Source organism: Harpia harpyja, chromosome 15 (assembly GCF_026419915.1).
Source record: "Harpia harpyja isolate bHarHar1 chromosome 15, bHarHar1 primary haplotype, whole genome shotgun sequence".
Taxonomy (NCBI): Eukaryota; Metazoa; Chordata; class Aves; order Accipitriformes; family Accipitridae; genus Harpia; species Harpia harpyja.
In genome coordinates, this window is record NC_068954.1 from 4,977,173 (window position 1) to 5,121,351 (window position 144,179).

Below are 144,179 nucleotides of genomic sequence, written 5' to 3' on the forward strand. Positions count from 1 at the left end.
GGTACTGGGGATTATTCAAGACATTTGACTAGTTCCATCATAGGGACACCAGATGTTATTTATGAGGTCTCGTATAAATGTGGGCCATACCATGCAGGTGGGGAGGGAAAAGGGGAAAAAAAAGCAAAAGGAAGAAAGAAAAGAAAGGAGTTCACCCCAAAGGGTTGAAAGACAAAAATGATGTTTATGACTACATAAATCAAGGTGAAGTTTTATAATGGAAACTAGAACTACCTAGAGTTTAAAAAAGAGAATGGGGCAAGGCAGGAGAGAAGGTCCCCGCTGGTCATGACTGGGAAAGCAGATTATAACATCAGACCGGTGGGGAGGGGAAGTTTTGATGAGCTAGGTTACTGCTGCTATTCATTTATTTTTAACCTTAGCTGGGGGAGAAGCTAGAAGAGAAGACAGACCAGGAGACAGAAAGAAGGAAAGAAGGAAAGAAAGAAAGAAGGAGAAAGAAAAAATCTGATCTTGGCTTGTGGAAGACCTTTGGGAAAATGCAGTAAAGCAGAGGAAAGCAGCAGGAATATTTCTTCTTTCCTGACATTACGTTTCCAGACCTGCCACCCCAAGCACCGCTGGCTGCAAGCCGGGGGGGGGGAGCGGGAGGAGAACCCGGCCCCGGGGGAGGCAGGGCACACCGGCAACCTCCCGGAGCAGCCGACTGTACTTTATTATAAATATATACATGTATGTGCTTCGAATTTGCAACCTCGACACTGTCGCCGGGAGCTTGGGAAACGCGGGGTGAGCCCTTCTTCGTCTCGTCGGGTCCCATTTTAAAGGGAGCCCGGGGTTTCCACAAGCGGGTGCTTCTGCTGAGTTATAAAAGAGCTTTCCCTGGTACTTTTTTTTTTTTTTAAAATCCCCTTTTTACATAACTGTTGCACAGTTCTTGGACACCAGAGAAACTTCCTGATCCCCCCCCTCGTCCCCCAAACAACCCTCCCAGACTCCACTGGGAACTGCGAGAGCTGTTTTGAAAGGTTTCATGCAAAACATATGCTCTACTAAAAATAATATCATCGGTGCGATTAAAACAAAAGAAAACAAACCAAACTAAAAAAGCACGGCATGCAGCCTAGCTTTTGGAAATCGGGGCTAGTGTCGCTGGTCTTCCCAGCACTCCCTGCCCGCGGGCATCCTTCAGCTGGGTCCATGGGGCTGGGGAGGGAGCGTTTGGGGGGTCCCCGCCCCTCAAAGTCCCGATAAAAAGAAGGGGGGGGGGGATTCCCTTTTCTCTTTTGCTTGCAGCTCCGTTCCCCCCTCCCACCCCCGTTTTCCCCCTGCTTGGACCCCGGGCGCTGCTGCTGCCGTCCCCGTCCCCCCCCCCACCCACCCACCCACCCGCTCTCTCCACCCCGGGCCCCCCAAACTTGCTCCGGGCGTTTTTGCCATCACACCACGGAGAGAAAGTAGGTCACGGCTGAGTCCAAGCCTGACTGAAGCCGAGGTAGCCGAGCCTCGAACGTTTCCCCATAAAACAGACTTTGGGGTCGTCGTTTGCAATGTTTTTGTTGTTGTTGTTGTTTGGTTTTTTTATTATTGTTATTATTATGATGATGATGATTTATTTTGGACACCTTGGACGATCAGCTGAGTCGGGTCCTGTAGTCCAAGCTGGAAGGAGAGGGAGAAGGGAGGTAGTTTGGGAGATGGAGGTGGGGATGGATTTCTTTTTTGCTATTCCCCCACCTCCCTCCGAGAGAAATATTAAGTTGCAAAAACCGATCCACCGCCTGCTACGGCTCCGTCTGCCCTCTTAAACTACCACTCTCTTTAAAAAACAACAGATAAAACCCAACCCAGACAAGTCTTCAGAGAGGGTATTTAACTAAAATAGTTCACCGCAGCAAAAGCGATGCTTTAAACCGGTTTTCACCCTCAGGCTTCCCTGTTTGAGCACACGTGTGTGTTTGTTTTCAGGGTGACTGTGCGGAGGGTTACACTGACAGTCCTTTTCAGCCTCTGATTTACAGGAAAAAAAAAAAAAAAAAGATGCTTTCTATAATAACACTGAAAAAATAAAAAAAATCCTGAGGCCCTAATCTGCCCCCCCTCTTCCTTCACCCAACCACAGGGTAAACCCCGAGTCACTCCGGAGTGGCTCCGGGTTAGCCCTGGGGATCCGGATCTCCCCTCGGCTCTTCTTCAGGAATATCGATTACAAACCTAAATAAAGCCGATTCGGGAACGGAGGGGTGGAAGGGGTGGGGATGGAGGGGAGACGGAGGAAGAAGTTGTTTTAGTTTGAATATTTCCTTTTGCTAATTACTGGCGCTGCAACTGTAGACCTAAAGGTAGAAAATAATCCCGCATTGTGAATACGAACAGCACTCCCGATCTGTATATATCTATCTATATATATATATACACACACTCACATCCACGTATACATAAGTGAAACGTACAGAAAACAGTAACATAGCAGTGGAGAAAAAAAAAACGTTTCCTAATATTGAAGGCTTACATAACATTTTCTTTTAATGGCTAATACTTTGAAAAGAAAAAGAATATTTACTCCTAATTCATCTGGTAAAAGCAAAATGAAACGAAAGCTCACGTTAACATGACATGAGGTTTATTATAGGTCTGCTTAGAATGAAGAGGTAAGAGTGGTAAAAATATGGACACTTTTGAGTCAGACAGAAATAAAATACCAACATTTCTGAGAAGCAATATTTATTGTCTTTTTTTTTTTTTTTAATGTAGAGACATGTCCTGAATTTCCCCAAAGCCTAGATTGGGAAAATAAAGACTTCTTGGCGTTATAAGTAAATCCGTCTGCAGAATCGAAGCAGCACCAACATTCAAAAAAACTGAAGAGGAAAATACAACAAAACACAACAATCTCTTTTTTTTTTATTCTTATTCTTATTATTTATGTAAATCAGGTCATCACTGGACAAGAAACCAATTTCTACCCATTACCATAACAGCTTGTCTATAAAGAACAGAAAAGATTCAGATAGGATACTATCTAGTCAAGCGGGATTTTTTTTTGTTGGTTTTGTTTTTTTCTTTTTTGTTTGTTTTTTTTTTTTACTTTTTGTTTTTAAATTCCCCCACCCGTTCACAGAGGTATAGATTCACAGATAAATAACCCAAAAACTACTTGCTCGCCATATTTACACATTCCCGTTAAATTAAGCATAAATAAATATATACAAACTCAATACTGAATGCCTCTCCGCATTTCTTCTCAGGAAGAGTCGATAAACTGATATTTCTCACTGCATGGTCAGATTTTTCAAGAAGAGGAGGTGAAAGGGATAGTTTGGGGCATAAAAGGAGAATTGGGTTTTTTCTTTCATCTTTCCAGTTTCTCATTCGGTTTTTCAGAGCTTTACATTTGTTTGGGTTTTTTTTTTTTCCTTTATTTCTCGCTGGCACACAATGTTTCGTCTCTCTCGAAATGTTCAGGCGTTTGCCAGTGTGTTTGGGGATATTTTCTTTTACTTTTTCCCTTTGTATAAGAAAATATACTATTTGTAAAAAGCCTACGGTCTCTCTCACACAGGGAAGCCGGAGGGGAGGGGGAGTTTGGCCGGATCGATCTGGCAATGCTTACGGCAGCTGAAACGAGCACCAAATTCTCCGAGAAACGTATTAAAACAGAGCCGAACAGGTCTGCGTGATAAACCAGTCAGAAAGAGATGAGCACGGGAAGGGAATAAGCCCTTTGGGCACAGCTAAAGGTCTTAAAACCATCCTCCCCCCCTCCCTCCCAGCCCCAAATGCAAATTTGGGGATTTGGAGGGAGGTTGGTCTGGGATGCAAAGGGACTTGAAACAGCTTCTCACAGAGAATTTCTATTAGGTGGGACAAGACACGACCCGATTTTAAAGAAATCACCGGGTTGTAAAAGGATTCCCATAAAATTGGCTTCTTGTTTCCTTCACACCTTGTGTGAATAACAACCAGGGGAAAAAAAAAAAGTCAAGGAGCATACAAAAACAAAGATCTTTCCAACGGAAAATAGAGAATTGTTATTTAAAAAAAAAAAAAAAGCGAGACTAAGAATGAAATAAAATTTACAGCAACCCACCTGTTTGCTTTCAAAACAAACTTTTCACGGTCTCTCCTCAAACTTTTCCCTTGAGTTAAAAAGCAAAGCTGCCGTGTTAATCCTCCTGTTTATTGATTTATGATCCCGAGGAAACCAAATCTTTTAATAACTCAATTATCAGATAAACGTCTGAGGTGCCCCGCCAACACAAGTAGTCAGGCTGGGAAAGTGCAGGGGAGCAGGACAGTGCCTTCGGGCGGGAGGCTGAGTTTAGTTTTTGGGGAACCTCAGTCCTCAGCGCTGATAGGAGCCACTGAGCAACGGGTATTTCCCTCTGGGACCAGCACTAGGCTAGGGAGAAGAACAGAGATGGGTATACTGCTATGCTGTGTTTTCTCCCTGTTTGCACTTAAATCGGAAACCTTGTGGATTTTGTCTCCGTACTTTGAGGAGCAAATGGGGGGCATCCCACTGACATCAATGGAAATTTTACTTTTGGCTTTATTTCGCCTGAGCGAAGCACAGCCTGGCATTCGCAGCCCGTCTCTTCCAGGTAGAAGGCACGAGAGGCAGTTCCAAAGTTGCCAGGGGTCAACTGAATCTCTTCCCTCAACCTTCTCAAGGTTTAGGTGCTGGTCCAGGTGACCAAACCTGTGCCTAGGGGAGCTTTCAGCAGCAGCAGCAGCAGGATCAGGCCCTCACACATGCGTGAGTATGTGCACGTGTGTGTACAGGTCTGTCCCCAAGAAGTTGCAAGTGGCTCCCTCTCCTCATTAACCTACAGTGGTGGTGGGATACTGTCTTCTGCAATTAAAAGGAGCATCCCCAACATCCCCCCAAAGACGAGGAAGGACCATCCCCAACAGCCCCCCAAAGCCTTCAGCTGGAAGCTCCGGGCTGGCAGGGAGCAGGTCCCCACGTCCCTGCGTGTGCAGCTGGGGAGGTGAAAGACTGAGAGCTAACTTGGGGTGTCCCCCCACCCAGGAGCCCCACTGGGCTGGGTGACACTGGAGGGCTGGGCCCACGGGCTCCTCACAAAGGCTTTTTGCAGAGGGCAGGCAAAGCAACGTTCAACACTTTGTGCTCTGCTTCAATAAACAGAATATTCTCGTCAGGCAGAGAAGGGAGATGGGCTTTCAGGCGGTGCCATTCATTCCTCCCCAGATACACACACGCGTACCCCTTCCCTTTCCCGTGCATCACTGCTGGGGCATGCCCTGCACTGGAGCTTGGATTGTCCTTCCTCGGGGGCCTGCTGAAATTAGGGGGTGGTTGGCAAGGGATGGGCTTTGGAGGACCAGGGGCTGCCTGGGGGGCTGCTTTTCAATCTGGCGGTCCCCAACCTACCGGTGGGGGATCCGTGAGATCTACATCACCCAGGGATCCACGCCTCCTCTGGTGACATCCGCAGGGGCGTGCCAATTACCAAACCCACTGCCAGGGTCGAAGACTACCTCCAACTCCTCCCACGAAGAAGGCTGTCTGCCTCAGTTTCCCCCTTTTCTCACATGAGATTCCCCACAGCGCTCTGCCCCACAAGAACCAAAGGTAGGTGAATGAGGAGCAGCTCCAGAGGGGTCAGTGCTCCTCGGGGCTGCATGATTCCTGGGTTTCTATTGCCACATACGTCCAACTCACGGGTAGGGAACAAAAGCCAAGACCTTCACTTGCTGCACAAAGATTTGAAAAGCAGAGCAGGCCCTCAGCTGTAGCCGTTTCTCAGATAGCTAAGGACACTAAGGGTGACAATCAAGAGGCTCATTTGCTTTTTTTTGTTTTAAGAAAATGTTGTTGGGGGATGTTGAGAGTATTGCTGAATTCTTTCTCCCCCACCATCCAACTTTGCAAAGTATCTAGAAACTAAAACAAGGCTAAGGCTTCTCTTTTGTTTCTCTCTCTCTCCCTTGTTTTGAGTTCAGGTGTGCCTGCTTGGGTTGGTGGGATTGAGTCCTGCAGCTTTAACAGGGATCCTGGGGGGAGGCCTGACCCCACTGGAGTTTTGCCAGCGACTCCAGGAGATTTACCCACACCCAGTAACTGTTCTGACATAAGCAAAAAGATGTGTTAGTGCACGAACCCTACCCCACTGAGAAACACATGCAATTACCCAATACGGCAGAATCCAAACAGAAATTCATATCCTTACACTTCAGCATTATTTTTACCACAGAAGACAAAGAAATGTATGTTAAAAAAAAAAAAAAAAAGGAAAAAAACCAGACTCGCCCTCCACCCCCCCCAAATCATATGCATAAGACATCCTGTCACACACCAAAACCACCGAGAAAAACATTGGAGTTGAGAAGTTTTTTCCCCCTACCACACTGACTTGTTCTAAAGCAAGAGTCACAAGACATTTTTTTAAAAGCTTTCTAAGTGAAACAGATTTCCTTAGACTGAGCTCAAAGATCAGGATATTCCCTGGCAAGCCCTCCCCACTCCCATCACGAGGAGCCAGCTCACATGGCAACCCTTTCCTCCCTGGGTACAAAACCCTAGTGCCAAGCAAGTGCGGTAACATTCAACACAGCTCTTATTTTCTTTGCAATATTACACCTCGATTTCAACTTATATTTTTTATCTTGTTCAAATTATTCCCTTTGAGCTTCTTTAAAGAAGTGCACCTACAGAATTCGGAAACAACTGGCTTTGATTTGAAAAAGCAAAAAAAAAAAAAAGAAAAGTATCAGAATATCAGAATTGTGGATTTTTTTTCTCTGTACCTGATATATTGTGTAGGGATCTCTAGTCCTCTTTGAAGAAGCTCATAAGCCAAGCGGGCAAAGCTTTAGGAAACAGAAGAAAATAAAATAGTGCATACTCCTGAGAAAGAATTACATACTCATATCACTCATTTTTTTGTTGTTGTTAACAGTTCTTTAAAAATGGGGGAAGGTATCTCTCACACACACTACTCAAGGAAATTAAGGACTGAAACATTGGCATAGTTAGGAATATAAAACTCCCTAGAGAAAAAGAGGAGATCTCAGAAAATTAAGAAATCAGCTGACATTTTACCAGACCTTACTTTCAAATTTTGCAACCCATTATAGACAAGGCATTTTACCATCAAAGGCAAGTACTAAATTACAAAGGTATGTTTGCATGCATGAATATGTGTGGCTATACACACATATTTTATATATATATATATGGATATATCCATATATATATATACAAACATACATAGGATACACACGCACCCCTATCAGGTTATGTGTGTGCATACGCATATGCACACACATAGGCACACATGCGCCATACACACCTGTAAACGCTGGTAATCTAAACAGAGAGTCTGTCTAGACCAGGAAAAACAAAAAAAAAGTTCTTACAAAACAGAGTTAGCTAATTCGACTGAGCTACGACGACTCGAAACTTCCCATCTCATGGCATCTAATGTTAAGACGCTGCCATGAACGCAGCTCGAACTGGCTGGTGTTGGTGACTTTGTGAGAGGTCTGCGCGCTCGCCTCCCCTCCTTTCCTAGTCTAGACAGAACCAGGGTGGTGAGGTGAGATGAGATGGGAAGAGTTGGGGGGAATGAAGTGATGGGGCTGCTCAGAAAGGAACGCTCTGGAAGATCGTTTGAGCTAGGGTGGAGACAGGACATCGTTAAAAAAAAAAAAAAAAGAAAAGAAAAAGAATAAACCAAAAATAATAGCAAGACAGACCGTGCAGCTCAAGAAATCAAAGCACTGACACCAAAAATGTTTCTCCGATTTCTTCCAATAAGTTATTCATTTCTTTCTTTTATTATTATTATTAATTATTATTATATTCCCCTCCCCCCCAAATCATTATTTAAAAAATGTGAAAGAACAGAAGTGGGAAAAAAATCCTGGTGGTTGTCTTCACATGTTCCTGGCAAGAGACTCTGAACCACTGGTCTTGCGCCATTGTGCTCCTCTGATCTTAAATTATTGTCTTTCTTTTATTATTATTATTATTTTATTATTATTATTTTGTCCTACCTAATAGAATTCTTCCAAAGCCCAATCCAATATTTTTAAAGCTAAAATTAAGACGGTTTTGTTTTAAAAGATTATCTCTCTCTTTTCTCCTTTTATTTATTTAACTTTTTTCTTTTCCTTCCTTCCTTTCTTTTTATTTTTTTTTTCCTCTCTCTCTCTCTCATTTTCTGTGTTTCTCTTCCTTGTCTCCAGTTTTACTACCTGGTCCTTCGCCAGATGTGTGCCTGTTAGCAGTGTTGTTGTTCAAGAACATCTTGTCCATGCCTTTGAGAGCTTCAGTCAGGTAGTTTTGAAGGGCCGTGAGGGCAGCGCAGATAGCGGGGGCCCCAAAGCCGTGAGTGATGAGGCTGAAGTGAGTCAAGCAGCTCTGAATGCCCGGTTCCAAAATAGGGGTGGGCCGGCTGTTTCCAATGGGTGTCCTGTCCTGGGCCAAGAGATCTGTAAATTCTTTACAAAGTTGCCTGCACGGAAGAGAGAAAGGCAAAGAGAGGGAGAGAGAGAGAGAGAAAAGCAGTGGTTAGCCTCATCGCACACTTCTCCGAGACAACCAAGGTTGAAGGAAGGGGCAGGTTCAGGCCAAAGGTGATCCCAGGCCCCAGGACGGGACATTTTTGCCACCTTCCTTTCCCCCAGCAGTGCTTGGGGACCGGCCACGGCGAGCCGGCAGCTCCCTGCTCAGGATGATGTTCTTCAGGAGAGACGTTTTTGCAGTTGCGGGATAACACCAGATCTGGAGATAGAAATCTCTCCTGCAGCCACAAGGATGTTTCTGGGGAGGGTTAGATCGGATATTAGGAAAAATTTCTTCACTGAAAGGGTTGTCAAGCATTCGAACAGGCTGCCCAGGGAAGTGGTGGAGTCACCATCCCTGGGGGTATTTAAAAGACATGTAGATGGTGCTCAGGGCCATGGTTTAGTGGTGGACTTGGCAGTGTTAGGTTTACAATTGGACTCAATGATCTTTGTCCTGGTTTCAGCTGGGATAGAGTTAACTGTCTTCCTAGTAGCTGGTACAGTGCTGTGTTTTGAGTTCAGTATGCGAAGAATGTTGAAAGGTCTTTTCCAACCTAAATGATTCTATGATTCTGAAGCCCTGTGAAAACCCAACCCTGCTTGGTGGCTCTAGAAATAACCCGGCTGAAACGGAGATGTGCCATGGCTTTGTCAACCACCCATCTTCCCGGAGGCCTGACCTTGGCTCAAAGCAGCTCTCACCAGTGCTGTTCCTGGGGGAAAGCACAACCACGCACTGATTGCTACTGGTGGAACAGGGACGTGGTACAGGGAAGGGCCAGAATGGAGCCTCCTCTGAGACTGCTCAGGTTGGGCCACCTTGTCGAGAAAGATCAGGACTTTTGAACTCCATGCAGGTTTCTTCATCGCATGAGGAGCAAAGTGAACACTTCCTACTTTATTTTGGGGGGTGGCACCCCGATTAACACATCAGAGTTGACATCTGGCTCTTGTTTGTTTGCTCGCACCTTTGAAAAATCAGATTTGATTTTTCTAAGGAATTCCCCCATGCACACTTTTTTTTGCATTGCTCTGGTCCAAAAGGCCTTCAAGTCAACAGGTGCCCAGGCAATGTAGAAACCCTGGGGGTTGGTGGAGTTCCCAAAGGAATAATTTCTTTGAGACAGATGCCTACCCAGGGACTGGAGAAAAAAAGGCCAGAATTAAAAAAAAAAAAAAAAGAAAGAAAAAGAAAAAAATTTTAAAAGAAAGAAAAAAGAAATCCTTAAAAAAGGCATTCAGCTCTCATCCTCTGAAATTCCCGGTGGGTTAAAGGTTTCAGAGGGTGGGGAAAGATAAAGGTCTACTTCTATGTGTATTATCTATTAAGAAAGTGCAAGAGAGGAAACTTTGAATTTAGAGAACAAACAGTAATGAGTCCAACATTTTACATCTTCAAAGAGCAAAGCAGGGTCTGCGAGCAATTAAAGTTCTGGGACATTAATATCTTCTGACCCTGCGGAAAAGGGCAATCAAATTCCAATCACGTCTAAAAAACATCTGGACAAATTTGAGCAAATGATTTTTCAACCCTCCATATATTTCTTTAAATTACACTGTCATCGGAGGCAAGCCACATCCCAGAGCATGAAATAAATGAGAGCTGTTTGGGCTGGTAATTTTTTTTCTTTTTCTTTCTTTTTTTTCTTTTTTTCTTTTCCTTTTTTTGCCGGATAGATGGAGACGTGTGGAGACACACAGCACCCACAGCCGAGGACCCGAGCAACCTATGAAGCACCCAGTTAGTAGCCTGGGAGGCACAGCCAAGTGTAAATCATCACATACAGCACATCCACCGAGAAAGTCCCAAGGGCGAGAGATGGGCTGGGGGTACCAAACCGAGGAGCATTAGCAGTACATAGTGGTGGGGTTTTTTTCTTTTTTCTTTCTTTTTTTTTTATTAAACATTATGGAAAAGACATTGCAATTTGGTAGCAGACAAACGTGTGTGTGAGCAGCAGGAGGGACAGACAGACATGCTGTTGAAGCAAAACACGGATTTTTGGTCCCCTTTTCATAAAGATTTTTTAACTTGGGGGGGGCTTGGAGACGATGTACAGTAGCTAGGGGACAGTCGCCTACATCCTCTATAGGGACAGCGGGTGTTGGCAGAAACCCCCCCTGCAGAGGGACGCAGAAGCTATAGGGTCTGCCTTGCCCATAGGGCGACTCAAGCATCCTTCCTCCCCGCGGGACCGCTAGAATTTGGGGTCTGGCAACTCTGTCTGCTTTCAAAAGGAGCTCAGAGGAAGGGTTTCAGGAGGGGGAGGATAGAAGGGAGGCTGGGGGGGGGGGGGGGTGTCAACTTCGCACTCACTTTGTAGCAAGCAGCATGTTTTTCCTGGAGTGGAGGTCGCTGGGGTCCGTGTGCTGTCTGTTCAGGTACTCAGAAACAGCTTTGGCTGGGAACTCCGTTTCGCAGATGTACCCAAAATCCCGAGCTAAATGAACGGCCTCACCTGGAGGGGATGAGAGGGGACATTAACACCTCCGGGTACCGCCGGCCCCGGGCTGGCTCCCACCTCCCGAGGCTGCTGCCCACCGCTCCCTCTGCGAGAGACCAGCTCTTTCGGGCCGGGTTTAGAAACCTCATAACATCCCTTGTACCTTAGGGACAGGCTCCAGGTATATGGTTTCCCTCCACAAGCCTTGTTTTGGGGGGCAGAAGTAAGTTGATGGGACCGATTTTTCAGTTGATGAGATTTGTCTTTGCTACAATGCGCTTGTGATGGTACCTACCCCTGCAGATGGTTGTGCAGAGCTGTGGGAAAAGCACGCACACATATACATACATACACACATGCGTACACACACACACATATACGTTTTCAAATTAACTGGGCCAGAAAAAAAGCGAGGGGAAACTAGTTCAATCCCGTAAGACAAAAGGACCCAAACTTCTCTTTAAGAGCAGAGAAACCATTCCTGTTTCAATACACCAGATCCTTGTCCAAAATTTTACAGATGTGGACATAGTCTTAATATTAATGTCAATTCTTTGTGGGACATCATATACGCGCTTGTTTATACACACACATAGAGCACTTGCATCACGATCACAATTATTGCCACATCTGTAAAATGATGGAGATAACTGCATTTCATCCGATGGAAATTATTAATCCGCACTCTTAACTGACCATCATGCAACAGGAACTCCTCTCCGCCAGGTGGAAAGGTAGCAACCAATGGTAACCTTTTCTGTGAAAAATAATAATTATTCTAACTCTAATTGTCACTTTTCCTGCCTGTCTGGTTTCAGGTTTCTTGCCTCCAGAGGTTCGTGTCATCCAACTCCTACTGATGTACTTCATGCCACAAGAAGAAGACAGTAGCTGCAGAAAGGAGGAAAAGAGGAGGGGGGAAAAAACCCTCAGACTCTAGGGGGATTCTACCAGATTATAGCTCAGCCCCTATAGAATAAAGCATTAAACCCTTTAAAGCACCGCCTGAGGGACCAAGGGGAAGATTTCCAACACGCAGAACAGATATGTCTAATAACTCCAGGACCACATTATTTTTAACGATCAGGAGTTGCTTTCCAACGTCATCTTCTGCTTTCCAAGGCTTCTCGCTAATCACCAAACCGCTTAATGAAAGCGAGGGCACCCGGAGGAGCCTGGGGGGGGGGGGGGTGCCCCCCCCCTCCACCGTCACCCTGCGCCGGGCAGGGTCCCCCCCGGGCACGGCTCGGGTAATCCTGGCCGGAACGTTTCTGCTGGTGGCAGAAAAGAAGATGTATCTCCAGCAGGTAGAGCTTCTTCCTAAAAGGAAGGAGCTCTCTCAAGGTAAACTGTTGATTTGTAAGGAAATCAGGGGAGAGGAGGGGAACGTTCACCTTACTACACACTTGACACAGATTTTAGCATCGCTATGCAACCGCACTGGCTTTTGAACCTCAAGCCAGCTTCGGGGAAGGGCTGATTTTGCTGGGAGTGGGGTACACTGATTTTCACCCACGCAGCGGGGGTGAAGCTGCACTAACCCCTCTGTTAAACGGCAGTTGTCACCCCCCCAAATGCTTCACGTCTCCTATAGCGTGACCCTATATCCGTAACCTACGCGGAGCCTTGCGCACCGGGCATAACCTGTATGTGGGTACCAGGAGGAGCTCCTTTCTTTCTATCAGCCCCCATCTTTTTGCGAGCCTGCCTTCAGCTCTGCATGCAGTAAGGTCTTATCGCTCACATAACTCAATCAAAAGAGTTGAAAAGTTAATATCTAGCACAAATGTTTATGCACGCTTATATGCAGAAGAGATAAGTGGATTATTTATACGCCTCTCGGTGTGTATGTGTAAGGCAGATACATATAATTCATAATTGCATCCATACTATTCCGGTTATGTTTTTTGGAGAAGGTCCAACTTCTCTTAGCATAAACATGCACATATCCTAAACATATTAGTAGCTCTAAATTTTACTTTTCAATACAGTAACGATAAATCAAAGAAACACACCGAACACCAAAATGACATTAGTTGACTTGAAATGAGGTAAAACTTCAGTCTGCCCTTCCCTCTCTCCTTCCTCAGGAATAGCTTGTGTCTTTGTTTAGTTCTAGCCACCTTAAGGTAAACGGCGCTCTGTGACTCTTCAATTGCTCTGTTTTCTTAAAAAAAAAAAAAATCTGTATTATTTTTCCTCGTTGAGCGTCCTGTAGTGGCCATAAACAAGCTCGGGAGGAGCAAATTAGCTAAAGAATGGAGGAGACGTTGAGTCGGAGAGCACAGGCTGGAAATTAATAGCAGTGAGGAATGGGATTGCCCTGCAGAATCACACACACGTGTACACACATGTACACACATGTACACACACACACACACAACCTCATTCTTGCCACCAAGAGGAATCACTGACCCTCCAGCCAGCAACTTCATTTTTGGGGATGGGATCCTTAACCGTGCCGCTGTTCATGCTAACCCGCCCTGAATTTCACCTCTGCAAGGTTTTCCCACCTGATCCCGAAAGATGGTGGGGGTTTGGGGGTTTTTTTGGTTCGTAAAATGTCAGACAGGAGTTCAGAGCAGGCAGGGGTGTGAAGGGAGCTGCGACCCTCGGCTTACCTTCCACCAGGGAGGTGAGTAAAGTGACATTTGCGGCCTTACGCCTGCCGGCTGGTAAATTCAAACCGATTTTTTCTAGCCTTTCTCGCAAAGATCTCCCCCCGTTTTTCGATTTGGCTCTAGAATTGCAAAGAAATTAACATCGTGATTAACCCCGCAGTGTTCCTGGAAGAAATGTTTAGTCTGTGCAGTCAGTAGGAGCCTGGGAGGGTTTTCACTCGACGTTAAGGACTTCGGGTGTGTTGGTTTCTGCTTGGGTTTGCTGAGGTTTGCTTAATTTCTCCCAGGGGTAGGAGTGGGGATGAACCCACTTTTCTCCCCATTTTATCCGGGGAAATCAAATAATGCCAGACAGCAATAATTAATGGACAGGGTTCTGATCCAGAGAGCAAATGGGTTCCTACTCTATGACACTAACTCCTATTAGGATGGAGTGAGGAGATGGGCAGAAAGGTAGTGGAGGAGAATTAAATCCTCGGTTATTCCAGGAAAGAGCCAGAATGGGAAGAAGAAGGGGGGGGGGGAGGTGTGAAATCTGAAAGGCTCGAAGGGAGAATGTGTGTGCCTGTGGATAAATAGAAAAGGAGGAAAATATTTATTAAATCGTTTCGTGCGTGTGAGTGTGTTCTTGGGCGGGAAGGCGATGCTGAGAGGAAGAGCTCACCTGAAGGCAGGGTGCGTTATACAGAGGGAACCCATTGCCTGAAGGAAGATTTGAATATCTGTCGGAGGTTACTGATAAGGACAATAAAAGGATGATGGAGCTATAGGTGGGAAATACAGAGCTATTGTTCGGACGCCTATACATATGTAAAGCCCCAGGGATGAAATCTTGCCACCTGCGTAATCAGGGAGAGTTTTGGCACCTAAGATCAGAGTCTATCCCGAATCTCTCTCTTCGTTCTTACTTAAAATTTGTTTAAGAATTAGCAGTCACGCTTAGTGAAAGGAAACCAGAAACGACAGACAAGCCAGACTGGCTTCCCACTATTTTATATCAAAGTAAATAGGGCTAGATGGCAGAATTGCAAGAGAGCAGCTTTCTGTATTTCATCTGCTCTGAACCAAAAGCTTGTCTAAAATTTAGATTCAAGATAGGAACTGAAGTCAGCAGCAGCCAATGGTTACGGCTTGGGCCACCTCCAGAAATCCACTGAAGTTCCGTAATGATGTTTCTTTACCTTGATAATTATATTTTCTACAGTGCATCTCTTGGATGTTCTCCCTGCTCCATTTGTAGCTGTACGGAGTGAGCAGGCAGGTTAGCATCTGTAAGTAAAAATCTCTGCTGCTCTCACTGGCAAGGATCACAGCTAAACATTGATTACAGACATTCACGTGGAACAGCATCTATTTTAGGAGACCTTAATTCTCACGTGTATATTTGGGTGACTGACTGCATGTAGCAGGACTTTCCCCCTCCTCTCCAGACACGGAGCTGGAGCCCCTGACGTCATCACAGAATTTTTTTTTGCAGGGAAAAAAAAAACAACAAAAAACCAACAACCAAACAACAGAGCAAACAATTTCAAAAAAACTTAGAGTCAGTGTCGCCCAATTGCTGCTATGGATGTTGGCAAGATATTTCCTCCTCTAAGATTAGCAACTTTTAAACGTGATCTGAAATTTTTTCAGGGCCAAATTAATTGCATTTGTTTCTGTCTCGAAGTTGTGCTTTATTTTCCAGTCCGACGTATACCTCACGTGTAGAAAATGAAGCCTTATCCCCTCTCAGCTCTCCATTGGCTTGAGTGAACTGGTACCTTATACCATGTCATGATTTCTTCCCTGTTCTGTCCAGAGATAGAGCCCTAGCTCACCTTTCTTACAGACAAGTCATACGGACAATTCACAGTCCTTCGGTCACTGTCAAGAAGATAAAGGCCTTTCTCCTGTTAGTCTTTCCAGCTGACGACCTCGGCGCTTAAATTCTTGTTGCTTGTACCTAAATGCACAATCTCCCACTTGACGTGATGGAGTGGCAACCAGGCCTCCAGGTTATCCCTCGCTCCTCCTTTTCCTCAGTACCAATAATGCCGGCTATTTTGAGGTCCTCAGCAAAATCCACCAGGACATTAGTGGGTGATTTGCACCAAAAGTTAAATGACAAAGGCCTCAAGACCAACTGTGAGTAATTCCTCTAGCAACCTTCTCTAGATGAAGCGCTAAGTTTCTGACTTTCAAAGCTATCTGTTGACGGCTTTTCTTTAGTCGGGTACTTACCTACCTTACAGGTTGCCTATTAATCCCCTGCCATTTCAACAATGTCTTGTGTGACACCATGTTAATTGCCTTATCGTTATCGCCATATAGAGGAAACCTCATGGATTTATCTAGGAAATCTCTAGAGATACATCAGGTCCTGAAATACATCAGGCTCATCCTGCAACACCTAACTGCAACATGCCCATCACGGCATTTTATTTCGTCCTTTTGCTTAGAGAGAAGCGTGAGGAGAAGGAGAAAAGCTAGAAAGTGTGTGCAGGTACAAGAGTGAAAAAACTTCTTGTCTCGGTTCCTTCATTTTCGGATGCTTTGATAGAAAATGTACAAGGCCAAATCTTTCCCTGGTCTCCACATGTTCACCTCAATGCCCGAATACAGCATATTTCCACCTTACCCTGAACGTTACACACACGTGCTACGTCAGTAAGATCAATGCGTATTTGCAATCATCTTTACCGTTGACCAAGTATTTCTGGTGCATGCATGGATGCCCACACATGGGCATGTTCGCACACTCGCCCCAGCCTCTTACCTTCTAAGTACTCCTCCTAGGAGGGATGCATTCAGACACTCTGGAGGAGAAAGGCGTCTCTGAACTTCTCCCACAGTTACTTTATACTTTGAAGTTGAACTAAGCAAAGACAAGCGGCCAGGTACAGAGCAAAACACCTCTCCGGTATTGACTGATATTCCACCCAGGAAGCCATCTTTATTCATCATCAAAGAAGTAACAGATTTTGGAGGAACCGGAACTGGAGAAAGAAAAGGGGAAGAGGGGAGAGAGAAACCATCATGCCACGAAGGAGTACAGGGTAACCACAGTCTCTCTGACATGCACAGAACAGCAAAATGAAAGGGAATTTGGAATCTCTGGCTACCTCCAGCAACCTAAAGGGTGCTGCTCCCCCAACCTCTAGGAAATTGCTCCATGAATGATGGATGGAGAGAAGGGTGGTGCAGTACAGCCTCTATGCAGGGTTTGATCATTGGGAAATAAAATACATATTGGCAAGCACCTGGCAACTTTCGGGTTTGAGCCTGTGTCTCACCCAGAGCCCCCCGATGCCTTTTGTACAACGGACAGCGCCTTTCTGGAGGGGAAAAAAAAAAGGAAAATTTACTTTTTTTGCTAATGTTTCCATTACTGCTAAGCTGAGCCAGGAATAAATTCACTACACGAAGAGAGTTGCTGTCTTAAATAAGTATCAAGGCTGGAGGATACAGCAACCAGAAGACAGCTCTGTTATTGCTTTTTGTTTTTATTAAGTCTGGTTTATGAAATAAAATGAGTCTTTTCCTTCAGAAAAATGAACACCAGGAGAAAAAAAAAAAAATCTGGTCTAACCATGGCATTCACCACCTTGGTCATATTGTGCTGTCCGTGAAGTAGTGGGAACTCTCCCACCCCTAAATAAAGCTGATCTCGTTACTGTAACACGTATTTAAAGGAAGTTATGGGGGGGGAAACCAAAACAGAACAATAAAGGGAAACTACACAAAATAAAAACATGTCATTCTGTCCACGATAAAAGGGAATATTTCTTTTCTCTGAGGAACTAGTGAGGTTATTTTGAGAGTAACCAAGGGGACTATAAGGCACAAATTCCTATAATAGCAACCAGACACACTCCGAAATAAACAAAAAAAATGGCTAAACTAAAAATGAGAGCAATTCCCCCGTGACATGAATTTTGTTTACAAATGAACTTAAATAGCTCCCTCATAATTGTAAGTGTTATGATTTACAGCAGGTGCTCTAATCAATCAACCAATCACTTTAATTTATAGGGAGCCTCGCTGCATTTTCCCAGTTGTTTCATTTCTGCAAGTAATTGATAACAAACCGTACTTAAGGTATGTTTTATGCAGGAGTTAATAAGAGCTGACAGCTGCTACTGCTGCTTCCTCTCGGAATCGCGGCAACACGCGTTTCCTTATAGAAAATATACTCCGAAATTGGGGGGGTTTGCTGGTGGTAGAGTCCTGGCAGTCCAGCGGGCATGTTTCAGAGGAGAATACTAATTGATTACACACCCTCGTCGAGCAGATACTACTTCACAGTCTCCCATTTCCACTCAATCAATTGCAAAACCAATTCGGCAAATAATAGGGTTCTATTATGCACATATGCCAGCTATTTAGGTAGTTATAATACATGTCAGTTAAGTCATAAAAACCCTGTTTATTTGCAACATATCTGGAGAATCAAACCATTAGGGTTGAGGGGATATTTAAGTCGTCTGGAGCTGCTAAACAATAAGATCGGGTATCCTAATATATTACCAAGTGCTAACTACTGGGCAATTGCCAATTTTATAACCTCAGTGTATGGAATAGACACAACCGTGTTTCACTGTTTTTATTACAGATCATTTCCTACTGCCAGACCAGACCCCCACAATAAAAGCTCTGTAACAGCTAAAAACCAAAAGGCATGTCGATTTTAGATATACGTATTGCTTCATATGCCTTGTATATAGTCTCCAGTATAAACAAATTATTTTGAGTGGCTTTACTTCAGGGAATCAGAAAGTGAAATGGATTCCTATTTCTCTATTATTTTTAGTTAGGCACTTTATGCAGCTCATAAAGGCGGTTTCAAATAGTTTGAGAACGGCACAGAAACAGTTATAAAAGAGTTAGAGGCCCGCTCCTGCTTTCGTTGCTATTAATAGGACCTTTTTTTGCCATTGATTCTATAGGAAAAGAATCATTTGGGGTATCAGAGGTAGTACTGGCAGGCAGAAAAAAATATATCTCTCTTCCCTCCCCCATTATGCAGAGATATATCACTTATTTCATGCACGATGTTCTGCAACGTCACTCGAAAGAAAGCATCAAGAAAAAGTTTAAAAAAAAAAAAAAGATATTAAAGCAGTGCCACCAGACAGATTTTCATGACTGGCATTTTTTCTTCGGACAAACACACGGGCTCAGTGGTTCGAGTACACCTTTACAGTGGCTATATTTAGTGACCAGTTTATCAGGTCACTGTCCAGTGAACTGAGAAATTAAACAAGAGGCAGCAATTCCACGAACATCTGATCTTAGTCCAAACTCACTAAAGAGAGAGGGACCCGTGCAATGCTTAAATGTACCTCACCACACTCGCTTTGGCCTTTTGGAGCACTCATTACATTAGTTAACCTTTGAAATATGGATTTTCACGTTCTCAGTATTTTTTTTTCCCTTGCAAATTGCTTTTGGGAAGCAGGCTGGCTCCCTTCCCTGTTATGCTGAGAGCTCCTCAGCTTTTCTTCCTACCACTGCCTCCCCGAAAATGACCGTATGAACATCCCCATCAGTTGGAGTCTAATAACTCTAAACCCATTTTAGAAGCTTACCAGGCGGTGTAAGCATATCTATTGCAATTTCATAGCTTCAGAGAGATGTATTCTATCTAGGCTCTATATCTTCTGTAAATTACCTAATGCTGCCTCAAAAAAGTGTTTGCCATGGAATGAATTATCTCTATCTATATCATATCTATATGTTTATCATGGCTATAGCTTTTCAGATATAGCCCAGACATTACCAGAGATAATATAACGTGTGGAGAGAGATACACGTCCGTGTGTGCAGCTGCATATGCCAAATCCCTGCGTGCGTGTAAACTGTAATGCAGAGTATATTTTTAGTCGATGTCAACTTTCCCAGTTGGTTAGGGATTGCCATAACTGCTGAAATAATGCAGAATAACACACACGTATATATGCAGCGTCCCCACCACTTCTGCTTTAACTTTATCCCATTTAGGTTTTGTTATCCCCAGCAGAAACTGTTCGATTTTCTTTCACTCCCAAACTGTATTTGCTGTGTGAATGTGAGCACTCACAAATACATAATTCCCCCTTCCAAAATCTCTGCCTTCTCTCTCTCTCTTTCTCTCTCCTTTCTCCGTTTCTTTCTTTCTTTCTCTCTTTCTTTCTCCTCCTGTGGTTCCTTCCAGCCTCTTTGTCATTTCTCCCCCTTCCATTTCTCTTCAGCTTATCAATAAACCGGGAGAGCAACAGTAGCCGCTTGATTTGTTAGTAATTATAAGCATACTGTTCCTGCAAACGGGATCTCTAGATGAGTGAGATCGCTTTAAAACGACAGCAGGAAATGGTGGGGAAATGGAGCATGGCGAAACTCAGCGTGAAGCTTTCAGTTCTTTACATGTTTACAATTTTCTGTGCATACATTAAGTCTTAGGGTTTTTTTGGTGGGGTTTTTTTGGTGGGGGGGTTGGTTTTTTGTGGTGGTGGTTCTCTGTTGGGTTGCTCTCCACAAACGCGTGAAAATGCGCAGAAATGCAGGCGTACAAGAGGAAATGGAAATAAAAGGGCATTTTAGCAACACTAAAAATAAAAAAAATAAATAGAATTATGTCCTGAAAATAGCTGAATAACAAGGCTCAAAGCTATGGATATCGTTGCAATAACCCTGGTGAATGATATGATAGTCGATCAGTCAATCAAACAATCAATCAGCAGAAATGTTTCTTATATTGCTTGCTAATAAACGTCATGGACAAACTTCTTACTAATCAGCTATCGAACTGCTTCCCAATCTTTTTTTTATCTGCCTACTGGGCCTGAAAAGAGTAAAAAGTTCTTTGTCCATTATAACAACAGGACTTTCTTGTAACTGGTGATTTGGTCCGACTTGGTAGCCAAACCTAGAAAGTCCGGGGGCAGCGTCTTACCCATGGCCAGTAAAAGACACGGTTCTTATTTTAATTTTAATGAACAAATACAGAAAGTGTGTATTCGTGTTCCCTTCCCTCCTGTCCCTCTCGTCTCCTCCTCTTCCCCCCTCCCCTCTCTCCTCCACCGCAGTCCCTTTCCCCTGAAAGCCGGGACTAAATTTCAAAGTGAAATTCATTCCCCCGAAATTGTTTTGCATTCAATTAAAGGGGAGCATAAGGTTCAATGGGTAATCCAGGAAAAAGCACGAAACTGAGTGGCAGCGAGGCAACATCTCCGATTCCCAGATCTAGCACCTGAAAAGCTGGGGCCAGAGTGGGTTTCAGTTAATCATTTATCCGGATACTTCTAGAAGAGGTGGGGAGGAATCTCATGCTGTATTATTAGGAGTTGAAAAAAATGTTAAGACACCTCCTTTCGTGTGCTCCTTTAAAATAGCGTGAACAATAGAGCGTGTTTGCAAGACGATTAATTAAGGTGTTAGGGTTAAACTGGCCTTTCGTGCTAAATCAGATGTGTGCAGACGATGGTCAGAAACAGCTGAAAGTAAATAAATACATCAGGATCATTTTAAGGTCACTGACCGTGCCCCAGAGTCACAAAAAATTAACTTGGGACTCGGGCCACGCAAGATTTTGCAGGAGGACAACTTCTTTCGCCATAGACGGTGCCAAGCAAATTTCAGATGAGCAGCTGACAAGGGGACTCGATCTTTTATTCCTGACACACGGAAAACCTTCCCTTCATTTCAGCAGAAATCGAGGGAAAGGCCTCAAAACGTGCAGCCGGTAAGCTCTCAAAGCCGAGTTAAATCTGGTATTAATGCTCTTGGTGATTATTATCATCTTGATGATTTATCTGGCTCCCTCCCACTGCCACCACCCAAATCTTAATGGAACTAGGAGTTAACGATGATTTTTTAATGTCTCGTTGGATTTTTAGACTGTTAATGTACCGCATCCTTCCCATTATTAGTTTATTGATTGTTCATTGACCATTCCCCTTCAAATCGTATTAACCACCCTCTGCCAGTTTAGATTAGGGGAGTTTAAAAAGCACCTTTCATTATTTCACCGCCACCACCACCACCACCACAGTAGAGTTCAGGCTTGGTAGCTTAATGCTCGCTCTAATGGGGCAGCTAAGAGACGAGGGGCCACGGTCCCTGCCTATTGCATTAATAGCTCAAAGGGGGCTAATACAGAAAATTAGCCTTAAACGAGCTCTGGAGATCTCCAAATGAAAGAGCCATTTATCACGCTGGCTACCTTCACTCCACTCGTTTGCTCTCTCTACTGGGAACAACTCATTTCCTCTTAACTAAATTACTTCAGAAATGTCAAGTAAGCTCAGATAGCAAACATAACAAGAGACTGTGTATATGTAATCTATTGCGCGGGATCGATACGCGAGATAAATCGATAGCCGTGTATGAATCCCTATATAATTTCCTTAATATTTTTGGCAATCCTTTTGCATAGACAGATAATTCCCTCTGCAGGCCTCAAAGACCACAAAGAAACAGACACTTACAGTCTGGATGATATAATGAAGTTTAGACTTCAAGTCCACAGCATGCTTTTCCCACTGTGATGTAATTAAAGCATTTTAGGCACTAAACTAGGCTTTGGTGAAGTAGACCCCCTCCAACCCTCGTCTAGCAAATATGTATCACGGGGAGTGCTCCACTGCACAAAAATCAGTCAATACCTATCTGTCTATCTATGCCATCCGCCTGCAATAATGACTTGCAGAGTTTAAATAACTTATTCTTACTTCAAAGTACATCCTCACAGCTACAAACTGCAGGGAACAAAGCGAAATTGATACTGAACCCTCTCTGTGTTGCTCCTTCTCTCGTCCTGATTAAATATTGTCTGCCACAAATGTGACCTACTATTTATTACCCATTTCTCTTCCTCCGCACCCAGGAAACTCGCTGCGCAAAAAGACACTGAGCTCACAATATTCCTTTATGCTGGAAAGTTTCTTAGAGCTCAGCATTACTTCCAAGGAAGAAAATACTGCTACATTGACTTTAAAACAGTTGCAGAAGAATCTCAGGATAGGGTTTAGTAACCTAATTTCCAAAGGGCATATGTATCCTGTTCATCATGGATAAACTGGGAATATCTCTTCCTATGGCTGCAAACAGGCACATGTAATCCCACCTATATGGACTGGGTCTCTATAGGCGGCAGCTGCTCGACCTGGGGCCGTTGCAGTGCCCGTGCACAAGAAGCACACCTAAATCTGTACCTAATACATATAACCATTAACATTCCCATTTTAGTGCTCTTCGCTATCTAACTGTAGCACCCAGCATGCACATTAAATATCTCTGCTGTCCTCGCCATCTGAAGGAGGGAGAGACACAGACAGAGGGAAAAAGGGAGTAAAAAAGAGTATTTTGGACTGGGTGACCAAGAAAAGAGTGTTCTGTGAAAAAAAAAAAAACCAGATTGCGAAAGCAAAAGGCGAGCACGGAGCAACGTTAGGAAGGAGTCTCTCAACCACAAATCAAGCACCAATTAATCAAATACACCCAAGAGGAAACATCGTGTATGAGGTGTCAAGTGGGGGTGGGGAGGGGAGGAGCGGGGAGGGAAAGTGAGAAAAAAAAAAGAGAAAAATACAACCAGAAGCCATCAGGTTACAGACCTAGAGCACAAAACCTGCTAAACATTCAAGCTGAACTAAACCAGGAGAAACAACTTTTTTGTTTTGGTTTGGTTTGGTTTTTTTTTTTTGTTTAAGGTAAGTAATTTTCTGTTTCTCAAAACTACCTTCGGTTTTTCAACCGGTGGTCATAAATGATGCTGCCAAATGGTCTTCAAGTTTTCATCTGTCCTCCCTCAAATAACTAGAGCTTGATCGTGTGTGTGTGTGAGAGACTGTACACGAGGATTTGAATTAAAAAACAATAAATACACGGAAGGACCTCATGCTGCCTTGAACACATTTTAAATAAACACTCTCCCTGTTAATTTGCTTTACATCCTAGAAGATCATCTCTATTAAAGTATTTGTGTGCATTTGACAAATAATAAGGTCCTGGAGATAAGTGCTGTTGATAGTAAGCATAAGGGACAACATTTCTAAGCCTCATCTCTGGTACTTAAAATTGAATCTAGAAATAGAAACTCCTTAGATAATTAAAGATAGCTTTTCCTACATTTGCAGTGTGTGATCTGTTTAATGTCTATCAGCATAACACAACACTAATCGCCAAGCATCTTCGAGTGACTGTCAGAGAAATGTAAAAAAATTAAGCAGCTGCAATACGCCCAAAATGAGTTATTGTAATTACATTTAATTAGTTTAATTAGTTAATTATTTTGCTTACAGCTGTACAAGAGACTGCAAACATTTGTTAATATCACATTCCCTTTAACAGTATGGGGTGATTCTGCAGTTACACTAAATCATGTGCGCATATGTAGAAAGATTTAAAAAATGGGGATGGGGAAGGGGGGATTCTTGGAGGAAGGGGGGAAAGAAGTCGGGGCTGCCTCTCCATAGGCATTTCTTTCTCTCCCCTTCACGTCTGATTCTCCTGAGAAATGCATTTAAGCCCCCAAAGGGAATCAACCCCCTTCCCCCATTAAAAGCCAAGGGGTCCCCATCGAGGACTATTGGGGGGGGGGGGGAGGAAGAGGAGGGGGCCCGTGGAAACTGCATTTGGGCATGGGGTGCTCCATGAGAGAGCATTTGTGTAATTAAACCCTTTGAAGGACGGGGGAGGAGGGATATCAACTTTTCCTTTCACATCTCTCTCCTTTTCCCTTCGCTCTATCTGCCGATCCAATCAACTATTCATCTTGCTGCCATGTATGCCTGCTTCCCGGATAAATTAATTGCCCCAAAGTAAAAATATATCATGAAGATATTGCTACACAGTAAAAGTTTGTCTAGCTTGTTGGAATAATCCATACCTTTTTTAATGACAGACTGGTCCAATAAGTTCATACCGCTGTTATTGGCATCTTCAACTGACTGTGGATATAAAAACATCACTATTCAAATTGACTGGATATTAAAGAATCGCGTACATAAATCATGTCATTCCAAACTGGAGTTTCTGTTATTTCCATTTATATTAATTCACTAGGGGAGGAGGGATTTTTTTTACTACTATTATTGTTATTATTATTCCCCCAAATCGACAAGGAAATGAAATTCTTACAAATTATATAGTCTTCTAATAAAAAAAGAGGTGTGAAGCATATGGGGTGCAATACTGGTTTTGTTATCTTATAAAACATAGATATCACATAGACTTCTTTGCATTCGATAAAGCTTTATATTTCTTCCTTTGAAAATCTGGCAATTTGGCAACATCTGCAAGATCTATGGCATGACATAAATGAACACGATTAAGGACAACTTAAATTCTCCCTCCCCTTTCCTCCCCCTCCCTCCTTTTTTTTTTTTTTTGGTTTGGTTTGGTTTTGTTTGTTTGTGTAACCCTGCTACATCTTAATAATTCAAGGGCCATTTACTTTTTATATATAATAGTTTACATTATGGACTTTTAATTAAAGCCTGAGCAATTCGGAGTGCAGCGCAACGCCCACATCGTATAGGGTACAAGCAGAAAGAGATTTACAGCTCCCGAGGTTGCTTCCATGTCCTGAATCAGTGGGGACGGGGAGGGGGGGAGCAGGAATATCCATGAAAAAGTCTCCCGATCTCATTTTCAAAGCCTTTTTTTTTTTTTTTGCCTTTTTTTTTTCTTTCTTTCTTTCCAGCCCGCTTAGGAGCACACCTGTTATTATGGCATTAACTTCTTGAGCAGGGAAGAGAACAAAGACGGGCACAGAGGACAGAATAAATGTTGGGTTTCATTTCTCAACACGAAAGTGGGATACACAAAAACAAACAAACAAACAAAAATTACCGCTGAGTCTGCGGTCGGCACAGCAAAATCGTCTCCCAAAGAGAAGAGGTGTCATAAGAGCAATTTATTGCAGGATTACGACAGGTTCCGTTTTAGGGTAAATTCTGGGTTTCAGAGAAAGGGAGGACCTGTGGGTTTCTTGGGTTTATTATTTTATTTTTCTCATTACTGTCTAGGGTTTGGGTTTTTTCCAGGTTATTGCATATTTGGGGAGTTGTCACATTTTTTCCCTGGTAAGGAAAACATCTTTACAGCAAAGCAATTATTTTCTTCCCTATTATTTTAACTTTATCTTTGCTACACCGAAAGGCTGAGCTCATCCGGATCCAGCCCTTATCTCCGGCTCTCTCTCTGCTCAGCAGAGACGTTCAAGATGGAATACGGTTTAGGAGAAAATTACATCTCCCAAAAATGTGACGGAACAATATTTTCTATGAGACCTTTCCTTTCATTTTCCCTGAATCCCGGCTCAAACGAGCACACACACACACACGGTGGGTTCCTTCTGTCGTGTGTTTGTGCATGGCTGTGTCTCTCTCTCGTAATCAATAGGCTACATACCTAAAGGGCACAAAATAAAATTACAAAGTCTTCCCTCCTTTCCCTGAGCAGCTCCCAAAGAGGGATGATGAGCAAATCCTGCAGCCTGCTGGAGTGCATCGTGGTGCTCCTCGATGGCACAGAATTGGAGGTAAATATGAAACGCCATCTTTCCTTTTCTTTTTTTTTTTTTTTTCCCCTCCTTATCTCACCTTATCTCTGGAGTCGATGGTTGTGCACACGCTTTATGTGTGTGCGTGCACTCCGCTCGCTCCATCAGCAACGTGGGTTAGTTGTTGTAGTTAATGAGAAGACTCCTGTCTGATTTTCTATCTAATTACGCCCTCCTGCTGGGTTTTTGTACAGGATATTCGCTCAGCATGCTGGCAGTTAATAGTCACAGAGAGGATCGTAAAGATTTAATTAGGACTGCATGCGGAAACGTGGAAAAACAACTCAGACTTTTAATTACTAGACTTCTTTAGTTAAAAGTGATACCAGGGGTTACTTTATAAGAGACTTGCGTGTTTTGGTGCAACTTAACTTTCCGTGTCTGTAGCTAGCACATAGGAGCGGGGCCGGCAGTGTGAGTGAGGAGGAGGAGGAGGAGGAGTGGAGGTGTGTGTGCAGGGAGGGGAAAGGTGATGAGTCTCCAAATATACTTAGAAAATCTGGAGAGGAAGATTCCCCTCCCTCCCCTCCTCCAATAATCTGATAGCAAGGAGCTTCCTTTATACCGTATATATACACCTTATTCGACAGCTAGGGCTATATCTGAGGAAAACCCCTGAAGACTGAGCTTTTTGTTTGCCTTTAAAGAACCTAGATTTCCCCCTGTTTATTTTCTTTATCCTATCTTTTCCTAGTAAACCCCTACTTTTGCCTAGCCGGGGGAAAAAAACAACCCAAACAACCAAACAACCCCCCCCCCCCCCAGAACAACTGGGGTGGCAATGGTGTTTTTCAGAATCCCTATTAAATGATCCAAATTTGTTTTCAATAAGTAGGTCTTGGCTTCTCTGTTCCCTGTCTGAGGGCTGTAAATCGCAGATTGAAAATTCCTCTTGAAAAGGGCAGCAATAGCAATACAATACGTCCTGTTTACAATAACAGAGCGCTATCGTGTTACAATCACTTAATTCTACCCCTGGACAATGGCTCACACATGGCCTAGATTTGGTGTTTATAAAATAACTACTGTTTCTTTCTGTCACGCACTCTCTCTCTCTGTCTCACTCTCCCTTGTCAGGCCAACCCATTCTCACAGCACGTATTTGATCAGATATGCATAAGATAAAGCAAAGAGACACATCTTTATCCAACTATGTACCTAGATATCAGTTCAACTTTTTGGACTACCAAAAAAGGAACAAAAAATAATATTTGGGATCCTTCCTGGTAAGTTTCTCTAGTGTTCGTGGATAATAAGTATATGTCGCCTAAGCAGAAATCCCTGTAGCTGGAAGGGATTCCTTGAATCTAGGATAAATCCATATTAAAAATCAGGGTGGGAAACTGCCCAACTTCATCTGTCACTAATGGGGGGACAAGAATAGAAAATGCTGAACGGTAGGAGCGAGTACTGGGCTGCTTTCCCTCCTGCCTGTGTTAACTTACAGTTGGACACTTCCTCCTTCACGTGTTTCTCCTTGGGATACCCTCCTCTCCCTCTTCCCCTCCTCCCCCAGCCTGAGACCAAACTTTTAGAAAGAAAAGGCCTCTTCCATTTCCCGCGACGTCAGCACCCCAAAACAAGAACCCCCGCCCTGCTGACCCACAGCCTCGTCTGCCCCGGCCCATCCCCATCCCATCCCCATCCCATCCCATCCCCACCGAATCGCATCCCGGCCCCAGCCCCAGCCCCGGCCCCGGCCCGCGGGTGGCGGCGGGACGTGCCGCTGCGCTCGGAGCCGTCGGTGGGACGCACTTTCCGGGAGTGCTGCGCTCTGCCCGCAGAAGGGCTGTTTTATTGGAAAACGGAGGGAGAGCTGCTTTATCTGAGCTGAGCAGGACTCTTCCTTCTTTCCTTTTCCCTCCTTCCTTCCTTCTTTCTTTATGTCTCCCCTTCTCCCTTTCTCCCTCTCCCCCTCTCTTTCTCTCTCCCCCTTTCTGCTCTCTCCCTTCTCCTGTCGCCTCCTTTCTCTCCGTTTTCTCCTTTTTCTTTCTCTTTCTTTTCACTCTTTTCTCCCCTTTATATTTTTCTTCTTTTCCTCTCTTTTTTAGCTCTTTCCCTTTCCTTCACCTCTCCTCTCTCTCTCTTTCTCACAAGAGCAAACAATTACCGGCTTTTCTTCGGGGAAAGTGTAAATATCAAAGCACAAACAGTACTTAACGTCTATCGGTCGTAGAGAGAAAGAAAGAGAGCGATCCCCTTTCTGCATTCACAGAGGTAAAACTCGCCTTGACCTGCAAGCCAGTTTGTCTGAGCCAGGAATGCGAGACGAGACCTGAGCATCGTGCCCGTGGGGGTCAGGGGCTGCCCCCAGGTCTCAAAAGCAGCTTGGAAACACGCAGAAATCAGCGACCCGACGGCCACTGAGCTCGGAGGCAGGAGCAAATCCAACCAGAAAAACCTTTCTATTTCTAAAGCAACTCGCCCCAGCAAAGCTCGCCGATTTTCCCGTGAAGCCCTAAAACAAGCCTCAAGCCAAGGCAATACGGCCCCCCCGCTTCTCCGCCGCTGATTCGTATAATGTTCAGCAGGATCCTTTTTCAGGGCTATTTTTTTTTTTTTCCCTTCCCAACCTCCTCTCTTCTCCTTTCTTTTCCCCTTTCTGTAACTTTGAAGTCCGTATTTCATCCAGTAGTCCAGATCTTTATTTATCCCAAGTCTAATTATATATACATATATATGATACATAGATTTGAGGGGGGGGGGGAGGAATGGAGGGGAACCCCCAAATCCCGACTAGTAAAGCCTGATGCAGGACCTGGCCCCGGGAAGCTCCAGCCCCCGGCTCGGGGGTCCCCACCGTTGGCCATCCCCTGCTTTAACAAGGTACAAACCACCCCAGCACCGAAGCTGTTAAGGGCCTTTCTGTTTTTAGAAAATAACACGTGATGATGAGTTTCGCGTGGGATGGGAGAAGGCTGGGAAACACTGTGCTTTGAGCCCGGTGAAACTCCTTTGTTACCCAAAAGAGGGAATAAAACTATTTAAAATCAGTGCTACCCTACCAATTATACTTAAAAAAAAAAGGGGGGGGGGGGCTGATCACCGGTTATTGCTTCTGGTTTGGGTTTTGTTTATATTTTCCCTCCCTCCCGGATGAAAAATGTAGTAATTTGACAGTTTCATCAAAATCCCTGAACTGCAGGAAATTGGTTTGGGGTGGGGGGAGGGGGGGAGCTGAGATTGCATGGGAAATAACTGGAATTCGAAAAGCCAGGCTTAAACTCTGCCAGCTTTTGAAACACGTGGAATATTTAGAGCAGTATGTCTGCCTTCCCCCTGCACTCTGCTGGCTTGCCATGTAGGGGAGGGTTTACAAAGCTGAGCCTGTGCGTGACAGCGATGAAATAACTTCTCTTTAAAAAAAAAAAAGAAAAGAAAAGAAAAGAAAAGGCGAGGGAGGGGGAGTATCACAACTTGAATCCCAGTGCGGAAAAAGGATGGTAAACCCCCCGAATATTGCTGAGGGATGGGGGGCTCCAACCTGGAAGGCAGCATCTGCATCGCCCAGGAGAAAGAAACGCGGTGCCTTACCTGGACCTCCTCCATCCCTGGGTGTCCGATGCCATGCAGAGAAAGGCTGTCCCCCATGCCGGAGTCAAGGCCATGGTGAGCTGAATGCAGGAGGACGTCTGGCCTCCTTACAGAGTGGTAGTCCCGCCTGGGGTCCAGTCCCGAGAGCTGGGGCAGGGCGGCCCGAGGCTGTGGCAGCAGTGACCCCGTTTCTGATCCCACCTCTTGCCTCTGCCTCTGTCCCCAGGGGTGCTGCTGGGGTTGATGCAAGGGGTTTAGGGAGTAGGGGTCATTGACATGGGAGTAAGGGTCCTGGCTTTGGTGGTAAGGAAGAGGCTGGTAGGGGGGTGGGAAATAAGGCGGCTGGAAATCCGAGGATGGGGTGTGAGAGAGCGGAGGAGCGCTGGAGTAGGGTCCCTGCGAGACGGATCCCAGCTGGGACAGCCTGGAACTGTGGCTGGGCACTCCATCATGCCGGTCCTACAAGCAGAATGAAATAAGAACAACAAAAAAAGAGGACCTTTTAAAAAAAAAAAAAAAGGAGCACAAACCCACCCCAAAATAAAATAAATTACAAATGTCAGCAGCTGTGAACTAGGGTTCGGATGTGCCCCCTTCCCCGCCACGGATTAGAAATGTTCCAGCGCTTTGCACCCAGATCCTGTCTATTCCCAGTAACTAGCAAGGAGGTGGAAGGGGGGAGTGTGAGGGAGAAATGCTAAATGTCAGAATTAAAAATGTAGGACTAGTGCTCCGTATGCGTGTGTGATCTGTGACTTCAGTCCAGTAATACGATTCCCCCTCCAGCAGCCCCCCAAATAAAACCAAAGGTAAAAAAAAAAAAGAAAATGCAAAAGTAAGAAGCCCCAAGCCACCCATCCTTCCGAACAACCCACCCCTTGTCCTGCCTAAAGTTTCCAAACATCTGTTTATACCCTCTGCTGAAGTCCTGAAACTCAAAATCACCAACCCATCTTCACCTGGAAAAGACCAAAAAGAAAGTTGCACTTCTCGGAGGACTCCGAGGTAAGAAGTTGTGCGAAAAAGGACTTGGAAAAAAAAAACAAAAACAAAATAAAAATCAAGGGGGCTCTTTGTATAAAGAAAGTCCACCCCTTTAAAAAGAAAAAAAAAATAATCAAATAAAGTAAAAATGAAACATCGGTACTGAACAAATCCAGTCGCTATGATTTCTGCAGCAACTTCCAGTGTCTTTTGTCTCCTTTTCCAGTGTTATATTCCGGAGAATGGGGTGGGGGTTAATTGTAATGAAAAGTCTTTGGGGTGTGTGGGGGGACGTGGGGGGGGGGGGAGTGTGTGGAGGCTTCAGAGAAAAGGTGGGAGAGGAGTTTTGTCCAACTCCATCGCGCTGAAGCTGCGAGGCTAAAAGTAAACAAGAAAAATATCTGTTCCACAAAGTGTAGCTCAAAACCCCACAAGCAATGGCACACATGGTTAAAAAAAAAAAAAAAAGGAAAAAAAGTTTTTTTTTCCCCTGCTCTCCCCCCAAACTCCCCTAGCTCAAATCGAGAACACACAATGCAAAAAGGGAGAAGCAGCTGCAAGCCTCCTCCAATTATTGTGCTAAATTACCAAGCCAAAGGCGTTTAAAAAGAGAGAGAGAGGGAGAGAGAGAGACAACAGATCGAGAGAGAGAGAGAGAACATGCAATTCTAGTACAACATGGATCCAAACTCACCATGGCGGAATAGGTGTGGACTAACATCTGGAAATAAAAAAAGTCTTGTAATAGCTAAAAATAAAATAATGGTGATAATACTAATAATTGGAGGGAAAAATATCAAGGAGATCTGCAAAGGGACGTGTTGGACACAGGAGAACAGCTTGAGATATTTCGAAGTCTATCCATCAAAAAAAAAAAAAAGAAAAGAAAAAAAAAAAAAGACCAATGCCCCCAAAACCGAGCCTGGAAACCTCTATCTACATATATGATTTACCCCTCCCTCTCTGTTGTTTTTTTTTTTTTCCCTTTTTTTTTTTTTTTCCTTTGAGCTCCCAAATACAATCCTCTTCAACCCAAGGCTAGGCTCAGACTGCTCCGCTACCCCTTCCTCCCTTTCCTTCTCTACACCGCCTCATAATAATTGATATTCATGACTATTAATATTACACGACTACTTTAAAGGGAGAATGCAGGACCAAATGGAGCGTGAAGCTGGCAGCCAGCTCGAGAGCTCCCCTACTATTGTAAATGACGTTCATTCAGTGGAGAATTACTAGATGTAATCAGACGAGGGGGGCTGGCAGAGGCAGAGTTTGGGGAGAGGGAGAGGGGGGAAAAAGTTTAGCAAGGAAGAGGCATAACTTCAATTAACTCGAGCGGAGGAAGATGAGGAAAGAAGACACTGCTGAGCTGGAGCAAGGAAGTGAGATGAAGCAGTGCTAGAGGCGAAGAAGAAGAAAAAACCATATTTCCTTTTTTTTTTTTTACATTTAATTATACATTCCTAATACGAGGAATTGATTGCCTTTGGTGCTTTTGTTCCTGCAGTTGTTTTGGTTTGTTTTTTTTTTAAACAAATAATGACGGAAAAGAGGCTTTTCTAATCCTTCCCTTTTTTTTTTTTTTAAGAAATGGAAGAAGAAATGTGCAGTCACTGTAATATATGTCTATTTACAGCGAAGATTAAGCCCTTCTGGTGCATGTTACAGATCGTATTTATTCGCAATAGCCGAATAAATACTTGAATCTGCGCTAAGCTGGGCTCCACTTTTTTTCTGAATCCTGCTCCTCCCGCCCGGTATGAAAAAAATAAATATATATGTACATATATCTCCCGATTTTCACCCAAATGTAAAATGTATGCAGTGAATTTTAAAGGATAGTAAATTCATAGTTTTGAGGCAAAGCCAGGGGCGATATAAAACCTTTTTGATGTTGCAGGAACCCGTTCAACTGGACTGTCTGCCATTTCTGTTAAAGTTCAACTTACGTTCCTTCCTAAATAGACTCACACTTCCCACAGCAGCCCCCCCCAGCACACACACGCACACACACACACACACTTTTGTTTTAGGAACAGATTCCGTTCAAGTGGCTGAGACGCCTCTACCATCGTGGTGTTAACTATACATCGGAAAGAAGAGAGAGAAACATTTTTTTTCGAGATAAATCTAGGGGGCTTCAGGTCTTAAAAAAAAAAAATCAACAACAATATTTTTTTTTCTTTTTTTTTTAAGGCTCCACGTTACAAAATGTCTTGGAGCGCACCCCCAAGCTAGGGTATACCCTGCCCGCAGCCAAATCCCACCCAACCGCTCTGCCAACTCTGCCTCTCTCCCACGGCAATCTAGAAACACGAGTGTCCGTAAAACGCAAATCCCCTTCAAAAGGAGGGTGGGAAAAAAACCCCCAAGAACCCAAACGCAAACCAAAAAAAACCCCAACCCAACCCCAAATCCCCGACATTCCCCGACCTCGCTGGCCAGGGAGGGGAGATGTTTTGTCGCCTGCTGCTGCGGGCACAGACAATGGCCGGGCTGTGCCTGGGGATGGCGAGGGAAAAGCAGCGAGGGCTCAGCGGGCTGGGGAGCGCCGGCGGGACGGACACACCGACGGACACACACACACACATACACACGCCGGGCTGTGCTCATTCTGCATATAGCTGGGGGTTGATAATTAGCCTGACGGCAGCTTTTGGGGAGCGCCGACTTTGCTCCCCCGCAACCGGCGGATCCCTTCCCCGCTTCCCTCCAGCCCGTCCTTTCCTCTCTGCCCTCCCCTTCTGCCTTTTTCTCCCCTTTTTTCCCGGGAGTTTTCTCGCTGTAAGTGCGAACGAGCTCCCGGAGGGGAGAGCTGGCACCGGCGCGGCCCCGACGGCGCTTCCCCGGGCTGCGCTCCCGGTCCCCGGCTCCGTCCCCGGCTCCGTCCCCGGCTCCGTCCCCGGCTCCTGCCCGCACCCGGTCCCTGCCCTTACCCAGCCGCCTCCCCACGGCTCAGCCCCCGCGCTGGGGCTGCAGAATTGCGCCCTTTTGAAAATTTCTCCTCGCCATGGCCGTGCAAATACCCCCCCCCCCCGCCCCGCTCCAAATTAAAAACTACAAATAAAAAAAAATAATTAAAATGAAAAGATAATCTTGCAAAACGCCTTTCCTTACGCATTTCTTTTTGGTTGTTTTTTTTTTTCCCCGTTTCGGAGCAAATCAAGCAGGCTGGTTAACTTACAAGAAATGCATATTCGCGGAGCCCGTTTGGGAAAGATCCGGCTCAGGAAATCGTGCAAAATTAAGAAAGGTTTCGCGGTGTTTACGCTGTGATTTTTTTTTTTTTTGTCTGTTTGTTTCTCCTTTCTTGATCTGCTTTTGGACCTCGAAAATAACGAGGAGGTCTGAATAAAGCACACAACTTTTCGTCTCCGCGGACTATGCGGAGCTGCCTTTGAATGTATCGGTTCGGGTGTGTGTACGCACATACGTGCAAGAATGTGTGTATGTGCCGCTTAATGAGTGCGAGTGTATGTATACATGCACATCTTACCTATTGGTATATAGAAATAAAAAGTCGTAAAAAACGTATCCGATTGTGAAAACAAGAAAAAGAAAAAAAAATCCAAATTCAGGTTGAGCTTAGCTTGGAATTGCAAAATAAAAAAAATAAAGGAAAGAAAGGAAAGAAATGTATCCAGTCCCTGAATACGACAATGTGTTTCTCTTCTATTTTCAGCTTTTTTTCTCTCGACATTTGTCCATATTTAATCGAATTATATTTAATTCGAGGTCTAAACAATCAAACTCTTGCCTTTAAGTTGCCTCATTCCAACCCCCAGATCATTTCTTTGATGTTTTAAATCGCATCAAACAGCTTTTCCATGAAAAAAAAAAAAAAGAAAAAGAAAAAAGTTAAGGACTTGGCATGCTGAATACAAATATGCAAATAAATAAGCATTTAAGCATTTACTCTTGGTTTCCCGTCTCTATACTTGTGTGTGTTGGTGTATGCGTCTCTATATCTGCCTATATGTAGATGTAGAGCTATGTATGTATTATAGAGTCATGCCTGTATCTATATACTAGATGTATATTTAAATATACATATACTCTCTTACTCATATGCATATTATATACTCACCTCATAGATATCTTCATACTTGACATTTTCAACCAGTTTCCAGAGCATGATGGCAGGCTGTTCTCTAGGAGGTGAGTGCATTCATGTGAAGAGCAGATGTCTGGATTCTCAGTACTTCTCTGTCTGTAATGATCCATCTATAATTGGAAATGGGGGACAGACACCAAATCCGACGTTCCTCTTCCATCGCAACTTATATCTGTTGTCTGAAACAATAGGCTGCAGAAGTCTACCTCAATCGGATAGTAAAAAACATTCTGTTACATAGTTACATATATCTACAGACATATATGTGACTATATATATACATATACACACATATATAGACTTAGACTTATATGCAGGCATATAAAGATATATACATATACGCAGTTACACATACACAGGCGTACATATACATGCACATATACACATATATATCTCCGAACACACAACTTTTTCCGTGTACAGACATATATAAATTGACGCATTTATATATGTAAATTATATATATTCTTGCATATGTAGGCACATGTATACTACACATTACATATGCATGTATACCTGATCAATTTATATAGGAGTGTATATAAATGCACATTTGTGTAGATATTTATACATCTACACATATATACGTGGATATACAGTGATCAAATATACATACTATATAGTGCGTATATCCGCTATTTTAGCAGATGGATAGATAGATGGATGGATAGATAGAGAGAGAGAGAGAGAGAATAGAGAAATTAATGAATATTTTTTCGATCCTATTTATATTAAAATAAAGAATAGGTTGCCTCTGCACGAGGCGATTCATCATTTACAACGAGATATTACGCTTTTCCCCGCATGCAATATGCTTTTATTTACATGTCCAGAAATTATCCTCTCATATGCAGTAAAAAACCAAACCAGCGTCTCATCAAGCACATTCAAGCAAATCTAAAAGGAGTAAATTTAGATCAGTGATTTTCATTTGAAAGCCTCACACTTCAGACTTGGACTGTATATTTTATAACTTGGAAACACTTTCTCTGAAAAAAAGAAAGAAAAGAAAAAGAAAGAGTTTAGCAAACCCTTCTCTGCACACATTTGAATAGCGATTAGCTACTTTCTGAAAACGATTAAAAACAGAGTTGCATTTGTGCTTTTCCCGGGTAGCCCTCGGTTTGGAAGGGGAGAGGAGGAGTTGGACCATTTTTAACCTTTATTTTTTTTTTTTTTTCCCCAGGCAAACCTTCCTTCGCATTGTCCGTTTTTTTTTTTTTTTTTTTTTTTTTTAACACGTTGTACCGCAAAGAGGCGACCTATTCTGCAGGCGAGCAGAGCCCATCTCTGCCTTTGAAAGGAAACAATTGAGCTTTGCAGTGGGCTGGTGCATCGGAGTTGGGGGGGGGGGAGGGAAGGGAAAAAAAAAGAGACACACAGAGGCAGAGAGACAGAGAGAAAGAAGGTGTTTCTAAATTCGAGATCCTGTCTCTGGAAACTTCAAGCTCTGTCTATAAGGTTCCTACAAATCTTTGTTATTCTGCATGGGATCCTATGGGAAAGTGCATAGTGCCTTTTGTACTTTCAAAGGTCTTACAGGTAAAGACGCTTTTATATATATATATGTATAATCTCGAAAACGAAGAGAACTTCATCAGGACACACTTCTGGTGGTGTTTGGTTGGCTGGTGGGAAGGGTGGGCTTTTATTTTTCTCTTTGCTTTGGCCTCAATTTAAAGCAGAAAGTATAAGTTCATCCCTTTTCCCCTCAGCCTCTCCCCCCTCCCCCCCCATTTCAAAGTGTACATCTTCTAAAAACTCAACCCTCAGAAGGCAAGAGGCAAATAACAGCCAGATATTATAAGAGGAGCTGGACAACGGTCTTGCTGGAAGTTGTTAAAGCAGTTTTTTATTTTTTTTCTCAGCATAGCCACCGCTGCACAGAGGAGGAGGAGAAAGCGGCACATCTTTGAGTGGGTTGGACAGACCACTTCAACCGAAGCAATAGTGTAAAAAATACTGAAAAAGGAGAAAGGATGTATGCTGTTTGCATGTGGATGTGCAGAGATACCCATGCAGCCACCCCACACACGCCCTCATGCATCTATAGATCTGAATGGCCCTCTTAGAAAAATACCAGGCTCATAAAGGGACAGTTTGCCATCACTTTTGTTAAAAGTCTTTGAGTCATGTCCTGGAAGGCTGGCACAGGGCAGAGTGAATGTCCTTCGTGACAGCTAATGCTTTACAATTTCGTGGCACCCTGAATTAAATATGGTCTACGTGCTGGGGGAAGGGAGAAAAAAAAAGAAGCTAAAATAGATCCGACGACCACTGGCTCCCTGCTAACAGAGTGGGAATTCTTATTTTCAAGTCCCACTATTATTACATTTCTCTTGCACTTGCAAAACATGACAAACGTGTCTCAAGCGATCACTTAGAAAATTAAATTGAACAAAGATACTTGCATTTTTTTTGTGCTTGTTTTGCACCCCCCACCCCCCCAGCTTCCTTAAGTCTAATTTGGCAGTTTTAAACAGGAAGGCTTGCACCGATTTATACCTGAAATGTGCAATAAACCCTGGGTCCAAAATGCGAGACACGTACTCAGAACTGACCATTATGAGCTATACTTTCAAACCTAAAAAAGAAAAAAAGGGGGGGGGGAGGAAATCCAGACGTTTTCCGGCAGTTTTGGGGCGTACTTTTACAATCTCTTCGAACGAAAGCCCCGGCTTTTTCAGCGGTGAGCTGAGCAGGGCCACTTACAGCCTCCCTCTGGCAGCTGCGATTGCAAAGGAGCGTTTTATACTTTTTTGGGGGTCCTTTTTATTTATTTTTTTTAAAGGCTACCTCTCCACGTAAGCCCGTTCCTGCCGCAGGACCCCCGCTCCCCCCCGCGGTAGCGAGGCCGGCCCCTGGCCCCGCGCCGGAGCGGCGTTGAGCGGAGCAGCGGCGCCCCCTACTGGGCGTTCGCTTCCCCCGACAGCTCCTCCCCAAAGCTGCTGCCTTCCCCCCCCCTTATACCCACAGCTGGGGGTTATAAACAGCCGAACATCGCCTCTGCTAGAAATACTGCTGATATCAGTGGGTCCTCCGTGAGGATAAAGCTGCAGGTTCTTCTTTACACCGTTTTTTCTTTTTTTTTTTTTTTTTCTGAGCAGACCGCTCAGCGTTTGAACCTCTACCTTATCATTAGAATAAATCCTTTCGCTCCTACTTTTAAACGCGGGGTGTAGGCTAGCTCAGATATCCAGCTCATCTCTACGAGATGGTTGGTAATAGCCCTGGGAGGGAGAGGACCTGCCACTTTGGTGAGAAGTCAGGAAAAAAAAAAAATCGATCTTAATTCAACAAGTTATGCTCCTCTCATTTCATAAGACATTTCCAGATTATTATTATTTTTTTTTCTTAACTTTGCCCACACATCGTCAAGACCCTGTTTCAGAAAGACCCCCTTCAAGCCTGCTCTGCCTTTTAAATCCAGCGTGGGTCTCTATAATAAAGTGTATACTCCTCTATATCCAACTCCCAGCAATTATTATTGTTGGCTGGAGTTTAAAATAAATCCATTTATCTCAGCGCCCTCTGCTGCTCGCTGCAGGCTCTCGGGTAAAGACAGGTTTCTGACACTTCTGACTAAAAATCCAGTTTTTTGGAAGTGTTTGGTGCCTTTTCTTGCCAACTAGCTCTTTTTGTTCCTGACACTTTTCTTCCATATGTTCTCACGTGTATTTCAGAATTCAGTATTTTTTATTAAAAAGTTTCTTTGCAGTTTAATTCACAGGGGGGGAAAAATCATATAACATTGCAGGTATCTCAAAACGTAGCTTAAAATCTACTGCCTGCTTATTCATGGATATACAAAAAGAACTGATTTCGTGTGCATTTTATACCTTTTCTATGTGAATAATACCAAGACTCATCTCTCAAAATAAATCCAACTTCCCATCTTGTTTGCAGGAAAATCTAGTTTGCCTATTACATCTACAGACATAACTAGCGTTTTTCATAGAATCATTGAATGGTTTGGGTTGGAAGGGACCTTTAAAGGTCATCTAGTCCAACCCCCCTGCAGTGAGCAGGGACATCTTCAACCAGATCAGGTTGCTCAGAGCCCCGTCCAACCTGGGGGACTGTCCAACGTTGGATGTTTTCAGGGATGGGGCATCTACCACCTCTCTGGGCGACCTGGGCTAGTGTTTCACCATCCTCATTGTGAAAAATTTCTTCCTTATATGTAGTCTGAATCTACTTTCTTTCAGTTTAAAACCATTACCCCTTGTCCTATTGCTACAGGCCCTACTAGAAAGTCTGTCCCCATCATTTTACATTTTCCCCAAACCACCAGTGCTCATTCTTTGTGGAGGGACATCACCAAACCCTCTTGTTGCTGCCTGCTCACTTAGATGCCAGGAACAGTTTATGGCAAGCCAGGAAAGCTCAACCACATATGCTGAGCCCCATGGACAGGCCCAAACAGTTTGCGACATTTAATAACTCTGTGGGGAAGAGACTGTGGGCTTTCCCATCAGTGGTGACCTCCTTGGGGACACCCTTTGCCACAGCCCCTTTCAGCCTGTTCCCAAAGCCAGGATCAGGGTGAAGGAGTCACCTCTGGGTGTCAGGACCCATCTCCCACTTCCCTGGGGTTGCCAACCTCCTTGTACCACTGCTTGCAGCCAGGGAGGACAAGGCAGAGACAGTAACTCAGGCTGAAATGACTTCCCTGAAAAGGGCTCCAAAACATCCTAATAACCATGTATAGGAGCAAGCAGGCTAGAATGGGCTGGTGTGACCATTTCAACCATCACTACTACCCACCTGTGAAAAGAAGGGACAGAAATATCTTTTTGAAGTCTAGTACAGTCTTCCCTGTGATTTTTGATCTTTTGTACAAGAGGAAGAGAGTCAAAAAGCTCTGCACCGGACAGACTTAGTAATGAACGATCAACCTAAGAGTCACAAAACAGAAATCCCACCAGCTGGCTTGTTGCCTCTGTCTTTCTCTCAGTTTTAAGAGAATGTTTATAATGATGTTTGACAAACTCACAGAATGCTTTGGACTCCTTTTTGCTAGTAAGACCGAAGTCCTGTTAGTAAATAGTTCATAGTATGTTTGAAGGCATTTAGTCAGTCTTCATGAGGGCATTTCTGCTGCCTTTGCTTTGGGGTTTTCTCTTTGTCTTTCCCCTCTGCATCTGGGTCTCTTGGGATAGTGAGGAATTGCATGGGATGAATGACAGCAAGGAGTTTAGGACAATCAGAGACAACCCTATGGAAATCCCAGTCCTTACCACAGGGACACACTGAAGATACCCTTGGTAAATATTTCCACCTGAGAGAGAGGACGTTGTGCTATTTATTTTTGGCAGCAACTGTAAAATCATCAAATGGCTTGAAAACTGCAGAGAGCAGGAAACTTAAAAGAAGAGAGTAGGTGGGTAGAGAAGAAATTTTAAAACAACATCTCAGCAATTTGGGGGTTTTTTTAGGATGAGAGTATTCTCAAATATGAAGAAGCAGATAGGTACAAATTAAACAGCATGACACAAAACATCAAAGTTTGTTTTAAGCTAGTAATAACAAATATCCACTCATAGCCAGTAAAGCCACACTGACACAGTCTGAAAGAGTCAGTCAAGTTGAGCAGAACTCTACTCTCTATTTGGAGAAACAATTACATTTTTTTATTTAATAGAATCATAGAATCATTTAGGTTGGAAAAGACCTTTAAGATCATCGAGTCCAACCATTAACCTAACACTGCCAAGTCCACCACTAAACCATGGCCCTAGGCACCACATCTACATGTCTTTTAAATATCTCCAGGGATGGTGACTCAACCACTTCCCTGGGCAGCCTGTTCTAATGCTTGACAACCCTTTCAGTGAAGAAATTTTTCCTAATATCCTAAACCTCCCCTGGCACAACTTGAGGCCGTTTCCTCTTGTCCTATCGCTTGCTACTTGGGAGAAGAGACTAACCCCCACCTCGCTACAACCTCCTTTCAGGTAGTTGTAGAGAGACATAAGGTCTCTTCTCAGCCTTCTTTTCTCGAGGCTAAACACCCCCAGTTCCCTCAGCCGCTCCTCATAAGACTTGTGCTCTAGACCCTTCACCAGCTTCGTTGTTCTTCTTTGGACATGCTCCAGCACCTCAATGTCTTTCTTGTAGTGAGGGACCCAAAACTGAACACACTGATTTATCTAATTGTGATAAAAAAATGAGCTGAGATGTCACTCATCTATCTGTGGTACTCACTTGGCCACCAGTCATTGATGGCAGGAATCCCAACTTAAGCAGCCCAGGATACACTTGGCTTTCTGGGCTGCAAGTGCACATTGCCAGCTCATGTCCAGTTTTTCCCAATCTAGTTCTCCCAGGCCAAGCCTCGCACAGCCCGTGGGCTCCGTGGGCTATTTGGAAAAGGGAACCCCTCCAAGCATTGCCTGTATTACTACACCGAGGAGAACTCTGGTACCCAAGTTTAATTAGGTACCTTACTCATGTCTCGGTGTTTTATCCCTCTGTACTACCTGTTTTTTTTCCACAAGAAACCTGGGTACATGATGTCAACAAGGACCTGGACCTTGGGGCAATGTGATGGGATGCCTCACCAAACACCTAGATGTAGCTTTGGCATCCCTTCTTCAGAACTCTTCTACATACTCCTAACCTTCTGGAGCAGGAATGACAATCAGATCTCCCAGAATGAAGAGTGTTTCAGGCCTTTTTTCTCATGCCACTACCTCTTAATCTTTATTTTGATCTGATATAAGTGCTCAACTTAAGACAGGGGTAGTGAACTTCAAATAAGTGTTTGGCTCCCTAAGGCAGAGAGCACAAAGCCTTGCTCATGTCTTACTGGCCCTTTGTATGAGCTTGGATTGCTCCATGTCGCTGGCTTGTGTCACCTTGTCTTAGGACCCAAAACTCCCTTTGCTCTTTGAACAGGGATCCTGAGTGCTAGCTTCATGGCTTTCCATGACTGACAGGAAAAGCAGGAGTTAGGTGATGCAACGTTAAACTGAAGGCTTTATACACGATCTACCACTGGATGATTTATCCTTTGTAACACAAAGGGGAGTCTGGGGAGTCCCAAGAGCTGCTGTCACAGCTGCAGGGTTATCCTTCCTCTCCACATCCACCTTTTGAAAGAGAATTAATCCTTTCTAAAACCTCTTCCTCCTAGAAGCCAAACAAAACACACAGAAAAGTTGCTAAACTTGTTTCCTTAAAAATTTTAAACTAAACATATAAGGATATCATCTTTTCAACTTCCTCATGTGGGATATTGACACATTTGGAACTGGTTCGTTCATCAGAATAAAGCATATACTTTTTATTTCCTAATTGTTCCCATTCCCAAACAAAAGCCCCTGTACTTAGAGTCACATAATCAAGGACAGGCAAACTGCAGCCATTAAAAGGAGGTCTCAGTTTTATCGAATGTTTAGTATGACAGAAAGTTAGGAGATTCTATTTTTATTTGTTTAATCTAATTCAGCTATGTTTATGTGGATACAAACTGTTTGTATGTGATTTGGCTGAAAAACAAGGCTTAAGTTATATTTATACAAGGAAATACACTTTTCACATTTTAAGACAGCCTGTAGAGCTAATTTTATCTATGCTCAAGGTACAACATTTAAATTTCATGGCAGGAGAGCGTTGATCAGTTTTAAGGAAAGAGAAGAAAAATTAAGACCTGGCCTGTTATCTGATTTGAGAGTATTTTATTTTTCTCCAGTATCATCCTCCCTCACTTTCTTTTTAATTCCTCCATTCTCTTAACTTGCTTTCTGGAAGGAGGCACTCAGATAATATGACCATCGGCAATGCTTTTGGGAGTTAAAAAAATTCTGGGTACATGAAAGGAGACATAGCAAAATCAGCAGACTGTATCTATAGGGGAAACGTATTTCAGGCTCCCAAAATTGCTCATAATACATCCAGAGTCACACCATTCCCTGGGTGCTCCCTTCAGTTTGCTCCTAAACTGCACTGTGGCCATCAGGGACCTTAGCCCAAGTAATAGTGGGGTCCTAAGTTAAAATACTCATTATCTGTCGTTTTAAGGGAGGTTAAGCCCCTTCTTCCCTTCCCTTCCCTTCCCTTCCCTTCCCTTCCCTTCCCTTCCCTTCCCTTCCCTTCCCTTCCCTTCCCTTCCCTTCCCTTCCCTTCCCTTCCCTTCCCTTCCCTTCCCTTCCCTTCCCTTCCCTTCCCTTCCCTTCCCTTCCCTTCCCTTCCCTTCCCTTCCCTTCCCTTCCCTTCCCTTCCCTTCCCTTCCCTTCCCTTCCCTTCCCTTCCCTTCCCTTCCCTTCCCTGCCCTTCCCTGCCCTTCCCTGCCCTTCCCTGCCCTTCCCTGCCCTTCCCTGCCCTTCCCTGCCCTTCCCTCTAGGTTAATAAATAAAACAGCAACAAGGAAGATTTCTGGATACTCAATTTTCCTTTTGCTCAACGATTCACAGGATCCTAGCATGGTTTTGGCCCATGTTAGCGATTTCAGGCAGCTCCCAAGCACAGTCTGGGAATCAGCAAAGACCAGACACTATTCCCAGGAGGCAGATTGGGTATGACTACCCTGGTTTAGAGACTGAGTTTAATAATATGGGTACAAGCTACTCTGTGCCAGTTAGACTCATGGCACATAGTTCAGATATAGTCTAAAAAATCAGGTACAAACTCATTGTTTGAATTAGGTTAACTGCATCCTCACTGCCTTCCATGCAATATTCATTCTAGTGATAGAATATGATTTTAATATTAATATTAATATAAACATGCAATTTAGGGCTGTAATCCTAAGGTAATTGTATATCATTGCTTTCATTATTATAAATGCACACGCACAATAAAAATCAATGTTTCCTGCCTAAAAGGCATAGGAATGAGCAAGTGTAAATGAATCATTTTAACAGCTCTGAAATTAAACATTTTGTTCTCCAGTATCAAAATGAGAATGCTGAAAATTCAAATTTTAACCTTTCTCCCACCCCCAGTTTTGAAATGAACATCTAATGATTTGATTTGGCTGCCAGAAGAGAACCCATGTTGCAAAAAACTTTCAAGCACCTGCAGTTTGATAATCACATTTGTTTATGGAGTTTCAGAATACCTTCCTAAAAATGTAATGGCAGTGCTCCTTAAAAAAAAGGCTCATAGTATTGCTACTCCATTTTGCCAACATTGGTCTTCATTACTGAAGTTCAACATGGTCATTTTTTTCTTCAACTAGATGATTAAATGTTTCAGCCCACTTTTATTTTGGGGATCTTAGACTGGGTTTTATCACATGTTGAAATCACAAGAGCGGTGTCACAGTTCCCTGAGTGACCAACCTTGTTTCAATCTTCTGCTTTTTTTTTGTTTTTTTAATCTCTGATAACTAGGATTATTTCTAAGTTTATGATGAATCTGTTAGACTTCAGTGAAAAGATAAAACAGAAATATCCTTCAAAATACATGGGATATAAAATAAGGGACCTTAATCAGTATCATGGAGAGGGGACTGGAATTCAGGAGAACGGTTCCCTCTCCCAGCTCTACTTGCATTGCTCCCGTGTGCATGACCTTGGTTCAGACCTGCTTTTTTACTGAAGCTCCATTCTGGCTTACCTTGTTCCCTTTTAATCATCCATCCTTATCACATAATTAATTAAAAGGAACTTGATCACATCCTAGAGGTGTGAACATCAGGAAGATGCTTGGCTGACAAAAAATAAAAGGGATCAATGTTGCAGCAGGAAGAACAGCATTCAGCAAAGTTCCTCGTTGTGTCAAATCTCCTTACGCCATGTAGGATCTCTTGTGCAAATGAAGGGTGATGCCTGTTTGGTCAGCTTCTCTTGTTCCCTAGGGGTTTCCATTTGTGTATCCTCTGAATATGGAATTAGTATAAAATAGAGCAGCCAATCTATCTTGTGTAAGTCATGAAAATAGCCACAGATAGACCAGGAAGGGGGGGGACGGTCACAGCTTCATAGAAACAAAAGCTGCAATTGCTCAGTTAATTTAACTCTTGCAGAACACGGGCCAGAAGATCTCCATGGATTAACTGTTGAATGAGCTGCATTGTATCTTGTAGAAGAATTAATAATAATACTGTCTTGGTTTTACTTTTTAAGGCCATGGCTGTAAAGTCTTTGCCTAACTTAATGAATTGTTCCTTTCTTAATCACTATCTCTGATAAAGATACAAATCTGTTTTCTTGAACTTGAATCTTAACAAGTAACATCTTCTGGTTGGGTGTATCATCTGTTAACTCTTTTCAGTTGTCTATATCACCTTGTTATTAAGATGAATTAATTAAGCTTGCTGTGTCTTTCATTATATGGTAGATTCTCTTATACTTCACAGAATCCCAGACTGGTTGAGGTGGGAAGGGATCTCTGGAAGTCATCTTGTCCATCCCCCCTGCTCAGGCAGGGCCACTGAGAGCCGGTTGCCCAGGACCATGTCCAGATGACTTCTGAATTATCTCCAGGGAGGGAGATTCCACAACATTCCTGGGCAACCTGTGCCAGTGCTCAGTCATCCTCACAGTAAAAAAGTGTTTCCTGATGTTCAGAGGGAACCTCTTGCATTTCAGTGTGTGCCCATGGCCTCTGGTCCTGGCACTGGGCACCGTCCTCTTTGCACCCTCCCGTCAGGTATTTATATACATTGATAAAATCCCTGCTGAGCCTTCTCTTCTCAAAGCTAAACTTTCACAACTCTCTCAGCCTTTCCCCATGAGAGATGCTCCAGACTCTTAATCACCTCAGTGGCCCTTCATTGGACTCTCCCCCAGTATGTCCATGTCCCTCTTGTACTGGGGAGCCCAGAACTGGACACAGTACTCCAGGTGCCGCCTCACCAGTGCTGAGTAGAGGGGAATGATCACCTCCCTCCTGCTTCCAACACTCCTAATGCAGCCCAGGATATCATTTTACCACTTTTATGGGAAGGGCACATCGTTGGCTCATGTTTAACTTGGTGTCCACCAGGACCCTAGGTCATTTTCTGCAAAGCTTCAGGCAATGCTTTGGCATGACATCAGTGATGCCACATCACTTTATTCAATTCACCAACAACTTTCTTGAAAGGGACATATCAGAAAGGAGCATAATATTCCACCTGCCATTGCTTCATGTCTATGACGGATGTAACATGACCTTTATGAATAAGTACATTATATCATTTTGTTTATTTAGATACAAGACACGCTTGCCTTTCTGTCCTCAAGTTCAAGCTCATACTTAGTGGATTGTTGCCTATGACCAGCAATTGCCTTTCAGAATCACTGCTTTCCAGAGCAGACTCCACTATCTCACAGGGAAAAGATATGTATTTTCTTCTTAGATACGCAAATTTCTCACTGGTGAGAATATAAATTAATGTCAGGGCAGGAACTGAAACCTGAAACTCTATTAGGAGTTTACACGCTTAGTCATGATTCTCTCTTCTTCATCTATTTTAGGTTCAAATAGATAGCTTTAGATCTATTTAATGCATTTAGTATTTTGCCTAATTGTTATAATTGTAATCAACATCCCCGTGGTTGCAAGTTAAATGTGCTCTAGAAGTCAATCAAATCTGTAATCTCATTAAAAGGAAGAAAAACAAGTTCATTTGACAGCATCTATTTTCTGTAAACCCATATCGATTAGTATTAATTATATTATCCTGCTTTAATTTTTTTATTAATTGAGTCCTCAGTCAGATAATTCATTAGTGGGAACAGAACTGGTGCCAGACTGTTAAGCATCTAATTATGTGGATTTTTCTGTTCATATTTTTAAAATTTTAGTAACAAATTAGATTCTATGCTTCACCAAGTTATAAAAAAAAATAAATATTTATTTTCCAGACAGCTGATCATTTCTTTGAAAACTCCTCAGATGTTTGTCATATTCTAAGATATTGAGCAACCACAGATGAAGTTACTCCTTTATTCTTACTCATAGTGCTTGTTATCTTCTTCTGAGGCATTAGTAATAGTTGCTGTGAGAGACAGGTTACTGAACCTGCTGGTCTGGTTTGATACTGGTCTTACACTGGATTGATACACACTAATATAATCTTCACGCAAGTACTCGTGTGTATAGAGCAAAATCTGGACACACTTTAAAATGAAAATCTCACCTAACAAATAGGACTTTTTTTTTCTTATTCTTCAGGTTTTGTGAACCTGGAAGTCAAATGAAAACAGTGGCTTTCAAATGGAGTATTGAAAACAAACAAGTGTTAGACAGTTGTAAGAAAAAAAAAATCACCTGAAAAAGACTGTGAAACATTTCCACTCCTTGTGCCACCTGTCCCCTCAATGGGTGCGAAATCAGAACAACTACTTATACTGATCTTACTCATTCTCTGCAGAGTAGAAATACAGAAAAAACCCCTCATGAAAACTCATGGATAACATACACATCTAAAATGTACAAGCAATACAAATTGAAATTTGTAGGTCAGTAAGTATATACAGACTCTTGTGAATCATGGTCTTCCTCCTAGAAGCAGGCGGAATGCTGCTCAACCATGTAGTGGACATGCAGTGTGGTTGTAGGACAGGTTTTTGGGGGGACAGGAGGTGTTTGGGAACAGTCATTTGGGTTTCAGGGGCTGAAGAGAATCCAGTTTTGTTATAGTTTTTGAGAATGGGAATTTTGGGGAGTTATGAAGGAATAGTAAAACACTAAACAGCTTGAGCACTGCCCTGCAATCTCTACCAATCTCCCATACTCTTAGAATGCTAGAACAGCTCCTGGCAAAGTTTTGGCTTGGACTAACTAGCAGTCTCCCAAGCAAGGGAGCACGTGTCAGAGACCTTTCCTATTGTGCAGTCTGGGTGCAACCACCTCTTTTGAAGGGAAAAAGTCACGCTGTATCACTCTGCCAACTTCACATTTGTGAGGAGTACAAGAAGAAATCCTATAGAATAAGGGGCAAAAATATTGCTAATAAACAGAACTGTCTGGAATTAATCCTGGTCCTGTTGAAGTCCGTGGGGATTTTGTTATTGACTCACATAAAGGCTGAATAGGGTCATTAGGATAGCCCCAAGGTACTGAGTACTGGAAGTCAAGGTTGTAGTGTGATATTGGAAAATAAAAGGAATTGTCTCTCTTTTGGGGTATTCTGTAACTAGGTGAAAGCAAGAAACTAGGAGGTTCCCTTTGAACTGGCATTTAAGGGAGATAAAAGAAAGCCCATTGTTCCCCATTGTAAATAATAAAAACACTTTATATAATAATCTTCAAATATTATTCAGTGAATCACACTTTTGTTTCTCATCCTAAGTATTATTAGAGTGCAACTAAAATTAGAAGAAATCTTTAGCATTTTGGAATACAAACACATTGGCTGTAGTCTTCCTGTTATTACTGTTATTACTGTTATTATTATTGTTGTTGTTATTGTTGTTATTATTTAGATTAGTTTGTTAAACAGATCATCTTGCCTGACAATCATCGTCATCACTTGAATAATATACCTGTTTACTTTGTCTATGAGTTGTGTCTACTCTTTTATCTAGATCTTGGGGTCATTCAGCAGCTACAGTAGATGCAGCCTTTCACATGAACACCTTAGAGCCTGAGTATGTCCACCCCATTGAGGTTTCCTCTAATCCTGGCAAGTATCCCTGAAATATGGGGCTGACAGAGATAATATAGGACCTACAGGAGAGCCACATCATAATTCTCTAACACTTTAATGTTATAAAATAAAAAAGATATGTGTAGGTTACTTCAAAAGCTAATGGGTCATTGGCTTCTTCTGGCTTTGGCTTCATATTTGTCCCTCTTACCATACGGTCTTGGTTGATAGTTGCAGTGGTAGATTTGTCTGATCTAAATTATGTGCAGATATTTTATGGAAAGTTTTTAATGATCTTCCTCAGGGCAGGCTGTCTTTGCTGCACTTTGCACAAAGTTTAAGATTATCTATGTGTCAGAAGTGACTGATAGGAACATTTTATGTAATGAAACATAATCAACTACTCTAAAGGAGCAGATAAGTGGCAAGAAGCTACTTATGAAAGCTGAGATCACAGACTTCTGAGAGGGGCTACCCAGAAGATACTAATAGCAGCTCAGATTGGATAGTCAAAATCCATCTCCTACTATCCTAATTGAATGAGTACCGAATAGAATGCAGCTAATTAATTGGCAAGCAATTAATAAGGAAATGTGCATAGACCTGCAAACATATGTACCAATAAATACAGACTGAAATATATTCACTGCCCCAAATACTGTTTTTCTTGCTTGAAATAGCTGAAAGAGCATCTAGATCATCTGGTCTTGCTGCCTGCGTGTCTTGCAGAAGATGCTGCATGACAGGGAACCCATCACTCCCTTGGTTATTTGGTGGAAATGCCTTTTCAGCAAGGGCTAGGGACAATTCCCTGTACAGTTTATAGCTAAAGTTTAATTGCACAGGTATGGCCAGACCATGACAGTTGGCCTCAGGACCAGAGATCAGTCCAAGCACTGTTGAGCAGCACTAATGAAAAAACCCCGACCAACCAACCAAACAAAAAAATCATTCAGAGCTTCATCCGTGATTACTTCGTTTCCCACTGGTGTAGTTTTGCTATGAGCTTGTTGGCTGTCACGAAGAATATTTTTCATGTGCAGATTCTTGCATGTGTTTATGCAACAACTGTTTTTGAGGTGATCTGATTCTTTTTTTCTCAAGACAACAACCTTGAATCTAGCTAAGCAGGTTAATAACAGTCAAGAATCTGGAGCAGAGTTCCAGCTGTAATACCAGCTGCGATACAGCTCCGGCTGTAATACCAGCTAATGAACTGCAATTGAAAACATTGTCCAGTCTGTTGGATGAATTGAACCTGTAAAACTGGAGGACAGGATTGACTACAGATAAGGTCACTACAACTCTTTCTTCAAGGGCACCAATTCAATTCTGAGCTGAACTAATGGTGAAAAGTTTCTCTCATTTAATTTTAACTGAAGGTGAGTTTAGTGTTTGGTGTTTTTTTTTTCTTTCTACTTAAAAGTTAGTTATTTAGTGAAGTTAGGTTTCCTCTGCATCAATGGAGATGCTCTAAACAACCAGTCTAAATAGATGCTTGGCTTTTATGTCTAAAACCAGGGACCCGTTCAAAGCTGTGGTTTCGTTTAAGGGCTCAGTGGAAGGCAGATTAAAGGGAGTTAAAAACTGATGCTGTGGTAACAATGAAAAGTAGGCAAAGGTCAGTCATATCTTGCTCTTCATTCTGTTCCAAAATGACAAGACTGGATCCACAGCACCTTCTTCTGCTACCGGCTCATTAGGAAGGCATGGAAGCTTTTTTGCTTACTCAGAACACTTGCTGCCACCACAAGCATTATATTCTTCTGATGCAGTTTTCAAAAGTGGTTTTGTCACACAGCATTTCTACTTTCAGTTTCAATTGACAGGAGTAAAGGGAGAGAAACTTCATCCTAGTCCCTTTCAATCTGAATCAAAATCATTATTTTGCTTTTTAAGCTGTTTCTCTGATACATCTTTCCCTAGTTTATTGTGCAACATTTTTTCTGGTGAATAAAGGGTTGTTTGTTTGTCTTTCATTCTTATTTTCATAACATAGGCAATTTTCAAGGGAAAGTTTTCCCACTTATTTCCCAGATCCAAGTTTGACAAATAAGGTGATAATATCTTGGCATACTTCCAGCAGTTTATTCACAGTGCATCCAATTCCACTAATATGCTCTCTACTGACCATTCCTAATTTTCTGTGTAGTTTTATTACTGGCTTCACAGTGTATATTAATTGGCAAAGGCTCAGTGCTTTGATAACTCCTTAATTTAGCTGGCCATAATGATGGCCCAGAGTGGTTCATTAATATTTGTGTTAAATGCATTAATTAACAAATAATAATAATAATAAAATATGTGAAAACTAGATAGCTGTAGGTGATAACAGTAATGGGACTCATCCTCTTGCCATTACATGTCCAGTCCCAAGGCTTTAGATGGAGAAGTTGAGTTTCATAGGGTGATGAAGCTCTTTGTGCATGTGCCACCAGTACATTGGCTTGTGTTGGCACAGGTACCAAGACGTAACTAAATGCAAGGCAGCTGCACTTTTCCCAGTTTCATGCATCTATGGACTAGAGTATCTAAGGATTCAGAGTGAGGCTGGAAAATGTGACACACGTCCTTTCTGCAAAAGTGCATACAGACTAGGCAGGTTACCTTATTTATTTCAAAAACTGTTAGGGCCTGTGTGTGGTCAAGTGAACTGAGCGCAAAGGGTTCACAGAATCACAGACCAGGTGAGGTTGGAAAGGGAGCCTCAAGATCATTTAGTCCACCTGCCCTACTCAAAGCACGTCATCTTTAGCACGTTGCTCAGGGCCGTGTCTTGTCAGCCTCTGAGTATCTTCAAGGATGGAGACTCCACAACCTCTCTGGGCAACCTCATCCAGAGTTCAAAGAAAATCACCGCAAAAAACTTTTTCTTATGTTTCAGTGGAGTTTCTTGTATTTCAATTTGTGCTCATCACCTCTTGTACTGATACTGAACACTACCTAGCAGAGTCTGGTTCTGTCTTGTTTACTCCCCCCCGTCAGGTATTTATATACATTGCTAAGATGGATCCACAGGGATCTGTGGGAAGCCTGTTCTCTTCTGGAGTGGCAGATGGACACCAAGCAGAATACTCCTGGGCTGCTGAGATGGCAGCAGATGCCTAGGTGTGGGCCACTGAATCGAAGGGGTACTACTGTGAGCGTAGACTGTATGTGTAGAGTGTACTGTACACGTATGCTTGCTGAAAGGTGATGCCCGGTACTATTTCAGGTTTCCTTGAGTATCCAAGATATACACAAAGGACTGACAGATATAGTGAAGCTGTGAAACCTTGATCCTTCTGGAGAAGCAGTGGGAAGCCAGGCAGGATAGACAGGGCTGTCTAAAATGTCACTTGATGCTTATATGTGGGTGATTGATTCATGCCTCCAGTATGTCTCTTGGTATGAAATGACAGTGAACTATATCTTGACTGCCTTTGTGTGGGTCTGCCTAGTACACTAGATCCCGAATGAGCAGAACTCTGTCCCATGCTGTGGTGTAAGCCAAGTAATCCTTTCTCCAAAAGCTTCACATTTTGAGTTGCTTCAGAAGCTGCATTTATATACCACTAATTCAAATATCTTTCCATTAAAATAACCAACATAAACTGTGCCCAGAGCATAATGCCCTTTCCATTAAGGCTTGGAGTTCCCATTCATTTCTTTTTCATGTCTTTTCTACAGGAAGGTGAACCTAAACAACACTTAAGAGGCTAGACATTTTGTTAGATTTTGCTTTTAGTGCCTACCTAGAAACTAAACTGGATTTTCCAGCAAAATATAAGTGAACACCCAGCCTCTCTAACATAAGTGGGAGTTCTCTTGTTGAACATGTGGACAAATATTACCATACATACTTCATTGGTTCTGCTAATTCTGGGGCTTCAGGACACTCAGCATTTTACAGATTTGGTCCTTTTTTGCCTGGTCACTTACTTTGAATGCAAATTTGCCCAAGCTCTTTATAGGCAGTTTGCATATAAAATCTGATAGAGATGGATATTTTTCCTATTACTTTTTCCTTTTCATCTTCTTGTATGTTGCAGTGTCTACAAATTAGAGGCTACTTGTGCACATTGACATGTATTTGGGCACTGCACTTCCGCAAATCTCAGTGGGTTTGTCTTCTTTCTATTTTAATGGAGTGAGTGGAAAATTTACACACCAAAGTGAAGAGAGATAGGAGAGGCAACCTCTCATGTGACTGTATTTAAAATACTGATGAATTTGTCACAGTTGTGTTTCCTCTGACTTTGGAGAAGAGCACATACAGAACTGATCAGAGGAATTCACTATATCACCTGGGAAATCATATTTCCCAGAAGATTAGAGGGGTAATATTAATTATTGAGAGTTCATTTGTTAGGGAACAGAGGTGGGGGTTGGATAAACCAAGTTTAAACATGAGGGAACTGCCTCCCAAACCATTTCCTTTTTCGCCTGGAATCCTTCTGAAGTTTCTGCCATTGCAGCTTTGCCCTTGGTGTGTCGTTGTCTAGAATTACTCATAAAGCCATTTCTGCAAGCACTGAAAAAACACAGAAAGAAGGGTTGTCATCAGGTTCCCAAACAGTTTTGAAACTGAGCATGTCTAGGAAATTGCTTTAAAAACCCACATATTTTTGGATTTTTTTTTTCAGTAAAACTTTTCAGATCCTTTTGTTTTGGAAAGTTTGGCTAAACATCTAAGCTAGAGTTTCTTCAAGTCATACCTGAAAGAGGATGCTATTTACATCTAAAGCCTTCTTTTTGACTCTTGTTGTTTCTGCCTGGGAAGAGTCAAACCTTGTGCCACAACACTGGGATCAAATTCCAGAGCGGGAGTGTTGGCAGTGAACCCACACCCTTGGCTGAAGTAGGAGTTGGCAATGAACTGCCATAAGCTTTCAGGGAGAAGATTAAAGAATTAATTTGAGACTGTGGAGATGTGGATTTGATTGCCAGTATTGTCACAGCCTTTCTATGCAATCATCATCAAGGCACTTCTGAGGGCATACATCTCAATGTAGTCTGGTCATCTAAATATTAAGTATCTGGGGTTAGCAAGTTTTCTAGGTTGTGTCCGTTGCCAATGGATAGGGACTAGGATTCCAACCACTTTTCTGCTGTGGTCAGCTGAGAGAAACTAACCTAATGTAAATCATCCCAACTTGTTTGGATTCCTGCTTTAGGACAGCATAAATTGCCTTGCATTATATCTTTCTCTTGATGCAACAAGCATTAAATCTGGTTAACAGATTCTAGATGAGTTAACTATTTAATATAGCTACAACTAGGTGGGATAAATCCCACCTTTAATCTCTGTATAAACTTATTTCCTTGCTGTAACATGGGAATAGCATTATTGTTGTTCCTCTGCTTTGTATGTCTTACCTATTGGATGGAAGTTCTAGGTCTTGTAATGTCATAGATCCGGTTCCTAGCCAGGTTTAACTGTCTTTATTTATCCAGAGATGGAAATTATTTTCAAGCACCAGACAAATCAGGGTTAAATCAACATAGATTTTATTGCCGTGAAATGTTTGATCAAATGTGGCCATTATCTTCATAGACTCATGTAAAACAGGTAGCTTGTATAGGAAATAGAAATATAAAAGATTATGTTTTTCACCACTGAATTATAAATTAAGTTAAATTAAGTGGAAGGAAAAAAACCCAAAACAAACTAAAACCCCAAACCAATAAGTAGGACATTGTTTGTTGGTGACCAAGTGCGCACTCACATTTAAATACAATCACAACAGCTGCTGTACAGAACAGAAGTAATTGTACAAAATAAAGAAAAGTAAAGAATAGCGATAAAAAAAGATCAGACCTCTCCAAATGACTTTCACCTGGCAAAGGAAAATTACTTTATCTTCCTCCCCCATTACCCACACAGCTGTAATTGAAGTCTTGTTGGACCTGTAATGAGGGCAGAGGCAGAGGATATTTGTATAAATACAGTTCCTGTATAATTATGTTTATGGATTCTTCCTTGTGTTGCAGGCTTGTGTCTTCTATTAATGCTGTTTTTTCTTGTCCTTAAAAGTAAAGAATTAGAGCAGCAGAACTATCCCTCCAAAGGATAAACGAAAGGCAAATGACCTTGGAATTCATCAGCAGCCCTTTTGGATACCTAAGACATCTCAGACCAAAACTGCTTGTTGGTATTAGGAAACAAACAAACAAACAAAAGCAGTTAGAGAAATTGGCTCTTAGGACAATAAAGCAGCCCTTCTTCAGCCTTGCTGGAAAATTGTGAGCCGCAGCTGTGCCACTGAGTCACGTTCAAAGGAAGAGATGAGCTGGGGGAATATTTACACAGAGGTCCAGGATTTGGAAGGACTATACATTGTGCCTGCTTCATAGCAGATTTTTTTGTTTTTAGGAAAAGTTAAAGAGAAGCTTCAAAGAGCAGATTCCTTGTTGATTTGGAGAGCTGAAGTCTTTTCCCAATGAATGTTGGAGTTTATCTTTAAAAAAGAAGTAAATTAAAGGTCCAAATTCACCCCTTGTGCCAGTTCTCCAAGGCAACAGAATGACACCTAGAAGGAGTTAGGGTTTAAGATGGCAGCATGAAGGACAAAATTCTTGACAGTCTTCAGTTGTAGGTGGCAGGGTCATCACTGCATGTCTGTGGTTCACTCCCCTTTACAGGCCATACAAATGCTGTTCCAGTTCTCATCATCTGCATAAAACTCTCCCTTTACTACACATCTCTGCCATGGACTGATACTAATGGAGGACTGTGTGAACAGAGATCCAAATCTTAGGGCAGAGGTTGGAGGAGAGAATGTCACTCCTAGCTCTGCCAGAGACTTACCTTCTAAGCTTAGTCAACACATGAGCTGTTTGTATCACAGCGAGTAACACCTTGCTCTAGAAAGAAAGGCATGTGGTTAGTCAGTGTGTTTACTTCATGAGTAATTTGCTAATAAATCCAAGAATCAACAGCTGGTCTTTGCGAATCAAATGTTTCAGGGCTTAGTATAAGAAGTAAGATCAGGGACTTAAAATGTTTTGAGATTGGTGGTGGGAAAGTTGTAATGCATACAAAGCTCAGCAATGGGCTGAAGTACAACAGGATCCAAATACTCAGACAGCACTTGAGCTGTGAATCTGTTTTCAGGGTTTCGAAAATCATAGTGATTCATTGCCCTGGCCATGGAAGTTTGGACAATTTTCTGTACTCCTTTGACATTTTTGACCTGAATGGAATAAACAATTCCATGATCTCTCAAAGGAAGAACTTTTTTTTCAGATCAGATTAATTTCAAAGTCAAAAAGGTACAAATATACTTGAATTTGCTACCAGTGAACACTCACTAACTTCGAACCATGCCCTTCCTTCCAGCTGATCTAATTCATGAATGTGTTTTGAGATGGCAACATTTCCATAGAGACAAGGGCTAAGAAAATAATAAAAAAAAGACATCATGGAAACATTGTGCAGGTACAAGTGGATGAGACCTTAGGCTGAGATTTTAACAGGAACATCAGTGAATTCATTGCTTAAAACCACACTGAAAGTTCCAATTTCAAAAACCAAAGGCATTTTGACACCAAACTCCTCTGATAGCTAGTTCAGCAGAAAAGGCAGTAATAATTATTTTTTTCTCTCAATAAAATTACTGAGTACAATGAAAAATAAAAACCAGAGAGCCTGTGAATATCAGCAAACTTGCAGCTACTTTTTAAAAAGAATTTTGCTTTTAAAATGTGCTAATATACTACAGGAAAACCCAGAAAGTTTGGGATGTAAATGCAGGTAGCCTCTTAATGGTAAGATTATATAGCAGTTTCATCAGGTTGAATTAGATCTGTATTGAACCTTACCAAAAATATGTAGTGGTTATTCAGTCAAAAGCTGGAAGTTCTGGGGCTTCAAGAGTGCTCAGGTTTATTAATATTAATAGCTCAAAGGTCAAAAATCAGGTCAAAAATAATTTGTTGCCTGCAGAGCAGAGGCTCGTGGTGATTATGTAACAACAAAAGATGCAAGTCTTTAAATAAATTATTGTTGGGACCTTGGACCATATCCTGAATAGGTAAATATTTCAAAAAATGCTGTATACATATTATTTCCAGTATCAAACATTTGAATTTGATTGTAATAAAATGCTGCTTTCTCAACAGTTTCACAGAAAAATCTACCCAGCCAGTCATTCCCCCTTCTACAGAAGGCTGATATTTCATTGAATAAAATTGAGAAGGATTTAAAAAACTTTTTTCTTCTCTTTTTTCCCTCCATCAAAACCTGATTTAAATTTATCCACATCTTGAAGGAGAGGACCACAATTAAATTGCTTTACAGTACCTTTTCATGTGGCAAATCTGCATGTCTGACATAGTCAAACTTTTGATTCCCCCCTCCCTCCCTCCTTTTATCTCCCTCAGTTTGGGCAATAGAAAAAGCAGAATGAGCTTCCTTTTCACTTTTAATCATAGTTACCTACTTTCACACTCAAGTATTTCATGTTCTAGAACAGTTCCACAATGTTTCTGTTGAAGACATCTCAGAGGATCATTCATTTGATTTTAACACTTCTCCAGAGGCGCTGGAGTGAAAAAGTCATTCAGTAAAGTTTAAGTTCTGTTAGGCACTTAGCTCATCTCAGTGTCTTAAGGAGGCGGAGTCCATGGAGATATACCTATTTCCCTCAATGCATAAAGGGTGCCTAAATAGCACTAAAGTAGGTATCTAAGTTATATACCTACTGTGAGCAAGGACAAATCTGGGCAAAATCATAGAAATTTTTTTTTCTTTTTTAGATTTCCTTATGCAAGGAAATAGGGACTCATTCCTGGCGTGTTTTCTCACCATGATGACAATGTCCTTACTGACCTCAAGAGGAAGAGCATCACACCATAAGAGCTCTATTTCCTTCCATACATTTAGAAGGCAAGGCTGATCTTGTTAATTCAGTTTGACTCCCTACATCATGGCTGTAAATGCCGTCAGATATTTGTCATTGTCCCTAGGTTTAGTCTAAAGCTGGTCATCCAAGATATAATGCGTGCTAACTAGCTCTAGAAAGCTATGATGTAGACACATGTGTATGAGCGCTTCTATTCTTGGCTTCCTTTACACCTAGTTGAGAAAAGTACACACTTTCAGGGCATGATTCATCATTACTTTGAGGTGAGATAAACTGCATACTACAAGTGCCTTTTCCTCTCCACTGATTATAGGGAGAGGAGGGTGATTAATCCAGTTGTAGCCATGTACAATGCAAAATGCCACTGTTACATTCCAACTATTATCTGTGGAGAATGACAGGCACTTCCAGATGATCCCTTCTACCTGTCCTAGGAACTTGGTGTGCAAGTCAAGTGGCCACCCATAGTTATCTAGTGCTGTCTTCTGGGATCCTCCAGCTCCTCCTCCAGGTGAGTCCAGTTCTCCTATAGGCTTCATGTCATATCTGTCAAAACTCTGTGGCTGTCTTAGATATCCTAAAACATCTCAAATGGCTCTAAACATTTACACATGGACAACTATATTATTTCCTACCATAGAAAGAGATTAATTGTCCCTTGGAAGAAAAAGTCTGGGTTTGATGATCTTAAAAGGAGCTTAGATGGCCAGCATAACCCCACCCTGTAATACCAATCCTTCCTAACTTTCTCAATAAAGTGATGTCAGAGAAACAAGAACAGGAATGGAATAAAAGTCTTGTTGAAGAAGAAGTTAGAATGTGGCTGGAAAAAATCTTTTGACTCAGAGAGGCCTGAGCTCAAACTATGCCTCCAATGTTTTCTGTGAGAGGATGTGTGGTAGGTGGTAAAGTAATATTTCAAAAGTACATTAGCAAGGTTATTACCACTTAGCTGTTGTGGACCAAGCCAATCTGTCTTACTTGTCAGTTTGGTTTTATTTTATTTTATTTTATTTTATTTTTGGTAACTGAGTGGATTCTGTTAGACCTCTGCACCTCAGCTGCATTGCTAAAGACAATAAAGCTGCAGAAACAAGCTGTTGAAGAAAAAAAAGCATCATAAAATCAAGGCAACACAAAAGGTGACTCCAATTGCCTGCACTGATCCTGTTGAACAGAGACCCAGGTATGGCAGACTGCAGTGTTGTGGGACCAGGGGCTGAGAAGGTAGAGGACAGAAGCCCATGCTGTCATTTAATCTGAAGTTCACAGAGGGATCAGGGCTCTTATTGAAACTATCAAGGTTTTTTTTCATTTTAGTCTGCCATGCTCTTTTCACAAGAGACACCACGGTTGCTGCTTGAATGGTCAGGACAGATTCCCAACAGGTTCTGGCCTCATTCCAGTGCAGCTTTATTATACATTCCCACATGGGGATGAGCAGCCCCCAAACACCAAACGGTTCATTTGTCCCACGACCCAAGAATTCCTCTTTTGCCAGGTTTCCATATTGTTTTCCCAATGGTGAGTAGATCAGGCATTTCCGATGGATCAGAGGAAGCCCTTCTTTCAATCTATCCAGCATGCAAGCAAAGTCAGGATGTGGGAACTGCGTGCCCCACAACCGATGCACTGGCCCTAACTCTGCTGCCGGAGAAGAAAGTGCTTCAAATTTCATGTGCCACCTCAGCCAAGTCCAGAAGTGCTTATAAAAAACAGTGTTAGTGTATCATTCAGAACAATCAAATACTACGTGCACGAAAAAGTAGTTTAGAGCAACATAAATTTTAAAAAAGTGACAATTTCATCACACAATTACTGTACACTGCTGTTCTTAGGGTTGAATACTTTCCTCTCTCGCTCTCTCTTTCTCTCTGTTTTAATCTTTCTCTTTTTTATTTTCTTTTTTGGATTTTTTTTCTTTTTTTTTCTTTTTTCCCCCTTTTTTTGGATTTGGTCCACTGGAGATAAATCGCCCTCAATGATATATATATTTAAAAAAAATATCAGCAGCAAGACTCTCTTGAAATAGATTCTGTTTGATGTAGCTAGTCTGTCTTTTCTGTTTTGCCCTCTTTCACAGCAGCCTCTGAAGTTTTCCGCAGGGGGGCTTTCTCCGAGTTGGCGTGTCCTTGGCCGGATTCCGCCGCTCCTCCGTTTTTGTGCGATGTGTGCTTTTCCAAGTAGTTCAGCATTTCACTGAGAACAGTTTGGAAAGTGCTTAGGGCAGCACATATTGCAGGAGTTCCAAAACCATGAGTGATCAAACTACAAATGGGAAGGAGACAGAAAAAGAAATACACACATGCACATAAATATAAATGCACTCACATACATAGAAGAGTTTACAGTACACTCATTTTGCTATGGTGAAATTCAAGATTTGCTCCCTAAACTATTTATTACCTATGGGAGAAACAGAAAAGAAAAGAGTAGAGCTGAAGAGCAGACTACAGACAGCTTCAAAGGTTGGGTTTGGTAGGAGTCTCCATTCTGAAACATCGTGGGACAGATCCTCGGCTGATGCAGATTGACACAGTGTTGTTGACTTCAGAGAGGCAAGAGAGGATCCGTGCCCTAGGCTCTCCAGCATCGCTGCTTTTCCAGTCCCAGAAGGTTTGGCTTGTCCCTTCCCAGGTAAATAAAACCAGTTCTGTGTGGTTTATTCACTCTTCTAGATCAGACTCTTGAACAAGACCTGGCTATTCTACGTGGATGTATGACCACATCCATACCAGGAAATCGAGCAATGCCAAGGGTGCAATCTCTGACCCTCCGCACAGTTGGCATGGTTTGGCCATATCCATGCTACTAAGCCCTCTGACCATCCAACGGGGTGGATGTTGGGAATATTCCCTGGTCAATGCTAATGCCCAAACAATGCCCTGGAAATGTTCACATAGGGCTAGTTCAGCCAGGCTAAATTCACAGATCATCCTAACCAATTAATAGTAAAAATAGTCAATTTTCAACAACGTTGCCCTGGTGGTGTTGAGTTTACTAGTATAGATTTACCCTGTTGCACTTTTCATCCAAATGAGCTGTTTTTTTCAAGATAACACTGAATTTTTCCTGTCGTTTTTCTGCACTGAAAAGTAGCTGAATTTCAGTGGTATTCCTCAACAGCTACTGAAATGATGCATTAATGCAGTTGCCAGGCAGAGCTACAGTGTGTTAATCTCATCTCAGTTTAGAGGAGCATTTCATATGTATCTACATATGCATCTACAGCCACTCGAGATGTTTTGGGCACCCAGCCTGGCTTCCACCTGCAGATCCAGAAGTGTTTAAACAATGAGAAAGGCTCCAAGATATCTCTTAGAGTGATCTTTCTGTCTGCTGGACATGGGAACCATGTTTGCTAGGAAAGACTGTATCCTAGGGAAGACACCAAACATATGGGAGTCCTAACCAAAACGAGAGCTCTGTTTGGAAATATCTCTCCATTTCAGATTGGGAGTGGCCCAGTCTTTTATAAAAGGTCTCCCAAAGGCTATTAACAAATAACTCGCTTTTAGAATGTTTATCCATCAGTCTCCAGGCACTTTTCAAAGCAGGAATTTATGTTTATCCCCAGTTAGTAATGAGAGGAAAATGGTAATTAAATATTTACAAGGACTATTTTGCAGACATCAATTAATAATACCACTAGACTCTTGGAGTTTGGACTCTTGAAGTTTGGACTTGTAGTAATATCTGGATCTTTTTAATTTAGCATTAAAAAGAGATAAACATACCTCACTTTAATTTTTTTTTTTTAGAAATGCCTGGCATACCAGGAAAATAAAAATAATAATCATCATCATCATCCTAAGTCATGTTTTTAATATTAGTAAAAACAAGATCAGCAGTAGCATATAAATAAGAGTATTTTTAGCCCTTTCAAGTCCTTTCAGGAGTCAGGTGATTTCAAGATTTTGTGTGCATTCTATCATCATTTCTAGTCTTCATAAGGCCAGAGAAATGAAAATGTGATGGAGCTTACAATAACAGAAAGCAAGAAAAAGGAAATTCAAATATATCATTACTAGTTATAGTATCTCATGATTTTACACTGCTTGTTTGATCTTCTGGGTCTTGATTTGGGAAACTGACTATACCAAGACATACTAAAAATATTTATGATCTTGCATGCAAAAGAAACCAGTTTATCTATTTTAAACATTGGCAATATCTGTAATCATTCATGTCAGGTAGATGCATATAGTAAGTTTAACAAAGGATTGAATAGAAAAAAAATGTTCCGGCCTGCTGTCCTTGAACCTTTTTACTCCTGAGCAAAAGGAATAGTACTGTGTTCATCTGATAGCTCAATAAACCCTGAAGAATAAAGTGGGAATACTACTGTGAAAACTTACAGAGATTGTCTCAGAAATGATCTGTAGGGCTAAGAGCAAGGATAGTAAACTTTAATGTTCTCAAATGTTGAACAAGACTGTAGAAAATACCAGAATGGGACAAAATCTGATATTAAGGGACATAAGCGTAGGTGTCAACTTGTAGATGGATACATCAACAGCGCCTAAACTCCACTACCATCAAAGGGTACTTAATGTAGTTTCCTACGTATAAGAGTCTACAGTGATTTGAGATGTCCTATGACATCTGAAACATCTGCACAGATTTGCTAGATATCACACAGGACTTAGGTCCACCTTGCTTCTAGGTGTTTTGACGCCAGGCACGTTACCCTTGTGTACCTCACATGGCACTAGATGCCAATGTTTAGGCAACTGAATTGAGCCCTGGGGCTTTATTCCATACAGAGAAGTCTGGAGAATGATTTAGCACATGAAATGGCCGTGTCTCCTTTATGGTGAGCTGTACCATTCTTCTGGCTACACTGAGGGCTCCATCAAGCTGAGTAAAAATGTGTGTTCTGTGCTATTTGAGATGCCCTATGGTAACAAGACATCTCTGTCAGGTGAACAGGTAATGCAGAGGGCTTACAGGAGAACAGTACCCTTTAAAGCAACAGTGGATGATGGCATACCTAATAGCATCTAAAAAGATGCTGCATCCTGCTGTTTACTCAACCATATCTTGTCCTAGATCTTCATTGACTACACAGGAAGCTTAGACGTCCAGCTAATATTGAAACACCTAGATATGGGTATTTTGTCCCGAGAAGAATCTTAAACTTCTGGTCTGAAAACTGGTGTTCATAGGAAAAGGATTTTGTGGGGTGAGTTAGGAGTCTATCTCCTTTACAGTTTAGCCTCTTATGTACCACTAATCATCAAATACAGTAGTTTTTTTCAAGATAGCATTGTATTTCTTGTAAAAAAGCCAACCCTTTTTTGGTGAAATAGCACTGCAGAGTTTCATGGCAACTCTACTTTCAGTTCCTGATGAATATATACTTCTCCACAGATGGGGATATGCAGAACCTATTAATTTTCCCATAAAGCTTATTAAGAGAAATCACTTTATGGAAAAATTCTGACCAGCCCTCCTTGCCATGCTCCTGCAAGGGTGTGTTTTTTGAGCCTCACTTTATGTAATGAGCATAAAAAGGCTGAGAGATATGATCATTCTACTTTATCTTACATTTTTATCAGTAATTCCCCTTGCTCTAATTTTGGTGGACTTTATTTCTCCGCAAGTTAAAGTCTTTGAAAAATCTAAGAAAGTTGGATAATTTCCTTTTGCTGATGAAAGCAAGTTTCAAGTTGGGGAGAAAATCTGATTTTACATTTAAATCAGACATGACAGACAGAAGATTAATGGCAAAGCATTCAAATGTGTTTCCTGAAAGTCAAATTTAGTTGCCTGATTTTTCAGGCTAACTGAGGTCCCACTGAAATTGGTTCATTTTTGGTATGCTCCACACCTATGAAACAAGTGGCTTTCATTATAATACTTTCATTTGGGTTTAAAAGCCTAAAATTAAACATTGTGGTTTCATAATGGAGTCTTCTGGGTATTCTCAGCTTTGTAGTGCATCTCATTGCAACTCCTACAAACTAACTTTATTGTTGTAAAAGACAAGGCTAAAGTTTCTGATTTTGGTACTGTGCATGGAGAGCTGCAGAAAGAAGGCAATGAATATCAGGCCAACATATTTTAAATCCTTATGCTTAAGGACATCCAGACCTGCCTGCAGTTCTGCCCAGCGCTATGATGCAATTATGTCTGCTCATGTTTTAATGATGGCCTTACTTAAAAGTGAAAAGATCCAAGTGTGCCTGAAGGCTTGGACTTTCGTTTGGCAACTACCTCAAGGACTCCTCCATACCCCAGGCTGGTGAAACTCCGACATGCAGAAAAAGAAACAGATTCCCTCTCGCTGGGGGGGAAGAGGCCATCTGCACTGAATGTTTACACCCTTGTTTAAAATAAATAAATACTTTAAAATAATAATGAAGAAGAAAAAGTAAGCTTGAACTTATTGGTCAGACTTTCTCAGAACTCTGAACATGAAAACCATTTCATGATTATGCAAATTTAACATCACACGGCAGACAACAAAGAATAAGATCTGATAAGACTTTTGATGGCTGTAAAGGAAATGGAAAAAGATTTTAATCTCTTCACTGGTACAAGTAACCTAAGTTAGAGGTACCTATATTGACTTTGAGGTACTTCTGTTGATTTCAAGGCCTGTCCTGTGAAATTTGCCTAGAGAATTAAGTTGTGATAATATTACTTCAGAAGGTCAGTAGTCCTAACTGTGACATAAGTTAGACTGATAGTCAAGGTAGGCATTGGAAGATGACCATATTACAGTGATAAGTAGTTTATAGGATCAGAGTGGCAAACAGCACATACAAAAGTTGCCTTGCAAACTAGGTCATCATGCTTGTTTTCTGTTCATAACTGAACAAGTGTATTAAGGACATGTTATCCTAAGCTGATGGACCTCCTTTTGCCATTAAGAAAGTAAAAAGAGAGTGCTAGAGCTGACGCCCTGTATTTCCAAAATATTCTATTTCAGCTCTGTATATTTTAGACATTGGGACTGATTTTCCACACTAGGAGAATTGCCCAGGGAACATATCTGAAACATCCAGGACTGTGCCTAGGGAGTGTTTCTAAGCTATAGACCAAAGATTAAGCCACGGCACTGTGGTGCACATGGTGCTCACAGGAGCCCCTGGGTGTTTGCCAAGAAATGTTTCCAACATAGCACATTACATCCTCCAACTAAAACACTGGATAATGCTGTGACTTGCTGGTTTTGAATGAGAAAAAGATGTAGAAGCTTCTGGCTAACTGTGGATGAAAAGTGGCCTCACCACCCATTACTACCTGCAGAGCCAAATACACCAGCGAGACCATGGATCCAAGATGACTGGATACTTTTGAAAAAGAGTGAGAATGGCCCTCATGCAGCCATCAGCTCCTTCAGTTTCTCCTTTCACTTAATTAATGGTTACATCTCTGCTCTGTGGGAAGGCAGATAAATGAATGAGATTCATCCAACTTGCTACCATGCATAGATTTTTTTCAGTGAGGCAGCTAATGTAGCTGAGAAGCCCCATTGCCCTTCTCAAATGGGAAAGACCAAGAAGTAAGCATTATAAACATGCTGATGACAAGGGAAAATGCAACTTTGTAACCTAGTAATTTGGAAATAAGGGGATGGCGTTCGTTTTTTAGGGAGACACGAGAGTGCCTTAAATGTTTTAAGAAATCTTAAGTGCTGGATTGAAAAACAAATCAAGCCCACCAAGCTTTTTTCCATCTTTGATGAATGCATATTTGCTTTTTCCTTGGTAATCATGGAACTTATTTGTTAATGAAGAGGATAAAGAAAAGAAAACAGATTCTCATCTGTTCTCTTGGCTCCATACATGGTGACTTTAAGGGAATATGGTATCATATCACTCGTGATAAAAATTATTGGCAACATTAGAAATTCACACCCTTCCAAAAGGGTTTTGGTCATCAGCAGAGCAGGAGAAGGTGATTGAACCCTTGCTATAGAAAGATCAAAGAGAGAATTCCTGGGAAAGGGTGTGAGGGAAAAATCCCAGAGGAAGGAACTCTAATACCTTTGGTAAATAAAGAGCCAAGGAAAAGAAAGGGAAAAAAAAAAGAAAAAAAGAAAGGAAAATTTGTTGATTCCTAGTACCTCAGCACTAGGAACCAGACCTGAATCTAAAGTCAGATTGAAAGAGATCATGGAAATGAGGGAACTCTAGAGGGCACTAGAGGTGTTTCACCACAAACTTCATTGCACGCCAGGCTCCTTCCAGTCCGTGCATCCAAACAGAAGGCTGCTGCTGCTAATCAAGATGACTGGAATTATGACAGCTGCTGCTCTACCTCCTGATAAGCAAAGAAGCATAAAAAAGAGAGAACACTATATAAGGGGGGTAAGCACATCTGTAAAAACAACCCACCAGTAAGGCTTTGGGCTCAGCTCTTTGTTACAATTTAAAAAACATGTTGAGCTTCAAAACCCATTTCATTGCTCCCTTTTACCCTTCAGAAAGAAGGATGTCACTTCCTTGCCGCTCCTAAAATCTGAGCCTCTGGTTTCTTGCCTGTCGCTTTTTGTGTCACCTTGTCAGTGTGATGCCAGGCACTTGCAGGAGGCTGACAGCTCCAGGCTCAGAGACTAACTAAACGACAAAACTCTTGTCTCAAACAGTTTCACAGGAAGGGTGTTTCATATCAGCTGGATGGCTAGGCAAAACACAGAATAATTTGTGAGGATGCTGATTGCTTTCATTATCTAGCTTTAGTATTCTGAGCCTATTATTTTTTGTCTCTTTTTATAAGGTTTCTGCACTGAAAGAAGTGTCACTTGCAAGAAAGTGGTTTTCCCTTTGCTGTTTTGCTGTCTTTATCTTTTATATATAAAATAGATGATCTGGATGTGATTTTGCATCTTGATGAAATGTAACCTTGAAGTTAAAGGATCAAATCCAACTTCTGTAATCGGTGGGTATTCGGCTTTCCCTATATGATGGGTGACATTAGTAGGATATCTGAACTTTCCAAACACTACAGATTCTTACAGATACAAGTGTCCCAAAAGGAGACTTAGAAGATATGTCTATACCCAATTTTACAAGTGGAGAAAGTGAGACTAAGAGGCTGACTAATGAGGTCAGGGAGTCTGTATGTGTAAGCCAGGAAACAGACACAGATCTCTTGAGTATAATCTCAGCAAGTCTTCTCTTTGTAAGTTTTTTGTGTCATGTTTTTTGGCTTCCCAGCACAGAAAGTGGGTAATTTTTTGTGGGTTTTCTGGTAACTAGTTTTCATGAGATTTTGGGGAGCTAAAAAAGACTTCTGCCAAAAATTAAAAAAAAAAAATCAAAGCTGTTCTGATGCAAGGGCAGGTTATAAAGGCAAAGACAAGAAGACACATGTCAGTGTGACTTTCAGGGTCCTGGCTGAATCTGTGGAAAGCTCAGATTTGACAGTGAAATGGAAGAGAGAAATAGATACATGCTCTCTCCACTGAACAGAAGAGAGGTAGGGTCTAAAATCAAGAAAAATACTAAGTTAGTGTTTTGGACATTTGGTCCAGTTGGAGGGATATCCTAAATTCTGATCCTTAGACTGAAGGCTGGTTTGATACTTCATCAACAGACTTCAGTGTGAAATGAATAAAGCAGGATCCTAGATCCAGAACTCTAGCTTTGGCTTAATGCAGAAGCCACTACATTAGATAACGATACTCATGAGCTCTCATTCTCAGTCCAGCCTTAAATTTTCCTCTGCAAAAAATCCCCTTCAAGAGGAGGGATGGAAAGTGAATGTGCAGGTTCACCCATGCCACCAGAGATGCCATGGGACATTTAGAATAGTTATAAGGTTGGTAGATGTGATGCAGGACTCACAAAAAACCCTTGAACTGAGGGAGTGGCAGCTGAATGTGACAGGTTGTCCTTTTACACCTAAAATCACCCTAGGTTCCTAGATTCACCAGACAGGTGAATCACCCTAAGGTTCTTAAACTAAGCTAGGGGATGCCTTTAGTCACCTATACCTGCATTCCTTCTCTGAAATGTGACAGAAACATTTCCCTTCTTCACAGCAGGGATCTATACAGCCGAAAATGTTTTGTTCATCTGGTCTGGTTCTCTGCTCTGGAAAGGATTGGATGCACTGAATGTCTAGGAAGGGCAAAAATACTAGAGAGATGAGTGATATGCAAATTAATTCCAACCATCTCCCATACTGACATGCTTCAGATCTACCTGCACATGATTAACAGGCAAAGGATGGGGCTCGATGATTGTGCTGGTTAACATTGTTCTAGATCCAGCAGAAGAACTTGTTGGCCTGCAATGTCACCATTCAGCTCTGCTGAGTTAGTGGCAGGATTATGGGTGTTGGGGGTTATCCAAGGCTTCACCATCTCCCATCACAACTACCTGCACCATATAGTCTCTGAGTGTGTGTCTCAGAGCTCTTGTGACTCCAGGCAGGCTTGTCTTCATCTGCTGTAGGTCAGGATTGCGCTGGTTCACCATTTTCAAGCTTTTCTAAAGTGAATTATTTTCAAAGCCTTATATATTTGTTTTGTTTACATCCATCTTTTTGCTTTCTCTAACTATTCCAACCCCCTTTTTTCTTCCCAACACCTTGGATAATTGAGAGCTGTCTCTCAGTTTCACTGAGCATGAAACTAGGCTCTTTTACCTGCTCTGAATTCCAAACTGACCAACTTACAATGCTAAAGGGAGATTTGTATAACCTTTCTGTCCTGAAAAAAATAAAGAAAGATGAAATCTCAGCTTCACTGACATCAGTGGGATTTGAAAATGGTTTAAGTTTCAGGAGAAATGAAAACCCCAGCTTTTCCCTCTTGCATACAGACACACATGCACATGTACACAAAAGTCTCGCATGATTCTGTAGGGTTTTTGGGAGAAGAACATCTGAATTATAAGTAATAGCATTTTAAAAGAAACTAAGGTTTATCTAAATATTTTTTTCCCCTTCCTTCCTTCTTTCCTTCCTTCCTTCCTCGCTCTCTCACTCTTCCTTTCCTGATGCTCACTCCATTTTGAGAGCAATGGGTGAGAGAAATAGGTTCCTCTCCTTAAAGCTATAGACACTTTTGGGTTCTTTTCTAGTACTGATGTGCTGACTTTGCTCTCTACTGTAGTAGACTCATAAATGCATTTACACAGATCAACCTTTAGAGGACAACAAAGAGACAGTCATGTATCTGGACAAAAAGTCTCATCACTTAGTAATGAAAATGGATTTTTCCAAGGTTTTCTTGTTTGCCCTGTAGCTTAATGCTGATTCTGTCTTCAGAAACTGGGGACAGAGTAGCTCAAGTGGTGGCTTTCAGGCCAGATACAACCTGCAGGATTATTCCACTTGGTCCTCTGCATTTATCATGACGGAATCAAAGAAGAGCTGAAAGACAGCTTGGGTAGCCCTACAACATACCATCTCCGCTTGAACCCATGCGCATGTATATGCTTAGAAATCTGAGCTGCTCTAACACTTCACCGATGAGATCAGTTGCTTGTGATCCAGCCTTGACAAGGTTGGACTTCTCTAAATCTCAGTACATTATTTATAGCACAGGTAAGGTACCTAACTGGGCTGTAATAAGGACTGGTTCTTCCCTGAATTCTCAAGCTACATAGATATTAGTGTATATATGCACCACTGTGCCCAGGAATAGTTTGGGACAGTGCTAGTTAGACCAGGCTAAAAAAACCCAGGAATTCTGCAAAAAAGCAGCACAGGCAGCCAACACATGCCTGTGCCCTGGTGCTACTTTTATTTACTAATATCAATATAACTTCTCTGCAGTAGGATACTCCAAAATGTATTGAAAAGGAAGAAACCTTGAATAAAGCATACATAATATTACCCTGGCTCAGGTAGTGCACAACAGTTGTTGCTATGAATGTGAGAGTCTACAGAATTGTTTCTTCATGGTCAAACAATACTGGGAAAACATTCTTCAGGCAGCATTGAGTTTTCTGTATTCAGGTCAGATGGCCATCTCAGGGAGCAGCTGCATAAACGTGATTGTACCAGAGGTGTAGAAGAGCCTCTGGTTTTTGCGTATCTGGTAAAGTTGTGCAAAACTCAGCAGTTTTCAGGCTCACTGCAGCTCCTTTGAAGATTTCCCGTTTTATGCTTTATATGAACTTTGAATTTGGAGTCTGAGTAAACCCAGCGATTCTGACCCCTTCATGAGGACTATCCTGTACTTTGGGTTGGACACATGTTTACAGATCTTGATGAATCGGGACTCAGTGGAAAAGCTTCAGAGAGAAATATGGGCTTGAAGATTTAAAACAGAGGAAATGGGAAACACTGCTTTGATGTGACCTGTGTCGGTCTGTGAACCCTGGTCTTAATTATTAACGTTGAGGAAGTAACATCATGAGCAAGTGGAGCACATAACTCTACGCTTACCAGCTGTAGGGTAACTTATTCCTAAAGAAAACTCCCTTTTACCCCAGGGTAGTAGAGGCTGGATTCTGCTGTAGGTATCAGATATTATAGCTCTTCAAAAAGTCTTTCATTATCTTAGAATTTATTCTAATAATAGACAACTGTGTGATTCCTCTGAATTTTTCTGGTCACAAAAAATCTCTTTGACTTTCTGACATCATATGGCATAAGCATATACATATATGTATAAAATACCAACTTTTCATCTTCTGGTTCCTTTGCTGCCTTGATTATGGTTTACAAGGCAGAATTTCTGAACCTCTTCTTGTTATATTAAATCTGCATGAAACTGTATGAAATTTCCCATGATCAAAAATCAGCTCATATTGGATAATGGTTGAAAAACATGCTATATTTATGCTAAAAACATTCACAAAACCTTGTCAGAGATTCCAGTGAAAGGCTATGGCTTGTCCTTGCCAAACATAATATTTTGGCTCCATCCCAATCTAGAGATTTATACAGCACAGAGACAGAGAATTTATTGTGAGAAAGACCACAGTTCTGGAATACAGATAGAAATAAAGATGAAAATTTTACTATTGAAAAAGCATGTTATAAAATTTCTGATGACTGCATGGAGTCACTGCTTCAGATTTATGTCTCCTCTGTAAGACCTATTTGTAGAGCACCAACTGCTCTTGGGCATTTTGGTCATAAATAACATTAATTTCATGTGTATAATCAGGACCAGCCACTTATTAAGACAGTCCAATTTTAGACTCTGACTATCATAGATGTCATCAGAGTATTTGACAATGACTATGGTATGAAGGTCAAATTCTTCTCTGGCATACAGTTGCAGACCTCTTTATCTATAGGTATAGATACATGATAACTGTCACTGTAAAAAATAAGGACAACCTGCTCTTTTGGAAATCTGAGCTTAAGTGGGGGCCTATGGTCAGGGATGTGGAGGCCAAGGTGCTTTGAATATTTGAATTCTTAGTGTTAGACATGTGCTTTGTTAGGCAGATGCTTTCAACATCTTTTTATGAAATGATTCCTGACTGATGTATAATGACAAGCAGCTATTTATGCTTGTGACCAGTGGGAGGCTGTGCTATGCCTCAGACAGCAGTGAGCATGTTGTTGCTGGGTTACAAGGACTTTCTCTGTGTGTTGGGGTACCAAGAATTTCTTCCTCTTCTCTCATCCCCAACTGATCAGGTGCAAATCTCCTGTGACCAAAGTTGGTTCAGTCTGAGGTTCATCCCTCAGACAAAGACAAAGAAACCAAGTGATCGGTCAGAGTCTGTGTTGAAAACTTGACTCAGAAAATAGTTAATGCTCCTGGAAAACATGGCGAATTGCATTCTCGCACCTCCTCTGGCATCTGAGACAGACTTAAGTGCCTTCTGTGATATTTAATCTCAAGAAGGCAAATAGTGGTAGGAGGGGTTCAGATGACCTAGCTGTGAAGGCTGCCAGATTTAGGGGATGGGAATAGTGATTTTTTTTGCCTACACTACATTTAGCTATTTACAATATAAGTGTCTAGTTTGTACTGGTTGGCTAAGCTCCCATTTAGCTGGAGATCTAGACCAGAATGTTCAGTCAACGGAGTTTAGGGAGAAATTCGAGTCACACTAACGTAGATGTCTATGTTAGGCCTGCTCAATTGTAATGCAGATTTCACAGGCTATACAGATGAGATCCCTAGAGACTACAGCAGAAGGTATACACCTGGCTGGAGCCAAGGCACCTACATGTAGATGAGTAGAGTTAGAAGTCTGGGTCAGAAGCTGGATCTCACCTCAACTTCTCAACAGTAGATGGAAAAGGAATATGGTCTCAGCTCAGTCTCTGGGTCTGGCAGTACTCATCATTCCCCAAGCACAATCAGAGCCTGTCTGATTTAAGCCCAGGGAAGCATCTGTGTAGGATCAAGACCTGTGCTCTTCTAGGTGCCCATCTTCAGTCCAACACTTATTGCCTACAGCAGGCACAAAAGAAGGTACTGAATGATCCAGGAGCTGCCTACAGAAGCTTTGTACTCCAGCCTACTGAAGTGCGGCAGAGAAAGAAGGATGGAAGCTGTACCAGTTGACAGCTTTTGTAGCTGAAGCCTTCAGCATTTTATCCTGACTGCTATTTCTTCTTTAAACACAGGAATCCTTGGAGATTAGCTACCTTGTATCATGTTTACTTTGTGTGCATGTAATGGGGAATTACCTATTTTTCCACAAGCCTAGGTAGCCCATTAAAATCCCTCTATGAGTATCCCATATAAATAAGTACGTCTCCCTCAGTGTGCAGGTGTGGTTAGGTATTTTGGAGTGTGTGTGTATAAGGTGAAGTATACATAGATGTAAATGTATGTGTATGCCTGTGCACATCACTGCATGAGAAGAGAAGTGGGGTTGTCTAGGTGTGTTCGTGTACCCATAGGATGCACACGGGTGTGTGTAAGAATAAACAGGAATGTGTGCATTTGTGGACCAGGCATTATCCTTGCCTCTCCCCACACCCCAACAGATAGATGGAAGAAGTGGGATGGTGGGTATTTTGGATTCTATTAAAAGTCTGAGGGACTAAACATTAGGTTTCACACCACCTGGCTGCTGGGTGCCTCATGCTCTATCAGAATCTTAACAACTAAAAGATGTTGGGATGTTTGGACACAAAAGTTTTCTGTCCAGCCAATGGATAAAGAGTGGCTCAGCTGGCTGTGCTCAAGAATATGCAACATCATTCTAAGGCTTTATAGGCCTAACGAACCTGCTTGGTGCTATGGTCTGTAAACAGCTCTCTGGAACAGTTCTTTACATGTTGATTTTTTCAGGTATCAGTTAATGGCTAGGAAAAAAAAATCTGTAGCCTCAGCTAGTCGTGTATTCCCTTCTGTGGTCTGAGCAAAGATGGGAGCATATCTAGGATGTTTCGTCACACCTATCTTTGATAAATATCTTAGATGACCCCACTATTTCAAAGTGGCCCTCTGGAAGTTCCCATCTCACTCATGACTGTATCTAGCACAAAGCCTAAAGCAAAAACTTGAAATTGCACAGCAACTCCTGGGCTAATAAATCTTTCTGATCCCAAACCATCTATGCACTTTTATCCATAACTTGGATAAAATTCTGATGAAGTTTGAACTTGGCGTGCATATACTGTGGGTCCTTGTCTTCATAACAGCTTCTTTGGCTGTCGGCACCAGTAAATTAAATATTGCTAGGGCATGGGCTCAGGAACCGAGTCTAAATATATTAGCAGTCTCTGGCTTTTTAGTCTGAGCCAGCTTGCATTCTCCCAGACCTTTCCAGGGTGTTGCTCAGGAATTAGTGCAGTAAGACTGTTCCAGTAGGTAGGGTACTTTGAGGCCAGTCTGCTTTGGAGGCCAAAGAGTTAATAGTATGGACATGGTAAGATGATGTCAAATGGTCTCAGTAGCATAGAGGAGGCTCTGGAACTATTTAGTTAATTGGTAAGGATGCAGCCTGTTCCTCCTCTTATTGCTATTTTGATTCATCTATTTTGTCATTTTGGCTCTGAACTTGAGTTTCTTCATTTCTGGACCATCCACTTCATTGGCTGGCTTGTGATTTGGCTCACATCTAGAGCAAGACAGCTTTTGGGCCAGATGGGGAGATTTGGACAGCAGATGTGGAAAATGACTTACTCAAACTCAGACTGTGGTCCTAGGAGCAGGGTGAATGCAACTAGCCTGAACTACATTGCTGGGCAAACACGCACTTTTAATAGACACAGATAACAGAGGGTTTATAGACATTACAGTCTTCTAGGTAAGGGAACAAATATCATTATAACATCATATGTAGTCTTTATCAAAATTATGGATTTTAGTTAATTGTTCCTCATTCAAAATCATACCTGAAATGTGTTAAATGTCTCTGGATGTCGAGGTCTAATATTGGAGTCGGTCTAGAGGATCCGAGGGGTGATCTGTCTTGACTTAGAAGGTCTTGGAATTCTTTACATATTTGTCTAAAAGCAAAGCAGAAAACCTTAAATAACACAGGTGTAATCCTTTCCATAAAGCTGATCCCCAAAACACTGTCACCTTATCCTGACTGATCTCATTCATAACAGAAAAGTTTGGCAGAGGCATTGTTAAAGAAATTAAAGGCAAATGAATCCCCCTCTTGCTTCCCTGCCCCAAAATCTCAGAGCCAGCAACATACAGAATCTCTTGAACAGGAATAGTTCCTCTCTGGAATCATATTAACATTGACATTTTAAAATGTGATTTCTCTCCTGAATTGGGCCCAGTTTGGCAGTGTTAATTATGGTTTAGCTCACCTATGTTAGAAGCAAGGGTTATAGTTAAAGAAAATTATGAACTAGCATTAGAACATGCCTGTATTTGTGTAAATACACCACTGCTTGTACACTCGCTTGTGTGCACTGGTTTATCTGCAAGTAGAAGTCCTGGCCATTTTGGCCTTGCCTTCTTGACCCCCAACTCTTAAGACAAATGGAGCACTAGGAGTTGTGAAAGAAAATACTACCTTCGCTCTCTTAGTTTCCATTTGTGTCCATCCTCTGCTTCTTTGTAGAGTCTGGGGCAGAAGAATTGATGGATCCTCAACTGAGACCTCTCCCACAGGTCTGCCCAGAGTAAGAATTCATTCCAGCAGCAGTATTTAAATTTCTTATTGAAACATTCATTAAATTGTTTTACATTTCTGCCATGTATCAGGCAGCCTAAGGTAGATGTCTGCAGCAGTCCAGAGGACTTGCATCCTAACAGTGCCTCTTTCTCTCTGGTGACTGTAGGAGGAGCTCAGTGACTCACTCAGCTGTCAGTGCCTACACAACAGACAGGCAAGCGAGGCAAATCCCATCAGCTCCACTTTTTCTCAGTGATGGTTTCCTGAGCAACGCACGCTTTCAGTAGGTAGGACCTGGGACCCCAGGGTCTGTCTTGCCTGGTCTCCCACCAGCATAGTAGCCCAACATCTTTGGAAAGGATGGTTGGTCTTGCTGTCTTCCTTCTCTCTCTCAGGCCTTCCCTCAGGCTTCTGAGGATGCCTCAGCAACTGGGCATTAAAAATATCCCCTGGGATACTTCTATATAGAACCTAACACAGGGAGAGCCCTGAAAATAAGGCCTTTTCATTCTTGTGATATTGTTGTATTGGGCCAGTTTGCAAATTAGTCTAGGAATATTCTACAATGTACTTTTAAAAAAAGAAACCCAATGAGCTCCATGTAGTGCATGTCCTCGGAAGACTACTATCTGGACCATGGATGAATAGAGATACCACTTACTTTCAATTGGTTTATGATACAGTTAATTAAAAAAGGAGAGGTGTCTGGATCTCTCACTTAGAGCTTCTCCAAATAAGCATATCATTCCCCATTGACTGTATTGGAAATATAGGCACTTAACGTGGGGTCAGGAGGGCATGATGACCACCAGACGACCAGGATACTCAGTTGGGTTGCCTGATAGTAGCCTGGCACTCAGTTGGATTGACCTAATACTGGTCACGGTGACTACATGTAACTTAGTAAACTGCCACCTAGTAAAATATACGGTGCCAGGGGTCATTCTCATACCTTCATGCCAATTGTCACCATCTGATAAGGTCCCTATAGTTATGCTCCTCTAGTCTCCTACAGAGGGTGGCTTCCTGAGAATGGACCCTGGTGTGGGCAATCTCCCAGAACATGCTCAGAAGATATTTGGGAGAGTTCAAGAAGCCATTCTAACATTTTAATAATATGGACATTGCAATCTGATGACTCAGTGTGTGCATGGTTTACTTTGTTAGCATAGATGCAATCACTGGGCCTGGGGCCAGTTTCTAATACCAAAGAGCGTCTCTGTGGTCCATGATCTCTGTTAGAAAACTCTTTGCACATCTGATCCTAGATAAAGTTTGAGTTCTTCATTATCACCTTGCAACTCTTGTCCTTTGGGACGAGGAATAATGGAAAATAAGTGGGTAAACTCAGCTTCTTGGTCTTTAGAAGGTCCTCCATGGCCATAGCAAGGAAACTATACTAATCCGTTTTTACCCTTCATTATATCACTGTTCTGCAAACTCTGGACATAGACTTTGGATACCACAGCTCTCTCTTGAGTAAGAAGAGAGAAGATGCAGAAAACTATGTCCTGCTGTGCTGCTGGACTTCATCCAAGCCTGATTTCTATAAACTCTTGTCATCTGTATGGACCTAGACACGGACTGCTTGAAAAGACAGCATTGTCTTAGCCTTTCAGGCAAAAAGATGTATTCAGCAGAAATGTATGTAAATGCAGCATACAGTTTTAATGAATCAGGTCCTTAGAGGAAAAACAGTTCCTTTCAACAACTGAAAACAGTCAGTCATTTTGGCTTCTAAACAATCTACTATCCCCAGTCGGCCCTGTCAGCACCGCTCTTCTCTCCTTCCTCCAACCTCTACTTTCTACCTGTTGAAAAAGTTCATCTTAAAAGTTTTTATATTTTGACAAAGGAAAGTGTCAGAACCAAGTGTGCAATTAAGTTCCCTTCTATCTTCACATGTCAAAAGTCTTTACTGAATGTTGGCAGATTGAAAGAAAAGAAAAAACTTTTTTATTATACATGAAAACCTGTAAAAGGCAGTAACCTACTTTTTTCAAGGGGATTTCTAGGCAAAGTGGTATCTCAGAGCCTCCACTACCAATAAAACATCACCTGCGGTAGTGACAGGGAGAGGGGCTGACAGTTATTTGCTGAGTTGGACTGTGACTTTGAAAAAGCAAAGAAAAATAGTTATGCTGTCTTAGGGGCCACAGATTAATCACTCCTGCAAGGGACGTACCTAATGATTTGTGATAGATGGTCAGATGTTCCAGTATATGATCAGGAAAAGATAAATTCTGTACTGGATCAGAACAAGAGCCCATCCAGTCCATGATCCTACCCCCAGCAGTGGCCAAAGCAAATGCCTTGTGATGAGTACAAGAGTGGGACAAATGTATGTGCCCATGAGTATAACATATTCCAAGTGTGGCAGAGTTACCAGGCACCCAAAGACCAGATATCAGAGAGGTGCTCAGCAGGTCCTGTGCATCCAGTCTCAGAGCTACTTTTCAGAAAACTAGCAAATTGAGCATATAATGTCATGGCTCAGATGTTGATTATCCTGTACTGGCTTTAAGCAATCCCACAAAAAGGTTATTATTCACACTATTCTGTTTTGGTCTGTGTAAATGTGTGTGTATCTGTCCCTCTGTCTCATGTGGAAAGCTTTGTGCTGTGATATGCTGTGATGTTTCCCATAGGACAGCATGCCTCTCCATCAAGTGGAATTATTGATGTGGCCTTCAGCAGTTCTGCATCTGTCCTAGCTGCAACCTGATGAAGTTCTGTCTCCTGTTGTAAAGCCATTCAAGGTCTCTCACACCTTTGCAAGGTGAACTAACCTATGCTTAAAGACCCTCTAAAGCCAGGTATAAGGGTTTGGTTTTTGTGTTTTGTTTTGTTTTAAATTTCTGTGTGGTTTGCATAGACATGTCCTGAAGCCTTTCTAAAGGGTTAACAGGCCAGTATCAGCGCCCTTTGGCCAGAACTATGACAATTCAGTCTTTTTTTTGAAGCATCTTGCTCTTGAGTGCCCAGGCAATCATCTGCTCAGTCAAAGGAGGTGAGTGCAGACAAGAGAATCGTAGGAGACTGGCTTCTCCCGTTGTTTACCCCTTTCTTATCCTTTCAGTTCTTAACCAAAGCTTGTTTCATTCCCATCCCGCCCTTGCTGTCACTTGTGTTCAGCGCTGTGTACTGGCTACACAGCCCAATCATCTCTTCTTCCCATGATAACTGTTAGGTAAAGCTCTGATTCTTCATTGTCTAGACCATCAGGTTGTTAAACAGGCCATGGCATCATCTTGTTCCATCAACTAGTACTGTCCTAGGCAGGTCCTGAATTAGCAAATTTGAGAGACCATTTCAAAGAGGTAGTTTTGGAAGATCAGGTAGCTTAACACAATGAATATGGTTTGTTCCATGATAGAAAATAGTCCTGATTTCATTCACTGTATTACTATCAACAAAGCCTCAGACGAGGTAGGGTTGAGCAGGGCAATGAAGAGAGTTTTACCTTAAGCTTGGTGGCCTCCATGTGTTAGAGAGCTATTGGCATCTGAAGTAGCAGTCTTTAGCCTTCACTAAAGGCCATGGGCCACAGTTCTGTGCATGGCAGCTGAACTACTTCCATGCAAGGTGGGTGGACTGCTTGATTACAAGGTATAGATGCCCTCGATAACACTGGGAGTTCCTACTGGACACTGGAGACTTCGGCACTGTAGACATTAAGGGCTCCATTTAGTTACCCACATATAGATATGTGGTACCCAAGACATCCGTAATAACTGGCAGATACAACACAGTAACAAAAAGAGACCTGTGTGCTTCTGGAGCAGCAGCTGGTAACCACGTTGGATAAGCCAATTCTTCTCAAATGACAGCAGATGCCTACATTTGGGCAACTGAATCAAGCCACTGAAGTTGGATGTCTGAATCCAGAATGGAATTTCACCTATATACTAGGAATTGTGCAAATAATTTTGTTCTTTCCCCTTATTTTTCCTCAAGACCCTACATGTGGAAGATCTCACCAGTTCTGCCAAAGGCACACTTCTATGGACTTCTGGCTCTGTTGCAGAGTGGACAGTGGCAACACACACAGGCAATGGCACTCCAGTTCTTTCCATAGGCAAAGCTTGCCATGAGTGATTTTACCACCCTGGAATTTCAGTGTTGTTTTTGGTGGCAGCATAACAATCCACCACTTTTTTCTGGTGTCATAACTCACAAGCGCATGAGGCAGGGCAGTTGTGAAATTACTGAAATTACAAACCTAGAGCTTATATATGCCTAGTAAATAACTGAAACTCCTGATAAATGACTAGAGTACCTACTATCAGACACATGGAAGCATGGCTGGGAAATACCATGCTAATATTACGATGTCATGGACCTGTGTCTCCTGTAGTACCTGGACAGGACTCGTCTGTGAATCACTGTTCTCCTTCCAGGCAGGAGAGGGCAGTAGTAGCACACACATTGACCCATCTGTCCTTGTTACAAGCACTCTGCACTAGGATATGGCCTATCTTTGTATTATCGACAGACCTCCCTGATCAATTTGCTGGTGTTTTTAACTGATGGAAGGGGGAGAAAAGTAATTTTGTTCCTTACAAGTGCAGCATTAACAGCCTACAAGCCCAAAGTTCATGGGGGTTAGGAGTAATGCATGTCCATGACTCCCCATCTCAGTAGGAAATAAGGGTGAGAAAGTAGGTATGGAGTGATGAGAAAGGGTAGTGAGACTCTTATGTGTCCTTCAGTGGGACAGCCTATGGAGGCAGGACATAACAGTTACCCACTGATTATTACAACCCATGGTGATATATGATCTCTCACTAGAGCAAGAAAAGAAGGGGGAAGATCTGTATCATTATAATTGAGTTATAATGTGTTATAGATGGGGCAAATCCTCCAGCTGGGGCAGTTTGCAGTCTTAACTCTTGTTTAGATTGTGCTGCCCAGCACTGCAATCAGCTCTCACATAGTTAGGGGAGCAGATTGTTAATGGGCTATGCAGCAATAGGGAGACACGACTTGCAGAGAGGAGCTGCTTCTTGCCAGCTGGGTTATTCTCACATTTCTGAAACCCCTTGGACCCTTAAAACAAATGTGGATATAGGTAAGAATAAGATCATATTCCACTTACATTATTCCTTTTAATCTACAAGGGACTTAGGAGCATGATGCGGGAGGTGTCTCATCACCTTCACAACCAGCAAATGCCCCCTGAGCCACACGTGCTCTGCTTATCAAGCCAGGGAAGGATCACAGGCTATATTCATGGGATTCACAAGCCTGAGATGTTTCAATGTATGTCATCTCTGGGTCACCTTCAGGGCAAAGAGCTCTGGATAGAAGAGGGACACCAAGGCCAGGAATCCTGTTCCCCACAAACAGACAAAGCAGAAGGACATTGGGATACAAAGGACAATCCTGTTGCTGGTCAGCCTTCTCCCCTACTACAGGTGGATTCCTGTCTTTTGGATATACCCCAGCCTGGATGATTTCCAAACACTTCCAGTACTGGCATAGTGGTTTGAGAGCTCGGCTTTCTGGCCTCAGCTCTCCTGCAGCCTCACTGTGTAACACTGTAGTAAGCGCAGGAAGAGTATGAATATGTTCAAGGCTACCCCATGCAGGCATACCACACACCTAGCATAGGTCTACGTTGTTCCATGTAGACTATTTATTCCTGTTTCCCATGGCTCATGAAGGCTAATTCCTCCCTCATCAAAGCTAATTAACCTAGATGAAATGTTATCCTGATATGATGTTACTGCTCCAGGGAGGCGAGTGGCTTGTTTAGAGCAAAGTCAGGTGTCTCCGTGTGTCTTTAATAGCTTTAGCAAAGCTCCCCCGCTGGTGTACATTGTTCCAGTGTCTTTGACTTCAGGGGAACTGCTGCAATTTCCATCCAGAGAGGATCTGTCCCTCTGCAAACCAGCTCTCCCTCAGCAGACTAACGATAATTATCTCACAGTAACTAGTACTTCAGTAGAAGCTTAGATCTCCTGCTCACATGCAAACAGGAGACAAAGCTAGTCTCTATCCTATAGATCTTACCATGTAATAATATCGCCTCCTCTCATCTAAACCAAAGCATCTGAGATGTATGTGCCCCCTTAACTGCAGGCAATGAGAGCACAGCCACCAAAACCTCACTGCAGTAAATAAGGTTCCTCTTACAGCATCTCTGAAGAGGATTGCTCTCACTTGCTGTCAGTGAGTACTGTTGTGATAGCAGTCACCGCAATCCCAGCTCCATACTCCCACTCCTCCCTCCCCCAGCCCCCAGATCCAAAACGGAGAAGTGACAGACAGATTTCTTTTTTAGTTTCCCCTCCCTTCTTACTTTGTCGCTAGGATCATCTTTTTCCTCGCTGTCTGCTCTTTCTGTTCCATGTGCTGTCTGGCAATGTGCTCTCCTACCGCCTTGGCAGGGAACTCTGTTTCACAGGTGTAGCCGAAATCTCTGGCCAAATGTAACGCTTCCCCTGTGGGCAAACAAAATGGGTCAGTTAGGTTTTAGGGTTATTATTATTCATTATTATGCTTACAGAATTTCTTCTACTCTTAAAAAAATAATAATACAATAACAAATTACTTCTGTAGACATTCATTCCCGATCTCGGTTACAGATTTCAGCCCATTTGGCCTGCTTATGCTTAGTCATCAGATGGTGCCAGCCAGAAGATAGGGAGATTATTCCTCTCATGAGAAAATACTGGTCAAGACACTTGGGCTTAGCTCCCTCCCTTGCCACCAGGGAGTACTGGGCAGCTGCTTACGTTTTGTAAGCCAGGTTCATCATTGATATATAAGGCATGGAAATTAGTGGAAGGTAGGAAAATATCACTCTGAAGAGCTGAGATTCAGCCTTTGGTGCTTCACTTCTCTATCTCTAAAGGAAGACTAGCCTTCTACCCCAGGAGAGACCTGTGTGGATAACATATATTTCAGCATATTTGCTTAGGGGTTAAGACAGCAGGCATAATACAAGTGCCCCACACTAAAGTTGAGCAGACCCCAAAGTAAAGCACAAGAAACAATCCTGTTTCCAAAAAGATTGCAGCCAAAATTGACCAGACAAAACAAAAAGGGATGACAATGAAGATCACAGTTACTGTTTTATAGGTGGGTAAATCAAGGCAAAGGGAGTACGTGGCTTGACTAGGCTTTTTGAGAAGTCTGTGACAGAGGCAGGCACTAAGCACATCTCTACCTCACTACAGAGACTGGACACCATAACCCAACTCCACGGTGGGTGCCAAATACCTCTGGAAGAGCCTGTCCCTCTCCACTAGCTTAGAGAACTCAGGAATTTATTTTAGGGTTTACTGAACACTCTGGTCTGCATGCTGTGACTCTGACAACCTTGGTGTGGGATTTATCTGATCAAACACAGCTGCCTGGAGTGTGAACATCTGTGCCTAAGTTAGTCTTTCCCTGGTGGGAAATAGGCACTTCCAGACGACACGTGCTCTCATCTCATCGTAGAAGGTAGAAATAGGTCAGCTACCAGAAGTGTATGTTGAAGCACATCTGCACAAGTAACTGAAACATGTGCTCCAGAATAGGTTTTGGGTTAGGGTGTTGTGGGGTTTTTATTTTTCTTTTTTTCAGAATTGTGTATTTGATTGCCATCATGAGAGGCGGCATTGGACCCTGGCCTTTTGGAGACCAGGCTGATGCTCCAGGTGAACAGTTAGGAGGGATGCAGGACCTGTAGCACTTTACTTTGAGAACACGTGCAGCGGAATTCCTCTGATTAAATGTCAATATTGACATCTGACCTAGTACTTTCAAGTCAATAGAGACAAGCTAGCACTTGAAGCATGTATCATCCCGTACTAAAGTTGAAGGCAAAAGTGGATCAGAGGAATTATAGGAAAGTCTGGGTTAGAAGGCAATTCAGGAGATCACCTTCTGTTGAAAGCATGGCCTTAGATTAGCTTATTCATGGACTTTTCAAGCCTAGTCTTGAATATTTCCAACCGTGGAGATTCCACAGCTTTTCTGAGCAACCTAATCAAATGTTTAATTATTAATTTAATTTAATTGTTAATCACCCAGAAGTGCTGATTTCTCCCTATTGACTACAGTGCGACATGAGAGAACAGATACAACTATGATAAAGATGATGAGATGAATCCTATCCCCAGCAAGACCGAGTCTCTGTCCTCTGCACAGACCTGGCCAAGGCAAGGAAGATGAAAACTTCCATGGGAGCAGCGGTCCTGTGCCAGGGACAGCATGAGGCATAAGAAGCCACATGCACTGACCTCTAGTCCAGAATCGATTCTCCACCTTTTCAGAGTTTTTTGTCTTCCCTTCTATCATTGGAGTTTTTACCAGAAAAATACCTTTTGTTTCTATATGCAAATACTTTGTTGTGTGTTTATCTGACCTAACTGGATTCAGATACCAGTAAAATTCATGCACTACTCCCAGGGAATTTGTTTGCTGACACCAGTCAACAACAATGTTCACAGCTGTAACCAATTTTACATGCAAAAATTGAAGATTATACTCAAAATCATCTGCATTATTTGGAATTTTTAAACATGATTTCCAGTATGCCTAAAAAGAACAAGAAGTTAACAAGCAACCACTATCTCTGAGTTGAAAGGAGAAATGGTTTCCACTTAGTTTACAGCTTCTGGAAAAGTAAAATAATCTTCAGTGAATATAAATGGATTTTCGTGGCATGTTAACAGTGAGTCAGAATGAGGAGGCATATAGCTGACTGCCAGTTTTGTGTTTAAAATGTCTATCCCAGACTTCTTCATGGATGAGAAAGGGTACAAATTTAAACGATAGCTGCTAAATTTCTGTAGAGTTGCTTCAAAATTTCTATTTCAGCTACTCTTTTACTCTTCTTTATTTAAAGACTTAAAGAGTAAGTCAACTGCAGAAGAGTACCAGGTTTTGCTTTTCAACCAAACTCCATTAAAACACTTGGTAGGTTTGTTTTCATGCCAGCGTAGAAAGAAGATAAAAGTCAAACCCATTGAAGCTGTCATCGGGTGGAATTACCATTCACCAGACAGCTCTATCCTGGTCCCAGTCAGACCCAAATAACAATACAAGGAATGTAGTCAGCAAAGAATTTAAACATTTAGCCATTGGAAAAGCCTTGGTTTCCTCAAGAGAGCAAAACTTTATGTGATGAAATGGAGGCATTTATTTAATATGGTCAATAACAAACTGAAATTTGTATGTTTTCACTTAATGTCAAAAAGAAGGGAATGAAAATATGAATTGTCATTCAAACTTATCTTTACAAAGGTAGTGTATATTATTTACTAGAGCTGAGAAAATTATACTAAACTGTTTTGATGATCCGAGAAAATTATACAAAAGTATAAAACTTGTCCATTTTACCTGAAGCCACGACTGTGATTGTGATTAAATGCTAATGGCATATGAAGAGATAAAATCATAAGCAAAAAGAAACAAAATTGCTTATCTGCCTGTGGATATAGATAGGTAAAAATGTAGATACAAATGTACTTGTGTTTTGTGAAATAATAAATTTTAAAATGTTTTAAATATATTTTAAAAATGTATTTTTACTGGAAATGGAAAGCTGATGTATACTATGGATGCACATTAGAACTATGCATATGTATTCATATAAGCACACACTTCCATATGATATAAAGAGTAGGAATTCTAAATTACAACATCAAATTCTAAAAAAAATACAAATCTGGACATGAAAACACTCTGCAGAACATGATTTCTCATATCTCATTGTTGAGCAAAGATGTTATTTTGAACCTGGGCCAAATGACGATTTGGTATTTAGAAGTCGATTGTGATATACCTCTATACATATTAATTTTTGTTAATCTCAGTGAATAGAGGTCCGTTGTATTACTGTACAGTAGGAAATAAGTCTGCTTGGTGGGGGAAAGTAGTTTGTACAAAATGTCATAAAATATGTTCTTTCTTTTTCTACATCATAATTTATAAAAAGATGTTCTTTTTCTACATCATAGTTTAGAGAAACATTTATTCTAGGGGAGAATGTGGAAAGGTTGGTAATGTGAATGAACTGACCTCTTTTCTTTTACCTTAGATTTGCTGCCTTCTGCCTAGTTATAATTTACATCAGGGAGGAGTCATACTAAAGGCAGAAAACTCTAAAATCCCTGGCTTTTATAGCCAGTTGCCTTGTTTCAATCTAAATTCAAGTTTCCCATGTGCAGTACCCCCTGCTCTTTCCTCCTGCAGAGACAAAGAATGGGTGTTGGGGATCGTTGACTCTTTCTCCTTAAATCCAGCTCACGGCTTTGCAGCAATAGGCAGCGTTGCCTTTCTTATATAATTTGACAATTGACCAGAGAGCTTTGCATGATGGAAAAGGACAGTTGCTGAACCTGAATTGGCAGAGACAGCTCTGGAAAACCTCAGTGGAGAGACCAGCCGCGTACCTTGACAGGTTTCTGTGGGCAGGTGCAAGGAGCAGCGTGCGTGTCTCCTGGGTCTAGCAAGAGTGAGAGATGCTCCTATGCAGAGTGAAGGCAGAAGCTGTGTCCCAGGAGAGGGACACTCGGCATCTGAACCTCCTACTCTCTCCTCGGCTTTGCCTCCTCCGGATGCTCTACCCAGCAGAAATGCTACCCAGGGGGAGGAGGGACAGGCGGGGGGGGGGGGGGTGAAAGAAAAGTTTTTTCTATGAGGAACAAGTGGAAGGATATTTAAACAAAGGCTGGTGGGGGAGAAGGGTGGCAGTTGATAGCAGGGTGGAAAAAGTAACTGCTGACCTATTTTTCTCAAGAGTTTTGGTCCCCAAATGACGAATGCTGTCAATTCTGTGTCTAGGAAATTTAATGTCTTAATTAGGTTTGACCGGAAAACAAAGTCCAGATTTTTTGTAGGTGCCTTTACTGGTTATTGTAAAAAATCTGGTGGTTTTAAAATCATTCATGCATTGCTTTTACCTGCATCTGCAATCACATCTATGCTATGTCTCTGCCTTATAAGTGACCTGTCCAAACTGAAGTGACATCTCCCCTCTTCTCACATCCTTTCTTCCTCCCACCGGGGAGGCTTATGACTCCTTTGAGCCAGCAGTAAGTCTTAGCGTTGGCAATGCTAGTATTTAATGGAGGAGCCTTTATTGTATTAGTTAAGATGTAGGAATTTTCCTTTTAGAGCTGGTAAGAAAAATGACCTTTCCCTTCATCTAATCTAGGCACTAGAGGGCATCCCTCACCTACAGGTTGCACAAAGCTATGTCCCCATACTGTTGGGGAGAGCCTTGCAACGCTGAGTTCGTTCTCCCAGTCTGTCTTCCCACCCATTGTGCTGATTTATGTGGATGACAATGGAAAGAACAGAACCGATCTGTCAAACAATTCCTACTTTGGGCCCCAGAAGTCCCTACCAAAGACTCTAAAGATGCACCCCGACCAAAACAAGAATAACAGTAAACATCTAGCAGCCATGTTGAACCCCCCAAAAAGTAAGTTTGCAGAAAACAAGGGGCCACACGATAATTTTCATAAAGTCTGGCTCTTCACATGATCACCACAGCCTAGAAATTCACTGCAGTTCCTCTCTTGAACTTAGCAGTACTCCCCGAAACTCAGTGATTTTAGTCTATTTTAGAGGAAAAGAAGTCTCAGTCTCGCCAGAGACTTTTGAGACAGCTTTGGTCAGTATACTTAATCATGATACAAGTAATTTTGCCTTTTCTTACCTCAAACAGGCATTCAAGAGGTTGAGCACATTCCTACCTTACAGAGATATTAAAGGCCTTGATACATTGAAGACTGTGAGGATCTTTGGTAATAATAAACTTAGAACCATCTAAAGTAATCAAGAGTGACACAATTCTGGGTCATTATGAGAAGTCCACACAGTGCACTTGATATTTAGGGATTTAATAAGACTAACAAATCATGATGCCAATTTGTGTATTGAAATCACACCAAAAAAGCCAATGTTGTTTTCCTCCTGTTTTCTTCTCTAAAACCTGGAATAAGCCTGTGTCTTTCGTTTTCTGCCTCCTCCAGCAGCAGGAGCCTTTGAGGGATGGGTTTCCTTGCAGAAACCATGCTACAAGTTAGTACCCCTTGGAAGTAACAGCTGCATATACAAAGGGAGGACAGCTTATACCACAAAGAATTCAATAAGCACTGCCAAGTTTGACTGAGGATTGGTTACACAGACAGAAAATGAGCTTCATTTTGTTTTCTGTTGGAATGTTAACACACATGGTGGTGCCTTTCCCAAAAATTCCAGGAGACAAAATTTACGATTAACATGTCTAGGCAAACAGGTCTGTGTCAAAGTGAGCTCAGCCTCTTCAGTGTATTTCTTTAAAACTCACAATAAGGCAGTCCAAGAGCAAAAGCAATACCATAGGCTTGATAATAGGTTTGCTATTGGTTTTGAGTAAAGGGCAGGGAGGCAAGCAAAGCTCCATCCCTGGGAGAAAAAGGAATCTAATTCCGACTTACAGTAAAAGTACTGTGCCATCAATCCCAGGCCAGCAGTTGAAAGAAGGCTTCCTCTCAAACTCTTCTAAAGAATAAATAGCTGGCCACATTGCTCTGTTTATTCTTCCCTCCTAAGACCCAAGATGCATGAAGGACTGTGAGGGTAGGAACAGCCCTTACTCCTCTAAACTGGGGGAGAAAATTCCCTTTTCTAAAACTGTAACTCCATTATGGCTTTCTCTTTATTACAAGCAGGTGTGATACAGACACACCTGTATTTCAGAGCAGCCCCATTGTAGTTCTGTGTGCTCAATGGCCCCTGAGAAGCTTAGTCCCTCCTCTTACATACTGAAAAACCTCCATTGTTGTGGATTCAGCACTATTTCTGCCTTGTGGAGTCTCCATCCTTTGAGATAATAAAAACCTCAGTAGACGAGGTCCTGAAGAAACTTCTTCTAATTGACCCTGCTTTGAGCAGGAGGATTGGACTAGAAGATCACCAGAGGTCCCTTCCAGCCTCAACCTTTTTGTAATACTGTGATTCTGCGGTAATATGTGCTGAGACCTCAGCCTACTTGCCTAGATCTGTATGGAACTTTCAGGTTATGATCCTAGAAGGTGTTGACCTTTAGGATGAGCTGAGTGCTCTCAACATCAAGGAGGAGGGATCTGAAATTCCCAGAGCTGCTACTCACAGCCAGACAACAAACTGAGTACTTAGTGGATTCACCCAGAATAGAAGAGATTCAGGTAGAGTTTCTTCCCTTTGCCTGAGGGGTTTGAACCTGCATCTCCCAGCTGAAGGTTTGAAGAGCCTGGCAGTATTTGGTGAATGATATTTAAACAACAAATAAAGGCCAAGAAAGTATCTCCTGGGCCTGTCTAGAGTTTATCTGAAAACAGATTTCATTCATTTATCTGTGGGGGGAAAAGGCTTGTCTAAATATTATGCCTTCTCATGGGAGAAAAAAAAATCATCACATTTTTGGATCAGCTCCAGGAAATTCACAAGTTTTGAAAAAAAAAGGAGGATAAACAAACCTACTTGTAGAGTTGATATAAGACATTCATCTCTCTCACAAGAACACTTGGATCATCGATTTGTAAGTCAGATCCCAGCACAAAAAGCACAGATCAATGCTGAGGAAACTGCAGGACCAAACCACTTGCTGGGAGCCACAACGTCTCAGGGTGAACTTCCATTTTGCCACTCGTTCTGTCTGTGGCTTTAGGCAAGTCAGTTCTCCTCTTTGTACAAAATACAGATTATGATATTTAACACTTTGCCTGAAAAGTGTTGTATACAAGGAAACATTTTAATTATGTTTCTATTATATTGCAATATTATAAACCCTACCTTCTACCAAGGAAGTCAAGAGTGTGACATTTGCTGCTTTTCTTCTTCCTGCAGGCAAATTCAGTCCCAGTCTGTCTAATTTTTCTCGCAAGCAGCGTCCTCCATTCTTGGATTTTGCTCTATCATGAGAGAACAGTAGGAGAGACAAATTTGTCTTTGTTCTGCACTTTTTTCCCATGTTAATGTAAGTCTAGAAATTGTACACACCTTATTGACAAATGCCTGCCCTAATGCCATCAATGGAAAATCTTTCAGAGCTGTATTAACGTCCTGCTCACACTGTATGAGTCTTTCATATTGGTCCTTTGACAGAGTTAGACATTTTAATGCCTGTCACAGCAGCATCAGATCGTCAGACAGCTTTCCACCTAGTGGAACCCATGGTCCTGATTTGGGCACAGAGCCTGGGATTGCAATGAATGAATATAAATATTGACAGTGCAGTCGCTTATATCTGATTTAGCCACCCCAGGCTCCAAAGGCAATCGAAAGAGAAACATGCACTTCTAGAATGATATTAAAGAGATATCTAGAATGAGGGCACTTTACCCATCTCTCACCTGACTACAAAAGGAAGCCAGATCACTACTCAAATGTGGATGTCTATGTGGAACCCAGCTCTAGCTATCCCTCTATAATTTATGTAGAGACCTGGGTACTTACGAAGCCCAATACTTACAAGGAAGAAGGATAAGGCAATAGGAAATGCTGAAGCTAAAATCCCAGCCATCATTGGTTATCTATGCCCATATACCAAATGCCTACGTCACTTTGTTCCCACAAAATGGTTCCTGGTGCACCCCACACCTGCTTTTCTGCAGTACCTCAGCGTTTGAAACATTTGAGACATTTCCACTTATGCAGCAGACGTAGGTTCAATTTCTTCCTCAGCCTGAGGGAATTTTAACCTGTGTCTTTTAGGTGAATGCAGCAGCCAGCTGGCAGCGAATAACTAATGTTAAAATGCTTAAATATTGAATAGAGCAGTGACTGGAACCCAGATCTCTCCCATCCCAAATGAATGACCTGGTCATTAGATAATAGAGTCATCAGTACAGTTACACCTTCACTTTTGTCCAACAGATATTTAATTAGCCCCAAATGAGATTGAGGGACCCTCAGCTTAGAGTAACCAATCACTGAGTATTAAGCATGCCTGACTGGATGTTTTGAGGTGCAGGATCATGTTCCTTCAGGTAGAGGAAGGAACCAAAGTTGGAATACCACCATTTGGATGGTCATTTTTACGCACTAAGAGAAACCACAATTTTGACCATGTTGTATGTCAGGAAATGTCTTCTGAGAACACTTAATTCTGAAGAAAAACTACCTGGGGAAATACCTAGATGGTGACTGCTGACAGGATGCAAAACCAACCCTGTCAGGTCCCAGGCAAACCATGAATGAGATTTGGGTTTGCTACATCTCTACTGGTCATCTACAAAGTGTTTCAGTCTGTTCTCTAGCTGTGACACCTACAGGTATAACCTGTCCAGATCTATTCATTTACATTCTCTGCCTCGTAAAACAGAATTAGTGCATCCAAGCTGCTGTCTGGGAGTAGTCCCTGGCTTTTGCTAACTCCTGAACCATGCCCAGGGTTGATTTGGAAGAGTGATGCTTGATCTGGGTCAAAAACTTATGGGGATCATTCTAGCACTTTAACAGAAGGGACAAATGAGCCCCCACGTTCAGGCTGATGCCCTTGCATTCTTAAGAGCTTGCACTGGTATTGATGAAACCTGGGTGAATAAAGTGAATATTTCTGTGACTGTTAGCTGAAGGCCACTCCAGGGTGAAGCAGTAACAGAGGAAAATTTTTGTGGCTGTAGATTTTGGATTTCAATGCCTACAGAGGCAGTTAAATAGGGCTCATGCCCCTGAAACAATTTTACAGTCTGTAGTGCTTACTCTGCAAGATGGCTCGAGACAGCTCTTGGACTACTACGTATCTTAGAATATTTCACGTTAGTTAAAATGACTTTCAGTATAACTACAGGGATCAGTGTGGCCTTCAGTGACAGCAGTGAAATAGCCTATGACTTTCCAGCTAGTTTTGATCAAAGGGCATTCAAGTAGCTTATGCCATCTAAGTTGACGCCTCAGGGACATTGCGACTTACATATGCCTGGCTGAATTACAGTTGCCTCCTTGTTTTCCACTTGCAATGTGAGACACAATCTGCCACTTTTTCCTCTTCTCTGCTACTGCTCTCTGCAGGTGTCTACTCTGGTCAGTGAAGGGTCAGAGGCAAAATTGTACCTAATTACTTGCTTCATCTCCAGTATGACACAATGAGAAAAATAAACCTAGCGTATTCTGTTTTTTCTGCACTCAAAAGACATGCAAAGGAGAAAGGAAGAAAAAGGCATCCCTACACCTCCATGGTTTTTGTTGAGTGAGGGCTGTAACTACACTTGGTAGAACAATTTACTTTGAAATAGTTTCTCAACAAGAAGTCAGATTTGTAGCCCTGGTGAAATTTTCCACACACTGAAGGTCTTTTTTCTCTTTTATTCATAACAAGGCAAAGAAATACCTATCCATCTCTGATGAGTAACTGAACTGAGGGGGTAAAAAAAAAAAATTAGATCACTGAAAAATGTAAAATTTCTGTGAAAAATGTCAACACAATCTTCATTTTTCTCATGTATTGAAACTTTCCCTGGAAACAGTGTTCACTCCCAATCCCCCTCCTTCTGGTTTCCCAAACTGTGACCACCTACCCAAGTGGGGAAGGAGAACAAAACCTATTTGCAGAAAATAAAATTACAGAAATTACAGCACTGCCTAGGACTTGTTATTCTCACCTTCAACTTACCTTCTCAAAATACCTCCTAAGAGGGAAGCATTGAGGCATTCTGGTGGTGAAAGACGCCTCTTCACCTCTGCAATGGTCACTTTGTACTTGGAAGTGGAGCTGAGGAGAGATAAGCGACCAGGAACAGAGCAGAACAGGTCGGTGGGGTTAACAACACAGGTGCCACCTACAAAAAAAAAAAAAAAAGTTACAGTGGAGGAAACCGCATATTCCATGTTTTGAAAAGTAAATAATGAAGAACAATTCTGTTGTTTACTTGTGGTTGTTTCTGTTGTTGTTTTTGTTTGGGTTTTTGGAGTACTTTGGGGGGGAGTGCTTTTGGTTTTGTTGCTTTGAGAAGGATGAACAGATTGAAAGTTCAGTCTGGGAATAGTGCACTATTAGATCTTACAAGCTTTACAGTCAAATTACATCATTATGGCTACCTCATTTGATTTTATGCTCAGTAAAAACTACATATTGTCAGTCTTTTGAGTCTTGTAACTAAAATGATTAACAACCTAAGATTGAACCAGATTCAGGTATCACTCAGGATTTTAAAAATGCAGTTGGTGAAAAGCTTAGGATATTGGTTGTAATGTGAAATGTTCATTTTAACTCTCATAGCAGTGTTTAGGATAACAAAGATGGAACGGCACTATAGGTTTGGAGTGATTTGCAGCCAAAATGGCTTTCCACGCCTTTGAACTCTCATATACTCCTTCTAAAGTTAGGTCAAATCCTCAGCTGATGTTAATGATTGAAATCTATTGAGCTACATCAGTTTATCTCAAGTTAGTTCTGGAATTGTTTATTTCTTGAAAGTGGCAATTACTTGGCCTGGGTCTAAAACTGCTGAATGATCACCAAATTTTTCAATGAAGACTGTGATCAATAACTCCTCAGGCAAAATCAAGCTTTTAACTTAAAGTTAATATGTGAGAGAGCAAGAGAGAAAACTTTCTCTGCAGTGGATCCAAGAGGATAGTACAAACTCCCAGGGAAAAAAAAAATCTTAAGGACTAACACGTATTTTATCACCAAGTGCAAAACACTTTTCTTTGACCTGCCTTCTCCAACCTAACTACAATAAAAAATTCTGTGGAAGAAATAAATCTTACCACTGCATGCGCAAGTCTTCCCTGGGGGAAAGTTGAGAAAAAAGAATGAGCTGCATATGACAGTGATATAAAATATCATATAATTCAGTGCACTACTAGAAGGAGTTCAGATGGTTTCTGTGAGGACAATGATATAAAGACCTTCTTACAGCAGAATGAATCTGTGCTCATCATTCATGTTTGAAGGAAAGATACTGTATTTTTTAAACTACCATGATAATTTCTTCTTTCCTGTGAACACCCTAATCTTTTTGCACTGCAAGAGCTCACTTATTACGCTTAAAAATTTTAGTTTGTAATCTAAATTCTGTGATGTGAATAGGATATGAAAGGATAGGATAGGATAGGATAGGATAGGATAGGATAGGATAGGATAGGATAGGATAGGATAAAAAAAAAAATAATAGCTCGCTGTAGACAAGTTCCTAACACCTTTACTTTATCCTCTTCCTCACATAATCCCCATTAAAATTAAGAAGACTATGTATGTTCCAGTTTTAGCAGAGACAGAGGAATATAACTGAAGGATGAAACTTCATTAAAGGCAGATTATTGCTTGCTTACATAAGGCAAACAGAATTTCTTTCCAAATATTTCAGCTCTTGAAGGTATATTTAAACATTTGTGCTGACAGCAAAACCAGAAAAGAACATCTCTTGGTATAAATCCCAGATGGGTGAGATCCTGACTCAGTACAGCAGGATATTTTATGACTTTTCTAATTATGCTACAGGATAGATATTAGTGTCCACTTCTCAGACAGAATGTAGAGACAAATCATGTATCACCAAACGTACAGACACATCAAGGGCACTTATGCACATTTTTGCACAGCTCAAAGCTACAGTTCGTGAGCTTATGTGCTCAAATACAGAAATGTGATGCCACGTGCCTGAAATGTTTCTGGGTTTTTGTTGTTTTGGTGTTTGGGTTTGTTTTGGTTTTTTTTTTTTTTCATATCTGAGGCAGGGCTGCACAGAAACCTATAAATATTTTCAATCAACATTTTCAAACTTCTGGTCTGTCAGGTACATTTGTGAAGAGTGTTAACACTGAGTAGATTTGTTTGTCTGGCGTCTCCTGCCACACAATACATATACACACGTGTACATATATACGTGTCAAGAAAACAGTAGCAATGTGTACATATTTATTTACTTCAATAAGTCTGTAAAATTTATAATGAGTGAGACTGTACTGAAATCAGTGTCATATTAAAATTTATCTTCTTGCCAGGTTAAGCCAGTATGTGCACCATTTATGCCAGATAAATAATTGTTCCTTTAATCCAAAAAACTGTTACCCTGCAGCTGCTCCTACCCTAACCAGAATTTACTGGAACACTTCTCATTACTATTTAGAAGAAGGTTGTTTACAGTCTAGAATGTTTAAAAATACCATGCCTATGCAATATGATCTTAAACAAAGCAATTCCAGGTAAGCCAGGTATGTGTTAAAAGTAAAAGAAAACAACAAGTCTAAGTCATTTGCTCTCCAGTAACATGGAGAACAAGTTGCAAATTACAAGGTAAAATCTGTTGCATATAATTATTTCACTATATTAATTATTCATTGACACAGAAACCGAGAGCAGTGTGGTGCTTTCTAGGCAAAGCTATGTCTTTGTCACAAACTGTGTGCAGTTTTGAAGGCACAGACCTCCTACCACAAACACCACCTTGGAGAGGAGATGGATGGAGTCCTGGCCTTTAGACCAGGTAGTAAACAGAAAAAGTCATGGCAGTAAACAAAGGGAGGGCTGCCGGAAACAGAAAGGAAAGGATAAGTACAACCACACTGCAGGATGAAGGGTTAGGTTTCTTGCCAAACACACATGCTTTAGTGTATTCCTTCCCCCATATTCTGATCATGCATTAGAGTGGACAAATGATTTTGTGAAGTGCAGCTCAATGGGGAGAAGACAAGGTATGTTTTAAGTCACACTAAACAGCAGGGGCAACAACCAGCTTTTCTTTCCCGTCAACCCAATGCCACTGTAGGTGCTGTTGGAAAAGTCAATCCTTGTTCAACTGTTGAGCTGGTCTTTTCATAACAGGGTATTTGAGAGGTAGGATACTAACAGACATCAGCTGAAGAAGCAGAAGAAAATGCCCTCAAAAATAGGATGGAAATAATGCCTTTCATGAGTTTAGCAGTTCAACCTGGAAATCCCTATTTCTCTTAGCAGCTTTTTCTTGCTTTAGAAATCTTCGCAGACTAGCGTCTGGTGCCAGGATAGGTAAGACCCCATCAGCTCATCAGATGAAGAGCCCCACACATAGCCACGGCAAAGCAATGTGCCCACCAGCGTGCATAAAAGAAGGGAAAACTGTGGCCATTGCTCCCTGACTGGTTACCCACACAATTGCACGGCTAGGAAAAAGAATAGGAGAGCAGGAAGAAGGTGAGATAACTGGTAGGATCATCCAGCAGATTGCCTCAGCAATTTCGTGCTCTGAGTACCACGTGAAATGGGCCTGTGAATGTTAAAAAGACTCTTTTTAGGACAACCGTTTATTCCCACAGGGAAGTGATTACATCGTCTGGTCTGACATCATCTGTTTCCATAAGTTACTGTGTTAGACATGACTGTAAATGGTGATAGTTGTGCTCTTACAGCTATAGAGGTCTAAAGACACAAGCAAGACAAGATTTAGATGAAGGGGGAATATCTTTTATATTGCAACTGATAGATTTGGGGAAAAAAAAAAGAAAGAAAGAAGGGAAGCTTTCAGGCACACAAACCCTTCTTCAGGGCTTCTCTTCCATCCAACTCTATTCAATTTCTTCTTTCTTCATGACAGAGTTTTACCCTCTGGTCTTTCACCTTCATGTTGATTTCAACAAATATGATTTTTTGAGAGGAAAAAGATGGGTGAGGAAGAGATATGCTTTGTGCAGCAGATCACATTTGGGTGAAATAGCTGGGGCCCGGTACTGCCATATACTGAATGACTTCAGCTACTGAATGACCTCAGGAGATTATATATAACCTGATCTAGTGGAAGATGTCCCTGCTCATTGCAGGGGGGTTGGACTAGATGACAATTAAAGGTCCTTTCCAACCCAAACTATTCTATGATTCTATTCTATTCTACTCTATTCTATGATTATTCCTAAGTGGTCTGAGGGAGAGGAATAACAAAAGACTACGTTCATTTTTGCTAGCTTACTTTTGGGGCTCAATCCTTTTCCCTCTAACTGACTGGTTCATACTCAACGCAACATAGTCCTTTGTGTGAAGTGCGCTTTTGCTTTGTTTCCCAAGCCTAGAATGAACAAAAATTAGGCTATGTGATACTGAAAAAGGTAGTCACAGCAAAGAGCGGGAGAGTATTTTCCCTTCCTTATTCCTGTCTCCCCATCAAATAGCACAAGTCAGTACAAAATGCCAACACAAGCTGATGACGGGTTGTGTAGATGACAGCAGCGAGAACAACAGAGCCATACTCTAACCCAACAGTCTTGTCAACACAATGAAAATCCCAATAACGCATGATGCAAAAAAGAGCTTGGTCTGTTTTGATTGTAGGTTTCCCTTTGTATAGACGAAGAGGACAATAGGGTGGCTGGAGTGCAATGATTTATTCTGATTTACTTAAGCGCTTGGGCATCTGCTGAAATGTAAGTCTCCCTGACTCCCTCAGAGTTAAATATTTGTGCATCTTTTCATTGACAAAATCCAGATTCTCACATATTTTATGCTTTTCATGAGTAATGCTATTGCTTTATTAGGAATGAGAGAGAGAAATATCAGTTGATGTCACTGGATGATTTTTACACTTTAAATACATTTTTAAAAATGTGTGTCTATAATTTTGTATAGATACAAACATCCTTACACCCTGCAAGGTCATTTCTTATTTGTCAATTATAACAGCTGCAATATGATGGGTATTTTATATTCATTCAAGATGTGGTAGTCCCTTTCTCCAAGATATTCACCCATAAATATGCAGTTATGGAAGGAAACATCATAATACACTGGTGACAACAGTGCAGAAGTACTGTGACAACAGTGCAGAAGTACTGTTTATTTTGTTTTTCAGGATATATGCATGTTTGTGTGCTTGTGTACATTATTAAGTATAAGCACGCCTGAGTGCCTACAGATTAATCTTATATAAAATATTAATAACATGCTATGCTTTTTATTAGTCTATTATTTATATCTACAGGTGCTGTTAGAAGGAGTCTCCAGCTTATAGTATATTTTCTGCTCTGTTCTGAAATTCTGGCAAGTTTACAGTACATTACAAAATGAAGACATGAAAATCTGCCTCTCGTTAGCTTTTTTTTTTCCTAGCAAGTAGCAAGTCTAAGCAAGCAGTTTACTGTATAGAGTTTATCAGTACTATTTAATCCCATATTCAGTTCCCAAAGGTGTATTAGCAATTTAAAATGTTCTACAAATTATCCTCACATCACCCAGTCATTAATCTCAGGAACTAAATATTCAAAGTTCTAAAATTCATCTACATTTGTCAGGAAAAATAGTAAGTATTGCTTTTTTTCCAGTTATTCTTTTGGTTTCGCTTAAGTTAACAAACTTTGCATCATGTAACTAGTCATATAAATCAGCTCTTTCCAGGAACATAAACAATTCTGAGATAGTGTCTCTCACTACCACATTCATGGTAGGGAAAGATGGACATGCCTGCATGCACAAGACAATTTTTTTTTAATATGAATCGAAGATTCAGTAGGACTGAGGGGATGGTCAGCAGTTTTTAAGACCAGCCTCTTAGCTACACAGGTTTTAAGGCTATTAAGACTGTTATGAGTTTTAAGTTTAGACAATATTAAAAAAATAGCTTGGGAGAAGCAAGGTATTATGGTGGAAAACAGAATAATAAAATAAGGAAGGTTGTTACAGGAGCTCAATTTTAAAGATTGCGTCAACGTGCAAGGGGACGTTAAATCTCAGGCACCCAGAGCCTGCCCTCTGTTACCAAGATGTATCAGTACTGATACAGCAGCACTTCTACAGCTCCTGGGGTGAAGGATAGGACCCAAACCAGACCCAAAAGAAAAGAAATCTACTTCATTCCTTTTTCCTATGCACAAGCCATAAGAATTCCTCAGCACTTTTCAACGCCTCTCTGGGCCCTCTCTGCGGCAGCGCTTTGGGAACATGGCTGTGCATTGCTGGACGGTGTGTGTGAACCGGTGTTGGGTCTTGTGGAGCTGCAGGACGAAGGTTGGGCAGGTTGTGCATGGTGTGGGTTGTGTGTGGGAAGGGTCTGAGGCTCTGCCCGTGGTGTCCCACGAGTGGGCTCTGCATGGGGCAGAGCGACCGATGTTGAAGGAGGGGAAGCTGTGCTCCCCCAACACTGGCAGGTTGTGTGGTGTGTGTGTCTGTGGTATGTATGTGTGCGTGGTGTGTGCCCACCTGTGTTGTGCTTTTTACACGCTTTGTTCCCCACGTGTGTGCCTGAGTTTGGGGGATGCCGAGGACTGCTGGGCGCGGTGTGCATCCCACAGCTGCGTGGCTCCTAAATCTCCACTGAGGCAGGCCAAGCTGGGACTGTGTGGATCACGACAGCCCCACAGCTCGGAATGGAGCAAAGGGGGACAGAAAAGACATAATACACCACCTCTACCCCAGCAAGAGAGGGGAGCAGCACAGACCCCCAAAGCAGGTGAGATCCTTACCCAGGGGTTTTCCCTTCCCTCTCCGTGCATAGCCAGAAAATAGCCCTTTGAAGATCAGCAGGGAAAACAAGCAAACAAACAAAAACCCACTGAAAAAATCAAATCAAAACAAGACAAACCCTCAAAAAAACAAACAAGCAAGCAAGCAAAAACCACCCAAACCCCAACCTCACATCTCTTCCCCAAACTTCTCCCAGAGGTCTTGCTGGTGCCAGCACCTAAGGGAGCCGGCTCCGCTCCCTTCCCGGCTCGGTGAAACGCTCGGAGTCCGGGCAGAGCCCACTTGAACCCTCTGCTCAGCCCCCTCCGGCCCCTTCCCCAGCCCCAAACTCCCGGGGAGCTGAAAGTCGCCGACTGATTTGGCTTTAGTCGGCTGGCAGATTATCTCAGCTGGAGCCGCGAGAGCCATTAATTAAGCCAGCTATTTAGGATTTTAATGCGATTTAAATTGGCCCTTGGAATAGAAAAGAAAAGAAGAGAAAAAGACAACAGTGCTAATGACAGTGCATTAGGATCCGAACACAATGATGGGCTATTACAAGAGTCCCGAGGCTCTTGTAAGGTTCAGAAGAGCCGGGAAAAGGGAAGGAAGAGGACAACAAAGGGAAGACAAGGAGGGGATCTGCCCTGCCTTCCGTGGGCTCCTGGCTGGGCGGGGGGAGACGGTTCAGCCTCGGGGACCCCCGTCCGCCCCACCGAGACCTTCACCTTCACGGCCCGGAGCTGCCAAGGGGGCAGGGAGCGCCGTCCTGCCCGGCCCTGCCTTGCCCTGGGGCGGGACACGGCGGGGCTCTGGGGCGGAGGGTGCTGGGGGGGTCCTTAGGCACACCCCCACTTAGGGGTGGGGGCTGGCCGGGTAACTCCGGTCGGTTTGCCAGAGCAGGAGATTGCAAGGTGTAGGGGGATGTCCCCTCTGCCCATTCCCGCATCCCGGGAAGGCTGGGTGAGACCGTGGGGAGGTGGTACCACGTCAGCACCCTCTTTTTTTCCTTTTCATCTGCACAGAAAATAGCAGGGGAGAAGATTGTCCCGGGGAGAGGTGCAAGGCCCTCAGCCCCTGCCTTCACCCGCCTCCTCTAACCTCTTGCCCAAAGTCTCGTCCTTAATGACTGAGTCGTTAGGAGGTAGTTTTGAGTGTCAAAAATTAAAATTAGAATGGGGGAAAGGATCAAGGCTCAGCGAGTGCCTTTCAAATGAGAGGTGATACCACGACTAAATACATAAAAGGCAGAGGCGAGAAAGGGGAGCGTCTTTCCCCAGTTTTTATTGGTGGACTTTATGGTGACTGATGCTTGAGCTTTTAAGAAGAGGGTGGTTTTTTTCTTTTCCTTCTTTTTCTTTCTTTTTTTTTTTTTAATTTTTTTTTTTAATCAAATAAGATCTGAGGGTTGTTCCTAGCTAGGCACTAATGCATTCGGATGTCAGTCACCTCTAAGCGATTTGACAAACTCAAGATCTCTTAAAACGTGCAGAGTTCAGATCATATTAATTCCCCAAAAATGTTTTGATTCAAAGTAGTTTGTATTTTATGTTGCCAAGGGCAATCGAAAAAGAGCTATTGCCGATAGGTTGGCCCTTCTCTCTTCATGGCCCAGAGGCGATAGCAGTATTTAAGCTTCTGAAATTAGCCTGGGGCAGGAACGATGGATGATCACAAAGCGAAACAAGAGCTTTTTTTGGAGTTTGCCATCTCGATTTCATAAAACGATGCAGGCCAAATGTCACCGTGTTGTCTTTTTAATCCAAATATATGGAGGTGAGGACACCAAGCCTGCATACACTTCATGTCCGAAGGATGGGGAAGAGATGGGTGTGGAAGGGGGCTTGGAGGGCATTTTAAAAAGGAGCCCCCCCCCAAAAGAAGAATAAAGAAAAAGAAAATTTAAAAAGAAAGAGAGAGGGAGAGAAGGGAAAAGAGAGAGAGAAAAATCAAACAGGAATCAGGTTATTCTGCTTTTAAAATGGCAACCTAGAGAGGAATTAAAAGGGAACGGGTCTGTAATAAAAGCCTGAGATGATTAATAAGAAAGTATAAGAGAGGAGGGATTTTTTTAATGATTAAAAAACACAGACGACTCCTGTAAATAGAAGCTTCATTTCTTCAAGTGATTTCTTTTGAAACGAGCGATCTGAATATTCAACTTTAAGGCAAAGCTCCACTCTGTATGTACAACATTAATATGATCTCTGCAGAATTTGGTACTCAGAAATATTAACATATCAAAGCCGCTGCCTGAGGCTAGAGAAGCTATCGATACACGAGCAGTAGGAAAAGTAAAGATTATTGGTTCTGATGGTTAGAGCAGGGAAGCTCCGGGCTAAATCCTGCACACCATTAACTGAAAGTGATAGCATGGGGATCTCTGCCCTGGAATCGGTGGCAAATATTTTCTCTAGCTAGTAATTAGCTCGCCAGCACCTAAGCCTTGCAAAAATCTTTTACTTTCCTAGCCTCATTAAAAGCAAACACCAAACCACTGCACTAAACAATCTAGAAGGCAGCTGATATGTGCAATGGCAGCCAGAGATGGAAGCAGGGAAGAGCCGTGCTTGTGATGTTTGTCATTCCTATCAGTATTAACACCAGGACTGCAAACCATGGCACTTTTTAGAGATTGCTTTTTTGGGGGAGGACTAGGCAATGGTGTGTTCCTCTGGGAAAGTGTATGGGAAGTTTTCTTTCCTCTTTCTTTCCTCTTTCTTTCCTCTTTCTTTCCTCTTTCTTTCTTTCTTTCTTTCTTTCTTTCTTTCTTTCTCCCCCTTTCTCCCCCTTTCTCTTTCCTTCCTTCCTTTCTTCCTTCCTTCCTTCCTTCTTTTTGCCCCTTTTCTTCCTGCTGTTGCATCTAAAAGACTCAAAAGCAACCTTTTAAAAAATATATGTATATATTAGTGACAAAAATAAAATAAAAAATCTGACACAAGATGTTTAAAATATTAGGGAAGCCACTCTCGAGTTAATATATTCTTATTGATGTATTACTAGAAAAGAAGCGTGATTTATTTATATGGGATACTGTATAGCGCTTAGGCGCAGGATGTTTTGATTACTGCTAACACCTATCGCTTTTTTTGAAGTCGGACAAAATATTTATTATGTATTTTTAATATACATTTGAAACTTATACTCTTGCCTTTGATATCTTCCCTGAATATGCCAAGAGAGAGCTAGCAGTGCAGTAGTAGTTCAGCACTTAGATCAGGGTAGAGAAAACCTTGCATTTTCATGCTGGATTTCCTTTACTATCAATCTTTAAATCCTTGAATAATTTGATCGCTTTAAAACGAGAGAGAGAGAGAGAGAGGAAGAGAGAGTCTTGACTACAATCATCTGCACAGGTAATTGGAATCTCCTTAACAGGAGCTGGAGAGCTGAATAAACCGGAGTTGAGCTGAGCTGAGATTTGAGCCGCCCATCAGCAGGGAAATGAGAACCGCAGTCAAACACTACAGGCACAGACCCCAGCTGACGGGGCCTCTGTCTTTCTTTCAGCTAACGATCTCCCTTTCTCGGAGGTCAGCTCTCGGATCAAACCCGAAAGAATTATCCCTCTTCCTAGGGATAATCAGAATCCTCTGAAATCCGCCAAACACGGACCGAGGCAGGCGCAACCACCGACAGCACGACTTGGGCAGGAGTTTGCCAGCCCGCCGCGCTGCCAGCCCTCCCCACGGCGTCCCGCCAGCGGTGCCCAGGGAGGGGCCGGCAGATTTTGGATCTACCACCCCCTCCCCAAACGCCTTTCCCCCCACACACCGTCCCTCTCCCCGCCGCCGGTTCCGCCGCTCTCCCCCGGCCGCGGGGCTGAGGCCGCCCGCCGCGGCGAGGCGGGGCCGAGCGGAGCGGCCGAGGGGAGCTGTCCCTTCAGCACCACCGCTCCGGCAACGCCGCCGCCATCCCGGCCCCGGCCCCTGCCCCGGCCCTGGCCCCGGCCCCGGTCCCCGGCCCCGGCCCCGGGCCTCGGCCCCGACCTCATCCTCGCCCTCGGCCCCGGTCCCGGTCCCGGTCCCGGCCCCCGGGGCCGCCCCACTGCCAGCCGCCTTTCCGCCCCGCGGGTCCCGCCGGCCGCCCTGCGGAAAGCCCGGAGAAAGCCTGGTGTGAGTCGGTGTGGGGAGAGGGTACCCCCAAACCTCCCCCCCCTGCGGGTGTAGCCGCCTGTGAGCCTGGTCTCCGTCTCCACTCACCGCCGTCGCGTGTGACTGTTGCCGCAGAGTAAAGTTTTATCTAGGGAAGTGATGGCTAAACCCGTCCCTCTGCCACGGAAGTATCACATCGCCTAAAATATCTCCTAAGTATCTACTTTTCATGGTGGGTATCATGGATAAGAAAGGCAATAATGGGACAAGAAATGCGCATTCCAAGAGGCTGAGTCATGAAGTGTCCTCTCTTCCACTGCATTATTTGTTTTGTACCGTGAATGGAAGTATGCGTTTGAGCTTGTAAGAAATGCGTTCCTACGTCAGGCCTTTAGACTACTTTTGTTTCTCTTCAGGGTAAGTGACGGCAATAACAAACTCCCCAGAACAGTCAGATTTCGCAAATGCTGAAGAAATACGTATTTAACAAGAGTTCCAAATCTTTCCTCGAACTTTGACGTTAGATATTTACATTGACAGATGGTTATCAAATGAAGTGACACTCAAGAACGAGTTCCGCACGGGTCTGTAGCGCTACTGAAACCACATTTCCAAAAAAGCTCCTTCCTTTCCCCACACGAGATCAAACTGCCGATTTAACAGCCCGGCGCCAGGGAAGAGGTTTCTCAAACTCGCAGGGATCAACTCGGTTAAACGGGGAATGATAAAACGAGTCAAGAAAGCTCTGGATTCAGCGGGAGTATCCGAGACCTAACGAGGAACAGATCATTTGTAAAGTGCAAATGGACTGTGAAATGTGAAGTGCTCTAAGCTAGTTTGAAGGTACTTCTGTCAAATGTCAAATTATCACTATTTCGGCAGTAAATCCAAACAACGCTAAGCAGTGGGGGAGGGAAGGAGAGAAAGAAGCGGTGTGGGGTTTATGTTTACAAAAATTGATAGACGCAAGTATTTGTAACCTCTTACCTCTTCTTATCACACCTCCTTGCCCGTTCAGTACAAGTCCACACTGGGCCTCCACTGAGCTCTTAAGTAATGAGGGGGGAAAAAAAGGAAAGAAAATAAAGAAATAAATCAGACACAGAGAGATCATATAGCTTTTGCTTTGTTACACGACTCGCACAGAACCAATAGTTAAGGTGAACTGGAAAAACCCAGTTACTCCCATCGAACTCAAGTGCTCTGGCGAAATCCCACCGCCATCCTGCAGTCTGCCCTTACCCCATGAAATGCAGAATAATTATCACTTTCATTTCCATTTAAATACGAGTTTCTCCCGAACTGGGGACTTAGATCGGCAGTTACGTGGCAGGATAGAGAGACAAAGTACTCTTGAGAGAAGTTGCACGCACAAAGGTAAAAATCCACTTTTATACCGTATTTTTGTATGTTTAGCTGTATACTTGTATATATACACAGAGTTAAATTCATATCTATGTTTCGTGACACACATATACCGATTTACAAAGTGTGCACAGAAGTAGACAAAGAGCACAAACAACAGATGACCTATTGGGCTTTGCCGGCTACACAGAGTCGTAAGGGTGTTGTAACAATGCGTGTGTCCGCACATAGGTGGGGATGAATATGCATCTGCGTGCACACACACACAGAGGCACCCATGTGTGAGCGTGGGGTGAAGAACCGTCCAAAAACCTGCCTAGGGCTTCTGGTGCACATCCGAAGAGATCTCACTTCTTTATTCTCCTGTTACAAGGCTGATTATTTGGGGATCTTCGCCCTCCTTAATAAATATTTTTATTGGAATGATAAAAGACTTGAAAGGGTTGGGTTTTCTTTGGGTTTTTCCTTATGTTGGGGTTAAAAAAACACAACAAACCAAACCTAAATCTTTGCCCAGTGGAAATGTGTTAAAGACGCATTTTCCTCTACAAACAAACGAGGTATTGGACATGAAAGAGGCCTTTAAGGGTGTTAACCTACTCAACAGCCCGTGAAGAGTTAAGTAAATGCGGAGAGAGTCGGTGCATAATAAAAACCCCACTTTACAAAACAACCTTTACAGTCCTGGCTCTCTCCCCCACTTTCACCATATTGGCGCTGGCCCTGTAAGACCTTCCTTTTCAAGGCTCTTTTTTATTTTAAGTGTTCTGCCTTAAAGTGATTATGAAATCAATATGAAAAAAACTTGGCGACTGAGCATAAATTAAAGCGGTGATGGGAAAAGGTGTGACAGTTTTCTTTGTTGCCCATGGAAAATCTTTTTAGGGCACTGAAAGATGCCACTCCAGCTCCAAGACTGTTTGCATCTGTTAGGCTGACTTAAACCGCCCTCGAAACTATTGGACATTCACTTAAAATTCTGTGCAGGGAAAAGTATATTTACATTTGTTGCATTTGAAATGAGGCATATGCTGATGAACGTTTTAAAAAGAAAGACTAAGGAGAAAGGGGAAGACTGGTTAGACCACAATTTTGGTTTAAAAGTATTTGTGTACAGTCCTGTTTCCCTTCGCCACCAAAACGCTTCTCTCTAAACCCAAGGTGATACTCGCAAGAGTCCAAGTTTGTTCTGAATCATCTAAATTATAACGACAGATATTAATATTTTCAACTTCTCACCGCTCAGGCTTTTCGATACCTCAGTACACTCCCTCTTCTGTTCGGGAAAAGAGGGAGGAGGAAAAATAAAGAAAAGATTAGGTACAAAGACCTAAGTCCTTTACTTTTGAATAAAGTGTGATCGAAAAATTGATATTTTCCAAAGAAAAACTGTTGATTTTTTTCTGCTTTAAATAAATAAAAAAAGAATGTGCCTCTAGCAGCTTAACCAACCTCTTCTTTTTTTTTTTTTTTTTTTTAAAGGGAAACATGTTGTTTGGTCGGATGACATTGCATAAATGACCAGTTGAATGGCACTAAGTCGAAAATTGGATAAACTATGGTGCTTTTTTGCCCGGGACTTAGGCATTGTCTGCTGTCTTGCAAACGTTCCTAATCCCCTCTTTTGAAAAATACAAGTCTTTGTGCCTGCCAAAGAAAAAAAATTTGTACAGATACAAAAAAATCAGCAGCAGACGTGGTTATAAAAAGGAGTAAATAGGTTTTAGTTGGGCTGAGCAGTGAATGGCAGACTTTTTTTTTTTTTTTTGAGGGGGGTAACATAAGGAGATCCTTGTGAAAAATGTAAACAAAAAATGGCCAGAGAGGATAAAATTATATAGTGAATTTTAATGGAGAAACCTAGGTTTAAATAGTTAGGGTTTCCTCCTCAGAGATATAAAAGATAACATTCTGTTGTTGGGTTGTTGGATTATTTTCCTCCTTAAAAAAAAAAAAGAAAAAAGGGAAAAAAATATTTCTTTTCTCTGATATAAATAGAGGTTTGGGGATTTTGTTTTGGTTTGGTTTTAAGTCTTAGTTTTACGAACTTCGGGGTTTTCTTCCAAGCCTTTGACCGCTACGTCTTTTTGGAAAGACCAACATAGCGAGCTTTGTATGACTGGGAGCGAGATTTGGGGGAAAAGTAAGTACAGTAAATACGGTCCTATTTGTCTCTCCCCGCTGGTCGGGAAGCCTTTAGTTCCTCAGCTCGTCGGGAGAAGGAAGGTTTGCTTTTGATTTGGGGGACTTGTCGAAATGGGTGTTAGATACAGGAGGGCGTTGTTTGCAATTTTGGAAACAAATTTCATTTAAGCAACCAGCTCAATTTACCGGAGGTGAATTTTTAGTGCGGGGGAAAGGATTTCTGAGCGGATAAAGCTGAGGTTTTGATACATGGAAACAGCATTTTTTTTCTGATGGGTCCAGATGCCGGTTAGGGGGGAATAGATGAATGATTAGGCGCATAGATAGATGAATTCAGCTTTATCTGCTTGTATCTCTCTCCTTATTAACATCTAGATCGGATATTGCGAGGGATTTTTATCATAGTGAGTATTTCTGACGAACGTTTGCTCCCGTTTATTTCTTTCCTGCCTCATACCTCGGTGTTCAACGGAAGGTTTGCCTTTGTATGTATGTCGGAAAGGCGATTTATTTCCTGCCCTGCCTGTTTTCTCTTTTCCTACTCCATCCCGTCCTTAACACAGCTGCCTGCTCTGTCGGTGCAAGTTGTTTAAACGGTTCCGTTCGCCGAAAGAAAAGAAAAGTTTAGGGAAAACAAGAAGATGGGTTTGGTTTGGTTTGCTTTGCTTTGCTTTGGTTTGCTTTCTGTGTGACTTTGGGAAGGGCTGGTACCCGCACACACGGACCCGCACAGGCACACACGCACCCCGAGATCTCCGGATGAGTCCCACGGTCTCAGCCATCACAGAGACACAACCCACGCAGGGAAGTCGGGCGCGAGGTTGGTTTTTTGTTGTTGTTGTTGTTGTTGTTGTTTGGCCAAGAAAGACCACTTGCTTTTTTTTTTTTTCCCTCCCCCCACATTTTTTGTTGCTACTATTCTGGAGGGGACGGGCTCTGGATGGGATTTTGGATGAAGCTTCCCTCCTTTGTATGAGCTATTCTGAGCAGAGGAAAATGGGGAGGGTGAGGGGGGGACCAGGGCAGGGGGAGGGGAGAAGAAGGTGCCTCGAAAGGAGATCGCATGCTATTTACCTGCAAATCGTCTGCTCCCGAGGCTGCAAGCCCGAGGCTTGGTCCTGGCAGGAGTCTTTGATCTGGATGCATCCCATATTGGGATCCATGGCTCATAAGAGACAGGTCGTGGCGGCGGTAAGCATCTAAGCACCCCAGCTCTCTCCTCTGCTCGTCCAAGCAAGAGGACTTGAGCGCCCGCGCATTGTGCAGGTTGATAAAATCAGTGGGTTCCCCATGGTGGATCTGCTGGTAGTATTGCTGGGAGTGATGGAGAGAGTTCAAGGAGTAAGCGTCGGGGTTGACTGCCGGGTGGCTGTGTTGGAACTCGTAGTGGAAGGACTGGTGGTGCAGTGGGGTGTACTGGTGGTTAGTGGAGAAGTACGGGGAGGCGAACTCGGTGCCCGTGGTAGAGTAAGTGAGAGGAGATGAGGAGGAATAGGCGACGGTCGAGTTGGCCACAGACTCCAGGCATCCAAGCTGCATCAAACGGTAACTGTTTGATCCGTCATGACGTATCTGAAAGGAAGAAGTGAAAAGAAGACCCCAAAACTGGAGGTTTGTCATTGAAAACCCCGGGTGCGGTTCTTCCAAGCACGCTGTCCTGCATAGCTTCTCCCCCTGCAGAAGCGTCTAAGCCTGCGAGCGGCAACCCCAGCAACAAAAGATCCTTTCCTACCTTGGGCTGGTGCCATAAAGGTCTGTTCAAAAAATCATAAACAGCCCAGCCTGCCCTTAATACCGTCAAGCGAAAGGAATTCACGCACTGAAATAAAAACTATCTATCTTTCTATCTGTCCAGCCATCCGTCTATCCATCCACCTCCTGATCACAGCTGTAATAGCTGGGGCTGACACACAAAAAGTCATCAAACAGAGGAAACTACCGAGAATACACACAAGTCCCGTCCCTATGTTTCAGCGTTACACATTGAGAAAGCTTTGCCGCCTGCTTGCCTTCCTTTCTTCCTTCCTTCCCTTCTTTTTTTTTTTTGAACCCCTATTTTTCTTTCTTTTAAAAATAACGAATCAGATCCAAAATTCCCCCCCACCCCTCCTTTTCCTGCGTTTCGAAAGAAAAGGGGAGTCCGGCTTTTTAGTGAGAACTCCCCATTCCTGGCGAGCTGGTGGTGATTTCTCTCCACTTCATTATATTATTAGGGGTATTATTCTGATTTTCGTTCTGGCAACGGTTTTAACGTGGTAATGAGTTGCCCTTTCTGGCGACAGATGTCATAACGAATTTTCTCTCTATACTTCTTTAAGTTATCTCTGAAGCCGGATTATAATTAAATGTAACGGTCCAATATGGATTTAAAAAAAAAATGGAAACAACCACACAGGCACATACACACACACATATGCACACACACGCACACACACATCCACACACACGCGCGCACACACACACACACACTCACACACACAAAATACCTCTGCATCGTGGACGAGACCTGGAAAGGTAGTTGACATTTTTTGGTTCTCCGAAAAAAAAAAAAAAAAAAGAGAGAAAAAAAAACTCTGGATAAAATTCCCCTCTCCAAATTAAAAAAAAAAAAAAGAAAAAAAGAAAAAATTGAAAAATCCAAAGTTCATGTATTTCCCCAATTTTTTTTAGAAAAAATCTCTACAGACAGAGAGAATTTGCAATGTATCTGCATAGATCAGATCTCTCGCTTTTCCATGCACCTCCTTAAAAACCTGTAGGAACAAAATTTTCCCTCTGCACAAAAGCTGCTCCCTGGATCAGATTTTGTACTTGCTGGGTATTTCTTTGGCTGATGTCGTAGGTCCCTTGGTAATATAGAAGTTTTGAAAATTAAGCATCAGCACTGAGAACTGGGAGGACAATAGATAGAGGAGCTTCATCCCAGGAGACAAGGAATAAATATTGTATCTTCGCCTAATAAGGAACTGTAGGTTCTTTCAACATTTTTATACATTTTTTCCTCCACTCTTTAGAATGCTTTTTCTTACCCAGGCTAATATGGGAGCTAATCTGATCGAAGGGGGTATTTTGTGTACATTTTATTGGGAAGACATAAAGCTAATATATATTAATATATATTATTAAACCATCCTTTTCAATAGGTAAGTGCTCCTTCCTGTTGATTATACTGCTTTTAAATACTGACCAGAATCTAAGTTTGCACATTTGTATGTGTGTCTGCTTAACTGTATTTTTTTTTCTAAATGAAAACTATGTGGTTTGTTTTGGTTTGGTTTTCTTTTTTTTTTTTTTACCCTTGCATTTACATCGAATTTAAGTCCACCCTACACTCCAACCTGCTTTTAAAGCTTCCTAACATGCTATCTTACAGGCTTCTTTAAATAGCATTTTCAAACATAAAACTAGGGTGAGACCACAAAGTATCACTGCAGTGGCATATTATATGGAATTCTACATAAAATACATATAGATCTACGGAATTACAGCTGTCTATATAGGAGAAAGAAAACCGGGGAAGGGAACGTGTGCGCTAAAGACCACTGATAGCTCTTTTCCCTTCGACATTTCTAAGTGCCGAGATATTTTAGCGATGGAAATGCACGGAGGCTGCGTAGCCCCGGGTTGCAAAGCTGAAGGGGTACGTTGTTTATTTATTTAGTGACACCGGTCCGAGGAGTTGCCACTCGGGGAATAAGTCCTCTCTGCCTGCTCAGTGTGTGTCTGTCCCCCTCCTCCCCCGTCCCTCTGCCTCTGCCCCCAGGTAGTGGCTCTCCAGCCCCGAAGTGACTGCGGGCTCCGCACCGGGAGCGCCCGGGGACGGGGACGGGGGGGGACCCGCTGCCAGCCGGGGGTGGAAGGGGGGGGAAGAGGGAGTCACACGCCCTCCGAGAAGATGCCAGCCCAAATGGCATTTCCCGGCGGGGTGGCTCTGCTGATGGCTAGCTTCCACAAATGATAAGCCTGGAGATAGGAGAGGGTGTAACTTGCTTTTAATTGCCATTTAATTTGGGTTGCTTTTAAGCGTTTAAGCTGCGAAGGTGTCTTAATAATAAGCCGCAGGCAAATAGGCATGTGGCTCTCTCCCTCTCTCCCTTTCCTCTCCCTCTCTCTCTCCCCTCCCCACTTTTTTTTTTTTTTTTTTTTTTAAGGTCCGGGTTTTGGGAGGGTTTATTGGTATCTGTTCATGCAGGCTAACAGGACCTGTCATTCAGCCCTCTTTTCTTTCTACAAATGGACAAAGGCACACGACTGGAATTGAAATGCATTGTCTGAACCGGGAAAGGGCCATTATCCAGGCGTGCAGAGGGGTCAGCAGCAAACACACACCTCGTACCTCTCCAGTGCGCTGCTGGGGAGCTCGGCTCCCAGGAGCTCTGCTCCACCCCCAGCCCCCCGCCTTTCCTAACGGGGAAAGGGAAGGAGGAGGAAAATGGGAAGGAAGGAAGGGAGGGAGGGAGGAAGGAAGGCAAGGAGGGAGGGAGGGAGGAAGGAAGGAAGGCAAGGAGGGAGGGAGGAAGGAAGGAAGGGAGAGAGGGAGGGAGGAAGGAAAGAGGGAGGGAAGGAAGGAAGGAAGGAAAACAGGAAGGAAGGGAGGAAGGAGGAAGCAAGGAGGGAAGGAAGGAGGGAAGGAAGGAAGGGAGGAAGGAGGAAGGAAGGAGGGAAGGAAGGAGGAAGGAAGGAGGGAAGGAAGGAGGGAAAGAAGGAAGGAATTGTTTCTTTCTCTTCATTTGGGTTTCCTACAGTTCTAATGTTGTTAATGAAATAAAAATATTTGTCGCCGATATATGTTTGAGAAAATTCTAGGAACTCTTCCAAGTTCAGGTTTTGTTTGGACTCCCCAGGATTTTGGTGGTTGAGAGAGTGAAAAAATACGTAGAAATGGGCAAACTTTGCCCTTCCCAACGCCTCGCTGGAGCCTGGCGAGCGCGGTGTGAGCAGCCACACCAGCCTTGAGCAGGACGGCTCAGACCTAACAAAAAAAAGTTAAGACACCTTGAGCGCACCCTCCTGTCGGAGGGAGAAGCGTCCCTTCCCTTCGAGGAGGAAGAAGTGTCCCTTCCCTTGGAAGAGGAAGGCAAACCCCCTCCCACGCAGCCAGGTCACCGCACCCCCAACTCGGCGGCTGTCCCCCAGCCGGGCACAGGGTTACTTTAGCCCTGTCTGGTTTTTTTTTGGTTTGTTGTTTTTTTTTGGGGGGGGGGGGGGGGGTATTTTCTTCGACCTCGCCAAGGCAAGCCCAGCTCTGTGCATGATCGGGGCACGACCGGGCGGCCCCGGGCAGGGGAGCGCGGAGCGCAGCCCAGTCCCTGCCGTGATTTATCGCGCTCCAGCGCTCCCCCTCCAGCTCACCTCCACGGCACACTTCAGCCGCCTATGCCTTTTTTTTTATTATTATTATTTTCTCAAAAAACTACAGGTGTGGGAGAGGCCGGGAAAGGATTTAGGCGCAGATTCCCTCCTTTTGAATGCTGTGGGTGCCGGGGTGCAGTATTCATCCCGCACCCCAGCGCTGCTTCGGGGAGGGGGCTGCCCAGCCCCTGTGAGTGCGGGGAAGGACACGCACGGTGCAAGGGCTGATGCTTTCCCAACTTGCTTCCCGAGCTGCCAGGAGATCAGCCCGCTGCAGGAGATCCGTCTTGCGAGAGATCTCCCCCCGGTCCGACCCCTTGCCCCTCCATCCTCCCTCCCCACGCCCACGCAGCCCAGGCAAACCCACAGTCACACCACCAGCCAGCTCGGAGCCCAACTTCGCTTCCAACAACAACAAAGCCACCAAAATGGTTTTGTTTGGAGGAAAGTTTAGAAGAAACCCGGCTTGCCAGATGCACGTTACTGGTCAGTTCCATCTGTTAGCTTCGCTTACAGACCCTAAAAAATCATATAGACCGTTTGCGCTTTTAACTCCCCCCAATCCAATTAATAATGCGAGTCAAATTGCAAAGCACTTATTAATTGCTCAGAAAGAAAATCTTTTAGGAAAGTTAATTGGGAGCTTTCTGGTTTTCCAACCAATACCATGAGCTAATGGTCAGAGCAGACAGACTTTGCGTTGAGTTTCATTGTGACTGGGCACGTTGTTTATCCCCCTGCCTAAAGTTTGCTTCTGCTCCTAGGCTACAGAAGGGAGTTTGGGGTCTGGTTGGGTGTTTTTTCTTTTCTTTCTCTCTCTTTTTTTTTTTTTTTTCAAGAGGTCTGGAAAAAAAGCTGACTGGGCTGCTGGAAGGGGTGGGGATGTGGGGGGGAAAAACCCAAGAAAATAAAAGCTCCCTCTCTGGGATCATCTCGGTTTCCCTGGTAGTTCACTGAAGTGTGCAAAGCGGCTGGTGCTGCTGCAGGGACAGTCTGGGCTTGACGTCTAGCTGCTGTTTGAGAGCAGCTCCCTGGACTCACAGAACTCTCTCACCTTGTGTTTGACTTAAAAAAGCTTACCAGCATTTGGAAACCTGAAATTACTAATTTTCCTTTCATTTTTCCCTCCTCAGCTCCTGCATTTTTCTGGTCGCCCAGTAATTGTTTATTTTAATTCCCAATTCTTCTCTTCTGCTGAGAGTCACCAAAACTTGGTCCTTGCTGGACCTAAACTTCTGACGACTTTTCCTGGAATTTCTTGTGTCTGAATGAGACAAGAGAGCAGTTCAAGCCATCATAGCCAGCTGGGGTCAGCACTGCCAGGACATTCCTGGAGCAGGGTCCATCTTCTGCCATGCCCTTTTCTGCAAAGGACCCAAAGGGACGCGCCCCCTTCAGCAGCCAGTAAAGGCTTTTTGCTAAATACTCTTTTCCATCCCCTTTGTCCTCTGCAGTTCTTGAAGTTCGGGGGCTGTGAGCTTCGGGGACACTCAGATGACCTAAAATAAAAGTAGCCTTGGGGTCCCTTTTGTGTATCACTGGGTCCTGCCCATTGTTTGCAGATCTATTGTTTGTCGATCCTTTGTCTCACCCCCCCCCTCCCCTCACAGTCCCCCTCGCCTGGCAAATCTATTTCTCCTTCTCCTGCTCCCCTGGTCCACCGCAATCCTCCCTCTTGTCTGGCACAGGGGGTAAATCTGAACGTGGACCCCCTCTGTGCGGAGCATCACCACCCCATCTCCCTTCCCTGGACTTTGCATGCAGGGAAAACCCTGGGAGAGGCCCAGACCTCTGTGGGTTAGAGGGAGGGAGCTGGTAGCACCCCCCCACATGCACACACAGACTACCCACCTTCATTTTCAGGCAAACCTGTCTGTGTGCCTACCTTTCCACTCATGCAAACAGAGAGAGACAACCCCTGTCCGGTAAATAAATAAATCCTAAATAAATCAGGGGAAACAAAAAGAGACCGTAGTGAGAAATTTGGGGTTTTTTTCCTCTTGTTTCCCTTTAAGAATCATTATTTTGAGAGTAAAAGTTACATTATATTGCTTTTTCTCTTATAAGGGGGGAAAAAAGGAGAGAGGAAGATTTGACACTGGAGTTCACAGACTGCAGCTGTGGGCAATGAGTGTGGGGAGTTTTGGAGGTGGTTTCTTCAAGCTGCAAGATCAGAGTTGTCCTGCAAAAACCTGCCCATTCCCTTTCCCCCTGAACATAGCTAACCCCTCTGATGCCCACCACCATGTTTCCTCCTTCTTGCAAATTTGTATTCTGCCTCACCACAACAGCCGAAAGGCAACATAATGGGACAGAGAAAATGCATTTGCAAGCAATTAAAATGCTGTGAATATATTAGTTGAAAATTAAAGGGGATAACTGGTGTCTCCAGTCATTTCTTTGATGGCAGCAAGACTTCCTGCTTGCTGAGGCTTTCATGAAGACTGAAGGGCAGCCATATTTCAAGCCAGGTGCCTGGCATCACTCAGAATAAATGCAAAAGGAGAGAGGTGAGATGGCTTCAAAGGTGTTGGTACTGATCAATACTGCCTTGCAAAAAACCAGACCAATGCTCACTTGGAGTGAATGCCATTCATACCAGTCTGTGTGAAGATCAGGAGGGCAGTTTGTGGCCACTGCATCACAACGTGACTTTCCAGACATTTGGTAAGAGTGATCCATTGACCGCCTGTCAATGAGAGACCCTCTTCCCCTCCTTTTTCTGGTTCACCTCCCCATGTCCTCATCTTCCCTAGTTTCTCTCTTCCCTGCTGGCTGCTGCTTATTGTTGGCCAAATGGGGCTGTGAGCCCCACGGTCCCTGTCCCTGTCCTTTTATTTCTTGTGATAAGAGTCTTGGTGATGTGACTTCCCTGCTTTCTCCTTCAAGCACCCTGTCCCACAACCACAGGTTTACTTCTTATATGGAGCTGCTCCTCATGTTTATCCTCTCCACGCAACTGATCTTGCAGCCATCTCATTTCTTCCTCTCCTGCCTGTTTCCCCACAGCTTGCTGAGCTGCTGAGTGCCCCATCCCATCTGTCCTTGCTCTCCAGCCAGAGCCCAAGAAAGCAGCTTCTCTTGGCTTAGGCTTGTAGAGGCGTGGAGATCCTACTGGGGAAGCTGCCTAGGGCCCCTTCTTACGTGGCTCGTAGGGATGTACCTGCTCCATGGAGGCCTCTCCACCTGGTCCTCCTTGACAATAGCCTCTGGTGTATCTTGGTCTTTCACACACTCCTGCTTTAAGGCATTTATTTCATCACCATTGTTATGTTTTCAAGCTGTCTACCCGCCTTTTCTCTCTCCTTTAGGCACCTGCATCAAGAAAACCAGACTGCCTCCACTCTTCCCCTTTTGGGATTTCCCCCCTTTCAATCTTTGCACAACACTGCAGTTTTGCCAGTGCCTTTTACTGCCATGTCCCTAATTTTGTTCAGCATCTCTACCGCATCCCTTAGGGGGGTAACATGACGACTGTCTGTGGCAGCTGTCCTCTCTCCAGTTCTGCAAACACTGAGACAATGAAAAACCTCCCTCCCTCCTTCCAGCTTTCTCTTGAAAGTAAAAGCTATTTCTTCTGTCAATTGCTCCTGCCATCTCTTAGAGGCCATTTTTATTTTCCATTGACCTTTTCTGTACTTGAAGACTGTCCTATTACTTTATTTATCTTGCTCTCTTGTGCAGTTCTTTCATTCCTCAACTTGGCTCCTCTCACATATCTTACACCTACTTCCCTTCATTAGGTAATCCTCCCAGACCTCTTTTCTTTTTACCTGATCTATCTCACTCATGTAGGTCACCTTTTTTACCCTTAAATCCTTTTCTGATTCTATGGCTATCTAAAGATATTTACTGCTGTGGGCAACAGAATCGTGATAATTTTGGAGAATCCTTTAATAATCTTTCTTTTTCCTGTCTGTCCAGTGGTTTGTCAAATTTCTCATGTTCTGTGTGTTTTGCTGTTCTGAAAGGGGATGTTTGGTTATAATCACAGACCTAACTAGACTCTGATTACTCTTCTATGTGAGAGCCTTGCCTTCCTTCACATCAGTAGCTTGTCAGTCAATTCCTCTTTGCTTGTGATTGATGCTTTTAAATTTTGAGTCACAGATATCTCAGCAATGTTTTGTGCCCTCAAGTTTACATCAAGGAAGAAGCCAGAAATTTTCTCTTAAAGAGACTTTCTCTATGATAAGATTTTTTTTTTTTTTTCCAAATTGTGGTCACGTATTTTCTTGCTCTGACCGTACCTTCTAACTCCTTCACCTAGGATTTCTCTAGCAATATTGCTGCTGTAACTTATTTCCACTATTAATGCCACACTGGGAAACTGTTAAAAGGAAATGCAGACATAACCATCTCTGTTCATGAAATGGGATAAGCTTAGCAATTTAGCAGTAGAGCAGAATGAAGCCTGGTTCTGGAAATTCACATGATGGTGAAAAGCCTCAAAATGTGACTTCAAAATTAACACGAATGCTGGTTCAAACTCTTTCTCCACTTCTTGTGATATGGACATTTGAACCTAGTCTTTCTAGACCTGGTAATATGTGGAAAAGCTTATGGGTTTCAACAGGGACATTCCTCAGGACCAGAATGGAACGGTGGAAAAATTCAGAGTTAAGAGAACTATTCTCTGACATTTCCACTTGGCTCTGTAAACTGTGAAGTCCATACTTTCCTTAAAAGACTTTGATTTCAACAAAATTTGTAAGACTCTTTCACTGACTTTTTAAAAACTAGCTACCAAAGAAAGGTTATGAAGTTTACTTCTATAGAAAGCACTGTAGGAACCTGTATGGGATATTCCTGCTCATTGAGGTAGCATAACACCCATATTCAACCAAGGCAACAGCAAAAATCCATATGTGACAGGGATTTTGTATCAGGACATCAAAGTTTAGTGGAAACTGTCATCACAACCTTATATTTTGCTGATCAGGAGAAAACACTGGTGATGAAATTGGAAATCTTACAGTTAACTAGTTTGTTTTTTTTTTTTTTCTTGCTGGTCTTAGCCCACAGGGCAATTTTAAACCAAACTCTCCACATGTAACCAGCTAAACTAGGACTTTAGAAATTCTCGTGATCATGAACTGGCTATGATGACATTATCCACATTTTTTTCTGGATGCCTTTCAATATATGAGGCAAAATCTTATCATTAAACTTCTCTCTGGTAGTGGAGAATGAAAACATCTGTAGACTGTGATGTATTAAAGATGTACCTTATATTAGAATCATCCATAATTAATGCAGACATTCCAATAAATAATACAGTGTCAGGTTCTTTGGATTATTGAGTGTAATCCACTGTGCTCATATGCAGTAATAGTGAGTAAGTTTCCTTACCTAATTAAACACTGCACTCTACTATATGTTTACGTAGCATTAAGGTTGTGTCACAAACTTAAAAGAGTAAATTCAAAGGTAAGGCTGACATCTTTGTCCTCAGCTCATGAGTCATGTATTGATGGCTTCTTCCATTTTTTCCCCACCTGCGTGTCTGCATGGATATACATTTTCATGGATTTTTTTTACCCCTTACACTTAATTTGTAGCCTTAACACTTTAAAATTAGGTGTAATAGTATTAATATTTTTAAAGAGATTCTTTCCTCAAGAGCCTGAAATTGCTCTGAATAGCTAAAAAAATATATCTGTATTTAGGTTAAGTAATATATAATTTTCACTGAACACATATATTTGTTAACATATTTGAAAATGGGACTTGTATTGACCCAAGAATCCTGGGTAGGTGCAAAGAAACCACTATATATATTTTATTGGTTCAGTATTCAGGCGTTTGCTATTAAAATGCATAAGATGTATCCCCAAAACTGAAGCCAGCTACTTCAGAGACATAAGATTCCACCGAGGGAATAGGTATTTATGCTTTAAAAACATATTTTAATTTCCCAATTGATCATAATAGCTCATGCATAAAATCAAGAGATTTTGGGATTTCTATTACTTTAAAATTGGGCATTAAAATTCATTTGGCAGAAGGGGATTTTTTTTTTTTTCCTTTCCAGAAATAAGATCTTGTCTGCAGGATCTGATTCTGGAATGATATCTCTGATAGAGGAGACATCATTCACAACCTGACAATAGCTACTAGAGGACTGATAATGAATGTGCTGATAGAGCTCACTGTGAGCTCCATTCTGCATCCACGACTCACGTCAGTAATCCCTGTATAAGCCAGTTGTCTCTTTGACCTCTGTGGGCCTGAGCACACTAGTGAAGGTGGAGGGGTCAGGCAGTAAAAGACTAGTACTCTCTTGCATGAGGGACGTGATCCAAAGATCATCTTAAGTCAATGGAATTCTTTCTCTGGAATTCAAAGAGCTGTGGAAAATGTCCTAAACAAGTATTTGGATTTGTATTGTGCCTAAAATATAAGAAGAGTAAAAGGGAAATTAAGAATGTAATAATGATCACTGAGAAAAGGTCTTTAAAAATAATTTAAAATGTTAATTTCATAGTCTGAAAGCTGAAAAACATTTATTGTATTTTTGAGAACCATAAGAAAAAATCCTTTTCTCTTCTTCCTTCCTTCCTTCCTTCCTTCCTTCCTTCCTTCCTTCCTTCCTTCCTTCCTTCCTCCCTCCCTCCCTCCCTCCCTCCCTCCCTCCCTCCAGTATAGTAATACTATTATATATATGTACATATATGTACTAGTGCCGTGGACAGCCTAATTATTCAGCTTCTAAACTGTGACTTAAAGTGTGATTTTCAGCAGTAATTTCCCTCGATTTGTATTGTCTGGCTGTTCTGAAATGATTATTTGCAGACCAGTGAATGAAACGTGGACAATCAACAATTTTTGATTGTACGATAAAATGACTGCAATTGAAGTACAATGTTTTCAGTAGTTTAAAGACAATGGGCTATAGCTTACTGACCCCATTCAAGAAAATGCTTAGCTGAAACAAATGCTTAACTTTATTTCTGAGTGTAGAGTTAAAAAAAAAAAGCAAGGAAGTGCAGTTAGCACCAGTAAGCAACATTCATTCAGGATGAAAGCAGAAACTGGTATTCAGGTTAGCAAAGACCAGGATATAATTTTGGTTCATATGTTTTAGGGGCAAGGGACATGAGCCATGTATTAAATGATGGTCAGAGTAATTTATTATTTATTGTAAGAAGACTCCACACTGCTATTTCTAACAAAGCTCACATACATTTTTCCATTTCCTTAATGAAACAAACCTGTGACAACAATAAATTAAAACCCTGTCTCTTCCTCTTTATAAACATATCACATATATACACATCATACAGATGCATCATGCACTTACATGTACACATGATAGAGAAAAAAAGAGATTTTGCAATAATTTGTACAGCTATTTTATATCTTCATTTCAGACAAATCAACACAGCTGCGTTAATGTAATTGATTCACCTTCCATTTGCATCAGCTGAACCTCTGGTCTACTATTTTGACATAGTAAATAGAAACAGTAAATAGTAATAGTAGAAACACACTCCTTATGCACTTGCAATTCCTCATCACATCAATGGGAAGTGCTGAGATATCATTAGCAATCTCATCTGCCTGCATATATGCAAGTGCATAGTGTAGACTTTGCACCCACACTCATATTCCCCCAAATTACCATTTTGGTTATTGTGCATGAAAAGTGCATAGGAAGAGGTTATATTTCCCTCAGATTGAAATATGAACATTCACTTTCCGTGTAACCTTAACCCTGACCCTAAATTTGCAACCCTTAAAGATTAGCTTAAACAGAAGATCAATTTTGTTTATAGCGATGAGCATTGATTTTTCTCCCTGCAGTGCATGACACTGGCCTGGCTATTAATAGAGGAGAAAATATTATTCCCTATGGCTAGGAAGTTCTATAACATGAAAAGAAGCTATATTTCATAGAATCATAGGATGGTTTGGGTTGGAAGGGACGTTTAAAGGTCATCTAGTCCAACACCACTGCGATGAGCAGCGACATCTTCAACCAGATCAGGTTGCTCACAGCCCCGTCCAACCTGACCTTGGATGTTTCCAGGGATGGGGCAGCTACCACCTCTCTGGGCAACCTGGGCCAGTGTCTCACCACCCTCAGTGTAAAAAATTTCTTCCTTATATCTAGTCTGAATCTATGGAAATATATTTTTTATAGATATATTTTTAGATACATACATGGAGCGGTATCATCAGCTTAATACCCGCTGTCCCGCAGGATGGGTTTCTAAAATGAAAAGTTACTTTATTGTCTTCAAAGAGCCCCCTGAGCTAGGTTAGTTGTTTGTAGTAACCCAAGGGAGCAAGAAAGCCTGTTTAGTATCCCTCTTCTTTCTTGCAGCAAGAAGCAGGCTGCGATTTGGATGCCCCCCCCCCTACTCCCCGACCCCCCCTTTCCCTTCCCCCGGTCCCCCCCAGCCCCGCCGGCAGGAGCTGTCCATTCAGCACCCCGCGCCCACCGGCTGCCTGCCCGCCCGCCAAAACAACAACAAAAGGAGGGAAATATTAATTAATTAAAAAGAGGGGGGAGAGCTAAAAAAAAAAAAAAAGAAAAAGAAAAAAAAAAAGCCAATCTGCTCAATCCTCTGCCTGCAGGCAGACTCTAACGGAAACCACATATGCTTTGCCTCTCCCTATAAGAAATCTTCATTGGGGCATTAAAATACTTAAAAGGATTAGTCGTTAAATACTTGTACATTTGGTTTAATTCACTAGAAACGCTATGTCACAGGGTTACATCAGAAAGCTAGAGAGTTTTAATCTCACTTGCAGTATTTACCTAGATGTTTTATTCCTTCTGCTGCTTGTTACAGGGATAATATTAATATCCTACTTGTCCAGAGGGAGGAAGTTTAAAAAAAAAAAAAACCAGGGCTGGCTGCTGTCTGATGGTATAAAAATATCAAAGAGACTTTTAAGGTAAAACAAAACAAAACAAAACAGAATGAATTGGAGCGTGGCATTCCTTCCCACAGCCTGTTGCTTATTCCTGATGATGATGACAGAGGGGTAAGGAGCTGTTGTCTTAGGAAAACAGAATAACTTAGATCACACAGGTCTTGGGACATGAGAGATGATGGCTTTGTTTAAAGCTATCTCTTTTTTAGCCTCAGTTTCCCTGTATGACAGGTGTACACCTCCTTTGTAATTCCTCTTTTAGTGCAGCAGCTAAAAATACATTGGTTTTGGCAAGGGTCCAGAAGAAGTTGTCTTCAACTAAAGAAGCAGGAGCCATAAATCTAACGAAGGCAGGTACAGAAATGCCTTACTGTGAACTTCTCAAGGGGGGCAATTGGTGTGCAGGGGGACATTGTCAGGTAAGACTTGGCTTTTTTGGTGACTAACGAGAGAGGATGGACTGTTACAGCTTAAAGCTTTCCTCAGGTTGTAGAGGTTTCTGCACTTTGTGCTGACATTCCTTCTACAGCCTCACTGTAGCTATATCCATTCTAAAAGACCTCAGGTAATGAGATATCAGTGAAATTCATTGCTTTTCAAATCAAGAGTTACTTCATTTGTATTTTGGGCAGTTTGGGTGAAAAATGAACCAAGGGTGAAATTCTGGTCCCATTTAAGTGAATGAGTGCATTGCCACAGCTTTCTGTTGATTTCATAAGAAAAATCTCAGTGGAGTGGTATGCATTTATTATTTCCAAGAAGGAAGCCCTGGATCTTTCATAGAAAGGGAAGAAGGGATTAAGACAAGTTCCATCATCAAGTTCTGTTCCTATTCTAGGATTGCCCAATCATTCTTCTTGTAAACTATGGAAGAGGAGCATTCCTGGGAATTGACCAGAAGACTTTCTGAATGCCTGAATGGTGTAAGAAGCATAAGGAATACTGTTCACTACACAGTGACTCAGGAGACATTTTATTGCCTCTTATAATCTCTTGCTATTATTTAATTAATTATTTATTTGTGGAAACCCTCCCTCTGGTTTAGGGTGTTTTATACCTCCTAGACCTCTCAGCCTAATTTAATTTTTTGGGGGTGTCTGAATATCACCCTGCCCTTGACATAAAGGGTTGGTTTTTTTTTTTTGTGAGGCTTTGTGCCTTGTTGTGCTTTTTTCCCCCTCAAAAGCAGAGAATGGTTTCTTGTATTCAAAGCATAAACGCAGCTGCCCATGAGACTGCTTGGATGAGGACTAGATGAGAGAGTTACATTAGGGCAGAAATTCGGGTCACATCATATCAAACTGAAAGCATCAGGCCAAAGATAGGCTTGGCTAATAATATTTATACACGATCATTTTAAATGTGAAAGATCCTCTTACCATGAAAGAAATCTCTTTTTAATTTCAAGCTGGTGCAGGTATTTTCAATAGGGTTATGTCACCGCTTGCTAAAATGCAATGCATTTGCATCTTCTTTGCATTATTTATTGTTATCCTGCAGGCTGGATTGTCACACTAATCATGATTTATGTCACTGAATTTTATCAGCTTCTGCTAGATTATAGTTTCAAGTGGTGCCCCTGGACTTTAGGAAGAGAAATGTCAGTGCAAGTCTTTTACACCTGTTACACAGCATAGGTGGATGCTGCTTGTTGTCAAAGTCATGCAGAAAAATCTCTCTCCTTCAGTAGCAGCTCCCGGTATTGTGACCTTACCACATCCGTAGCAGACAGACTCTTTAATGCTTTCAAAGCCTTTAGAACCATGTTACAGGAACAATTTATAAGTTTATGCTTGACAGACCAAGGGAAGAATTTTCCAAGTCACTGTGATGTGTGCTGCAATATATGACATAGTAGGCACTGCATGTGATTGGAGGACAGTGGATGATTGGGGTGGGGGTCGGTAAAGGTTTTGGGCTGTATGTGGAAGATCACTCCTTGCCTCTGCTACTGACTTTCTGTGTCACCTTGGACAAATCATCCACCAAGTTATTACTATGTTCCTCATGTTTTGCATGTGTGGTATATCCATTTCTTTTCTTTTTATGTCTTATCTCTTTGCAATGTTAGCTCCTCAGGGTGAAGGCTGAGTCTTGCTGTGTGACTGTACGTTGCTTGAGAGAATGGGAACCTTGATTTGAGCTTGAGGCCACTAAAAATACAAAAAGTAAAAGTTTTGCATCTTTTTTTGGGGAAAAAAAAAAGAAGTGTAACGTACAGGATGAAAATTTGAATCATCAGGACTTGCTTAAAGACTTGCTCCACTTTAACTTGTTCTGAGAGACTTTGCTGTGTCATGGCCTGCCTGTAGGTCCATATAAAGAGCATGAGTCTGCTACTGTGATTGGCAAACAAAAACACTCCATTGCTTGAAAAGGTGAAATGAGGAGTCCAATGAAAGGTTTAGACTTTGTTGGTTGGTCTACACTGGTAAGAGAAATACTTCCACCGTAGGTATGGTTATTTAAACTAGACTTAAAGCATGAGGGGCATAATATCAGGCTTGCCTGTGACAAGCTGTGGGATGACACGTCAAGGTTAGAGGGATGGGGTGCTGGTGAGGGCCCTCAGCCTTTTGCTCTGAGACATGCTGACTATGCTGCAGCACGCTTGAAGTCTTATAGAGATGACACAGGGGCTCCTGAGGTAATAGGAGCCAACAGGGAAACACCAGTGAAATACCTCAAAGGAATTAAGGTGTGTTCCTCTAAGAAGGTGACACAGCCAACAGACCAGCTGCAGTGCCTCTACACCAAAGCACGCAGCATGGGCAACAAACAGGAGGAGTTGGAAACCACCGCGCTGCTCGAAATCTATGATGTAGTTGCCATTACTGAAACTTGGTGGGACGAATCCCATGACTGCAGTGTGGCTATCGATGGCTACAGGCTGTTCAGAAGGGACAAGTGAGGAAGAAGGGGCAGAGGCATTGCCGTCTACCTCAAGAAATGGAGAGATTGTCTCTGAAGAATAGGCACAAGCAGGTTGAAAGCTTATGGGTAAGAATTAGAGACCAAGGTAACAAAGGGAACTTTGTGGCTGTTGTCAGCTACAGGCCACCCAGTCAAGGGGAGCTTATTGACAAAGCCTTCTTACTCCAGCTACAGGAGGCATCATGCTTGCAGGCTCTTCTCCTGCTGGGGGACCTCAACCACCCTGACATCTGCTCAAAAAGTAGCACAGCGAGCTGTAGGCAATCCAGGAGACTCCTGGAATGCATTGAGGATAACTTTTTAAGCCAGGTAATAGACAGCCCTACCAGAGGGGATGTGATACCAGGCCTGTTGGTCACCAACGCAAGTGAGGTAATCAGTGATGTCAAGACTGGAGGCAGCCTGGGCTGCAGTGATCATGCACTGGTGGAGTTTGCAGTCCTGAGAGATATGGGTCAGGCAAAGAGTAAAGTCAGGTCCCTGAACTTTAGGAAGGCAAAATTCTGGCTCTTCAAGGAGTTAGTCAGTAGGACCCCCTGGGAAACTGCCCTCAGGGACAAGGGAGCAGAACAGAGCTAGCAGGTCTTTAAGGACGCTTTCCATAGAGTGTAAGAGCTCTCAATCCACAGGTATAAGAAATCAGGAAAGGAAGGCAAGAGACTGGCATGGACGAGTCAAGACCTGCTGGTCAAACTAAAGGGCAAGAAGGAAATGCACAGGCAGTGGAAGCAGGGACAGGTAAACTGGGAAGAGTATGGGGATGCTGCCCGGTTGTGTACGGATGGGGTCAGGAAGGCCAAGGCATGGCAGGAGCTGAACTTGTCAAGGGATGCAAAGAATAATAAGGCGGCCTTCTACAGGTATGTCAGTGTGAAAAGGAAGGTCAAAGAAAGTGTACCCCCCCGATGAGCAAGACTGGCAAACTGGTAACAACAGATGAGGAGAAGGCTGAGGTACTCAACAACTTTTTTGCCTCAGCCTTCACTGGCAATATCTCCTCCCACACCCTTCAGGTGGATGGACCACAGGACGGGGACTGGGGGAGCAAAGTCCCTCTCACTGTAAGAGAAGATCAGGTTCGTGACCACCTGAGGAACCTGAACATACATAAATCTATGGGACCTCATGAGATGCATCCTAGAGTCCTAAGGGAATTGGCTGATGTAGTTGCCAAGCCACTCTCCATGATATTTGAAGTCATGGCAGTCAGGTGAAGTCCCTAGTGACTGGAAAAAGGGAAATGTTGCACCCATTTTTAAAAAGCATAGCAAGGAGGACCCTGGGAACTACCGACCTGTCAGCCTTACCTCTGTGCCTGGGAAGATCATGGAACAGATCCTCCTAGAAGCTATGGTAAGGCACACGGAGGACAGGGAAGTGATTTGAAACAGCCAGCATGGTTTCACCAAGGGCAAGTCCTGCCTGACCAACCTAGTGGCTTTCTATGATGTCCTATCACAACAGGTCCTGCTAAAAAGTCTGTCCTCATCTTTCTTATAAGCCTCCTTTAAGTACTGAGAGGCCACAATAAGGTCTCCCTGGAGCCTTCTCTTCTCCAGGCTGAACAACCCTAGCTCTCTCAGCCTTTCCTCATAGGAGAAGTGTTCCAGCCCTCTGAACATTTTTGTAGCCCTTCTCTGGACCCACTCCACCAGGTCCACGTCTTTCCTGTGCTGAGGGCTCCAGAGCTGGACGCAGTACTGCAGGTGGGGTCTCATGAGAGTAAAGTAGAGGGGGAGAATCACCTCCCTCCACTTGCTGGCCACACTTCTTTTGATACAGCCCAGGATATGGTTGGCCCTCTAGGCTGCAAGTGCACATTGTTGGCTCATGTCCAGCTTTTCATCCACCAGTACCCCCAAGTCCTCCACAGGGCTGCCCTTCATCCCCCAGACCATATTGATACCGGGGGTTGCCCCGACCCAGGTGCAGGACCCTGCACTTGGCCTTGTTGAACCTCATGAGGTTCACATGGGCCCACTTCTCGAGCTTGTCCAGGTCCCTCTGGATGGCATCCCTTCCCTCAAGTGTGTCAACCACACCACTCAGCTTGGTGTCATCTGCAAATTTGCTGAGGGTGCACTGGATCATACTGTCTATGTCACTGATGAAGACATTAAACCATACTGGTCCCAGTACGGACACCACTTGTCACTGATCTCCATCTGGACATCGAGCTGTTGACCACTACCCTCTGGATGCGACCATCCAACCAATCCCTCATCCACCGAACAGTTCATCCATCAAATCCATATCTCTTCAATTTAGAGAGAAGGATGTTGTGGGGGACTGTGTCAAAGGCCTTACAGAAGTCCAGCTAGATGACATAGCTCTTCCTTTGTCCACTGATGTAGTCATTCCATCATAGAAGGCCACTAGGTATGATTCTATAATTAAAATTACAGCCAGGCCCTTGAATTGGCTACCACAAAAGCAAAATTCTTACACTATGGAAAAAGAGATTTCTCTTTCCTTTTCCTTCCTCCACCCAATAGGGCTTGAAGTTAGACATCCTGGTCACCTGTGCCAGTTTCCCACCTTTGGTCACATATTCATTCTCCCTGGCTCTGAATTTCTAGCCACCTGGAATTTCTTTGAGAGTACACTGCTCCTCTGCTATTACCTACATACTACTAGGGGCATAAATCTATTTCAGGTGTTGATTAAGCTTCTTCATGTGTATGAGGAGTGAACTCATGTGAATGAGCAGTGGACTTCCTCTCATTTGCAATTTTGCATTGTTTGAAGTCCTAACCCAGGGCTGAATTTTCTTTCTTTCAGCCACGAGGAGAGCAAAAACTCTCATGAGAAATGGGAGCAACAAGTGTTTAAATGCCACATGGTCTGTGGAGTTGCACTTTTTTGCATAAGTGGATCATCTAGGACATTTCTTTTAAGTAACAGCATTCTAACCTGGGGTACCAGATATACCATTGGTGTAAATCAGCACAACTCCCAAAGGACATGTGTTGATTTTACACCCACTGGACATGTGGCTCAGCCAGCCTGTGATTTTTAGCACTTCGTTTTCTTCATGAACAGAAAATAACATTATCATTTGCCTGTGATAAGGCTATCTTTAATCAGGAACTGGGATCTACTGTACCGCTAGGTGTCAAAAAGACAGTCCTTAATTTAGAAGCATCTCGGTGTAGCATAGAATTACTCTGTGAATGCTGCAGGAAACTGAAGAAATAAAACAAAGTGATAATAGAAGAATGTTAAAGTGTTCAATTTTATGTGGACATGACTTGTTTAGGGATTTAGGGATTTAACCGTGAAGGAAGGTAATTCTTTTTTTTTCTTGAATATATATTCAGCTGCAAATGTTATCAGGGAGCCGAATTCTGATCTCATTTCCCTCAGTAGGAATAAAGAGCAGGTCAATGGAGTTATGCTATCACAAAGCTAAGACATGCATCCTGACTATTATTCTTGAACAGATGTAGAAAAGGAGAGTTATTGGCTTGATAGCCCAGATTTAAATTATTTCTAAGAATGTCCTGTGGAAAGAAAATGAATTTGAAAAGATGTTGTAAAGGAAAATTCATTTACATCTTTTGTGCAGAAAGAACCTGTTGAATGACAGTTAAAAGAGGATTAAAGCTGATTTCTTACAAGCAGTAGAATAATCAGATTTCCAAGCTAAAGTGGAATTAAGGTCCTTCAATTCATCTGCAAAGCTGACTGAAGTTGAATCATCGTTTGGTAATTTACATGTCATTTACAGGGGCATTCATTGTGCTTTTAGTACTGTAAATATGATCTGAACAGCTTTTGATCTTTTGCAGTATTTGCAGGAACATATTATTGTTTCTCAGAAAAAAAGGAAGAGTTTTATACAAAAAAAAAAATCCGTAATGCTTTTTTACAATGTCAAAACAAATGTGTCAACCAAATGGTAATATCTGTGCTAGTTTCATTTATCTGCACACGGTAGTTGTGAGGTTTAATGATTGTTTGTCACAAAAATACATTTTAAGAGAAGCAAGCAGATTGCTGAGTAGCAAACATGTTTTATGGAATATGTAACATTGTAAACACATTTTTGTTTCAACAGGATTTACAGAGGATTGCAAAATGACTGTGTTCATACAAAATGAGAAGTAGACAAAGATTATATTTTCCTAGCTAAGTATTTTGCTTTCGCTGGAAGGTTTCATTTGCTACCATTAAAATTCACACCTTCATACTTTTTTGTACTGGACTAGTCTCACCTTTGAACTAGGACTAATTCTTCTGACATATATTTGACCACAGCTCCCACAGCAGGAAAACCCTCCCACATTTCCCACAACTGCCAACCTTGTTTATCTTGTCAATTCTCTCTTGAAGGATCAGATCTTTAGCTGTGCCAAAGCCCAGGGAAGTCAATGAAAAGATTCCCAAAGGCTTTGAATCAGACTCTGGCAGCAAAGCACCAGTAACTTCAATAAAATTACACCAATTTACTCCAGTTGAGGATTTGACCTGGCATTTAATACCGCACTCATCACCATTCTGTCTGAGATTCATCTTCAACACTTCTTGGAGGCACAAAAAAAGGGATGTTGTGAAAGCAGAGTTTTGGCTGGGGGTAGGGTAGAAGAAGGTAGTTTTTATTTAGAAAGATAATAGCTCAGTGAAATAATTTATTAAATAAACTGTTGGGAAAGTTTGGATATGGTTACAGGATGATGATGTCTTAGAACAAATCTTACCTATCTGAGTAGCACTGTTGGCATGGATTATAGAGTGAATAGTGATAACATTTATCATATGTTATTGACAACTGATTTATTCTAAGATCAGTCAAAATAATACCTAGAGACCTCTATAAGGCTTATTTTTTGTCCATCACATTGTTTGCCTCTTCTTGTTGACAAAGTTTCAAGTGTCCATCCCTTCAGGAACATGACACCATAGCCACACAAAAAAGACACCCGTTGTTTGTCAATCAGATAACACAAATAGCTTTAATGTTATGATTATGACTCCATCTCACAACACAAAAGCAAATTAAAATAATGTAATCTAATATTAATTATCCTTAAATAGCTATCTAGATTCCAGTCAATGGAAATGGACAGACACATCCAGAAGGTTTTTCACGCTGTTCACTTTGGACACCAATTTTAAGATCTGCTGAATCACCTTTTGGAGTTTCTGCCTCTTTCCATTAATGGTAGAGAGCCTAATGAGTATATCGTATCAATTCCTTTGTTTAGGGGGCTGAAATTGGGCAGGTTGAATCCTAACAATACTGATTTCATTTGCTATTTAAAGGTAGCCATGTTTATAGTCTCAGGAGCTATGCTGTCTGATACCGGAGGTTTCCTTTACCTTAATAATAGGATGGTCACTGGATTTTGAGTTTTAAGTCCACATTAAGCCTCAGGTGATATTCATTAACAAGGATTCATAATCTGAAAGAAAAGCAGTTCTAATTAGGTGAAAAATATTGGATCACAATCTGTCCATTATATGAAGAGCCACAAGCTTAAAGTTTTGGGAGGATCTAAAAAGCATATAGAGGTCAAAATCCCCTTGACGCTTTTAGAGTCAAAAGACTATGAAACCCCATTAGCTTTGAAACCAACACCTCATATCTCACTTTAAATATCCTCCGGTTTAAAGCATCACAACACACCTGAAATTCATGTCAATGTACACTGGTGTTCATACTCATATTTCACATATATCTGCCTAGGAGAGGTCTGGGTAGTTCAATTTCTTTCTCCGGTTCCTGCTACCTACCATTCCTTCCCTCTTCCTAGAACATTTGGAGGATTTATTACCCGTTTAAATCCATTAACTATCAGATTTAGATGTGTAAAGCTCCTCAATTTCCTAAATGACTTCTTGCATACCTGCTCAGAACCTAATGTTCTAGAAATTTTTGTTGTCTGTTTTCTGAAAAAAACCCCACATTTCAGTTCATCATCTTAAAGATACTTTTTCCTACAGTGTCTCTCTGTCTCTCCCTTGTATCCTCAGGTTTCATTTCCTCCATCAGTTTACAGGTGGCATCCAGCATGAATAGGATGTCTGTGATTCACTTGTACAATATTCATAATACTTACCACTCTTTTGCCTATACCAGATTCCTATCATATATGAACTTCATCATCATCTTGTCCCATCCAGCCACTCATACGTCAGCCAAGAATTCTACATTTGGTTTCTACATTTAGTTTCCTCATATGGACAACTTGCAGGTGAGGAACCTGTTCTTCCTTTCACAAACCTGTCCAAAGGCAGCAGGAGTTTATTTCAGAGGTGCCATGGCTGACCTGTTCTCATATGGATGCTGATTTCACATCGAAAATTTCTTCTTCCTGTCTTCTCTCCTCTCTTTCTTCTTTGTCTTTCAAGACACTCTTAGAGCTTATTTTTGGAATGCAACAATCGGTCTCATTGCATTGCTTGCTCTCTATTAAAGAGGCCTTTTTGGGTTATCAGATTCTGGTAGTCCTGTCTCACCAACTTGGTAGCAGTCTGCAGCATGCCCACAAAGACTGAGTATATCTCTAGGTCATGCTGCATCTATAATAAAGTAAAGAAATTTCCCTTCCCCAAGAGCTGAAGGAATAAGAAAGGACAAGTGCTTGAAGTAAAGAAGAGACTATGAGACAGGAACATCCTTTGCTGCAATCAGGTATCCTGTGTATTTGGGGTCTGACAGGACAGAATAGTATATGATATCTCCAGGCACAGACAATCCAGTCAGTTGGATTTAATCCTTTGGAGTTAAGAAATGAAACAAGACATAGTCACTGTTGTGTCTTTTCCCTACCTTTTCTGCCCTTTTGGTCTGAATACAAACATCATGACCCAGAATCTTCTTCATTGCATGGCTGAAGGTTCAAATGAAGGTATGGGTGGAGGAGATCTTTGGAGATGTGGGAAAACATGAGTTTCTGGATTTTTTTCAAAGGTCTTCATGTGTGTGTGCACATGTGTATGTGTGTAAAATGCTCTAAAAAAAGCCCAAGTGTCTTACTGCCCATGCTGGGGGCACATCCTACTGTTTAGGAAGATATTGATGTTTCTGAGAGAAAAGTGGCCATACATAACAGGAAAAATAATAAATCTATGGTCTCTTTTTCTTGCTTATCCAATTCCTCTACCTTGTTAGAGCAGTTGGTCTTTAGTGACCATAAATCATCAGAAGCTTTATATATGTGGTGGCTCATGTCAAGCCCATGGGCAGCTCATCTGTAACTTTTGGCTGCCCCAAGAAAAATTTATACTGCTCATCTGTTTCTATGAATATTGATATATGACTCACATCCCTTCAGCGTTTCTTCAGATCCTCAGCCCTCAAGCGAATACCCCAAAGGAAATAATTTGCTTGGTCAGATTTCCACAGGCTTGATCTTTAGTGATGCTTGACAACTTTTGTGCCAGAAAGTGAAATGTTTTGTGTTTTATTATCAGTCAGCTGAGTGTAGCTGTAAGTGACAAACAGGAGTTATCTTGGACACCATCAGGGCCATAATCTTGACTACTCCTAGGTTTCACCCTTGGCTGAATCCTTTTCAGCAATTTTCTAGAAGATATTTTTGGTGGCTAAAGGAACTAGAAATGCCTCCACCTGGCCTGCTCCGTACTGCCTTTGAGTTTTACACCATGGTGAATGAATGGCTGTTTTCTGCTTCTCATCTACCTTAGGCATCTATTTAGGCTTGGGTGAATTGGCCCTTGAAGATGCCTGTCTCTCCAATAACTCTAGAGGCATCCCACATGCTTGCCTAGATGAAACAAAACATCTGACTTTCAAATGGCTCTGTTTAAAGGGGGTAAATCCCATCTTAAATTGGCAATTTTATATTTGGGAAACTGCAAATACAAAACTTTCCCCCGCTTTGTCTGCTCCTAATTGTTCTTTTAACTGCATGTTGGTACTTCGTGTTCCTTCTTGTTGCAGATGACTGCCAACTGCTTTTCATTTACCACACAAATAGATTATGGCACCATTTCAATGGAGTGATTTAATATTCTATTTCAAGAGAAATTCTCCTCAAGTTTTTGGCTTTGATTCATTGATGTGGGGAAATTGCCTTATTAGTAATAATGGTTTTTATAAAGCATCTGAAGACCTTTAGAAAGAGTTGCCTGAACTGATTTTTTTCTCTCATTTGTAATATTACTCAATACATTAAATGACTCAGGAGTGTTTTATTGCAGACCTGGCTCACTTCTGCCTTGCTTTGGGTTTAATGTACTAACACAGCTGAACAGCCATTGCACTACCAGAAAGCAAAACAAATGATCCTGTGGTTAAATAGAAGCAGTTGGATTTAGGAAAACAGGGTTCAACTTTATCTTTGGAATAGACATTCCCATCCTTACTGTCATTGTATCATTTTCCATCCATGGGTCCTTTGCCGGTCATCAGACCTCACCTCATAAATGAATAGCCTCAATTCAGTCCAACTCACTGAGATCACCCTTTGGGATACAGGTCCATCATTACTGCTGATATCCTTGGAGACCTGTCCCAGGAGTGTAGTACTGGGAAAATTTTGCTTGAAATAGTTTTTACTTCATCTGTAGTATTTGGTGCAACCACTCAGTGATTCTAGGCTTTTTTCTGTCTCTTCCATTAGACTGAAAATCTTGACTTCTTGAAACCAGGGAAAAAAACTTGCTTGGAAGAATTTTCATAATTTAGGATGGAAAAAATGGAAAAGACCTAAAATATTAGGTTTAGATGTCAATCATACTATGGTGGGGTCCAGGCTTATATATATATATCTCTTAACAGATAAGACGACTTTCTTCTTTTTGATCCTTTTGTTCGAACTGTTACTTGAGAATCATACAAACTGTTTCACTTTTCACCAACAAGGGTGGTAGACACCAATTTTTTCCTCTTTGGAATTCCTAATCATAGAACTCACGTCCACAGAAATGTCATATTTGTAGGAATATAAATAGGAATATAAATACCTAATAAATAGGAATATAAATAATACTGAAACCTATTATTATTACTTTCTTTTTTTTTTAATTAACTCTTCCTAGATGAATTTGAAGTTTAGTAACTACTTAGATCAGAACTGCAATCAGTTTCATGCTACGTTCAATTTACTGCTAAACATGTTTTTTGTTGCAAGAGCTTCTGTGTAAGGAAAAAGTTTCTGAGACTAAGAGCAGAATTCACACCATTTGTGAATATTTGAGGGACATCTATTTTCCCTGATGAGTCCTGTCTCGTAGCTGTGTTTTTTGACTGTAATTCCCAAGTGGAGAAAACTGATGTACGCATATATATGCACACATACCCTCACACTACACTCTTTGCCAGCTAAGTAGGAAAGACTGATTTTATGTAACTTTTTATATGATATTCCAAGCAACAGAAGACACTGTGCCATCTATTAGCATGCCAACAAAACTGTTCTCAGAAGACTAAAGGAAGTGGCAATTCTTAAGCTGAATTCATCCTCATCCCTTACCTTGGTAAGTCACCAGTTTCATATCTCTCATGTTACTCAAAGGAAGTTTATATTGTCAAAAACCCCACAACAATCTCCTGGCTCACTCCCTAGCTGGTGGAAACTGCAGCAGATCCTTTCCTTTTCCTTCCCACTGTCACGACAGGCTGCAGGCATAAGCACAGCAAGCAGTTTCTTATGGGAGCAGATGCCAAAGCCGTCTCACTTTCTACTCTGCCTATGATTGTGACTAGGAGTTGAGTGAAACCAGCCATAGTGACAGCGGAACATTTCTAAAGCAGGCCAGATTTAAATGCCAAAATTAAAAATAAGCCTCGTCCTTAATTAATCTGTTAGCCTATTGGCCACATTATCACAGCAATTCATTAAAATTCTTAATTTTCAATCCTATTCACCTAATAAGATGACAATAAGAATCCTCCTGGACTTGAAAAATGAGATTATCATAGTTCAGCTCATGCTTATGTACTTGACTGTATCAGGACCTAAGCTCTAATGAGAACAAAATGGTTTGCACAGGTGTAGCTGAAAGAAGAATTTGGCTTTGGGTTGCCATTCTCAAAATGACAACAATCTACCTTCCTCAGACAGAATTAGGCTAGCTAGATTGTCTCCTGGAAACAGAGAAGCTTGAAAAAAAAGCTCTTTTTCTATTACAAAGAGCACATCAGCCAAAGATTTAGAGTAAACTGGTTATGAGTCTTTAAGAGGTGCAACGTCAACCACATAAATGGATACAGGAGAGAAAATGTACAGCACCAACTGAATTTGTGCAATAATTAATCACAAACCACTTTGCCATCAAACTGCACTACAGCAATGCAGCACTGGGTGAATTTTATCCTCAGAGTCCTACTTCACATGGGGTACTGTGAGGCTTAATTAATGAGCGTTTGTATTGTGGTTGGAGATCCTCAGATAAAAGAAATTGATACACAAGTGGAAAAACAAACAAATGAACAGAAAGGGAAACAGGAAAATAATAAATCTCTACATGAGCTTGCCAGAGTTAAGGTACCATTATTTCAGCTGTGATTAAAGGATACAAGCTTTAAGAAACTGCAGCAGTGAGCTTTCTCTGTGGCAGAACACTGTGGTTTTATGACATAAAATAGGGCTGTTGAGTTGATTAGCCACAGTGTCCCTTAGAAAAAAAAAAAAGCATCTTCCTATTCACATTCAGCTTAAATAATTAAAATGGTATTTACAAATGCTGCTAAGATCTTTTGTTATTTCATTTGGCATGTGATGCTTTTTTTTCATAGGGCTAATAAGTAAATTGCAAACATACATTATTCTTCACCATTCTCCACTCACTTTCCTCCCACTGGCAACCAATCTACCAGAATTTTCTTCCATTCCCATTAATTGGTCCTTAGAGAATCTCCCTCGCATACCTTTGCAGTGACAGTCAGTGAACATTTCTTAGTAATACTGAGTCAGAAGCTCTGTGATAGCTCGCAAGTCACATATTGAACTGGAGCTGTACTACTCCCTTCCATTATGTTTAATGCATGAAGCTTCTTAAATGGCATGGCTCAAGTGATGGATCATACTTTTACTTCCAGAGTATCATGAGTTTCTCTGGTTATTTCTTTAAGATATTTATATATATTTTTCTCTCCTAATGTAATGATTGCCTGGCAGTCCATATCAAGTACAATAGCATGGCAAGCAAGATAGCCTCATGTTTTCTGAAGCTGCAAAATCACAATGTCTCAAGCGACCATAGCTCTACATGGGAGAGGTAAAAAAAAAAAAAAGCGCCTTATCTCCCAGACACTGATATTTTAAATATGTTTGAAAATTTTGGACTGGGACCTTTCAGTACGATATGGAATCCACAGGGTCTTACAGATTTTAAGTAATCCATGCCATTTTTAATTTTAAATGCATATTGCTCAGCAGTGCTACAAGGTCCCAGGTGAAATCAGGTGTCTGCTGTGTACACTGCTGTACATAGACATACAGAGAAAAGAAGTCTTCACTACCCCAAAGACTTCACAATCAAAAGAGACTAGAGAAGCCATTATTCTCATTTTTCAGAAAAGGAATTAACATGCAGAATGTTGAAGTGTTTTTTGGAGACAACCTTCTATATATGTTCAATTTATTTGTTGTGTGGATTTTAGTAAGGTAGGTACTGAAAACAGTGGGGTGGTTCAGGCTGGTGCTAGCTTCCCACAGCTGCTATCAAAACATATAGGTTAGAAAGCAAGGCCAAAATTTCTTACATCTAACTGTAGGAGTGGGAAAAATTTCACCCACCTCTGGGTGCGCTGAATCTAGAGTAGGTCTTTGCCCACTTGATTTTCAGCTGCCAGTCCAGAAAGGTGAATGTACAATTAAGTCATGTCACATCTGCTAGCCCCAGACAGATGTCTTATGCCCTGTAAGGCATCTCAAATACCATTTTGTGCTCTGTAATGGGTTTTGAGCTCTAATCTAAGGAAATTAGTTAGATTAACTTTATAACTATGCAGAGAGCCCATAGAGAGAACTAGATATCTCCGAGAGCTGATTTGGTCCTTCCTAATAGAGGTGTCTGGAAAAGATGCAATGGTTCACATTCTGGAGGTGCCTAGCCCTCTCCACTAAGAGCAGAGGAAGGGTAGAAGCTTGGCTTACACAGAATACGTATCACTGAGGTACCTAAATTTATCCAAAACCCTCCTCACATGACTGATAAAACCCAAGCAGATAAAGCTCCTTTCCCTTTATCCTTCTCCTCCTACACTTAGGGTCGTAGCCATGGAAGGTCACCTGAAATTCTTATCTTAAGATACATAAAGACAGTGAGGTGTTATGAAAGAGCAGAGCCATTCTATATATCAAGAAAAAAATCTTAACATACACTTGACTGCAGACCCTTTGATAGAAGGGGCTATAACTAACTTTATGTCTGTACAGAAGTTCTCCCACTGAATTGTTACCTTGCTAAGGCCTCTCACTGATGTTGCAGTAGGAGTGGTAAATAGTAATATTGTTGGAACCAATAATTTGTGATCCAAGGGTGGAAAGCCCTCATATTGCAATAGAGTGACTTCTTGTAAAAAATATTTTCAAGAACCATAGCTATTCCACAAACAACGCAAACACGTTTATTGTTATATATAGGAAAGCTAAGAATCAGATGTTGGACAAGTATTTTTCTTCCCCTATTACTTCCTGTGCTCTTTCTTGAGATGGATTACATCTACCTTTAGCTTCTCTTGTACCTATAAAGAGTGCCTGGGAATAAGGTGATGGGCTCCCTGATGCAGCTGGAAATGGTAATTTTGTTGATAGCAATTGTCACTGTGCTAAGTTCCCTTACGGATGGTGTTCAGCTGTGGATTAGTAATTCACAGATCACTGTCTGTGTTTGGCTTCTCAAGGTGGTGAGGAAATCTCCATGTAGTGATGTATGACCTTTTTCATCTTAATTCCTACAGGTCATCATGCTAGGATGCAGTCATTGAGAAAATAACTTGAGTGTGAGAAGACTGTGCGTTTAGTTGCTGTATTTGCAAGAACAAAGACAAGTACTTGCTTTTTTCCTCATGCCTTTGCAACTATTTTGTTTGGCCCAGCTGGATTTTATTTGGCGCCTATACCAACATATTAAGCAGAGCCAGGGTTTGTTTCTAAACGCTGGAACTTGGTCATCTGTACCATTTAATTATTAATTAATCATTTTGGCCTGATCCAGCTAGCAGTCTCTGTAATAATTCCTAGGCATGGTCAAGAGTTAGCACGGGCTAGAGATCATTCTCCATGGGTAGTTTTGGCATTGTCACTGTATTTTAAAAGGATGTGGCCAGACTGTCCCTGGTGATCTCAAAGTCAGAGAATAGACCCTGGGAATCTTTAGTATATCTGTAAAGATGCAACCATTTGAAATCCAAATAAAATAAAAAGAACATCCTTCCCTCTTTTATAGGCACATATCCAGACAATATAAAAATATGATCCATACTCAGTGTTTTAAGAGGAAAATACTAAAGTCCCTGCCAATATTCTATGGAAAAGGGTGCTGGATTCACACACATGTATACCAAAATTGTCCTCCTAATGACAAATTGCTGTCAATATTCTTGGTATGCAGTTGAAGCCCAGATGTTTGGGTAAGACCATTCCCATGAATAAGAATTGTCAATAAGAATTTGTCAAAAAGGACCAGTGATCCACACAAGCCTGTATGACTAGCATGGCCAGGACATTCTAGTTTCTGTAGCCAAAGGCAGCAGTATGGTCAGCATCAGGATTAGTTACCTTGGTTCCCCCAATTTCAGCCTGGATGATTATATGACAGCTGGGTCAACTTGCCTGTGGCATGAATCTGGATGGAGGATTCATTTTGTACCACAAGTTTATGGTGAAATGCCTTAATCATTGTTACTGCTCCTCATGAATCCCATGGTTAAGAATGTCAGTTGTGTTTTGAAAAAATATTTGTCCTGAAGTCGCACTGTTTCCTTCTTTCCTTCATTTCTTTTTGCCTCCTTACCTCCCTGTAATAAAAATTCAGTTGTTATTGTTGAGTCTAAGAGATGACTTTTACAGTTTGTGTAAATCAGTTGTTTCTAAATTCAAACTATTTGTGGTTTTCTTTTCACCAATATGGCGAATGAGAAGTGTTTTTTCCTGAAAAAGTTTCATAGAAAGTTGGTTTCTTCAACTTGCTAGTAACTTGGTCTAAAACTCCAAGATAGATCGGTAGATTTTCCTTTCGGTCTAGTTTGGAGAAAAGGAGGCTGAGGGGAGACCTCACGGCTGTCTACAGCTTCCTGAGGAGGGGATGTGGAGAGGGAGGTGCTGAGCTCTTCTCCCTCAGATCCAGCGATAGGACATGTGGGAACGGTTCAAACCAGGGGAGGTTCAAGCTGGACAGTAGGAAGCATTTCTTTACTGAGACGGTGGTCAAACACTGGAACAGGCTTCCTAGAGAGGTGGCCGATGCCCCAAGCCTGTCAGTGTTTGAGGCATTTAGATGATGCCCTTAACAACATGCTTTAACTTTTGGTCAGCCCTGAAGTGGTCAAGCAGTTGGACTAGATGATTATTGCAGGTCCCTTTGAAATGAAAATATTCTATTCTATTCTATTCTATTCTATTCTATTCTATCTATTCTAAAATCTCCTTCTACAGTTACAGCAGAGACACTTTTTGAAAATGTCATCCATTAGGGAGGGGAAATGTATTTGGATTCTCCACTTTGTATATTCAAGGTTTACACTTTCCATCTAGTGAAGTATAGTCTTTCTAGCCATTCAGTTTCTCATTTGAGTTTGGATCAGGTTGTGAAGATGTCTAGGTACCAGCAGTCAGCAAATGTGTAGTAAGATTGTCTGCAAGAGAAACTGAATATGAAAAACAGAAGGGGAGAAGGGTAGGATGAGAAAGGCTGGTGGTCTCAGACATTAAGCTTCATGGTACTCACACTTTGTCTACAATGATTATTAATTTCCATTAAGACGATCTGTAGCAAATCTGCATTGGAACTATCCTCTTTGAATTACAGTGTTTTAAGGTATGGTATGTGTAATAAGGTGAAACTTGATGTCTTAAGCATACTTGGGAAAAGTTGCCAGATGAACCAGTAGAAATTACCATTCCTTGACATTAACCATGTGCATACAGCAATTTTCTTTTAGAGATGATATTTTTGAGACAGAAGCTCCTGATGCCTAAATTGGGAGCTCAGGGTATGTCATTAGTGGAAAGGCATCAACAAACTGTGGGTGTCACCTCACATAACACTGGCAACCAAAACCCACCAGGTATTCATCTAAGCATGTTATGCTGACTGCTTCTAGAGCTAATAGAAAGAGATAGTCCACAGAGGATTGATTCCTACCTTTCTGAGATGCTGTCATATGTAGTACTGAGTTGCAATCTAGAAGAACTCTTCTCTCCAATTAGAGAAGGGGAATCTATGCACCTCTATTAAGTACCTGATGTTAATTGGATGTTAAAAATTTATATGGCTTCAATGAAAGGCTGGGAAAGTTCACAGAGGAGAAATCCGTAGGGGTTTCCTAACGTGTGGATAACATGAGTCAAGAATTTTATTGGCCATGAATTGCTGAAGGATGCAATAGCACTCAAGAGGAGTACTATCTAATCTTGTTCTATCCTCTATTCTTCTCAAGGCACCTGCTTTGGGGCTGTTTTTTAGAGACAGGTATGAAGATATATGAAGATGTTTGATCAGGCCCTATAAAGCTGTTCTTTCTTCCTCATCTGAGCCTACTAGTTTGTGCTGCTCCTGATGTATCGTATCTCATTCATTCCCTAAAGCTGAGTGATATGGGACAACACATTGCAGTACATCAATCATATTACACTTACTTGACAGTGTGTGAAATTATGACCATTGTAACTCTTGGAGTTAAACCATTGTAGAACATGTTAGTCTAACGCTGTCTCTACTTGCTGTTTCTATTATAGTGTTGGCCATTGTGGAAAAAGTCATTACATTGTAAAATTGACGTGCATTTAGACCTGCTGTCTATATGACTGTTAAATGCAAGTGTTGCCTCATTTTGTAGCATGTCTCATCTGTGGGTTGAATCACGGCTCTTTGGGGTGGGGTGTGTGATTCATTTGTTTTGTAGTTATTTTTCTTTCTCTCAAAATATGACTCAAATGCCTCAAAATCATTGGAAAGAGACTCCAGATAGAATTAATCTAACGTAATGCTGATGTCTGAAATGTAAAGGCCTACCTCTGAGCTACTCACCCTGGGCTCCTTTTGTGGTCAGTGGAGAGGAATAGGTATCTCGAGGCTGTAACTGATCTCACCAAAAGTAGAGCGGTCAAGTAGGTCAAATGAATCAAGACTGAATGTGTCTGTTTCCTTCAAGGGCAGATGTAGATATCTACGTTAGAGAAGTCTAAAGTACCCCCTGAGTGCTATTCCATCCTTAACAGTTCAGAGGTACAAGCAATGCTCAACTAATTCACAGTCAGATTATTCTGTCTGAGTTCCACTAAGATCATAAGAACATAAGAGAGATTTTACTGAATCTCACCATCTATCTCAGCATGCTGTCTCTGACAGCTGTCGAAAAGCAGATGCCCAGGGAAGAGCCATAAAAACAGGGCAAACATATCATATTTCCTCCAGCTTCTTTCCCAGCCTCTAACCATCTGTAGGTTCAGAACTCTCTAAGCCAGACATGTTTTTAATGTGTTCAGTAATCTATGAATGTGTCCCATCTTCCTGCAAACCAATGTTAAAGACTTAACCATGCGCAGCATCCTTCAGTAAGGAGGCTATCAGCTTAACTGCAGGCTGTGTAATGAACTTCCTTTTGTGTGCTTTGTTCCTGCCTTCTGCTAGTTTTATTTGAAACAGAATAAAGTGATCTCTGGAAGATACTTGGTGTAGAAAGGCAATCTGTTGGCTTTCTCCAGCCTGAAGTGTGCAAATGTCGGTGACAGTAGAAACCTGTGTGCTCCAGGAACCTATGAGAACTTTTGTGTGTTCTTTCTAGACACCCTAGCTGATGCTAGGCATCTGAACCAGGTGTCTTGAACTACAGCCCTACAGACATTTCTTTATCTATTGTTGGAAAAAGGTGCTCAGGTGTTTTATGTTAGTCTCTAGAACTGTGTTTAAGCTAAACGTTGTAAAGAGTGTCCTGTTCTGCTCTAATTTCAGTGCTGCAGAAAGTCACCTGTGCTCTTTGGGATGTGACACTGCATGTTTTATCTATTCTTAACTAGTATTTTGGTTTTGTTTTCAAATTTCATTTTCCAAACCTGCAGTTGTTAAAGTATCCATGCACTTCATTCCATTTTCTCCTTAAAATTCCGGCATTTATTCACAGTTGTTAACCCAAGCACTTGCTTCACAATTGGACTTTAAAGCTCAGTAAAAGATGGAAAATTAAAGAATAACAAACAACTAGGCCTAGCATGTGGAAAATTTTGTGAGGATATTCTAAAGTAGAAGGAGAAGTAACAAATTGAGTAAGTAAAAGCTGAGTCACTGTGTCTGGATCAACAGCTGAGAACAGGGTTTAGTTAACCCCATTGCAGAGCATGGCAATAAAGTTAGACATGATCTATTGATCATTAAAGTTGTCTAGAGAAAAATATATAAGACAAATGTAAAAGTAACCTGTGTAGAAGACGGGGAAGAGACAGAAAGGGAGACAGCTAGATGTTTTCGGAGATTGAATGCAAAAAGACTGATGACCACAAAGCAAAAACCACTTCTCTATTTTCTTGTACTGTGTTCACTTATGAAGAGAAAAACTACAGTGCAACCCAGTCATGACAAAGAGGAAAGAAAGCACATAAAAAAAAAGGAAGAAAAATACTTGAGAAGGCCTTGTAAAAGTAAAATCGCAATGTGAACAAAGACTGTTACTATCCATCAGGTGATAATTGCTTCTGAGGCTTTCCCTTCTTATCTCTCTTTCCCTCTTTATTTCTCCTGCTAAGAATCAGTTTCCTACCTGTTCTACAAGACTTCTGTGACTTGCCTCCTCCTTCCTGCCCCGTTTTTGACCCAGTTGAATTCTCATGTATCTTCTATATCTCTGCTAATTTCCAAGTCTCTTGCTACACCTTACAAACACCAGACTTGTCAGTCAGAGCCCGAGTACCACATTTCAGGGCCATGAGCAAAGCCTAAAACAAAAGGTGAATTGAACCTCCACCTTCACACCAATATCTCATGTACAGACTGGTTTGGAAAGCTTTGTTCCATCTTCTGTTCCTTCGTGATTTGCTCTGCTTGTATTTTCATGTATCTGTGGTCGGTATACAAAAGTACTGAAATCTCCCTTGAAAGCTTAATTGCATGATAACACTGCCCTTTAGTAAACATTGAGAATGATTTTGTAAATTTTCAGAAACCAGATAGAATTTAATAAATAGTGATATCTGAGTTACAGACAGCAACAAAATTTTTTTATCCTTTAAGAGAATAGTTTTCTTTATTGAGAAAAGTAATTTCTTCAGAATCCTACTGATTTTTGTAGCCTAATTTTAGTTTTGTTCAAATTGTTAGAATGCTTTCACATAATATTAGAATAAGTGGCAGCATATTTCCATTATTAATGACATACTGCAACAGTGAATAGCTAAAAGCAATTATTGGAAGTTTGACAATGGGTAATGAAAATAAATTAGTTAATTCAAGCTACACAGCAAATACTTTCACATAACCAGCAGCATCTTCAAAACCAGGGTAGATGATCTGCAAACAGTTCAAAATTCTCCACAAATACTGTTTACAGCAGACAATGTGTTGACAATCAGACAAGACTGAGATTAAATAGGGTCTGGCCTTATTTGTTATTTTTGTTTGCCAAACATTCCTTTTATAAAATACACTATATTTGGGTTTATCGTTGTTCACACATCTCACATGAGTATCACTTCTTAATTAGCAACACTAATGAGGGCATATGACTCAAAAATCATATTAAAATATTTCTGTTTAAACAGCCTAGATTTACAAGTATCTTAGCAAAACGACCATGTCATTCAATATCAAAACACCCTCATCACCTTCTCTAAAAAATCTTGTTCTGAAGGAGAACACATTTCAACATCGTATTTATAAAATAACAAATAAAGCAATGTCTTCAATAGAAAAAAAATATTCTGTGTCCAAGGAAAATAATTTCTACTCTCATTTCTATTAGGTGAAGTAAAGAAATACTAGTTGAGCTAGATCCATAATCACTTACACTATTACCATCAGAGAGGACATCTGAGTGGTCCATGCTGGAAGAGACTAGCAGCGTGCTCCATTCCCAGGAAGGAAACAGTACTTCCCACATGCTGAAATATTGTCTGATGGATACAGTTCATACTTTTTTTTTTTTTTAGTAGGAAAAGACAAAAAGGAGTCTGTGCAGAAAAGTTTTGCTTCTCTGTTAACTTAGGCCCACAGAAATTGATATGAAACTTGCTCACCACTCCTGCTGAAGAGCTCGCACTGTATTTAGTGTCAGACAAACCAGGGGTCAGACCAACACAGATTTTAGATATCTGACCACATATTTGTGGTCTCTGAAGTGCTGCCTACTGCCAGTTGCATAAGGAAAACCAAATCACTCCTACAGCAGGCAAGGGGTAACACTGGTGATCTTGATGCTCTAGGCCGTTTGACACCGGACATGTATTTGATATATGTAGCACTACCAGAGGGCGGTGTTGTGTAGCGGCAATGTTTAAATAATTTTTTACTAGTAAAAGTAATGCTAGTGGCATCCCTTCAGAGAACAGAACATTGACAAATTTTTGTATTTCTTTGTTGGAAAGGGAAGTTACCTTCTCTCCATCTATAAACATTTCCACTTCCTTGCAACAGAACAGAGGAATTCATTCTGCTATGCCCTTTTTCTGGAGATAAACTTGGGGTCACTGATAAAAAAATGGGTCAGGGCTCCAGAGTCCCTGGCCCTGAGAACACCAGCTGCAGAGAAAGCAGGACAAAAAAAAAAAAAAAAGAGGAAACCCCCCCCGACCAGTGAAATGATCCAAATTATAGCATGATAATAGGCTGAAAAAGGCATTTCAATGTTTCTCTAAGCTTTGCCTACACACTCTTACGTTTGCAATCAGGCTAAAGAAGCTCATAGAATATGGCGGTTCTAGGGGTGTAGTGAAGACGACAGTGAAAAGGTTAGAGTTGGTGCTTTGGTCTGGTTTAGTAATTAGCGTTAACACAGACACTTTCAAGGCACTTGCAGGAAGGTCCTCCTCTTCCTCTTCTTCCCCCTTGGCTTAGACCTTGTAATAATCTCTGCTTTCCTTACGTGGTGAGGGCTGAATCCTTGCTGGCTCTCTTTTGGTTCCAACTCCATGGTCCTTGGCTCCAGCACTAAGCCAGTCAATATTTGAACATTAGCTTGTTTGTGGCTCTGAAAGCATGTCAGAACACCACACTTCAATTCTTTGGTTCTTCCAGTTGTTTGGTAAGATCTTGCTCTGGCATTGCTTCATCTCCTGCTTTTTCTCTCTCTTGCTCATTTGGATTGCAGACTCCTGGAAGCAAAGATGGTCTCTTGCTGGGTGCACATGAAGTGTGTGGACCACTGGAAGCTCTAAATGAGGCAGTAGCAGAGACAATAAAAATAACTGGATAACTGACTGTTCACTTACAGTAACAGGACTGCCTAACAAATGGGAATTTTTAAACAAACACAGCTAAAAATTGAATTTATTTCAATATTTTTATCAGCTGCTTCTTTAATTAATCAGATTAAGGTTTTCATGAAAAATTGAATGTTTTTACAAAATAATAGTAAAAAATTTAAAAAAACTGGAAAAAAGTGAACCTTTAATTTATTAAATTAGAACATATATTTCAGAAGTCCTTAAAATATTAGTTTTGTAAACATATGATACGATGAAATAGAACAGCAGTCTAGAGGGAATATCTAATTTGACTTTCTTGACAAATAATTCATTGTTAATTATAGTAAGTCTTTTTTAGATAATAATAAGAAAAGTAGCATAACTTTATAAAACTCCAAGCTATTTGGTACTTTTATATAATTATGCAGAAACTCAGTGGATGTGATTTATATCATCGAACTGCAATCATCTATAAATTAGGTGCCCATTCTGGTTTGCCATTTTAAGTTCTCTTTACAGTCGCTGGAGCAGAAGATGTTTTCAGAAGTTGATTCGAAAACTGGTGTGATGAAACATCCTCTGGAGAAACATATCTCTTTCCATGGTTTTTAGAATATGACTAGACTAAATCAGACGTATAGGTTTTAGACATTTAAAATATGGAGAAATAAATTCTAGATACACAGAAAAAGAAAGAGATTAAACTGGATTCACCTAAGTGAGGAATGCCCTTGGTGACATATACAGTCCTCAGGGACTCAAGAATCTGCAGTCCCAACATTAAGATTAGTCTGTACTTGCATTATATTCAGCATATTTTCTGAATGCAAACTGTGGGTCCAGTTCTGAAAAATCTTAGCCACCCATCAAACTATAAACATATAAATTGGCTTCAGTGTTTCTGTGTTTGCAAGACTGGATCTATGCCCAAGCCATGCAACTAATTGGGCACATTTGAGCATGACTGCAAGAGAGCACAGCTCAGTTCATGCCATTTCCAGATAGGTTTGACTTTTGCTTCCCATTATTTCAAATGTATAGTTGAATTCATATTCACTCCATTGTTGCTGTGCCATTTTGCTGTCAGCTGTGATTTATCTGCCTGACTGCCTTCATTTGAAAATCTTCAGAAATACATTTTTTTTAACCTTGTTATCAGACCTTGTTTTGCCCCATTTACCTCAGTCAGGCAAAAGGATTTCTGCATTGAGCAAGTGGTTCAGGATGCAGTCCCCATCTCTGAGAAAATCTGCTCTCAAATGGACAGTTGTCCACCTTAGAAATTCCTTGCCAGGTTTTTATTGAGGCATATGGTGCATGATGGTTTAATCTCATGGCTGGAAGGTATGGACACTGTTGGAATGGATGTTTCGTAATAGCTTGAGTCACCCTTGCCACCAGCACTAGCATAGCCCAGACTGATATTTAGTATTCTCTTTCTAGCCATGAGCAAATTGTATAGCATCTTCAGTGAACCAGGTTCCAGTCCCCCCGA

At 42.0% G+C, this 144,179-nt stretch overlaps 2 protein-coding genes across 4 annotated transcripts; both read right to left on the bottom strand.

Annotated features, from left to right (window-relative positions):
• Window positions 1-1,485: 1,485 nt before the first annotated feature.
• On the bottom strand, window positions 1,486-35,847 carry TFAP2B (transcription factor AP-2 beta). Of its 2 annotated transcripts, XM_052809901.1 has the most exons (11): window positions 35,667-35,847; window positions 34,696-34,924; window positions 31,303-31,329; window positions 29,625-30,083; window positions 24,414-24,474; window positions 16,323-16,542; window positions 13,565-13,683; window positions 10,817-10,958; window positions 8,188-8,447; window positions 6,736-6,798; window positions 1,486-1,623 (listed from the first exon to the last, which is right to left on the bottom strand). In XM_052809901.1, exons 2-10 carry the CDS (start codon window positions 34,774-34,776, stop codon window positions 6,758-6,760), a joined length of 1,410 nt encoding a protein of 469 aa, XP_052665861.1. In that variant the 5' UTR covers window positions 34,777-34,924; window positions 35,667-35,847; the 3' UTR covers window positions 1,486-1,623; window positions 6,736-6,757. The 2 variants fall into 2 exon arrangements, with proteins under 2 accessions (XP_052665861.1, XP_052665862.1); XM_052809902.1 differs by lacking the exon at window positions 31,303-31,329 and having other exon boundaries at window positions 1,493-1,623; window positions 35,667-35,846.
• Window positions 35,848-53,720: 17,873 nt separating this feature from the next.
• TFAP2D (transcription factor AP-2 delta) lies at window positions 53,721-107,822 on the bottom strand. 2 transcript variants are annotated; one of them, XM_052810250.1, is made up of 8 exons: window positions 107,468-107,822; window positions 106,056-106,553; window positions 102,459-102,519; window positions 90,643-90,808; window positions 87,822-87,940; window positions 80,365-80,506; window positions 73,321-73,434; window positions 53,721-59,361 (listed from the first exon to the last, which is right to left on the bottom strand). In XM_052810250.1, exons 1-8 carry the CDS (start codon window positions 107,504-107,506, stop codon window positions 59,142-59,144), a joined length of 1,359 nt encoding a protein of 452 aa, XP_052666210.1. In that variant the 5' UTR covers window positions 107,507-107,822; the 3' UTR covers window positions 53,721-59,141. The 2 variants fall into 2 exon arrangements, with proteins under 2 accessions (XP_052666210.1, XP_052666209.1); XM_052810249.1 differs by lacking the exon at window positions 107,468-107,822 and having other exon boundaries at window positions 106,056-107,264.
• Between the last annotated feature and the right edge of the window lie 36,357 nt (window positions 107,823-144,179).

What these genes read in the sequence shown, in the direction of transcription:
- TFAP2B (XM_052809901.1), bottom strand. Translation starts at nt 34,776, where the DNA reads ATGCACTCACCTCCTAGAGAACAGCCTGCCATCATGCTCTGGAAACTG. An exon ending in AGTATGAAGATATCTATGAG is followed by an intron (nt 31,330 to 34,695) that starts GTGAGTATATAA and finishes TTTTATTTCCAG; the next exon opens with ATGTTAGTCCACACCTATTC. An exon ending in CCAGTCTGTCATTAAAAAAG is followed by an intron (nt 16,543 to 24,413) that starts GTATGGATTATT and finishes TTCTTTCTCCAG; the next exon opens with TTCCGGTTCCTCCAAAATCT.
- TFAP2D (XM_052810249.1), bottom strand. Translation starts at nt 106,601, where the DNA reads ATGACAAACCTCCAGTTTTGGGGTCTTCTTTTCACTTCTTCCTTTCAG. An exon ending in AAGATGATCCTAGCGACAAA is followed by an intron (nt 73,435 to 80,364) that starts GTAAGAAGGGAG and finishes CTTTGCTTTTAG; the next exon opens with ACAAATATGTAAAGAATTCC. An exon ending in AGACATTTAACACATTTCAG is followed by an intron (nt 59,362 to 73,320) that starts GTATGATTTTGA and finishes TCCCATTTGTAG; the next exon opens with TTTGATCACTCATGGTTTTG.